Genomic DNA, 131,290 nt, shown 5'->3' on the forward strand with positions numbered 1-131,290 from the left:
GGCTCTATGCTGTCCATTGCACGGCCTCTTTGCCAGGTGCTGACCCCAAGAGGGACCTACCTGCCTTGCTGCTGTGTGTTGGTTGGTGGTGACAGGCATGTCCGGACATGGCAGGTACCATGGGTCTACCCAAAGGCCATCCCAGAGCAGTGTCTCCTTGTCAGAAGCTGAGAGCCTCGCTGGTGTCTGAAGCTGACAAAGTATGGGAATTATGAGAACAGGCAGATGTGCTGAGGCTTTCCCTGAACACTACCCCTTTCCTCAGGTGCTGCTGGTTCAGGCACATCCCAATCCTGATGCATTTGTTGTGTGTGGGATCAGGAGTCTGCACCTGGTTCTCCTTCCATAGGTTTGTGTGGCAGCTTTTTGAAAGAATGGAAGCATTCAGCAGCCACTCCATTGGTGGTGAGGAGCTGTGCAGATTAATTACGAGTGTTTTGAAGAATATGTGACACTAAATGGTCTCCAAAGGATGGTTCTTCTGATAGTGGAGGCACCTTCTCTTGTCTCCGGAGCATCTGGTCTTTTTATCCTGTAGCAGGCTGAAATGAGACAGAGACCTCTTCCTATTCCACCACACATGAACTGTGCAAGTAACATTTTCAAATTGATGTTCCTGGTTTGGAAGGACCAAATGACATCTAATTTGATATGGACATCTGCACTGTCTTGGCCTGAGCAATTCTGTCAGTGATGTATCCCTAAGGATCACAGAGCAGACAGTTATTTTTATGGATGTTAATATCATTGCTCCTTGGGGTTGGGTTTCAGCAACATGGAACTTGTTCTTCACTGACGTCTTAAAATTTGAGGGGGAGGCTAGAACCCTCTAGGGAGTGAGTGTAGCATTTGATTCTGTCAGCTGCATGGAAGATATGATCTGTGCCTATAATAACAACACAAGGATGTTTACAATTCAGGACATCATAAGTTCATCTGAAAAAAAATATTTTTTTTCTGCATTCAGGAAATTACACATATGGAAAAATGGATGTACACCCACATTTGCCCACACACCGTTTATGGTACTCTAACATTCTCCTTCTGTGATGGTCCTGTGATGGCTGTGCAGAGCTTGGATTCTTCTTGGGAATAAATCTCTGCATGAGTGCACAGAGTGGTGACTTTTTCCTGTGAGAGCCATGAATGTTTGTGAACACAAATCCCATGATTCCACACTGTTTCTTCTTCCCAGCCCTCACTTATTGCCAAATAAATTCATCCAAGTACCCACACTTTTTTTTGGTAAGAAAACAGATTCCTTTGTGTAAGGGGGTGAAAACCTCCCAAGGCTGATGTGATGAAAGCAAGAGATTTCTCCATTGCTGGTTTTCCACGGAGGCGGGTGGACTTGTTTTCTTCTTTGGCAGCAGGAGTGAGGTGATAGAAATGTCCCCCTTTGTCTGGTCTCCATGGAATTCACCTGCAGAGAGGTCTCCTATGTGGCACCAGAGTTCCTTAGGGAACCAGGATTATCAATATGTTGGGCACATCACAGGTACCACTGAGAAATGTCTGCAGCAGCTTCTCTGCCCCTCAGTCTTCAGTATCAAAGAATGTAACAGGCACTAACTCAGCAAAGTTGTCAAGGAGTTTCCCGATTTTTACCATGGAAGATTTCACACAGCAATGTGGTCCATACTTAGGTGTGTCCTGCCCTCCCTCCATTGCAGTGTTACCAAGCAGTTCCCAGAGCTTTTGGGAGAAGGAGACAGTGAGTGGGGGTGTGGTTTGGGAAAGCTGTCCCTACAGCAGCATGAAGGAAAGAAGAACAAGCCTTTGTAGAGATGTGCTGGCTCCCACACTGTGGGGGCTGGATTCCTGTGCCCTCTTCTGCTGTCACCCCAGATCCACTGAACAGGGAGGAGTGGAAAAGCCTGGGACCTGGCTGCCAGCCACAGTCAGCATGGCTCAATCAACCCTGGAGCAGAACAGCATCGACGTCCTTCTGTGCTTCTCCTAAGGGCACAGGGATGGAAGGAAGGGAAAACTGGGCCAGAGAGGAATCTTAGAGCTGCTTTGCTGCTCTGGTCCAGTGCAGCTGATGTAACACACCCTCTCCAGAGTATAAAATCATCACTGACCCTGTGTCAATCTGACAGTCTTTTCCCTCCCAGAGAAAAATTCTGGTCCCTGCCATGACAGGACAATCCTGTTGTGGGTCTCCCCATAGCTGTAGGGAAACAGGGCTGTTGATGGCACCTTGCATTTAGCTCACGGGAAGGTGCTGGGCTTCCATTAGTTCACTCTTGCCAGAGCAGCAGTTCCTTCATGTCCTCAGCTGAGATACCCATGTGGCAGTCCTACCAGAGGCAGTCCTGTGGCAAAAGGCTCATTAGCACACCAAGAAACAGTTCACATATGTGATGGCTACTTGGATTGTTTGGGAAGAGCCTGAGTGACATGGCATGTACTAAACAGATTATCTGCATAACAGGGAATTTTGGCTTCTGCTTTATGCAGAGCGTTCAGGACTCTTCTGATGCAGGCCAACAAAGTGTTAGGCATGCACAAGCAGAATGTGATTCCACTTCCAGTGTAACAATCAGCGAGTACAATGTGGCATGAATGAACCCTTTCTGTAGAACGGTATTGTATAACCTCCAGCAAGCAGCTCATACAGAAGAGAATGTAACATAAACAAAGAAAAGCAAAGTAAGTAATGATATGCCACAGTAATTCTGGAAAGAGGCCATTGCATCAGTCATTTTAGAAGAACAGACAAAAAGCCACTGACAGTCAGTGCAATATTCCCTCCCCTTGTTATAAATTCAATATTTAGAAGGCACATGGTTCTTTTCCTAGCAATTCTCTCCCTAAAGGCATGTCATGAAAGTTTTCGTTAAATGATTTTTGTGATTTACTGATTGCTATTGCTGAGTGGGCATTTTGGCATATTAATTTGTCTACAGAATAATAATAATAATAATAATACAAATCTGTGCTCTACAAATCTGAACAGACAGAGAAACTTGACAAATATCCCTGTCATTCATTTGTTATCCATGACACTGCCAAAACTTCTTGAGCAGAAGGACATTGCACTCCTGACAGTCCAGCTGTGACCAAAAAGAAGGTTGAGCTTTAAAGTAAAAGCAACAGTGCTGTCACTTGGAAAACAGAAGGCTAGCAACACAGAACTAGACACCTTCCCAGTCTGTCTGTATTAATCAACGTGTCTCACAATCAATTCAGTAATCTCATCAGGTCCCAGATTACTACCAGTTATAATAAAGAACAATATAGGGATGGAGAAAAATTTGTGATATGGTCCTCACCACTTCAGTGACCAGAATTTGATGGTATCTTTCCAGTCTCAATTTCTATAAAATTTATTTGTTTACTTCTAAAATTCTCAAAAGATGGATCTAGCATATAGATGTTTGAGGATCAGAAATGTGCCTCTAATTGTCAAAATGAATTAGCATATGGTGTCATTACATTCATTCATTTACTACTACTATTTTCCTTCAGCCTAAAGAGATTTTTTTACTCCTTGTTTTTTTCCCTCAGTAGTTATACAAATAAATCTATCAGCTATAAATCATACCAGCTTCATCTCGCTAGACTAAACAAGTCAATCTTTACATGTCATTCATCATAAACTAGTTCATCCATTCTCATGACTATTTTAATAATTCTGAGCTGCACTTGTTTCATATAAGGGAATCTTTCTCAACTGTTTCATCAATACCTGTTTTATTGAGATGACTCAATTTTCCCCATTCTTCAGTACAGTTATTACATTCTTTTTTTTTTTTTTTTCCCCCTACAGTTGCTATAATTGACTCCCAGTCTGGTAGATTCACATGACCACAAAATGACATAAATAGTGTAGCCTACACTGATCTGTCAAAACCAAACCATGCCTAAAAGTTCTGTGACATTTTGAGAGGTTCTCAGGATAGAAGAAAAATAGTAAGTGACTTTAGTAAAACTTCTGAGAAGTCCTGATATTTCCTTAAAACACACAGACAGGTTGGAAACATAAAGATTGCAAAAAAAAAAATACTAAAGAAACCCACTCTGCTGAAAGAGTAGTAATCACATGGTCAGTGTCAAAATGGAAGAGTGTACTGCTTTGTGCAGCAATGAGTTGAGATGAGCATTGACATTAATATATGGATGGTAGATTACAGAGTTGTCATAGTGAATTTTCAGGCAGTCCCAGAAGTTAAGAGGCTGAAAACATACCAGAAGGCAGTGCTGAAAAAGTGACACTGGAAAAACAAACCGCAACAGTCCCTTCAGAGAAAAGATGTAACTCCATCAGGACAAGTACAAGCTATTCAAATTATGAATAAACAATAAATTGCACAAGATGAAGAGCAACTGGTTAGGTCTGACTTTGCCCAGAAAGAAGCAGAAATGGTGCTGCAGTAGGGGCTTGGCATTCTGTCAGACAGTTCATCAGGGGTCCCACAGGGTGCACTGCACACATTATGTCTCAAAATGGACAATTGATTATAAAGTGCCAAGAGGCAGTGTGTTAGAGCTTCGTGTTCAGTTAGAGCAATCCTACTTTCACAGCAAAGAGAGAAAGAAATCTCAGCAGTGCATGCTGTGACAGCAGTGTTACACTGACAGTGCTCTCCACTGTAAACTGGAGCGACTAAGAGAGCAGGTGAATGGGGTGGAACAGGAGAGACAGGAGAGATCGAGAGATGTGTATTAGGCACCAGGAGAAGCCAAAAAGCAATAGCAAAGTGAGTAAAAGGAAAGCTGGGTTCAAGCACTGTGGGAAAGCCCTTACTGCTCAGCAGGAACTTTAATGCCTACCTTGTTCAGAGAGTAGTTCTTTTTTCCCAAATCAACCCTTTTAGTGACCCAAAAATTACTGACTGACAGTGTTTTCCACCCTGCCCAAGACTCCCAGAACTGCTTCTGGACAGGACACCTTCCTTCAGTGGTCAGGCTGGTGCTGTGAGAAGGACCATGATCTCACTGCTCTAGGCTTCATAGTTGTTTGCATGAAGGTCACACTCAGACTATCTGTATCTCAAAGAGTTACCTGCTTGTAAAATAGTTTGTCATGCAGTGTCCAGTGTGCACACACTCTCTTAGCTCTCCCAGGAGTGTTCTAAACACTTTCTCTCCTCCCAGTCCCCACCAGTACCTCTATTTTCCCTTCCTTTGTTGTTTTCAGACATTTCTTTTGGCACCACAGCTCACAAGCGCCAGACACAACCTGTCTGCCTGCCCCTCCTGCAGTGCCAGGACAAAGCAGAGATTTGGCAAATGGATCTGTTTTCCAAGGCACTCTTTCAGTACCCAGTGAGACAGGCACTGAGGTACTCAGGCAATGGGCATGAAATGGGTGGAGAAACACAGAATGTGCCCAAGGTTGGTAGATCTTTTTTCAGACATTTCCCAGAGATTCACCTCCACTCTTTCTTCTGTAATTATACATTTGCCTTTAAAGATTGCAAATGTCCGCTTACCACTGCTTAAATAATATTTATTCATACTAGCACCCTCTTTATTTTGAAAGAGCCCAGCAGCATGTGCAAATGGTGAACATTCCCCACTGAAAAATCCTGTCATTATCAAGTCTTAAATTACATCTCGGTTTCTTCCTGGTCATCAGATTACTAGGGTTAAAGCAGTTTCACCAGTTAGTCTTACAGAACTAAAGTCCCTCAAGAAAAAATACTTTCTGTGGAACTGAGATGTGTTCATCTAGCTCTGATGACAGGAAAGGGAATGGACCCCATGTATGTTAAGAAATACACATCACTATTTCACATCAAGATTATTATGGACTTGAAAATCTATGCAATACAAACAAGGTATCAGATGCATCTATTTTAAACTTTCTCTCAGAGATGTTAATTTATGCCTATTATGGATCCATGTTTTTCCCAAGGTCAGTTACCTTTGCATCAGCACTTACCAGCTGACAGACAGCTTGATTCCAGAAATAGTGTGTCAATGCAAAGTGACTCCTGTCCTCCAAGTATGGCAGCAAATCACAAAGCAAGGAGAAATTAATTTTCCATTCCACCTCTATTAATATGTCATTTTGATCCCGATAATCCTCTGTACTTTATATGATGTCTAGTGGAGTTCTGCACAGTGCGATATGTGGGAATTTTGTGTTTCCTGAATGTACCATTTATAGCAGAAAACCCAACCGATTATTTTTTAAAATTTGCAGTTTTCCTATATAAAAAATTCCACAATATCAATAGTTTGTGCAAAACACTGTAAGAGAATAACATTAATATGTAAATAAAAATCTTTGATTAAAAATATTTTGTGATTGCTTTAAAATAAATGTTTCATCAATTCCATGTTCTTTGTGACATCACCAAAATAGACAGAATGGATTATGGTTAATTATAAATTCCCAAAAGTATGATTAAAATCTTTGCCCTTCAGCAAATAGACACAGACCTCAACCTTTTCTACACTTCAAATACAACGTTTTTTATGGATTCACAAGAGAAAATTGTGAACTAAAGGCATTCTCTCCTTTCTTTCACTCTGTGTTATGGAAGACTGGGATGGCTCCAACCACCTTCAGTCCCTCTGGTGCTACTGGTACCCAGATGCCAAATTTTATCATTTGTGCCCAATAACCCTTCACAGAATTGAACTTGTCTTATACAACCTTAGGTGAAACAAAATGATATAAAATAATGGAGTCATAGAATTATGAGATCGTAAGGGGCCTCAGGGGATTATCTAGTCCAACCCTCCTGCTCAAAGCAGGGTCAACTAGAACAAGATGCTCAGCTGGGTTTTTAATATCTCCAAGGACAGACACTACTTAATAACTCTGGGTAACCTGTTCCAGTGTTTGAACACTCTCACAGTAGAAAACCTTTTTTCTTATGTTTAAGTGGAATTTCCTACATTTCAATTTGTGCCCATGGTGTCTTGTCCTGTCACTGGATAGCAGTAAGAAGAGTCTGGCTTTGACTTCTTTACTCCCTCCCAATCAGATATTTACACACATTGACTAATTCCCTTGAGGCTTCTTTTTTTGAAGCTAAACGATCCCAGCTCACTCAGCCTTTCTCAGTAATCAGATCCCTCAATTTCTTAAACATCCTTGTGATCCTTCACTGGATATGCTCAAGGATGTCCATCCCTTTCTTGTACTGGGGAGCCTAGACCCGGACACAGCACTCCAGATGTTGTCTCACCAGAGCTGAGTAGAAGGGAAGGATTACCACTCTCAGCCGGCTGGAAACGCTTTTCATAATGAAGCCCAGGATGCTGCTGGCCTTCTTTGCCACAAAAGCACATTGCCAGCTAACATTCAACTTGGTGTCTACCAGGTTCTTTTCTCCTTTCTGGCCAGTCATTCCCAAACCTGTGCTGATACGTGGGGTTATTACTCCTCAGATACAGGACCTTTCATTTCCTTTTGCTGAAATTACGTCAGCCTGTTCCTCCAGCTTGTCAAGATCCCTCTGAATAGCAGCACAGCCATGTGGTGTATCAAACACTCCTCCCATTTCTGTATCACCTGCAAATTTGCTGAGGGTGCACTCTGTTCAAGGACTTAGGTTGTTAATGAAGATGTTAAGGAATATTGGCATTTGTTTTGACCCCTGGAGTACACAACTGATAACTTTTTGGTTTTTTACAGGAAGAAAGTCAACACATGAAGAACATTAATACAAATCACCTGTGAGGGACCACAAAAGTGTGACACAATGTTGTTCCAGACATTGTAAACTGTCAAAAGCTGAGTTCAGGAAGGCCAAATGGTATGTCTGCTTTTGCTGCTATGTTGGTGACTGCATACCTTTGCACAATTTATAGGTTTCCCGCAGAAAGACTGATACAAACATTTACAACTGGATTTTGATCTGACTCAGATCAATCTGACATCTTGGGAGGGTGTTCTAGCTTGCTAGAAGGACAGACCTACTCAACATCCACTGGTATCCTTACAGAACATTGTCCTCAAAAGAGGATGCTCGGTAACCAACTCCCAGGATCACACAAGCTGGATGCCATATCTTTTAGCTGCAATTATAATCTGCTAGCTATCATGGCTGCCAAGATATTCAAGAATAGCACTGCAGTTCAGGGGAGGTGACCTCTGTCCTGGAAGCATCCAACAGACCAGCATACAAATCACAGCGTTTCACTCTCTGCCTGCTTGATTAAGTACTTAAACTGATCTTCAGAGTTGCAAGGAGTCCGATCATTTCAATGTTGTAAAAAGAATATTCTTTCAGGATTTCTTTTTTTGTTGATGGATAAAATTATGCTGTTATAATTCTGTAATGATCAGTACACCAAAAGAGTAACCCATACACAGGCTGATTTCCTGGCACAGCAGTCCTTACCCCTATGCAATGTCCCACATTGATGTATACTCTGAGAACAAACCTGTGGTGGTACAGCCCCCCCAGGCCATTCTGAGATCCCAGGAAAGGCCCTATTGTGTTGTTATCTTGGTCATAACAACTTGAGTGTCAGGCAATAGCCCACACCTGGGCTATCTGCTGCCTGAATGGTACATCAGAACCACTCAGCACAAATAGTGGCCAGAATGTAAATTACTGACCAAAGCCAATCATCTCGAGATCCTATAAATAGCGATCCAAGAGGGAGACCTCTGAGCTCTCTGGGACTGCAGCAGGCTGTGTGACCCAGTATCTCCCCCTGAGCTGGGATGCCTCTCAGGGTAGATTTTGTGAGGATTGAAGAATTGTCCCTAGATTTCATGAGGATTGACGAATTGTGCATTGATTTCATGAGGACTCAAACTGACTTCGTGAAGTTCACCGACCGTTCGTTGATGAATGCCAGCACATAAAAATGAGTAATTCACAAAACTCATGAAAAGGGAAATTTTGATCACAGGTTAACCTTGGTGTGTGCGTGTGTGTATGTGTAATTTGGCTACATATATATATCCCTATATACTATCCGCACTCACATAAACCGTTGACCAAGTCTGAGACTAAGATTGGACCTAGCTGCACATAGACTCCTCTCTAAAAGGAGTTTAGAAAGCAAGGAGGTCTATTCTGAATCTCATGACTCAACGGGAGGGTCCTCCTTATCCCCTGCACCCATGATCCCTCTGTGTAGCTGAATTCTCCTTTGTGTACTTCTTCCATGTAAGTAATAGAGTGAACCTTGCCATTCTCGAATCTTTAACTAAGTCGCTGTCTTGATTATAACCAATTCCATCAAATCGCTGTTTCAAATTGGCTGATGCTTAAGTGTTGTTAGGAATTATACAACCTAATACTGTGATCTATCTCAAAAATATTAATAAATCTTAAATTGCTGCTAACCAAAGCCATGTAAAAAAATCTGTATTTGCAACAAATTGGCATAGTTGGCAGGATCCACAAATCTGTATTTGCGACAAAACCTTTGTCTATTCTGTGACAATGGAAATTGTTGTAACTCGCAGCAACACTCCACAGGAAAACATCAAGTCCCTGCCATGCTTTCCTGTACAAAGGTCTTCCTCTGGCTTTGAGATTCTCTGCCACAGTTGAGCATCCCAGCCATTTCCCTTGCACACACAATGCTGGTGGGATGTTAGCTATATTAAACTATGTAGCAATGTGGTCCTAAACATCATCTCAATTCATCACAAGATATTACGAGGGTTAAAATGATGTATTTAGATCAAATATTTAAGAAATGCCAGAACAAAGTCACTGGAGAGAAGGAGTCAGACAATCTGATACATTTAAAGTGTGTGTAAAGGAGTCCACTGGTGAAGGACTTCCTACAAACACTGGTTCTTTTTAGCACAGTTTATGCTCAATAGCAAGAGTTCATGCTGGATCAGCAGTAGTCCACTTGACATGACATGTTAGTAAATCCGAGAAGAAATTCAACACCATATTTGATAATAAAAGAGGAGCAGATGCATCACACTAACGTCTCTGGTCTTTGGCGAATCTTCAGGAGTGTTTAATTTCATTTCACAAGCAAACCAAAGCTGAGCATTTTCCAGATTGGCCAGTATCTTAATTCTCCTTTAACAGGTTTCTTTTAGCAAATTTTACCTCTAAAGTTACACAGTTAGGCATAGTAATAGTTTCAGAGTTGGATCATGAACACAACCAACTGAGATAAAGTAGCTGGCAAAGCACCAAAGCCATCCTAACCTGACATATCTTTTTCGTTTCAGTCTTGAACACAGAAGTGAGGCATAAACCTATGTAATTTGTTCTCATGAGACAGAGGGACACATCCAGTCAAGACACCACTGGGCACCAGAAGGTTTTGGGTACCAGATGACATAATTATCAAGAAAAGATGATCCTCTGATTCTTACTCAGATCACCAGATTCTTACTCAGCTTGGACACTGATTTACAAAGGACATGCAAAGAAAACCAGAGGGAAGAAAAAACAAAAAGGACTGAGGATGATCATGAAGAGTCTGAATGTAGAGTTGAGCAGAGAAACAAACCATGTGGTCCTGTAAAAGTCTCCTGTGGAAGTGCAGGAAGGAATCTGAGTGTGCTGCTGGGTGTCAAAGGAGGTCATAGCTCTCAGAGAACAGACATGAACAGAGGATAGCTTGCAGGAACTGTTTTCTAACAGCTAATTCAGGAAGTAGTTCTGATTTTAGCTGCCACTTCTCCTAGGTTGGACCTAACTGCTTTCAGTTTATCCTTGTTTTAGATCAGTGTCTGAGCCATTCAGAAATATACCCTTTCCACACAGCACGACAGATTGCTGTGGGTGCCAGGGAGTAGCTAGATGCCACAGGAGCTCAAACAGGAGTCTTTGCACCTACCTTAAATTCTGTCTGTTGGTGGGAAGGTAATTGGCCTTCGAGTTTCCCTGTTGATTTAGCTCCATAGGCAGAATCTCTCATGCTAGACATTCCTTCAGACACACAGCCAGATCCACCAGTGACCCACAGGAAGGAAGAAAAAGTATTCTTTGAGCAGGCATTTGTTAATATAACAAATTAACAAATAAGAGTGAATAGCAATACTATACTGAGAATAACTATACGTTGTCCTTCCTGGTGCCTCCAAAGACCTCTGATGGATATTTTACTGTGTGTTCAGTAATTATATTCTTGGCTAGAGTTTCTTCAGATTTGGGTTCCTTAAAATCATTCTTGAAACCTTTTTAAAACACTGGTGTCTCCTTTTCCATACTTTGTATACTGCGGTGGCATGAAAAGTTACGTTATACAACAGACTGAGTAGTTTTGAAGCTGTTAGCTCTCTTGGGAAACTACCCTCCAAGGTTAATGCACTCTGATCTTGGCAAGTTATCAGGTTCCCAAACCTCCTTTTTGGACACATCTGGAAGGAGTTTGGGATTGGATTGTCTTTGAGCTTCCAGTATCTAAAATTCAGATTTCTGAGTCTGTCATTAACATAGCCTCCTTGCACTGTCAAAAGAGAGAAAACCTGAGACAGGTATCTAAGACCAGATGAACTGCCACACTTTATAGCCCATTCTTTTAATAAAGTGACAACAGCTGATTAGAGTCATTACAGCACCAGTAAATCAGGTATTAGTGGAAATGATTCTTTACAGTTAAACTTTCTTCATGGACCGTTCAAAGCAACTCAAAAGGGAAATGAGGGAAAAAGCTTAGATTCCAGTACATTGGTTCAAAGATTATATTTACAGTATATCATCACTTGAGTTTGACATCTCATATTTAGTTTCACCTCCCACGGCTAATAGGAATTATCTAATAAAGTAACGGATCTAAGAAGAAATGATGGATGAATTGTTATTTTAATCTGCTCTACTTTTTTGACTGTCTCATTTGACATCTGAAAATGAAAATCCTCCACCCCTGGCCTCCCATTCTCTGAGCAATATTTTACTTTTTTTCTTAGGAATTAACAAAAAAACCTAATCACATGAAGAGAGAATGCTCCAGTATTTCCATAGGAGGCAACTTCAGAGCCACACAGGAAATACTGCTCTAGCCAACTGTTATTTAGCATCAAACTTCCCACTTCTGACTCTCAAAGAAGGCAGAAAAGGCCAGCCAAAAGCTATTCAAACCAAGATCATTATTCTAAAACCAGTACAGTCTGGCTGGTGGAATGAAAACAGCTCTTTAGTGGCACTGATGCATGGTGCCCTGTTGCCAGTAGATGGATGCAGAAACGTCCATTCTCATACTCCTCTGCAGCATCGGTGCTGCCAAACATGACACTGCAGTTCTGTTTGAGAGAGCTGGCACAGGTGTGCACCAAAGCAATACGGAGAGTTCCAGAGGAGAAATGCAAACAGCACATCTACTACCAGATCCTGCTCACAGTCCCACAAGGTCTAGTTCTCAGCTCCTGTTTAACCTACAACTGTAAGTAACTAAGGTAGCAATATTAATTTTGCCTCCTGACATACAAGTACACCAGATAAGTCTTACCTATTCAAAGAGATATGTGGGCAGATCATCTCAATGGAAGTCCAAATCATAAGTATATAAATTATACCTTGTAGTCAACGTACTTCCTTTAACCACATATAAACACACATAGTGTAATTCATGTGTCTGCATGCTTTGGTCAAAGCCATGGCCCATTGTAAATCATGTTTATTATTATCTATCCCATATCTAGTCATATTGTAAACCAATCTCAGTAGATCTAGAATACAGTCGATGAATATATCACACACATGCAGGAAAACACTTCTTACAAAGATAGACATACCATTGTTGCCAGGTTGGAGAAATTTTCCTGCCAAAAATTGATATAGCTGCCTATTCCATTGTCTCAGATATTTTAAGTATGCTTTTCCCCACTTATCCTGCCTTAACTGAATGCCAACTGTGTGTGAAATGGTTTCTGATAAAGGATGATTTTCTCAGTAGCAAACAAGTGTGCACTAATCTTTACTCTGAAGATCCCCAATACATTAAAACAAAGGTCTTTATCCTTAATTTGGGCTGATGAACTTTTCTTACACAATCTACATGCATTAAACTGGTTTTAAAGCATATCTCCAATGTAGATTACACAAAACTTTCTTCAGGATCCTGAGAGAGACTGAAGTAAGACTGTTCAGTATATGTTATTCACATTCCCCAGCTATGTCAGCTGATATCAAAAAAGGCTGTTACTATCTCTCTAAAACATCCTTTGTTAGATCATGTTTAATTCAGTTGTTCTTAGTATATATGTTATGTTTCTTTAAGCACAGCAGCAGGCTTGGAGGAGTGACACTCCTCTTCTCAAGCAGCACCATGCCTGGTCAGGGTGTAGTACATAATGGAGGCACAGCATGGTGCCAGAAGCCTGCAGCTCACTGGATACTGCAATAGCCAGGAACAGCAGCTAGCTTGATGCAGGAGTGCAGGAAAGAGCAACATCCTGGACCCTGGTGGGATTGGGTGGACCTTGTTCTGAAAAGAGACAAGAATTAACTGAAGCCAATTTTGATGCAAGGACCTGCCTGCAAGAACTCTCTGGGCAGGTGGCCAGTTGTTGATAAGCTTTTGTTTGTTTCTAAGTCTTCTCTAGTCTGTTTTTCTGTTTAATAATGCACGAGCAACCAGGTGATATGCTGCTAAGCCTGGCTTTTTAGTTTAGAAGCCTTTTGGGGTTTTGTGGCAGCTCATTATGAAAAGGTTTTAGGTAGTTGTATCCCAAGCTATGGCTGGCAGAAGTTCATCTTACTCACACCTTCATATGTCACATAGCACAGGCCATTAATATCCCGCAGTGTGCATCCTTGGCCTCTTCACATCATGGCTGCTAAAGGCAGGTTTGGTGATTTCATCTCAGAAAGGATGTGACAGACTAGGAAGAGCACCGAGAATGGCTGAAAAGATCACCTGATATGTCACAGTGTAATATGCTAAGTACCATCACAGGAAACTTCTTTAATCTGCACTGCTTAGCTTGATATAAATATAATGAAATAAAAATAGTCTAATAAAAACCCACCTTCCTCCCACTGAAAAAATCACCAACAAAATTGAAACCTTCATCCCACAAACAGTTCTCCCCCTGAAATGTCAAAACTATTAACAGTAAAAGATGTCAGTACAACATTACTTGATATGGCCCTGAAAGAAATTGAGAAATTGAGGACAGCATAAAAACCACACTGCAGAAAACCTGCTTAGACTAAGGCACTTTCACAATCACTCAGCGTCAAACAGTAATTTCCCCATTTGATACTTCATTAACACTGCTTTCCATTGTCAGTCATGTATTGCAGCATATGGAATATATATATAAAAACATGCATATAATGGAATATATATAAACATATGTATATGTACTTATATATTTAATAATTTTCCATTATTATATATAAGGATAGATCATAATGCAGGTATACAATAGACAACAGAGAAAGTTCAGGATTTAGAAAAGAATAATGAGATTGCAGAAGAAAAAAGAGAAGTAATTTGAAACACTTACTATGCCAAGATCTCTACAATCTTTGTTTTCCACAAATTTATAAAGGACCAAACTACAGTTTCAGAAAAAAAGTGAGGGAACTTCACATTCTATGCATTCCCTAGTCACTTTACAACTTTCTAGATCTTCATTCTTCTCCTTCATTTTTCCTATAAATCTCACAGCTCTTCACTTAATGCTTGTTGACCTGTGACTGTGCAATGTCAGCCTGCTCCTTGGCTTCCTCCACATCATGACGGATCTTGCAGAACTTGTTGAGATTGACATTGGACTGCTCCTCCTGTGGGGAGAGAAGGAGCTGTGAAAACAGAAAGTCTGACACTTCCCTTTTCCTCTACCTGTAGCATTGGAATTCCTGAAGGAAGGGGAAAGCCCATAGCCTCTGTTCCCACTTTCCAGCTCTTATCTAGGTTCTTAATACAGATCTTCTCCGTCTTTCTGGTTTCTTACCCAGAAAATTCACTAAAAGTTTGATGGAACTCCTTTTTATCTACAAGATAATACTAAAACTGTGTTTTTTAACCTAATGCATATAGCAGTAAGGAGATTGAGGACATGCTATGTTGTATCTTAGAATAACTTGTCAGATCAGGAATTCAGTGCATCCATGTATGTCTGGATTTCAGAACTGAACTAAAAAGAAAATATTGTTGGTCACCTAAATATCTTCAAATATTGTTGTGGTTTAACCCTAGCCAGCAACTAAGCACCACACAGCCACTCACTCACTCCCCCTGCCCCGGTGGGATGGGGGAGAGAATTGGAAGAGTATAAGTGAGAAAACTCATAGGTTGAGATAAGAATGGTTAATAATTGAAATAAAATAAAGTAAAATAGTAGTAATAATAATAATAATAGTAATAATAATAATATACAAAGCAAGTGATGCACATGCAATTGCTCATCACCTGCCAACTGATGCCCAGCCAGTCCTGGAGCAGTGATCGCTGCCAGCTCCCCCAAGTTTATATACTGAGCATGACATCATATGGTATGGAATATCCCTTTGGCCAGATTGAGTCAACGATCCTGGCTGTGCCCCCTCCCAGCTTCTCGCTGGCACAGCATGAGAAGCTGAAAAGTTCTTGAGTAGTGTAAGCACTGCTTAGCAACAACTGAAACATCAGTGTGTTATCAGCATTAGTCTCATGCTAAATCCAAAACACAACACTGCCAGCTGCTAGGAAGAAAATTAACTCTGTCCCAGCTGAAACCAGGACAACAGAACTGACCTGCTTCTCCACCATAAGAAGCAAACAGTAAGGCCAGTGTCTTCAGTGATGATTTCTGGTACAGCCCCACAACAGTTTCATTCAAGGGATCCTTATTCTTCTCAAGCCAGCCAGAGGTGTTGTAGTCCACCATAGTGCATCAGTGAAAAGTGGGCCTCAGCCTTGCCTTTGCCAGGCTTGGGCTTCTGGAAGTTGTTGGACTTGCCCAGATGCTGGTCATAGAGCTTGTTCTTGAGACAAGTGTCATCTGCCTTGGGGAACATGCACTCCTCTTCCAGGATGGAGAAGATGTCCATGGGCTGGAAGAAGGCAGAAGAAACACAGATGTCATATTGGCCTTCTGACACAAAGGTGGCTGAGCTTATCTCAATAGAGTATGAAATCACAAATAAAGGCTGTGGTATCAGTAAGACAATACTGCTGTCTTTTTTAAAATCCAAACAGCAGGGTTAAACATGGATACTTATCCAGTTTACTTTCAAAGGCTCAGTGACCGATGGAAATTTACATTATTTGTGCCAGAAAATTTGAAAAATAAAATTTAAAATGTCATATTCAGAAAAATTCTTGGTCTAAATGGCTCACAGTGTATGGATATGTCTTAGTAAAAGTGCTCTTTGCTCAAGATCCTCCTGTCACTGAATGCGATGTCCCGTAACTTGACAGCACTCTTATTGCTCTAATTGATGCACATGAGTGGATGACTAGGAACTGGAAGTTGTGAAGTCCCATCTTTTATATTGCAAATATTAAAAAATATATATATATCTCCAGTTGTAGCTGTACTGCCAGGCAGAAATGAATCGATCAGAGCTTAAGAGAAACTTACAGGCTCTATAGTAGAAACTAACTCTAGCTGTTATGAAAGAATACTGTTATTGGGAGCTTTGCAGTGTTTTGGCTCTTGAAAAGAGATCAGTACAGAGCTGCTGCCATGAAACTGTTGAAACCTCACAGATAAAATAAGCTACGTGTTCAGGTATTTTGAATAACCAAAACTGAATGTTTGGATGTGAATGTGGAGGAGTCCTCTGAAAACTGCTGCCAAGTAACTGTAGAAATCCCAGTTGCATAATGCACCTGAACAGGAAGGATACCTTCTCAATCAGCTCAATGCAGGCAGCCAAGTCCATCCCAAAGTCAATGAACTCCCATTCAGTTACTTCCTTCTTGTACTCCTCCTGCTCCAGCACAAACATATGGTGGTTGAAGAACTGCTGCAGTTTCTCATTGGTGAAGTTGATGCATAGCTGCTCCAGGCTGTTGAGCTGCAAAACACAGATGCAGCTATTTTTGAACTGTGTTCTTACATCTATAAAAGTGAGATTTACTCCATCACTTTCCAGCTCAGACTAGACCTACGCTTAGATCAGTTTATAATTCATCTGTATGTCATGAATACAGATTTGTGGATCCTGCCAACTCCACCAAATTTGTCATGAATATGATTTTTTTTTTTTTACATGGCTTTGGTTTATCAGCAATTTAAGATTTATTAATATTTTTGAGAGAGATCACAGTATTAGGTTGTATAATTCTTAACAACACTTAAGCATCAGCCAATTTAAAACAGTGATTTGATGGAATTTGTTACAATTGAGATAGCGACTTAGTTAAAGATTCAAGAATGGCAAGGTTCACTCTATTACTTACATGGAAGAAGTGCACAAAGGAAAATTAAATTACGTTCAAGTTAGAATGATTCAGAGAGATCGTGGATGCAGGGGTTAAGGAGGACCCTCCCGTTGAGTCACAAGGTTCAGAATAGACTCCCTTGCTTTCTAAACTCCTTTCAGAGAGGAGTCTAGGTGTGGCTAGGTCCAACCTTAGTCTCAGTCTTGGTCAATGCTTTATGTGAACAAGGATAATATATATGTCTATATAATCAAATTGCACACACACACATATCCTGAGATTAACCTGTGATTAAAATTTCCCTTTTCATGAGTTTTATGAGTTACTCACTTTTATGTGCTGGCATTCATCAACAGACCATCATCATCGCGAAATCAGGCCTTTGAGTCCTCATGAAATTGATGGACAATCCTTCAATCCTTGTGAAATCTACCCTGAGAGGCATCCCAGCTCAGGGGAAGATACTGGGTCACAGAGAGCTCAAGAAGGTCTCCTTCTTGGATCAATATTTATAGGATCTCAAGATGATTGGCTTTGTGGTCAGTATTTTACATTCTGGCCACAATTTGTGCTGAGTCACTCTAGTACACAGCTGAGGGAGCAGATGGCCCATGTGTGGACAGGGAGTGCTTGAGCCCAAGTTGTTATGACCAAGATAACAGTACAATAGGGTTTATCTTGAGGTCTCAGGGTGGTCCTGATGTACCATGCAAGCAGCAGATAGCCCAGGTATGGACAGAGACTGCTTGACACCCAAGTCACTGCATTTTTGACCAAGATAACAGCATGATAGGGCTTATCCTGGGATCTCAGAGTGGCCCCAGGGAGCTGCACAACCACACTGTAGCACTATTCTACAGCATCTTTCCTGTAACAAGCATGTGCCAGACACAGCTGAGCAGCCTGGTCTGTGATTTACTTAACATCTATATCTAGTGGAAAGAGTCAATAGCAGTGCAAGTGTCCTTTTCCTAACACTGACTAGGGTTATTTGACGTAGCAGGTGCCTTAATTTTCTCTTTTGATTTTTTGCTAGGTTTCTTCTAAGTCTCAGAGTTGAGTATGTTTTAAAAGTTACAGAGTTTAAAAAAAAAAAAAAAGGAAAATAAAAGAGAAAACATTCAAATGAAATTGAAATTGCAGGTTAATGTTAGGTTACATGATAAAACTCATCTGCACTCCCCCAGAAGAGACAGTCAATGACAAGTGGGGGAGTCCAAATAATACCCTGCCCCAGCTGTTTCCAGGCTCATCAAAGGACCCATCAGCCCATTGAAACCATATTGTCTTTCTGTACTTTAGGTATTATTCTTTCAGGCATGTGTATTCATGGCTGCAGAAGATTAAAGCAGACATCTTACCAGAAGAAGATTCCATAGGTATATCTAAACTAACTTTGTAATGTAATCCAGGGAGTGATTCAAGCCATTAGCCCAGAGAGACACAGATCTGTATGATTGATGGCCAGTTCCCTCTAGAATACACAGTTGTCTGCTTGCAATTGACTAGCATTTGGAATAATCCCTGACTCAACACTCAACACCTATACCATGTTGCCATACCTGATCTTAATTCTTTAGTCACTCAAGTCCACAACACTATTCCTTATACACACACAGCTTCTTTTTTCCAGCATGTTGTGCACATCACACAGCCTTGTGTACTCCAATTTTACCACATGACTAGGCAGGTACGTGCAAGTCAAAATTTTTGTTATTTTCAGTTTCCATTATTTCAACTGGAACTGCTCAGAGCTGCACTTATGCAATCCACCCCACCATGTCCCATAGGCAGCCACAGAGACTTCTACACTAAGGAACTCCTCAAAGGTTTGGTAGACTGGGGTAGCTACAGCACAGTGCTGAAGAGGAGGCCACTTTTTTGGCTTGAAACATTCTAATTATTTTCTTGTTGTTCTTTAAGAACTAATATGTTTTTATACTGTGCCCAAAAGAAAGAGAAAATGGCTTTATCACCACTGAAATAACATTTTTGCAGCATAAAGCTCAGATGTGCACTGTTGAAACCCTGAAATGGTATGCTAAGGTGCTAAACCTGTTCTGATACCATTGAGGGATTTAAACAAGAAGGGAAAAAACATCTGGAGTAATTCACTCTACGCTACCTATTGTAATAGACCTTAGAGCTAAACGTAGCTTCTCTCAGGTTCGGTTTAAAGGGACATCTACAATCTTTGGAGTAACACAATATGAGTGATCTGGGAAAAGACCCTAGAAAGAAACAATACAAACTGAGAGTTTAGACACAACTTGTTATTGCCCTGAAAGGTATTCATGGCATAATTGCCTTAAAGGAGTTACAGCCACTCACCAGTTAGCATGGACTGACATGCATTGTCAGAGATGGAGATGGGTGGAGGAGCCTCCTGGCGCTTCTTGCCTCGGTAGGCCAACACCACCTCCGGGTTGTACACCGGCAGCCACTTGTAGGGGTTGACAGTGACACAGAAGAGACCCGAGTAGGTCTGCAAGGAAGGGAGACAGCACATGGGCTTCCACTTAACCTGGCAGAGCAGTTCCTCCTAGCTATCCAAAGGAAGACTGCTGCCAGTACTTACGTAGATCATCCAGGCTGCATAATGCTCTTTGAGGTTTTACAGCACAGCGGGTTCGTGAAGGTGGGTCATCATGGCCATGTCCTTAATTTTATCATACTTAGGAGGATTCATGGAGAAGATTTGATCTTCCTTCAGAGTCAGAGTCTGACAAAGAAAAGAGAGATGCATGTATGTCAACTAAGAGCTGTGACTGGGAATCAAATGGTGTCCTCCAGTCTGTTTTTTCCATCACGTCTCCAGCTTCAGTCTTGACGGTGACCTTGCCTGATTCTTTGCTCTGGATTGTCCTTTTCACAAAGGATTCCTTAGCATGTACCACAAAGACAGTTGTCTTGGCATCAAAAGGCTTGTTCTGGGCCTCAATTCTTTTCCGACTTTCGGTGGTAAGGAGCTGCCTCCCCAAAGATGGCCATCTCAGCATCCAAAGACATGGCTGCAGTTTATTTGGGCTACACCTGTAGAGAACTCTGATGGGCAAAATGTTATTTCATGACAATACTGTCTTCAAGAGTGTTAAATCTCTCCCATCAGAGGCTTGCTTTATGATCAGTCTGGTGGCAACAGCAATTTACGTTATTCCTGCCCTGTCATGCCATGGCATGCTATGCCCTCAGCACAAATATTTTTTGATAAACATTAACTGGATCCACCTTTTGAGAATAAAAGAAAAAGATTTTTTCCCATCAGCCAGTTCTTGGTTCCAGTTCAGAAAAGGGTCTTACTAACATATAGCACAGATAATTTCTGCAGTTCTGTATAAGCTGCCTATGTGTATGTGAGTTAGCACTCCAGGAAGTATCAGGCATCAGACCTGGAATCTTTCTTCCAGAAAACATTTAATCATTCTTCCAAAGATCTTATCCAGTCTTTTTCTTGCCTTTTAGCACAGGCTGGGTGGTGGAGCACCTATTATATGATAGGCAATTGAACCTTATCTAGCTACCAGTGTCTAGTTTCAGTTACTACCTCTTACAAATTCTGCTGAAAGCCGATGAATCTTTGTACAGACAAGTGTGCAAAATGCACTGGATAAGAAAGATCTCTGCCTGCAGTCTAGCTGTTAGGGAATTAAGCTACAAAAGAAAAGCAGTTCCAGTCTTCAGTCACTGTTCCCACAGTTTTTTCTGTATTCAGTGAATGCTTAGTACAGATTTTGTCACTGTTACCTGCCATGTATTCTAGGCTTTTATGGCTCAGGCATTCTTGATTGGCTGATAAGATAATTATTAAGATACACCTTCACTTAATCCCTAATGGGTTTTAAGCAGGAAGCACATGACTGCTCAGAATCTGAGGCACAAGCACATGGCAAAACTGGAGCTATCTCTGGGTCTTTAATATAATTGCAAATACCTTCAAGAGTTGCTGATATTTCTGTTTGGACTTCTATTCTTAAGGGTTTTGGACAAATATTTTGGAAAAGTTAGGTCTTGAAGGGTTGTTAGAAAGTGTCTCCCTGTGCTTCCTAGTCCATCCCTACTCCCTAGGGCATGAACAACTCTACCCCAAGATATGACCAGCTGTATTGCCCAGCCAGAGGTAATGTCCACCTGCCTAAAACACCATCCTGAGGTGGGCACTGGGAGCAAGTGAGTGGCAGCAAAGAAGCCGTGGTTCCACAAAATGTTTTAGTTGGCCAGAACACAGGAAAACCAGGCTGGCTGCTGCTATATACAGGAGCATGGCATCAGGGAGAAATGACTTCCCACAGCAGCCACCACTGCCTTCTTCAGCTGCTCCTTCTCCCTTGTGGAAGCAGGAAGACTGACTCCACAAGGTAGTTGTCCCAGTGGAGCAGTGAGATCCAATGTGCCACCCAATATGAACAGCACCATGCAGCCACTACACCCAAGAACGACTCTTTCACGTGGAGATGCTGCTTAGCTGTACTCTGCTCTGCCTCTGTGTGAAAGAGAAATTCTGGCCTCTCTGAGTCCCCTGCACAGCAAGATCTGGGGTCCTGTCCTTGCACAGACAGGATTGATCACCCAATGCCCGAAAAAGACATCAGCTTCAGTGCATGCAGTATTTCAATGCCACATTTCCAATTTTCCACTGCAAATGACCTTAGAGACAGGTTCCCACATATTCACACTGTGGAAGATGGCACTTAAACTTTACATATGTAAAGAAGTTCAGGTCAAAAAACTTCCCAACCATCTAGCCAACTGGACATATTTTTATTCTGAATCAGTCTGCTGATCTGAGACACATACACTGCACTTTTTAGGACATTTTTCCCTTTTGACACTCAACTGTAACATATTGTGACTACCTGAACTTAAGTCCACAGCACAAACATTTGGTGACTGATAGTGCTCATTGGAAATAACTTGTAAATGGCACAACTGCATGAAAATATGACTTTTTAATGTTTATCACAGTTTCAGTTTAACGGTGTTTTGGTGCCTTGTAAGTATACATGAAAATAATTTATAAGAAAATAAAGGTTTATGAATTTCAAAAATTGAAGTAGAATTTTAAATCCAGTAGTAGAATCCCAAAATGATAATACATTTCTCATAACTGGAATTTTCAGAAGGCAAGGCAATTTTAGATTCTCAGCTAAGTCTTTAAACACTAATTTTGGGTAACCAAGAGCAAAGCATTAAATTGATTGCAGTTAAATGAGACCTCCCTACATAGTCAAGAATTTAATTTGAGTTTGGAAGGGAAGAGAGATTTTCATTTTTGTATGTGGAACAGTATGGGCATAATAGCACAAAGGCCTTAGTAATGTCACAAAAGTTCCCTCCTTGTGAGGGAATTTGAACGGGTTGCTGTCCTGGTTTCAGCTGGGATAGAGTTAATTTTCTTCCTAGTAGTAGGCATAGTGCTGTGTTTTGGATTTAGTATGAGAAGAATGCTGATAACACACTGATGTTTTAGTTGTTGCTAAGTATTGCTTATGCTAGTCAAGGACTTTTCAGCTTCCCATGCTCTGCCAGGTGCACAAGAAACTGGGAGGGGGCACAGCCAGAATAGTTGATCCAAACTGACCAAAGGACTATTCCATACCATGTGACATCGTGCTTAGTATATAAACGGGGCTGGGGGGGGTTGGCCAGGGAGCAGCGATCACTGCTCGGGAACTGTCTGGGTATTGGTCGGCGGGTGGTGAGCAATTGCACTGTGCATCACTTGCTTTGTATATTATTATTATTATTATTATTATTATTGTTGTTGTTGTTGTTGTTGTTGTTATTGTTATTATTATTATTATTTTGTTACTATTATAATTACTATTTTACTTTATTTCAATTATTAGACTGTTCTTATCTCAACCCAGGAGTGTTTCTCACTCTTACTCCTCCAATTCTCTCCCCCATCCCACCGGGGCAGGGGGAGTGAGCAAGCGGCTGCATGGTGCTTAGTTGCTGGCTGGGGCTAAACCACAACAGTTGCATAGGTACCCCTCTGTATGGATGGAGAAACAGCCGCCAAAATACGGCGGGCTGAACAAAGAAAAAGTGCATGCTATGAAAGTCTCCTCAAAACCGTTAATCTCTGCAGGCTAGTAGTCCTGATAAATCCTCAAGAGCTGCCAAAACCACAACACCAAGACAGGCTGAATCTGCCCAAACCCACCAGCACACACCACCATCAACAACAGGTTGTATAACTGGGATGACATTCAAGAGGTTAGTAAAAACTACGGCATTATACATAACACCTGATGAAACCAGGAGCCCCTGAGGGTCTTTTTGAACATGCAGCTAAAAGCCACTGGCCTGTCAGGGTTGGCCTCCTCATTGTTGGTCCTACTGGGGAGCTACAAGTGAGTGTCTGCATGAATGAGCTGTGAGGAAATACATGAATGTACAGTGTCCAAGGTTGCCTGGTATGAATAAAAACAGCTTGAGTCTAATAATTGTAGCAAATTAATTATGAAAGGTGTTCAACTAAATATTGTTGTGATCTGTGTCTTCACTTGACTCAAATCCCTTACCAGCAACTAGAAAATTTGCAACACTAAGAGGACATTACATCACGTTCCAAAGCTAATCAGCAGGACTTGTATGTTTTTCAACACATTTTAATAGAAAACATGGAATAAAGTGATAGACTGACTCTCATGTTTTTCCCTAATGACTAAAATATACAAATATTTTCTTCTGGTGTAACCTGATCAGTTTGGATACTGCCATGTCAAAGATTTAGGGATAAAAAAACCACACTCTGCTTTGCTCCACAATTAAATATGAGATATCAGCTGGAAGTGGGTTTAAGTCCAAGTTAGTGGAATTATAATTGAATTTTACATAACAGAGACAGCAAACAGCTTGTCAGCAGGAAAGAAATTCTACCTTAGGTGGTTTCCTATGGTAGGTCTACAGCATGTTACAAAGCACTATGCACTTCATAGTGTTCTGTGCACAGAGTGACCATCATCAGCTCTGCAAGAGCTAGTACTGGAAGCAGCATAACTACACCAGTGTGCTGTTCTCCACCCAAGTTACCTCATCCTACCAAAGAGCAGAGCTTATTAGCAAAACTGCAGCATGACAATGATACAGTCATATTGCTTCTAAGATATATGTTATTTTTCTTACATGTCATTGCACTGTACTTCTTAGACACACTCTTTGTATGGCAAATGAACTCCCAGCATAATTTCCCTCTCTCTCCCCGCCTCTCTCCAGTAAATATGTATTTCAAAGTAGAACTGCTAGACAAATCCAAATCCTTTATATGGCCTTATTATACACAAAGAATGAATAAAACAGTGTCTTACCTCTTGTGGGATAGGACAAGTTACTTGCAGGCTGGGTGGCTTGCAGGCTGGTAGTACTGTAAAATGGAAAATTTCCCTTCTTATTGCTATGCAGAAATTCAGAGTGAAGTTGCAGAACGAATATTTACAGATGCCTTGAAAGCATGTTTAAAATATGAGCAGAGAAACAGATCACCTTCTGAAAATGAGGGCCAGGAGGAACAGGACTGCAGTGTAACAGAGAATGCAAGGCTCTATCCCCTCCTTGCTAGCCAAGACACCCCACACTTACCTTAAAATTTTCTTTAAAGGCAGAGCTGTCTTGTCTCAAAACATTTTATATTCTTGTCTTCACATGCTACAGATACCCTTGCTTTCTTCAGTCATAACATTTTTGGCAAACTCTGTTCCTGGCAAAGCATTGTTTGGCAAAGTCAACTAAAGGGAAAACTGTCAGGTGATGTGACCAGATATAATTAGAAATTATTGATATCTTACTGACTGAATAAATCACGTATAAATAATATGAGAAGGGTCTAAAAGAAGGATTTGGACAAGTCCAGCAGAGACAGTTTGAAAGGGCCCACTAGGCTTGGCGAGTTAAACACTGAAAATAATCCAGGGTGTAGGTTTGAGGACACAGAGGCCTTGCTCTTGATGGAGAAAAATCACTGAATGACGGCATCCTGAAAAGATTTAGGTCAGCATGTTCTCTGGAAGTCTCTCATACAATTCTCAAAGCAGAGCCAGAACAGGACCATGTGTAGGTGAATTTTGGAAATCTCCAAAGAAGAAGTTGCCACAATCTCCTTGGACACATTTTCCAGTGCTTAAACATTCATTTGTACTTCTCACAGCACAGTCTAAAGTTTATGAAGAAATGTGCTAAATGTTTTAAGTAAATTGTGCCATAAAGAGCAAGCAATTTTTTGTTAAAACTACTTACCAGCTGCAATAGCAAAACACCTAAAGCAGAAGAGGCAAGATGGGCTACAGTCCAGGCTCCTTCCTGTGACAGTGCTGGCGCTGGGGGTCCCTCACTTATCTGAGCCCATGACCATGCTGAGTTTTGGACCTAGAGCCTTGCATAGAGTACATCAGGTGAATTCTGAGGTAAGAAGTTAAATACATACATGAGTGTACACATCCATTTGCTTGTGTGCACACATGTACATGAAGCTTTGTATTCCTCATAAGAATGGAAGATGCTGTAGAAATGCTGCCTGTCCCGGGTGATCAGTTCTTTCTGAAGGAGTGTGCTTAGACCTGTGCCATTTCAGAAGGCAGAGCAGATGGTCAATGATATTCACAAACTCTGACACAGGGTCTACTCCACAAACACAGAGCAAGATGTTCCTTTGGACAGCTGTAAACACACCTACACTGAAGTATCATACGTCCACAATCCTGCTCAGTGAATGAGTAATTCTTACCTGCACACAAGACCCATAAACACCATGCCTGTTTGTCCATGCCAACAAATACTTTTTCCAAACTTTACCTCAGGACAGAGTCCCAGGCTTGTGCTACTATGAATGCTTAACACCTCCACTGTCTGCATATCTGAAATCCAGGTTTGTTCACACATTTACATGACCCCTCCAAAATGATGTGCAAATGAAAGAAAATATAAGGGAATATGCTATTTAGATGTGTATATTTTCTAACTAGAAGATTCCAATTTACAGAGTCTTGAATTTCAGTCTTGTGAAAAGAAGTAATTTGCAGATTAAGATTAAAGTGATTGACATTGGGCTTTTAATGAGGAAATGACTGATATTCATCCTCACCTAGCACACATTGCACTGTATTAGCATGCAAAGAATGGTTACTTTCCACTTCCTTACTACTGCCTTGTTACACAGGTTATTGTCTGAGAAACTGTAGAAAGCTGCCCAGACATTAGCTACTGTGCCAGGCTTGAACCCGTCTTCATCAGAGGTTAAGATTAAGATACAAGATCCTATAAGCAGTGGAGAGGTGTGGGCACACAGCTGTAAACTCTTCGCTTCTACAAGGACCTGTGAGACACCCGGGAACAACATTCCTAAATTCCTGCAGCTAAATCAAACAGCTCATCTTTTGGATCTTGCACATCGGCAGCTTTAAATACTGCCACATCTAAACACACTCTTCTCCTGGTCATTGGAGTTTTGGTTATTAAAGGAGCTCAGTGAATAAAGCTCATTCAATAACACAGCAGCAAGGTTAGAAAAATGACGCCTGTGATCCAAGGTAATATCCAACGTTAAGCACTGAACTGAGCATGAAGAGCTTGTTCCAGGAAGGGCTTTGGCACTGCAGCACCCATGTTTTGGGTGTCTAGGCCCCAGCTTGGAGCCCAAACCCAGAGCTCACTGCTGAGCTCCATGATCAGGGCGTGGGGAGGCTGATGGAAACACCCTGCACCCTGCCCAGGACCCCAGAGCCAGCCAGTGGGAAATGGTGAGCACAGGGGTGCATCTGAAGTCTTGCTTCTCTGGGAGAGGGTACCAAGGGGTGCTGGTGGGGGCATTTCCCTCCAGCGGGACCCAGAGCACAAGTGTGCTCCCCAGCATGGGGCCCACAGGCATTTCTCTGAGGGGCTCTTGCAGCCGAGTCCTCAGGGTGCTGGGGTGCCACATGGTGTCCAGCAGCCCAGTGGCTATCAGTTCTGCCTGAGGAAGGGACAGGAGGGCCTTGGCAGCTCAGAGCATGGGATTAAGAATGGGCAGGAAGAAGCAGGGCTGCAGCCAGAGCCCAGGTGTTGAGGGCACTGTCTTGAACTGGAGCCCTGGTTCTCTCAATATATTTTCCCAGTTTATCATACGTCTACATATCTTAAATACTCTACATAAAGAAATATTTTTCACACACTTCATGCGTGAGCAATAACTATAGTAGTATAATCTTGCTCTTTTCTATACATGATCAACATGCTGTCTCTGTACATCTCAACCTGGCAATTGTGACGTAAGGACTAGTCACAACTACTAAAAGCATTGTTTTTTTCTGTCTTTAGTTTATAACTCTCTCAAATTTTCCAGCTTTTGGGTTTTTTTTTTAAAGATCTGGTGGTTTACATCCTTTTATCCATTCAGACTCATAACAGTTCAAAACTAAATGCAATTTTCCTCACTGTGAAGCAAATTTCATGAACTATGGTACACAAAAAGTATTCCAGAGTATTAAATTAGAAAGTATGAAGAAAGTTAGAAATAATTCATAATCCTTCAAAATTTGCTACACTTAGAATCAAAAGGATTTGAAGACAATATTTAACCATGATAATCTGAATTTGCACAAAGGCACGGTGTCAAATTTAACTACTTGTTAATCCAAATGCAAGGATAAACATAGTTGCTGTCTCTGCACTGCTAGTTCAACATTTATTGACACTGGTGTCAGCTAAAATTACAAAGGCTCCTCATAAAAGATGGTATTTAACTTTGCTTTTTCCAGAAGCCAAGTGGTCTATGGCAGAACTATTCTACCTTTACCATTGGTACACAAGGGTTAGAGGGATGGGGTGCTACTATGAGCCCTCAACCTATCGCCCAGAGGCATGATGGGGATGCTGCAACACAGGTGAAGTCTTGCGGAGATGAGCTGGGGGATTCTGAGATAGTTAGAGCTCACAAGGAAACCTTCGTGAAACACCCCAAGGGAAACAAGGGATGTTCCACTAAGGCGGCGACACAGCCGACAGCCCAGATTAAATGCCTCTACACAAATGCACACAGCATGGGAAACAAACAGGAGTTGGAAGCTGCTGTGCTACTAGAAAGCTACAACCTGATTGCCATAACCGAAACTTGGTGGGATGAATCCCATGACTGGAATGTGGCTATCGATGGCTACAGGCTGTTCAGAAGGGACAGGCAAGGAAGGAGGGGCAGAGGCATTGCCCTCTATGAAAAGGAATCAGTACAGTGTGAAGAGCTGTCCCTGAAGAATAGCCACAAGCAGGTTGAAAGCTTATGGGTAAGAATCAGAGACAGAGGCAACAAAGGGAACCTTGTGGCTGGTGTCTACTACAGGCCGTCTGATCAAGGGGAGCCTACTGATGAAGTCTTCTTCCTCCAGCTCCAGGAGGCTTTGTGCTTGCAGACTCTTGTCCTGCTGAGGGACTTCAACCACCCCGACATTTGCTGGAAAAGCAACATGGTGAGCTGTAGGCAATCCAGGAGATTCTTGGAATGCATAGACGACAACTTCCTAAGCCAGGTAATAGACACCCCTACCTGAGGGGATGCAATACTGGACCTGATGGTCACCAATGCAAGTGAGCTCGTTGGTGACATCAAGACTGGAGGCAGACTGGGCTGCAGTGATCACATGTTGGTGGAGTTCACACTCCTGAGGGATATGGGAAAAGCAAGGAGTACAATCAGGACCCTGAATTTTAGAAAAGCAAACTTCCAGCTCTTCAAGGAGTTAGTCAGAAGGACCCCTGGGAGGTGGTCCTCAGGGACAGGGGAACGGAACAGAGCTGGCAGATCTTTAAGGACACCTTCCGTAGAGCGCAAGAGCTCTCAGACCCCAAGTGTAAGAAATCAGGCAAGGAAGGGAAGAGACCAGCATGGCTGAGTCAAGACATGGTGGTCAAACTAAAGAGCAAGAGGGAACTGCACAGGCAGTGGAAGCAGGGACAGATGTCCTGGGAAGACTACAGGGAAGCTGCCTTGAGAAGTTGTGTAGGGAGGAGGTCAGGAAGGCCAAGGTGTGGCTGGAGCTGAATTTGGCAAGGGATGTAAAGAATAACAAGAAAGGCTTCTACAGGTATGTCAACCAGAAAAGGAAGGTTAAAGAAAGCATACCCCTCCCAATGAACAAGAATGGCGACCTAGTATCAACAGACAAGGAGAAGGCTGAGGTACTCAACAATTTCTTTGCCTCAGTCTTCAACGGCAACCTCTCTCCTCACCCCTCCTGAGTTGATGGACCAAAAGATGGGGAGCAAGGGGGTAGATCCCCTCCCACTGTAAGGGAAGATCGGGTCTGAGACCACCTGAAGAACCTCAATGTACACAAGTCTATGGGACCAGATGAGATGCACCCTAGACTCCTGAGGGAATTGGCTGATGTAGTTGCCAAGCCACTCTCCATGACATTTGAAAAATCATGGCAGTCAGGTGAAGTCCCTGGTGACTGGAAGAAAGGGAATATGTTGTGCCCATTTTTAAAAAGGGAAGAAAGGAGGACCCTGGGAACTACCGACCTGTCAGCCTGACCTCTGTGCCTGGGAAGATCATGGAACAGATCCTCCTAGAAGCTATGCTCAAGCACATGGAAGACACAAGGGTGATTTGAGACAGCCAGCACAGCTTCACCAAGGGCAAGTCCTGCCTGACCAACCTAGTGGCTTTCTATGAAGGAGTGACTGCATCAGTGGACAAGGGAAAAGCAATGGATGTCATCTATCTGGACTTCCATAAAGCCTTCAACATAGTCCCCCACAACATCCTTCTCTCTAAATTGGGGAGATATGGGTTTGATGGGTAGACTGTTCAGTGGATAAGGAATTGGCTGCATGGTCACATCCAGAGGGTCGTGGTCAATGGCTTGATGTCCATGTGGAGACCAGTGACAAGTGGAGTCCCTCAGGGGTCCATACTGCGACCAGTGCTGTTTAATACCTTCATCAATAACATAGACAGTGGGATCAAGTGCACCCTCAGCAAGTTTGCAGACGACACCAGGCTGAGTGGTGCGGTTGACATGCCAGGAGGATGAGATGTCATCCAAAGGGACCTGGACAAGCTGGAGAGGTGGGCCTGTGTGAACCTCATGAGGTTCAACAAGGCCAAATGCAAGGTCCTGCACCTGGGATGGGGCAACCCCCGATATCAATACAGGCTCAGAGATGAAGGGAATGAGAGCAGCCCTGTGGAGAAGGACTTGGGGATACTGGTGGATGAAAAGCTGGACATGAGCCGGCAATGTGCACTTGCAGCCCAGAAAGCCAACCGAATCCTGGGCAGCATCAAAAGAAGCGTGGCCAGCAGGAGGTGATTCTGCCCCTCTACTCTGCTCTGGTGAGACCTCACCTGGAGTTCCGCGTCCAGCTGTGGAGCCCTCAGCACAAGAAGGACATGGAACTGTTGGAGTGGGTCCAGAAGATGGCCACAAACATGATCTGAGGACTGGAGCACCTCTCCTACGAGGACAGGCTGAGAGAGTTAGGGTTGTTCAGCCTGGAGAAGAGAAGGCTGCGAGGACACCTTACTGCGGCCTTTCAGTACTTAAAGGGGGCCTATAGGAAAGATGGGTGCAATGTTTTTAGCAAGGTCTGTTGTGACAGGACAAGGAATAATGGTTTTAAACTGAAGAGGAATAGATTTAAACAGGATATAAGGAAGAAATTTTTTACAATGAGGGTGGTCAAGCACTGGCGTGGGTTTCCCAGAGAGGTAGCAGAGGCCCCATCCCTGGCAACATTCAAGGTCAGGTTGGACGGGGCTCTGAGCAACCTGATCTAGTTAAAGCTGTCCCTGCTCAGTGCAGGGGGATTGAGCTAGATGACCTCTAAAGGTCCCTTCCAACCCAAAGCATTCTATGATTCTATAATTCTATGATTCTTTGGTCCACAACCTTGCACTGAAGGCTCAGAAGAGCTAAATGTTCTTTCTGGGTTACTGCAAGAACAGCAACAAAAAAGAAGTAGAGAGATCCACCTGCTGTCAAGACTTCATTGAAATCCAGTGACTAGATGGTAGAAAAATCTGCTCTTTAGTAGGGTCTTGTTTTGACATTTGTGGTTGTTCTCTGCTTCTGCCCTCAGAGTAATGAGTAACTGACTCTCCTCCACAGAAAGATTTATCTCATAGCAGGGATTGCAAAACTTCAGGAAAGATATCGGTATTGAACATAATCAGAGAAATTAGTACAAAATTTTCATCAGCCACCTCATACTGAACTAAAGCAAAGCAAAAGTGAAGTAAAACAACATTAAAAATTAGTTTATTTTAGAAGACAGTTTTCTAAACCATGTTTAGAAAAAAATAAATGCACTGGCATGACAGCATTAGATAAGCTACCACTCACAGTAGTGTGAAGGATCAAGGAGTCTATGACAAATGCAAACAAAAGGCCAAGTGCAAGGTCCTGTACCTGGGACAGGGCAACCCCCGGTATCAGTACATGTTGGGGGATGAAGAGATTGAGAGCAGCCCTGCGGAGAAGGACTTGGGAGTACTGGTGGATGAAAAGCTGGACATGAGCTGGCAATGTGTGCTTGCAGCCCAGAAAGCCAACCGTATGCTGGGCTGCACCAAAAGAAGCGTGGCCAGCAGGTCAAGGGACGTGATTCTGCCCCTCTACTCTGCTCTGGTGAGACCTCACCTGGAGTACTGCGTCCAGCTCTGGGGCCCTCAGCACAAGAAGGACATGGACCTGCTGGAGCGGGTCCGGAAGAGGGCCACCAAAATGATCTGAGGGCTGGAACACCTCTCCTATGAGGCCAGGCTGAAAGAGTTGGGATTGTTTAGCCTAGAGAAGAGAAGGCTGCAAGGAGACCTTATTGCGACCTTCCAATACTTAAAGGGGGCCTACAGGAAAGATGGGGAGAATCTTTTTAATAAGGCCTGTTGTGACAGGACAAGGAATAACGGATTTAAACTAAAGAAGAATAGATTTAGACTAGACATTAGAAAGAAGTTTTTTACAATGAGGGTGGTCAAGCACTGGAACAGGTTGCCCAGAGAGGTGGTAGAGGCCCCATCCCTGGCAACATTCAAGGTCAAGTTGGATGGGGCTCTGAGCAACCGGATCTAGTTAAAGCTGTCTCTGCTCAGTGCAGGGGGGTTGGACTAGATGACCTCTAAGGGTCCCTTCCAACCCAAAGCATTCTATGATTCTATGATTCCCCTTAGACTGTCAATGACAGAGTTTCATAAGATGTTTAATTGACTGGATTTCAATATGTATATAATATAACACACTGAGAAAATTTCCATTTGACATGAAAAATAAATGCCACTATCTGCTTAGCTTCAATGGCAAAAGACTGTCTTGCTTGCCTGTGTAGACTCAGACATTTGCAGTATAGTAGGTGCCACTGTCTAAAATGCAACTTCTGGTCTAAATTGGTCTTCTGGACTTGTCTTCCTATGCAAAGATATAGCTACCTCTCTAAGTGATAAACCCTTCTCTACAAAAGATGTCATGGTCATGGAAAGAAGTGCCACTTCTTTCCATATGGTACAGATTGAAAATCAAAATGAATACCTTGAACCATGAGAATGACCATTCTGGGCCAGACCAAATGTCAAGTCAGTCCAGAAGGTGCCTAAAGCAGTTTTCTAGTGTAGTCCCATAGCATATTACATGCCCTATTGCCATTTCTATCAGAAGGCCAGAAGCCTTGGGGTAGCTTAACAATACAAGGACTCCTCAGAGCTTGCCTGGACTTGTTGAGTCTTGAGCTTAACACTGTTTAGATGAAGCAGCAAGTTTCCCAAAAGTCTGGAGACGAATGCCTAACTTGTTTTAAGCTTTAGCACAGTTTGTGTGAAGAAATTATACCCTATATGTTAATTTCTAAATAAAACAGGTGATCATTGGGTAACTAGATTTATGGACTAAAAAAAAAAAAAAAAAGAAATACTAATAACAGCCTGTTCAATATCTTAAAAAAATAATGTCAAGAGGACCCAAGATGGAGGATGAAGAAACCCCACTAGCAATGTCATACTCTTCCTGGCAAAGAACTCAGGATGCCAAAGACTCACTTTATCGGGAAGGATCCTTGACCTCATAAGACTGGAAAAATGAGAACTCAGGATTTTTAAAAAAGGTGCAGATACTATTAAATTTGTGCTTTATCCATTTTGACTGCATCACTAAGCACCACTGGGAGAAACTGGACAATTTAGATAGTAGGTATTAGTGACTGGACGAGTAATATGTATTGTATTTTCATCAGATTGTTGAAACACTGATGAGACTAACAATAAATTTTCTTGGATTCATGTGTGTCTTGCCACTGACATCTGGGGATACACTGGGTGTGTAGGTTGGTGGCATGGTCCACTGCACACCCACAGGACAGCGATCTCAGTACTGCTCTCATTCTCCCAATAGCTCCAGCTATATGGGGAGTATTTTTCCCTGCCCATGTCCCAGACACAGTTGACCTTGCAGATGGACACTGTGTACTCTGTGTCCTCCAAGGACCAGGAGCTGCTCTCATCCCTTAGGAAGCAAGAATACTGTGGGGTGGAAGAGATGCTGGACTCCAAGGAGGAAACCTCCACCTTCTGCCCTAAGGTGGGGTCAGCACTTTACCTTGCTGGCATGGGAGGTGAGGTCAGGGTGCTGTCGGGCTCATGGCACCTATATCCACAAGGAAAGCAGCCCCAGACTTCCTGCTGCCAGCTTAAGATGATGACTCTTCCTCCCCAGGAGCTTCTCTCTCTTGTCTCTCTTCATAAGAACAGCCTTGCCAAGTAGCAGGCTCCATGCTGTCCACCCCTGCCCAGAAGCACATCCATCTCTGCTGCCTTCTTCCTTAGCTGCTGCCTTCCTCCTTATCCACTGCCTCAGCCTCTCTGTTCTGCAACCAAGGGAAGCAGTTGTGAGCCTGGGCTCAGCACCACCTCACCCCTCTATCCTCCCCCAGGCATCCTGGGACACTGGCTGGCACTGGAAGGAGCCACAGCTCCAAAAGGGTAATCTTTGGCTTCCCACCCCCAGCCAAGCTCCTGCAGACCTGGCCACACACTCATGTGAGTTGATGGAGGGGATGCTCAGGTCTTTTTTCTGCTCTTCTCATCTCACTGCTCTACCTGCTGGGCAGCAGAGCTGCTCTGCTGGTGTCTCTCTCTCCTCCACCACAGAGATAGCAGGTGAGGAAATGATCCATATGGCCTGTGAAAACAAAGGCAGCTCTTGCTCACAGGGCCAGAAGAGCTTCTATTACCCAGCTATCACTGCTGGTGCTGCACTGGGATGGACGCATCTCCTAGCACCTAACACCCTCCTAGGAAGCTGCCTGGCTGTGTGTCCCGTGTGCTGGGAACTGGGACAGAGGGTGGAACACAGGCAGGGACCTATCAGAGGGTGCCTCCCCTCTGGACACTGCCCCCATCACTGAGGGGAACAGGAGCCAGAAGGCACGGAAAGGCCCTCATACAGCACTACCAAGACTCTGGTCTGCCCTCTTGGGCATCTCCAGTCATCTCTCTGGAAAACACTCATTTCCTCACCTCATCACAGCACTCACAGTTGCCCTGGGACCACAGTCAGCCCCCAAAGGCTGGTAACAGAAAGAAGAGGAAGCACGTTCCCATGCAATACTTGCTAACACTGGCCCTGCCAGGTACCAGCACCCACGATCCGTGAAGCTGTCCTGAGCATTTCCTGGGGGTTTGCACTGGGACTTAGATGTTCAGGGGCTGCCCTGGTCACAGCGCAACTCCCTCCAGAGCAAGTACTGTGATCTTCGCCCCACACTCCCTCAAGCCTGTCCTCCTCCAGGAGAATTTTGTGCTGCTGGTCTGTGCCCAGGCTCCCAAGTCAACCCAGTCCCACGGCTGCAGCCCTGCCACAGATGTGCCCTTGCAGTTCCCTGTGCCCGTGTATGAAGCCCAGATGCAGGAATGACTCCTCATCTCCTCCAAAGTCACTTGGGCCAGGTTCATTTGTAGCCATCAGGTATTCACTGTTCCAACCCAGGTTCCTTGCAGCCCTCTTTGTCAGCTCTGGGGAAGGGAACAAAGAAAACAGCTCTTATGCAGCATGCCTTGATGCTCTTGGGATACTACTTGAAGGACAAGGCTCCCACCTAGACCACAGCCTGGGTAGGAGCCCCTAAGCAGAGCTCCCACCAGGAATCACCCTCTGCACTGAGGCCATGTCAAGCTCCTGCCCACAGCCCCTTCCCCATGCAGGCTGGAGGCTAGAGCCCATCAAGTTCCTGACCAGTAACTGGTTTGCACTCCTCCAGCTTTGTATCAGCAGTGGCACCTCCCCAGAAGATGGCATCCCCCTGTTGTTTGCATAACCTGCACAGGGGGACAGATGGGCCCACAACACACCTGGTCCAGGGAGTCACTTGGGCACAGCAAAGCCCTCACAATGGCCACCCTCCTTCCCCTGGCCCTGCAGGAAATATTGTCCTTCTCATGCTGGAGCAGGCACACCCTTATGGGACTGTGGCCCATGGATACATCCATGCAGGGGAAAGGACAAGGGTAGGAGTTCATTGTAAATGTTAAACCCTCATTGAAAGGGTGAAGAGGTGGAGACTGTAATAGATATACCTTTGAATTGTTGTAGCCCATGATTTGTATTACATGTTATAGGAAGTAGTATAGCAAGAACACAAAACAGTGGAGGACTAGCCTCACAAGAAGACATGCAAATGAAGCAGTGAGCCAACCTTAGCTGGATCTGGTACCAAATAACTCCAAAAATCATGCCATCTCTCCTGTCCTATGTGACCATCATAATAGATGGAACCCAAGTCACGGACTATATGAGCTCAATGGATATTTTATGCACATTTTGCAGGGGTGGCCCATAGACCACCCCGTCATAGGAAATTATATTTGTGTATATATCAAAAGACAGGGACACAGGTAGTGTTTAATAAGGATGTATTGGACACTGTGAGACCAGTGCATGACTTAAATTGTGTGGAATAAGGGGTGGAGATGGTACTGCTTTTGGCTAGGATGGTGATAATGGAAGCTCTGATGAGCTCATCATTCCATATTCTTTTTGCATTCACCAGCACTTCATGTAAAGAATGCAATGAAGAAAGACCTCATTGTACTAACAGATTCCATTTTAACAAGCCAGCAATGTGATTCCAGCATGAAGGAAGCAGAGGCAGTCCCTAGCTGTATCAATCAAGAAATTTTACTTGACGCAGTAAACACTGAATAAGCATGATGTTTCATGCTATAATTATGGCTACAGCCTCCTGTGAACCCCAGAAAGTATTATCCTGCTACATCTGTGCCTTTGAATCCATGTTCACTGTCTGAAAGAGATGCTAGTGTGCTTTTGATAGATGTAGGAAGTGGTCTTTTCTTAATAATGTAGCCAAAATTAACTCTGACTAAAGATCCTGTTTAAAAAATGGGACTAATTTAAGAGAAAATAACTCTGAGCTAAATGAGAGAAATTGAACAAAAGGGTTCTGGATCAGAATACCAATTACCAAAAAGGCAGATAAAGAGGTATTTTACACGAGTTGTAGTCCCTGATGGGCTCCAACACTTTGCTGTAAGATCTGTTGGTGTGTCCCCACTGCACGTAGCACTGCATGAGCAGGATTTGCTGGGTTGTGAGCAGGTCCAACTCTGCTGCAGGTCACACCTCAACATCTGAATGCAATGAGTATTGAAGGCCATGGCTTGGCAGCCATGGGGTGGATGAATGGAGTGCCATGCACAGTGGCTGCATCTGAAGCTTCCTGTGTTCAGCCTGTCCACCCGTGTAAAGAGAGGGTTGTCCTCCCTCCCATGGAGTAGAGCCTGCCCTGGCACCAGAGCAGCAGCACACAGGCTCCAAGCTTTCTGTGGCACAGCCTCTTCTCAGCTGATCCTGAGTGGGACCTGTAGCCATTAGTCAGTAGTAATGATGTCAATAGTAATTTTCAAAGAAAATATAATTTTTCAGAGGCTTATATCACACATTTACCGTAGGCAGAAGGTGGGAAGGACATCCCCTGGAAATGCATAAAGTATCAGTAATTTTGAGTTGGGACCATACAGGGACACAAGATAAAGTTGCTCCTTCCCCTGCCACACATGAAGTGTGCAATGATTTCTTAAAATGGACCAAGCTGAAATGGGTGCCCCGCAGGGTCTGACTTGTTATGAAAATGGCTGTTCTATACTGGGCTCAAGAATCCAATAGCAAACACTTCTCTGAGGACCCCAGCCCAGAGAGTTATTTTTACAGATGCTAGTGTCATTGCTTCTTGGAGTTGGGTTTCAGCAGAAAGAAGCTAGTGTTTCACTGACATCTTAAGTTATGAAGGAGAGTGTTGAGCACTCTGAGGAGTGAGTGAAACATTTGGCTCTACCAGCTGCATAGGGAATATGATCTGAGCTGAATATAAGAACTGAGGGATTTACACATTTATTTCAAACATCGTAAGTTCATTTTAAGAACTGATTCTCCCTGCACACACATATACTCACACTTGCATGTACCCACACACCACTTACGGTGCTTTAACATTTTCCTTCAGGGATGGTCTTACTGTTGCTTTGCAGAGCCTGGAGTCTTCCTGGAAAGAAATCTCTACATGAGGTACAGAGTGGCTACATTTTCCACAAACTTTTCTGAACATGACTGTCATGACCATACTTTTCTACCCTGTTTCATCATATGCCCAGCTCTCTTTGGTAAGAAAAGAAGTTGGTACAGGAGAATGAAAACTTATCTCAGTTGATCAGATAAAAGAGTGTCTGGTAGAGAGATTTCTCGACCACTGTCCTGGTTTCGGCTGGGATAGAGTTAATTTTCTTCCTAGCAGCAGGCATAGTGCTGTGTTTTGGATTTAGTAGGAGAAGAATGTTGATAACATGCTGATGTTTTTAGTTGTTGCTGAGTACTGCTTATGCTAGTCAAGGACTTTTTCAGCTTCCCATGCTCTGCCAGGTACACAAGAAACTGGGAGGGGACACAGACAGAATAGTTGATCCAAACTGACCAAAGGGCTATTCCATACCATATGATGTCATGCTCAGTATATAAACTGGGGGGGGGGGGGGGGGGGGGGTGGCCAGGGAGCAGCAATTGCTGCTCGGGAACTGTCTGGGTATTGGTCGGCGGGTGGTGAGCAATTGCATTGTGCATCACTTGCTTTGTATATTATTGTTATCAGTATTATATTGTTATTATTATCATTACTGTTTTACTTTATTTCAATTATTAAACTGTTCTTATCTCAACCCAGGAGTGTTTCTCACTCTTACTCCTCCGATTCTCTCCCCCATCCCATCGGGGTAGGGGAGGTGAGCGAGCGGCTGCGTGGTGCTTAGTTGCTGGCTGGGGCTAAACCACGACAACCACTTATTTTGCCCTGAAATGTGGATTTCCTTCCTTGGCAGCAGGATTGAGGTGGTAGATATGTTCTACACACACACACTTTGTTCTGTCTTGAATACTGCTGGAGGGAGGTCTCATATGTGGCATCAGTGTTACTTAGGGAAGCAGCAGCATCACACGGTAGGCAAAGCACAGGTACTACTGATAAATGGCTGCAGGAGTTTCTTTGTCCCTTCAGTCTTCAATACCAAAGGCCTTACAAACCTTAACTTAGCAAAACTATGTGGGAAATTTTCCTGAATTTTACAATGCAAGATATCGCTTATCAGCATAGTCTATGCTCAGAAGTGCTTTGTTATCCCTCCATTACAGCATTACCAATCAGCCCTCAGATCTTTTAGGAAAAAGGATAATGCAAGTGCAGTTGTAGTTTTGGTTACCCATCCTTACAAGAACATCAGGTGAGGAAGAACAACCCCTTCTCATTGTCTATAGCAGGAACATTATGGATGGTCTGAACAGCTATGCTTGTTGAGTTCCCAGTATTTGTCCACAAAGATGTGGGTTTTCTGATCAGGAGAAGCTGGTACTTTCTTTCCCTCAAGAGATACTAAACTCTTCCAAGTCATGACAGCCAGCATTGCAGAGAACACTGCATATCTCCTTTTAGCCTGAGTTATGTGGTCATAATCAAACACCAAGAACTACGCACATTGCTTCTGGGGTGTCAGACAAGTCTATCTACACACAAAACCAAGGATTAACTCCTTCACAGGCCAGCAAAGAATGCTTAGTCTGCATTGTAGTAGAAAGATGTACAGACTATTTACCCCGAAGTGCCCAGGGAGAGTGAGACAGATGTCCCCCCAACATGGGACAAGAAAAGAACTGATTTTCTTCCCATCCCAAGTCTTTTTCTTCACACACAAGGGTATGGAGAGCAGAAATAGCAAACATTCTTAGGCTAGTATTTCTATACTGTTCTCATGCCAGCTCCATTCCAGACCTGATCCCTGGTACAGAATACAGTTTTGTGCCATCCCCTTGTCTACACAGTAGTAACCTAGCAGAAAGAAAGAATATCAAAGAGCTACATAATTCTTCAGAGGAAACAGAAGAGAGATAAAAAAGTATTACAAAATATGTATTACAGTCAGAGACAACAAATGACATGCAGGCCATCTGACCAGAAGGGGGGCAGCCCTGTCTATGGCTGCCTTGGGAGTGCACATACTGACAGGGCTAAAGGCATCAGGTATAAAAATTTGCCATAAGGGTGACTTGCCCCTGAAGAAGGATAAGAAGGTCTGTTCAGACAGGAGACTTCGGTACACTTCTATGTGTATCCAAACAGACCCTGAACAGTCAATCCTGCTGCTAACCCATTATTTCTTGTTTCCCAAATACTGTGCAGACCCCACCCTAGAACTGCTTATCCCGCCAGCCTAAGCACTTCCTAAAGTACTTCCTCTCCATCAGCATGCTTGTTAGGAACCTCTACCTTGAACTATATAGCTGGTTCAAGCCAAAATAATCACTACATGGCCTGCAGTGATAGGACAAGGGCTAATGGTTTTAAGCTAAAAGAAGGTAGATTCAGACTAGATATAAGGAAAAAAATTTTTACAGTGAAGGTGGTGAAACACTGGAACAGGTTGCCCAGAGAGGTGGTAGATGCCCCATCCCTGGAAACATTCAAGGTCAGGTTGGATGGGTCTCTGAGCAACCTGATGTAGTTGAAGATATCCCTGCTCATTGCTGGGGGGTTGGACTAGATGACCTTTAAAAGACCCTTCCAACCCAAGCTGTTCTATGATTCTATAATGTTGATTGTCTTGTGCTTTCTCACTTTTTATATTGAGATGGCACTGCACAGCACTGTGGCTATGCTGGGTAACATTGGGCTAAAATGCCCCGTCTTTATAGCAGTTCTGAGAAACTGGTGAATCACAGGACTGGGCCAAGTCCTGTGGAAAACTGGCTTTTTGTCTCCTCAGCAATAATCTGCAAACTGCCAGACTTTTCTTAGTGGTGCCCAGTGACAAGATAAGAGGCAATGGGCAAAAATTGAAATACAGGAAATTCCTTTAAACATAAGAAAAGACTTATTGCTTTGAGGGTCTTCAAACATTGGAGCTGGGTGCCCAAAGGGGTTGTGTAGTCTCCACCCATGGAAATATTAAAACCCAACTGGGCAAGGTTTTGAGTGACCTGCTTTAGTTCACCTTAGTTGATCAAGGGGATTGGACTATATGATTTCCAGAGGTGTTTTCCAATCTCAAGTATTCTGAGATTCTACATGGAATGTAGAATTCTACATGGAATGTAAAAATGGGCCACAAAACTGTACAGACAAAATTAATACATAAAAGAACCAAAGATCAGGAACTGGTGTGAAAGTTAAAAGTTCAGAAGGAATATTAATATGAGCAACTCTGATAGCACCTTTCCTCCTCAAAGCAATAAAGGACATAGGCAAAAAAAGGCCAAGTTCTCTGCTTCTGTGTCAATAGAATAGAATAGAATAGAATAGAATAGAATAGAATAGAATAGAATAGAATAGAATAGAATAGAATAGAATAGAATAGAATAGAATAGAAGGTACATGATGCTGATCTTGTATGTTATTCTAGCCTAAACACGTTAGTGTCTGTTACTGCAATTGCCCTTTGAAAATTAGCAGTGATCACCCTGAGGCTTTTTTAATAAACCTTCTGACCCTTAGGTCCAGACTCATTAGGAAAATCAAGATAGATTTTCTGTAAATTTGACTGTGGATGAGAATTTGAATTTGAATTTGAATTTGAATTTGAATAGAATAGAATAGAATAGAATAGAATAGAATAGAATAGAATAGAATAGAATAGAATAGAATAGAATAGAATAGAATATTTTTAGAATTATGTCACAATAATTGTCCAAAGCAGCCTATTATACTTAATTTGTGCAAAGAAATGGAGTTCATTGATGATCAGACAGACATTGCCTCATACTGGCATCTAGGAATTTCTGTTATTCAGAGACAAAATGCTTGAGAATTTAATGAACTTTTTGCTGGAGTTGTTTCTGTAACTCAAAATAACTCTTGAATAGAAAAGAGCTCTTCTTGACTGTGTATATATCTTTTATAAGCTAAATGCTCTTTAGGTGTCTTCTCCATCTGTAGTAATACCTGAGGGAATGTTTTCTTAATGTGTCTGAATTTGGTGTAATAACTCAGACTCTATTCAAAAAGAAGACATAAGACTCAGAAGCAGGACAATTTGCTTTCCTGAATCATATCTGTTTTAAAGGGTTCTTCTCCCTTCTTCTTTGACTGATTTACTTTCCAACAAGCTTCCTACCTGTCAACACTGACTGGTTAATTAGTGTGTTTAAAATAGATGAGAAATGCTAAGATTTGTGTCTTACAAGCCAGTCAGACTGTGTAGCTTTCCAAGCATGCTTGTCATTCACTAGTTATCTAAGACACTGCCAAAATATCTTTAGTCATGGTTATTGCACTTCTTCCAGTTCAGCTAAGGCCAGCTAAAAGGTTAGCTTCATCATAAGAAAACAAGCCTAGAGGAAGAGTGGCAACTGCCTAAATTCTATTAAACGCAAAAATCCTGACTGACTTCTCTGTAGCACTAGTTAAACTTCTTACTGCCTAAATAAATGCCAGCTGGAACTGTTCTTAGATGTTCAGTGTTAGGTGTTGTGCTCACTCAGAAGCAGCCTCAACCTGGGGTGCTAGGTGCCTTTTTGCTCCCTAAATATTTTGGGATCTAGGTTAGAGTGTTTTCTAAAAATCTCTCTCAGTTTCCGGGCTGGGTAATCAAATTTATGGTGCAAGAATGCCTAGTGATTACAGCACATGCTGAGATAGTGAAATAGCTGTGCTGTGGTCTCTTATTAGCCTGAGTGACCATCAAATAACATACTATGACTATTCTGTAAATATTAAGATATGGCCACTTCATGTAGGACAGTATTCAACTTTCAAGATTTGGGGACCAGAAGAACAGCAGACAAGAGAATACAGTTAGCAGACCTGGGTCTGTTTCCTGCTAAGATGTGACTTCTTAGCAAGATATTGTGAGGGAGACCTGAACCCTAAGGATGCCCAGCAAATTTGAAGCTGCAGTACAATTGGCTGATTCTATATTAGCTTGTTTAACAGTTAACTTCAGCCAGTTTGTTTGTGACAAAATCAGGGGTGTTAGAGGGTATAAAAGGGAAGCATTTTGGGATGGGAATGGCAGAAAAGGGAAGAAAGTAAGTAATATTCATTTTTTATATGGATAAGATAGCAGGAAGTACAATGATTTCAAGCACAAAAGCAGAGTAGAGTGCAACTTCACACAAAGTTGCTGTGAAACAGAAAGAAGCTGCTCAGTAATGAGGCTGCACAGAAAAGTGGTTACAGATATGTTAGGTAAGCATATTCGGGATGAAAGATTGCTTGGGCAAGGCTTGTTAACCAGGAAGTAAACTTCTGCTTCTAGACGTTATCTAAACAGGTTTGGTATACATTCTAAGAGCAGCAGGGCAGAATGTGAACACTCTTGTTCATAGAGAAAAAAAAACCATTGTGATGGAAAAATTCAGAAAGAGTCAATACTGACACAGATCAATGTTAACACAGCAGGAGGGAAATAAGATTGAAATTGTTAAGTACTTCCAGTTTGAATCATATAAACCCAGACTGGCCAGCCACTTGCAGTCCATGTAGCTGAAAGCATTCAGTTCAGCTCACACTGCAAACAAAATTTTTAGACTAAAGCCAGAATAACAAAATCTATAGTTGAAAAAAGACAAGATAAAGCCAGAAAAGTAATTGAAGACATGAGGAAGCCACTTAAAGATCATGAAAGGAGATCTGATCTGATCTCTGCCCAGAGATTTCTTCGAAGGACAGGAAGAATGGCTCTATACCAGTTTTTGAAACAAGCTTTTACAAGTTTTTACAAGTTTTTGAAACAAGGCCATAAATCTATGCCTTTGACTGTCATATAGGACTAGCTATTTTACTAGTGAGAAGAGGTTCCTAAAACATCCAATCTGTCCTCCAGCAGAATGACCTAAAATCCACATGAAAGTCATGTAAATGTGAGGATGCTTAGCAAAGGGTTCAGGAGCCCAAGTTTTTCATAGAAAGAAGGGCAGGGTATGCTCCCAAAAAGCCTTGTGTGATAGGCATTGCAATAAAGAAAGGTTAAAAAATCCATTAACCATGGCTCAAGCAGTACTAAAGTTGGAGCACTCCTTTTGGAAGAAGAGACTATTCAGTTACTGATGGGGAACTATATTATTCTTCCCAAATAGTCAATCCAATAAGCTGCACTGTAGTTAAGAAGACAGACAATGTGTATGAGGTTGGTCTCTTTTCATTCACCAGTGAGTTTCTGGTATTTCATTAGCCACGTGGTCAAAAAGATGCAAGGTCAGAGAGATCCACAGATCTTGTCAGCAATTTATGGGAAGGCAGTCCTAAGTCTCATGTGAATCAAGTCATTATGTATGTTCAAACATTATGTAATGACTTAAAATTCACAATGGATCTCGTACAGCTATATGTGCTCAAGACCTGCAAATTTCAAACATGTTATATAACAACAATACATAAATACTATAAAAATGTGACTGCATCCATTTCAATGGAAAATGTGAAGGTTTGAGACATGAAGGGGGAGGTTGAAATAAATAATAATGTTTCTTATGATATTAAAAATCCTCAGAGCTAGGTCATTCAGCTTTTATGGATGAGTAGGTTAACAACTTCTTGTGGCACGGGTAAATAGAGTGGGCAGTAAGGAGATATTACAGACTATAGACATTGCTATATCTGTGTACTGACAGTTCAGAAGAAATAATCATAAATTTATAATTTGAGGAAGAAGTAAATAGAAAGCGACACCATACAGTTTTGTAGAAGGATCAGAAGACAGATTTTTTCTCAAGCCAGTTGTGACTGATAAGAGGTTCATGCTATTCTCATCTGAGACAGCCAATAGACTTTTAAATGTATCCAGATGAGGTGATTTGGCAAGTACCTCTGTAAAGAATGTTGGAACTAGAGATTATGTCTACTTACTTCATGCTTCCTCACTAATTATGGTATCTAAGAAAAATGGGATACTAAGGTTTTGAGCAGACTGGAGAAAAGTTAATAAGGTAGTTCTGCCCAGTCAGTATCCCATATATAAACCACACTCATTTATCACTCTAAGCAGAACACAATACTTCTCTATGTGGTGTTTAAGAGTATTGACAAATTGCATTGAAAAAAGAATTTTCAGGAAATTAGTTTGCATTTAACACTGACATGGGACAATAAGTTGAGTTTAACACAATTCTTTCTGGATAAAAAAGAGAATTACATTCAGATATCAGTCAGCTGAGTGTTTGTAGAGTGCTTGTTCTTGCTGCTCCTGGTAGTTCATCCACAAAATTAAGCCTACCATTTTTTTCCATAAAAATAGATCTGGAACAAAATCTGCATTTTCTTGAGCTGATTGGTACACTCATTTAAAAAAAAAAAAATCTTTCTGTGATCTGCAACTTGCAAATGCTGTTGTCAGCCATGCTATCAGAATTAGAAAAGCATGCTTGGAGAGATCAATATGGCCTGTAAAGTATCAGTGTATATGGTATGATGTAGGAAGCATATCCTCATTCTGCTGTTCTCTGGGTAAAAGGAGATCTCCCAGGAATGTTGGCAGATGATAAGGAGAACTGCCAGAACGCTAATCCTTCAGAGCAAATCTTCTCATTGCTACACTTCGACTAACATGCTGCTGTGAATGGGACCTGGAGATGGTAAGGACACACTTTCTTTGTCAGATTCGATAAGTATTGGATCAGATTAAATTAATTACAGGGAATACCTTCTATATCCCCCATGGAACTTGTCTGTTAAATATGGAGCTTAACATGCTGTGTTACCTTCTTAAGATGTCCTCTAAGAATCTGTTTGAATGTTCCTGATAAAGACTTCGTGTGCTGCGGCGGAGGGGGTGGAGATGGAATTTTGAACTGATTTCTTGAGATAACCCAGTAATTACCATTACTAATGTGAATTGTGGAGTAATTCTGTAGGAAGAAAGGCAGTTGGGACCAATAATTTTTGTACCTATGTAAAAGGCAATGTCTGGGGCTAAATGTAAATCTCCCCAGAATATTATTGATGAAGACTAGCTTGTACTATTGTTCATACAAGGCAGCGGCAGAGATGTCCATCCTCTTTCCTAATCCTGCTCCTGCCTTCAAGAACTAATATCCGCAATGCATTGAGCATTTGCAATTTAGTCTTACTACCTAAAATGGGAAGCAAACATTCCATGTCTCCATGTAGGGAATTTGAAAAATGGACTTTCATACACATGAAGTGTTTTCTTTCCAGCAATAACTCTCAGTTCCACACATAGACTAAAGCAACTTTGTCCCATGGAAAGGTCCTGAAACAGCCAACTGAGAGTAGAGGTGGGTAAATGTGTAACCTGTGATTGAAAATGGGCAGTGCTGAATGTGCAGCCAAGGTGAACAATGCCCACACCTCCTATTTCCATAGCAAATATTAAGTAACTCCTAGGTGACATTCAGAATGCCATTTCCTTCACACATTTAAGCAGCTGAATGGCTCCAGTTACAGAAGATGAGTGAAGTAAAATGGCTTAGAAGACTTTAAGTAAAGTGCAGAAAGCAGAGGGGCAACAGGTGGCAAAAAGAGTCAGAGAAGGACAGGGAGGTGGATGGAAGGGAAATTAGGGTTGCTAGCATGATATTAGTATTAGAATGCAAATGACTCAAAAAAAAGAGATTAGGTGGCATGTTCCTTAGCTGGCCTTCCTTGTGTCACAGAATTGGAGAGGCGTCATGGTGCAGGCAGATTATTATAACTCTGATGTGTGACTCTCAGACACTATAAATGGAAAATACAACTAAACTATGCTTTGCCTGAACTTTGTGTGAATATTTCCTATCCATCTTAAGTTGTAAAGACCATTTCACTCAATTACTGCTTTACCAAACAGGCAGGTGTAACCTTTGCCTTCTACATCCATGCTGTCAACTCTCCAATGCTCCCTTGGGGATTTCGCCAGCTAGCCTGTGTCCTCCTGGAGCAGGGTGACCTCTAGGGGCCTCCGGACAGAGCTGTGATGGAATGAGTATGACAGTTGTCTGCCCTGCACTCTGCCTTGCACGTTTGGAAACCTTGGACTTTGCCTATTGGTGCCCCAGCCCGAGGTCTTTATGTGTGTTGAATCATATATGCCCAGCACTATTGTGTTGTCTTCCAAAGGGCTACACAGGTAAGTAGAATAAGACATTTCAACAGAATTCTTCCTTGCTCTCTTTCATGAGAAAGACAGGATCTTTTTCAGCTAGTAGTTTTTTCTGGGTTTTGAATAGTCCTGTAAGTCATAAATAACTGAACTGATAAATTTGATTTGTCAGAATTCACTGAGTAGAAGTTTCTTTCTAAAGAACAGGAATATTTTCAGTTAATGTTATTCTGTCAATGAAACAGTGCTTATTTACTTAGGAGGCACATCACTGATGTCCAGATTATTACAGCTCTAAGAGTCTTTGCAATCCATGCAGCTCCACTGGAGTACACAAGCTGCATCTATTTTAAATATTCTCTCAGAGATGTTCCTTCACAGTAATTATGGGCCAATGCTTTTTTCAAGGTCAGTGACCTTTGCATTACTTACCAGCTAGTAGGCAGTATGACTACGCGGCATGTTTATACAATCTGATTCTAATCTTCAATGTATGGCATCAAACTATAAATACATGAGATATGAAATCTACTTACATTTATATGAATGAATGAGAGATATTTCTCCAATATAAATAAGGAACATTTCCAGATTCACAAAACTGAACAAGTATTTAAGACATAACATTTATTATTTGACTTTTTCTGGACATATGCAGCCTGGTGGCATATGCAGGTTGAGTTGTTGCCATTAAACACCGTCACCTCCTTAAATGTTCAGCATGTTAATCACTAATGTAGTTTAATATTTTACTTTTTTTTTTTAAAAAAAAAAGAAAACTTCTATTTTAGTTATGGAGTACTCATCTTCTATTCAAAGAAATAATCAGATCAAACATGTAAAATCTTTGTAAAATTTCATTGCAAAATAATACCATGTCTCTGTGTATGAATGCTATGAGGTATGCGTCCTTTCCAATCTTAATGATTCCTAGTTTTTACTTTCATTATAAATAATCTAGCCACCAAGCCAGGAAACATGAAATTGTTACTCTACCCTTAATTGGTTTAATGGTGGATGTGGTAATGTTAGGTTAATGGTTGGACTGGATGATCTTAAAGGTCTTTTCCAACCTAAATGATTCTATGACTCTACGATTCTATGATTCTACTAAGATAATTTTTCTGGTCACTGAACAAATGGAAAGCAGATGGAAAATAAATAGTGTTGTAAGAACACCAACTAAAAATGTTTTAGTTTAGTTACTAAAACAATAATTTTGGACTGACATAGGTATATAGTTTTCTCCCAAATTATATGGACTCTATGCAGATGGGTTTTTTAATGTCTTCAGAAATGCCAGCATAGAAAATGTAGGCTGGGAAAATTTTTGCAACAAAAGAAAACTCGACCACCAGTATTTTTCTTCACAGATGTTTTCCTTTATCCAAGATGCTTACAGTGACCTTAAGTGTTGTTTAAAAAACCAAAGATATGATTTTCCTTATGTGATTCCATTTGCTCAAATTGTCTTTTACTAGTAAACCAAATGAAACACCTAGTCATAATAATGTAATAACTATAGTTATAGTTGCTCATATAATCATAATTGTAACTATTTCACACATTTAAAGATAGCAAATTCTTACAATAAAAAGGCAGCAAATGTTCTGTCACTTTTTCCCACCTGTAACTCCTATTCCTTTCTCTTTGGTGTCACCTTTATCTGTAGCACTCTTCCAAGCCCACCATCTACCAGTTTTTCTCATTTTTCTTCCCCAAAGCTGACATCAGTTTGCCCTCATCCCTCTTCAGATCCTTTCCTTTCATATATAAACTCACCTTTCCAGCCCATATTCCAGGTATTTGAGCCATTGTCAATTCTCTCCTTATCTCAGACCTCATATGTGCATGTCCAGTTCCACACAAGTGTTATGGCTATTTCTGCCCCCACTCATTTCTCACTCTTTTTTTATATTTCTGTCATGAGCCAGATGGAGACAATTGTGGCTCTTTATGGTCATATACTCTAATTCATCAGGACCTAACATCTACCTGAGGATGCCCATGGGAAAATTTTGATTGCTCATATATTATGCCAGACCCTTCTGCCCCTGGAGACCTAGGTGTCTGGCAGGCTCATTCCTGCAGTCTCATAGCTGTATCATGAAGGAAATGTCACATTCTGGCAACAGACTCTTCCTTAGAGAGGGGATCCACAAAACCAAGGACATGAAGCACAGCTCACCTAAACAAAGCAAGTACCTGTTCTTGGCCACCTAAAGCCCTCTCCTCCTGCAGTCATGGCTAACTCATTGCCACATGCCAAGGCAGAAGTAGAGGAAAGACTTCACCCCTGTCAGCAAGAGGAAGGAGAGGATTTTAGGGCACCGCAGCTGGAGGGCACTTCTGTGCCTGCAGCCTCAGCTGCACAGAGACTCCCAGACTGGACCCGTCCCTTTTGGGACAGAGACAGTGTCTTCTTTGGGGGTGGGTGTCACCAGCCCTTGCCTCACCTGGGGTCTGTACATGCTGCCATGGTGCAATCAGCATTAATTGCACGGGGAGTCTTTGAGCATGTCTTCATTAATGCTTAGTGTCAAACAGGAAAATGTTATTGAAGCAGATTTCCCTGTTGTCCCACACTTTGGTTTGCATGACAGGTGTGCTCCAGGGGCACATCTAATGTGCTCCCACCTCAGACAGGAATTCAGCCCATTTAGTCCAGGTACCAGGTCCTCAGCATTTGCTGTTCTGGTCACTGATCTCCTCCTGTCCTGCCGCTCTATTTGCTAAGGGAGAGACAGCCTGTGTTTCAAGTGTGTGTTAGTGACTGACCCTGCCTCTCACAGCAGCCCTGTCTCCCAGGGAGCTGGTCCTGCTGACATGTCCCAGCGGGAAAGGAGAAGCTGATGTGTGATTGTTCTCACCACAGCCTCAGGCTTCCTCTTCAAAAGGAAACTTCAGGACAGGAGAGGCAGACAAGGGAGGTGAAGGGCAATATTTCTTCTTCCTACCATAGCCCTGCTCTGCTTTTGTGTTTGAACTGTGAAGGTCTAGGTTGGTTTCACAGTGCTATTTTCACATCCACTTCTCCACTATACAGGGAAGAATACTGTGATTACTTCTTTGTTTTGTGTCAGCATAAAGGTAGACCATGGGAATGACTCGTCTACATTTTAGGCTGCAAAGGACTTTCTCTGTCACCCTTGCTGGCCTAAAAGTCTATGAGGTCCTCATCTGTGGAGGCTAGACCTCATGGTCATCCTAAGATGCGTGAGGGTGATCCAGAGCCCTGGGCCTCTCCTGGTACCTGCACTGCGAAGGTCCAGCCAGATCACAGCTGTCAAAAGAGGTGCTGCAGTCACTCTCCTTAGGCTGCTCTACCAGGTGTGTGATGGAGTTGGCAGGGCCATTGATTCCTCGTGTTGGCCTTCTGATAGTCACACACTTTCAAGCACCTAATGTGGTGTCCTTTCTCAGCAGAGTCCTCAGTGCAAATGAGGCCCTGCACACTGACCAGTGGATGCTTCTGTCAGCTCAGGGTCTTTTCTATCAGCACTGATGACCCTAATATTTCCAGTCCTTCTTTGGCCCATTCCCTCTGTCCTGTTCTGTTCCAGTGGTGAACACATGAGACTGGCTGACCCACCTGGTTGGATTTTAACCTTTCTGGTGTGATTCAGTGATAACACGTGGGCCTGGAAGTTTCAGCACCTTTAAAAACACCCATTTTTAAGCGACACCTAGTTGCTGGTCTGTAGCAGGCCAGCCACCCAGAGACAAATCCCCCTTGGCAGCTCCATGCTGCCACCCCCTGGCAATGGGTGTCTTGAGCAGTGGGACCGGCCAGCTGCTGCCTGGCTGAACTCCCTGTGACTGATAGGAGCCTGCTGGAGTCCCAAGATCAGAATAAAGCTGATGGGGCCTGTGCCTTCATAGCAACAGCCAAACCAGTGAAGCAACAGGCACATTCACGATCCTAAGTGATGTCTCTGGGCCCTACACAACTACCCACCCTGGGGTCTCACCACAGCTGCCTGTACTTCCTTCAAGTGTCGCCACTACCAAGGGCAGGTGTTAGTGTGATTCAGGGGGCTGCTGCCTCACGGCACTCACAGTGTCCTCAGGGCCTCTCCACCTAGGGGTGAGCAGGCAGGCAGTTCCCTTGCAATCCCTGCCAGCACTCAAGCCATGGGCCCAGCCTCCACAAAGCTAGCGGAGTGCTTACCTTCCTGCCAACTCCCTGCCGCGTTGGCTTGGACTTCCAGCTTGGAGCTGCCCTCTCTGATGGTTCTCACCTCGTTTGTACTATTTCAGCCTGGGAGAATGAGGTAAGCCATGAGAATCTCACTGGGATGTGAATATTGATTGTGTGGGCACATGACACAGAAGCTTGGCATCACAGTTTAAGACACAGAAGATTGTCTACCTCCAGCCCAGGTTTCTACAGAACAGGATAGCTAAGGCAAGCGTGACCTGTTTAAGCAGGTTGTTAACAACCTGTCTCTCCAAAAGACTCTTTGCAAGTACTGAGAAGAGAGCCAAGCACGCGCCTCCTGGTAGTACAGCCCCTGCTCACTCTCACGTGACAGCTGTGTGGGAAGATGTGCTTCATACCTCAGCATGGATTAGATTTTTCCACTGGGCACATGCAAAAATATTATTGATGATGGCTCAGTGAAAAATTTTTATGACCTGATTTAAGCACGCAGCTGAAAGGGGCACACCAGACTTCTCCTGGCCTCCATTTATCGGCTGGAAATGTGCTGCTGAGGTAGAACCTCCATGTATACATCCCAAGATTGTAGGTCCACCTGCAGGATTCAAATCTGTATGGCTGCTTCCTGAGATGGGAAAGGATCTGCTAAGTCATTTTACGTATTTCCAGTAAATAGTGCATCTTCTCGCAGAAGTGCAGTTTGCCCTTTTCCTTCTGTACAAGGTTATTTTAGAAAGTCTCCTAAAAAGGGAAAACTGCATTTGACAGAGGCCCAGACCATTCTGTCCTGCGCTCCTTTCTAACAGGGAAGGTCCCTCATACTCAGCAGATGCTGATGCATGCTAAAGATTTCACAGTAATTTGTGCATTGTCTTTTGAGTGTGATTTGAAAGTGTCTCTAAAATCTATTCTATGTGGAAATTCACACATCCTGATTAGTGGGAACACGGAAGGAGATATTTCTTTGCTATGGGCAGTTTGGTACATACCATGTATGTGGATCTAAGTTCCCATTCTAAGTCTAATGATAAAAGTAATCTCATTGATATAGAAAAGCCTCATTAATAAAACAGTTAAAGTTTCTATACAAAATACTTCCTTGTAACAGCCGCTTTTGTGTGGTGGTATTATACTTACCCTCCCAATGTTACTTTCTGTCCTAAGGCTGACTCTTCATTCTTTCTTAAGAATGGTGGTGCAGCAAGGAGGGATCCTACTATGAGTTATCAGCATCCTCAGGTCTTTGCCAGGAGGAGTATGGTATAGAAGGGATTTCTTCCTACTTGGTCTTGGGTTTGCTGGGGTTTATTTTTATCTATTTCCTTATCACAGTCTGCCTCCCTTTCACTGGTTCCCAGCTGAAGTTTAAAAGGTGCAGCGTAGCTTCCTCTGCCTCAGTTATCACAAAAGGTAATTCTTTATTAGGCAGTGACCCCCAAGGCTTGTCAGACCTTTACCATATATGGTATTCTCACAAAGCTTAACGTAAAACAGGCTAGGTAATAGTTGTTTGACTACTATATAGTTATTAAAACAACCTAAAACCACTTCAGGCCCAGACAAGCCCTAAGACCATGCACTGTCAGGTCAATACAAACCCACAAGACTTTTGTTATTAATGGAAAAAAACTTTATTTACCGCTCTACAATAATGGAGATTTTAAGGAACTGAAGCATCTTAGTATAGGCAGAGAATGGTCAGATATTCAGAAGGAAGAGTGAAAAGAAGATAAACTGATGGCAAAGACAGTATCAGAAAACAGTCAGGCTGGTCTCTGTCATGGAGCATGAGTGCAGAGAATAAAATGGAGTGAAAGAAATCTGAAGTCTACTAGGGAACCATAGGAAGCCTTCTAACATGTCATGGGAAGAAAGAGCTAGGCTGGCACCGTTGCTAGGTGTTAGATGGATTCATTATACTCTTTGTGGCTGAAAACTGATCAGCTCCAAAAAAGCTCACTCTCATCACTCTTTCAGACCACAATGATAGAGGCGTCTGGGGTTTCTGCTTTCTCATCCTCCCTACTGACAGCAGGACAACCTTAAAATTACTGGTGTGTTGCTGAGTTTGCACCTTGGAGACAGATAATTAAAGACTCATTTTGATAATTCTGTCTTAGCCATACAGACATGGAGCTGTCAGCTGGAAGTTTCCAGCAGATTGAGCAAAGCTCATTGGAAGGTCACTTTGCTCTTTGGAAGCAAAGCCTGTGCTATGACAGTGGTTTCTACACACACTGACTGAGGGGCCACTGTCAACCCTCACCACTTCCCAGGAAACCTCAAGAGCTCCAATGGCAGGCTCCCCTTTGAAAGCTTTGTAGATTAATAGAGCCAAAGGTTTTGGAGACCACCGACCTCAGGCCTGGGCATAGCCATGGTCTGCACGCCATGCCTGACCAAGCAGGTCAGCTTCCCTTGCACTGCTCTCTGCTTGACAATGCAACTCCAAGGCAACTCTCAACCACAGTCATAGCTAAAGCTCAAATTTCTTTTAATTTGCCTTTTAGGCAAGACCTAAACCAGGCATTAGGCGTCCAGAGAGCAAGCTATGGAGAACGTAGACTATAAACTCACGAGAGCAACCCAGAAGCCTCCATATCCTTCCCAAAACATATGTTCACCCCTCTGCCCCTGACTGGCAGCCTCATTTTCCACGCCCAAACAAACTTGGAGCAGAGGATGCCCTCTCATCCCCCAAATGGATTTGTGCCCTGCTGACAGTAGATAAGCTTATTAGAAAAGAGAAACCAAGCATGCTGTAACCCGCGAGTACTCTCTGAACTTCCCTCTTTCTATACAGCTCTGAGCCTTTGCTCCATGGACAGGGTTTCTCTGTAGTTACTTCCAGTAGATTTTTCTCACCATGAACATGTCCAAGTTTCTTTTGAATCCATGTAATCCTTTAGTTTGCAGTGACAAGGAGTTCCACAGCTTAATTGTGTACTTTGTGAAGAACCCACACATTGTTGTGGTTCAGGAAGTTTCATTTGATTTACACACACACACAGACACACCCACACTGTCCTCCACCGTCTGCCCTCTGCACTCCCCTGTTCCTTTCAATGCCAGAGCCAGTTAGAACACCGACCCTGGTCAAGCCTCTCCACACTGTGCTGATTTTATAGCTCTGTTTTGTACGCCCACTCAGTTCTCTCCTTTTGTACCTTAAGCCTCTGGGTTTGTTTAATTGGTCCTCCTATGGAAGCCCCTCCATGCGTCTGATCAACTTTATTGCCTTTGGAATCATAATTCCTTGCAAATTCAGTTTGTCTCTTTTTATTTTCTCTTTCACTACCATTGCTGAGAAATGAGTGGATATTTTCATACAGTTATGCAGCACAAGTGGAAGACCTTGCTCCTGATGGGTAATTGTCAGCTCAGAGTCCATCTTTTTATATGTGACACTGCATTCTGTTTCCCCACGCATGTAGCTTTGTGTTTTTAACTGTACTGAATTTTGTATGCTATTTAATGGCACTGTTTACTCAGTGTCATGAAAGCCTTCTGCAGTTCTTAGGTATCAGTCATTGTCCTTACTGCCTGGAATGGTGTTATTTCATTGGGAAACATTATGTTCCTTCCTGTTCAACAACTCTTCAGCTTGCTTTATCAATAGCTTGAACAACACAGGCCCCAGCACAAATAACTTTTCTCTTTCATTCTGTGTCTTTGAGAACTATTTATCTGAGTGAGAAGCTTCCTTTTTTTCACTCGCTAAAGTAATACAGAATTAATAAGTAGCTAGGAACGAGGTGACAAAAAGCTGTACCGTGACACAGGTACACAAAGTTTGCAAGCCAAAACTGTGCCCAAAGGCTAATGATGACACAGTAAAAAGAGAAACAGAGGAAAACTAGTGCTCATGGTACGCAGGCAAAGGAATCTACTCTTTACTCCCTACATATTAAGGTGGTTGCAAATATAAAATCTGGAAGAAAGAGACCTAGAGGTTCACATTTTGTGCTTCCCTCAGGTCACTTTGCTGCCTCATGACATCCTCACTCTTCCTCTTCTATCTTCTTGCCGTGAAACTCCCGGCTCTTCACTCGGAGCTTGTTGACCTGCGACTCTGCAATGTCAGCCCGCTCCTCGGCTTCCTCCAGCTCGTGCTGGATCTTGCGGAACTTGGAGAGGTTGACATTGGACAGCTCCTCCTGTGCGGGGAGAGGGAGTCAGTGGTGAGGAGCCCAGGGCGGGGGTTTCGCTGCTGCTGCGCCTCGGCCTTGCAGGGCTGCGGCTCTTCCCGGGGGGAAGGCACAAACTTCCATCCCCCACCCACCACTGCTTACACATAAGCCTCACACAGACCTCCTCATCCCCCCTTATTCAGGATCCCACTGTGACGAGCTTCACCAGTACTGTGTCTCACTTCAGGAGCTATTTTGTCACTTGGATTTGTCATTTGTGTACTTACTCTCCCACTACTTGCTGCCCAGCTATCAGTGTGACTTACTAGGTTGAGAAAGACCCTGAAGCCTTCTGCTGTTGATCAGCAGCAGAGATTCATGAACTTCTCAGTCAGTGGATGTGGCCCCTGGGATTGTTTAGGTCTGACCTCCTGTATAAAACAGGCTGCAGAACTTCTCTCAGTTCATCCCTGACTGCAGGGTGCCCAGAACTCAGCAAGGTCTCATGACACGATAGTAGAATGGTGTGGCCAAGACTGTTGTGTCTTTCATGCTCCTTTCCTGGCATTTGTACTCATCTCAATGAGCACACTGCCCCAATGGAAGGTGGCTCTTGCTCATTCTCCAAGCAATACTTACAGCCTCCTCAGCTTGTCTCTTGTACGATTTCACCTTCATTTGCAGCTTGTCCACCAGATCCTGGAGCCTGAGAATATTCTTCCGATCTTCCTCAGACTGGAGTGGTTGGTAAGCAGGAAAGAGAATGAATTACTGGTTTCCCACCACATGAGGTTAACAATTCCCCTTGGGGATGGTGTGTGCAAAATTTGACTTGCTGTGAGAAAACTCTGTCAGCCCAAGGAGGCCTCCTGCCTTACCTGGTAGGTCAGCTCCTTCACCCGCCTCTCGTACTTGCGCACACCCTTCACGGCTTCAGCGCTGCGCTTCTGCTCAGCATCAACCTCCCCTTCCAGCTCCCGCACCTGCAACGAGAAGCCCATCTGTGGAGCTCCCCTGGTCGTTACTCACGTGACAAGCTCACTCATGCACAACTGAAAGCCCTACGCACTCTGGCCTCCAGCTTCTGGATTTGCTTCTTGCCTCCCTTCAGCGCCAACTGCTCAGCCTCATCCAGACGGTGCTGCAGGTCCTTCACTGTCTGGTCGAGGTTCTTCTTCATCCTCTCCAGGTGGGCGCTGGTGTCCTGCTCCTTCTTCAGCTCTTCTGCCATCATGGCTGCCTGATGAGAGCAAAGGGTCAAAGCCGTTTTGGGGCTGGAGACGGTTTGGGGGAGAATACGCCCACCGTCAGCAATGAAAGGAGCCCCCGACTCACATCTGTGATGGCCTTCTTGGCCTTCTCTTCAGCATTGCGGGCTTCCTGGATCGTGTCCTCCATTTCACCCTGAATTTGCATGATGTCCGTTTCCAGCTTCTTCTTGGTGTTGATCAAGCTGGTGTTCTGTGCAACAGGAAAGGCATGATTCGTACTGTTAGAACTAATGGCTCCACATCAAGAGCTAAAAGTGCAAGTATTGTTTATGAAAGTCTTTAACGCAAGAGTCCTCTTTAGAGCCTCTTTAGCAGCAAACCAGACATAGGTGGCTGGCTAGACTGGCCATATCACAGCATGGCTGCTCAACTGTTTACATGGTGGTCACTTACAAGATGCACAGCAATCGCATTCTTTGGTATCCCTTGTTGATGGGATTAATTTCCAGCAGAGTGCCTGACCTGGGTATGGAGGAGCTGCACACGTTCAGTGGCATCCAGAAGCTCCTGCTCAGCCACTTTCCTCGACCGCTCCGTCTGCTCCAGGGCTGCACGTAACTCCTCAACTTCAGCCTGCAACAGGTTTGCTCTGCGCTCCACCATGGCCACCTGTTCCTTCAGGTCCTCCTGTGTCCTGAGAGCATCGTCCAAGTGTATCTGGGTATCCTGCAAAAGAGGCAAGAGAAATTGCAAGGCGACAGTGTGCGCTTGGGTGCCAAAAATGTCAGGGAAGCCTTTTCTCTTTCTGTGGCTTTGCTGAACGGACCTTGAGCACTGCCTGTGTGTTTCTCAGGTTCTTTTGTGCCTCTGCAGCCACGCGGTTGGCATGGCTCAGCTGGATCTCCATTTCATTCAGGTCTCCCTCCATCTTCTTCTTCAGACGCAGGGCTTCATTCCTGCTCCTGATCTCAGCGTCCAGGCTGCTCTGCATGGACTCCACAATTCTGAGGTGGTTTCTCTTCATCTGGTCGATTTCCTCATCTTTCTCTGCTATCTTCCTGTCAATTTCAGACTTCACCTGGTTGAGCTCAAGCTGGAGGCGCAGGATCTTCCCCTCTTCATGTTCTAGGGAGGCCTGGACAAGTGGACACAAACACTTGTAGCATCGATAAAGCTACTGCTTGCTTTCTATGTAATTACAGAATACTTCAGGAAATCTCAGCTGGCTGTGCAGGTTTTAGCCGTATTTCCACATTGCTCATATTTTTAGTGCAGATGCCAGTGATTATGGGCATGTACCTCAGCTTCCTCCAAGGCAGCCTGGATTTCAGATTTCTCCTGCTCAATCTGCTTCTTGACTTTCTCCAGCTCATGAATCGCCTTTCCTCCCTCAGCAATCTGCTCCGTGAGGTCGGAAATCTCCTCTGTGGGAACAAAGACCAATGGCATGGTCAGGCACAGAGCCGAATGGGACGGGCCCTGCCACACCAGGGTGACAAACGCCTTTGCAGACCTGCAGGCACGGACCCATGTGGAATGCTTAGTAGACAAGCTTGTGGGAAAGCCCTGCCAGGAGCAGAGGGCCAGGGACTTACGCTGCAAGTTCTTGTTCTCACGCTTCAGCGTTTCCAGGTGATCCAAGGACTCCTCATAGGCATTCTTCATCTTAAACAGCTCCGTGCTGAGAGAGCGAGACTCCTTCTGGGAGGCTTCCAGCTCAGCCTGCGTTTCCTCATACTTCTGCTTCCATTCTGCCAGGATCTGGAGAGAAACAGGGCCTCAGCATGGATGTGGCAATCAGGAGGGGATGCTCTGCCCAGGAGCCCCAGGTCTGGAGCCCAAAAGACCTTGTCAAAGTTCTTCTGCTTCTTATCCAGAGCTGCGCAGGCAGCATTTGATCGCTCCACGTCAATCATCAGGTCCTCCACTTCATTCTGCAGCCGCTGCTTTGTCTTTTCCAGGGAGGCACATTTGGCATTGACAGCTTCGACGTGTTCCTCTGCATCCTGCAGGCGCTGTGCCAGCTTCTTCCTGGGAGGAGATAAGCACAGCTCCAGGTTAGAGCTTAGAGGGGAGCCAATTTTGTACTGTTCATGAGAGGGCCTGTTTGGGGGCTTTGAGCCTAGCGCTTTTCACAGTGTTTTTTCTGTTCCAAGACTGCGTGCAGCCTAAAGGGTCTATCACTTCTGTGTCCTAGCACCTACTGAGTATTCGGCTCATCTTAGCCTTTCTAGCCCTAATGGCTACGTTTGTCCTTCCAAACTACACTTTTTCCACCACACACTTTTCCTCTCTCTCCCTCTCTCCGCTTTACCACACAGACAGTATATCCCTGCCTTCGTCCCACTGCTGTCCCAACCCACTCTCAGAGACTCCAATTTCCAGTTTCCCTTGACAGTCTCAGTCTTCTCCAGGCATTCGACTTCCCACTTCCCACGTACTTGGCCTCCTCCAGCTCCTCTGTGCGCTGAATAGCATCTGTCTCGTATTTGGTTCTCCACTGGGCCACTTCGCTGTTGGCCTTGGACAGGGCACGCTGCAGCTCCCCCTTGGCTTCCTGCTCCTCCTCATATTGTTCCCGGAGCAAGTCACAGTCATGGCGAGCAGACTGCAAGGCGTGGGCCAGGGCGTTCTTGGCCTGTGGGGGCATTGGGGTTGGTAACCTGAATACTTGTCCTGAGATGCCTCTTGACAGTGAAATTAGAATGAAACTCTAATTAGGCAAATGCAAAGCTGGGCGCTGATGAAGCCTTCATCAACGTGTTCTGGAAGACCAGGATGTGTTAGTGACAGGTGCACTGGGGACAGTAGTCTGCTGTTTCTGTAAATGTTTTGACATATGTGTCTGAATCCTGTCTTAGAGAGTATTGCCAGATTCTCACAAAAGCCTTGTGGACGACTGCCTCCAGCATCAAAATCATTACGCGTCCTTCCCCCTCTAGCTTATGAGTTGGGGTATGTGCATTACTGGTGTTCCATCCAGTACTACGTGTGTTTGGGTAAAGAATATTGAACCGATCTTGGGTAAGACAGGATTCCCCAGATGCGTTTAGGGGTGATGTACGTTGTGGACAGTAGGGTACTTCCAGACCTTTATTTCTTCCTCCAGATGTCTCTTGAGTTCCTCAATCTGTTGGGTAAATCCTTGCTTGCCCCTGGACAGCTGAGAAATCAGAGCGTCCTTTTCCTCCACCTGGCGTGAATATTCACCTGGGAAGGGTAAAGTGAAAAGAGTAACTAGACTATTAATAATATGACGGTTTTTGCCTGTAAACCCATGTAATCAGGAGTGGCCTGGTATCCTCATGGAGTGCAGATCCTCGCATTGCACCTCAGGAATGCAGATGTCTCACCTGATTCTGTCTGCAGACGAGCTCTTTGAGTATTGAGGTCATTGATCATACGCTGATTCTGCTCCTCCTTAGTTTTGATCTCACTCAGCTGGTCTTCCAGAGTGCGGCACATCTTCTCCAGATTTGCCTAGGTAGCAAACACAAGGAAGGAAAGAGATGAACACCTGGACTCTACCTTATCCTCACAGCAGGGATTATTTTATGAGAATGTGGCTGGTAGATGTAGCCTGTGTGCCGTACCTTGGCCCTGTGAGTGTGTTCTACTGCAATTCTATACCTTGGCTTTGGAGACTGACTCCATGTTACTGGCCAAGTCGTCAATCTCCATCTTCAGCTCACTCTTCTCCTTCTCCAGCTTCTGCTTCACTCGTTGCAGGTTGTCGATCTGCTCCCCGAGCTCAGCTGTGCTGTCCGCATGCTTTTTCCGCAGGGCGGCAGCCGTGGCTTCGTGCTGCAGCGTGGCCTCTTCGAGGTCGCGGCGCATCTTCTGGAATTCTGCCTCACGCTTCTTGTTCATCTCGATCTGAGCTGTGGTAGCCCCTCCTGCTTCTTCCAAGCGCTCACTGATCTCCTCTAGCTCCCTCGAGAGGTCAGCCCGATGCTTCTCTGCTTTTGCCCGAGAGGTTCGCTCTGCCTCAATTTCCTCCTCCAGTTCCTCAATGCGAGCCTGGGGAACATTTAGGGACCCTTCACACCCATGGCCTCCTCCTACCTGACCTGAGACTGGGTGGGAGAGGGGAAGGAACACAGACTTGCCTGCAGCTCCTTGATCTTCTTCTGCAATTGCATGCCCAGGGCTTGCTCATCCTCGATTTTGCTCTGGATCTGGCTGATTTCAAAGTCTTTCCTTTGCACAAAGCAAACCGTGTTAGTGCCTGAACACAACCACCCAAGTGCGCCAGCCCAGCACTCAGGTGCCCCACAGCCACACTTACTTCTTCAGTTTCTCATCCAGCTGCTGCTTATCATTTTCCAAGTCCATTATGCTGTCATTTGCCAGCTTCAGGTCTCCTTCGAGTTTCCTCTTAGCTCTCTCAAGGTCCATGCGCAGTTTCTTCTCTTGCTCCAGGGACCCTTCCAGCTAAAAAGAACAAAGCCATCAGTGCTCTGCTGCCTACGCTTTCCTCTACAAAGTTTTCCGTTTCATTTAGCTATACATGTGCTTACATCGTCCACTTGCTGCTCCAGCTTGGTCTTAGCTTTGGTCAGAGTATTGACTTTGTCCTCTTCTGCCTGCAGGTCATCCAGTGTCTGCTGGTGGGCCTCTTGGAGGGCTTTCTTCTCTTTTGTCAGCTTGGCAATGGTCTCGTCCAGGGCTGCCATCTCCTCTGTGAGGTTTTTCACCTGTTGATTGTAAGAAAGTGCCAAAAGTCTGCTAGTGCAGTGACCTTTTCACTTTGCAGTGCTTAGCCAGGAGCTTGTTTTTTATTTGGGCTGCCCAGCTGCCCCGCTGTGACGCTCCTGGTACGCTCCAAAGCTAGCTTCATTCTGAGGATACAATGTGGGAGGCGTCTGTCCCTTCACCCTTTACGTGACTCCCTGTGTGTGTACCTTGTTTTCAGTGGCATGCTTTTCCTTCTCCACTTTGGCCAGCGTTAACTCCAGGTCGTCAATATCTTTCTTCAGCTCTGAACATTCATCCTCCAGTTTCCTCTTCTTGGCTGTCAGCTCAGCATTAATTTCCTCCTCATCCTCAGCCCTTTCAGTCACCTCCTTAATTTTGGCTTCCAGCTGGATTTTGGTTTTGATGAGCTGGTCACACCTTTCCTCAGCATCAGCCAAACTATCTGCTTCCTGGTGGGGAGACACACATTTTTGTGGGTTGTATTGTTTTGAAGTTTCTCCACTCCGTCTTTTGTATCACTAAGTGGGCATGTGTTAAAATGGAGGCTGAACCTGTCCTTCCGCTCCAGCAACTGGAAGATCTTGCCAGGTGTCTACTGGGAAAACTTGTCATCTGGAATCCACATTGATTCCAAATCTTCTGTGTCTCTTAAAAATGCCTCACAGAGAGGGTAGCTGACAGAAAAAGTATTCAATAGCTGCTTCTTTTTGATTGACTCATCATGAACCTCATAATATTGGGGGAGTACAGGCTTTGTGAGAATAATTTAGTGGAGCAAGTGGTGTTTTGTTTGGTGTGAAGAAACTGCCTTATCCTAATTGAGCTTGAATGGGAAGTATCCATGTTTCTGAAAGGAATCAAGGCCTTCCGGTGTAGCTGTAAGTAGGAAAAGTGGGTCCTTCTCAGGTTTGCCTTTACTCTGTTAGACAGATACACTGCTTTGAAAGCTGAGTAGATGGAGATACTTCCCTTCCAGTTCAGAGCTCTCTGCTGTGGATTACGTGTTGGCTAGTGTTACATGGCTCTTTCCTCAACAGCAGAAATGCCGAGTCTCATGTGGGGCTGCCATGAAACTCACCGTGCCCCTGCCAGTGCCTGTTTACTCAACATTAGAGTGCCTTAGAGTGTGTGATTTAGACTGTTTTCTACTGCATGTCCGTCAGCTTTCTGCAAGTCTCTGCTTAGGGTAAGAAGCATTCTGACTGTATAACATTCTTTTCCCAGGGACAAATGAATGGTGATACTCACCGCCTGCACTTGGAGCTGCAGGTCATTTTTCTCCTGCAGTAAGGTCACCATTTTCTCCTCCAGCTCCTTCCTCTTTGCCTCAGACTTTGCAAGCTCTTCCTTGGTTTTCTCAAACTCTTGTTTCATGTTGGCCATCTCCTTCTCAGATTCTGCACTCTTCAGCAAGGGCTTGATCTTGAAGAACAGCTTCATCCAGGGCCAGTGCTTGACATTCATGAATGCACGAACATTGTACTGGATGCAGAAGATTGAGTCCCTGAAGTAAAATTCACATACCTATTGCATACTCTCTGTGTGGTGAATTTAGACTCAATTACCCAAGACCCGTGAGAACCTGATACGTGAGTGAGAAACGTTTACCTCCTCTCCACCATTCTCCGATACTCCACTCTCATCAGGAAGCCCCTGCACCTGGCTTGCGTCATGGTCATAATCTCTGCTAGTTTCTCATCTCTCATCTCTTCCAGCAGACCTATCAGCCCAGCTTTGAAAAACACCTTAAGACATGGAACATTGTAGGACATCAGTCTCAGGTAGTGCATAACAGAGGCACATAGTGTTTGAACACAGGACTTCTTTCTACCTTGGTGTGACCAAATCTGTATTGGGTGTGGTCCACATCAATGGACCCAAGGAGCTTCTCTGAAGCCTTCTTGCTGTCCATGAACTGGCCTTCTGGAATAGCACTTGCATTAAGCACTCTGTATCTGCAGGAGAAAGCAAAACATGAAGAAATCCACATTACTGAAACCACCACTGCAACTGAACCCCACAGCCTTCTCAGCAACAGCTGACTGTCTGACTGAGTAACGTCAGGTATTAGGGACAGTCCATTCTTTCAACACAGTGTAAGCGACCTTTTCATACCATTAACTCAGAGTCCAAGAGAAGCCTCACCATCAATATAAAATCAATCATAAGCTCACAATAAAACATGTCTATGTTACTACTTAGGTCCCTTTTGAAGTTTGTTAAGATACTCAGGCTTTTCAGGTTGGTCTGAATGGGGAGAAATGTGGATCACTCCTACCTTTGTTTGAAGTCAGCATAGAGGACTCTGCTGGGGAATCCTTTCCTGCAAATTCTGATCCCTTCCAGCACACCATTGCATCGCAGCTGGTGCAGCACCAGCTCATGCTCCATGGCACCTAACAAACACCACCATTAGTGACTACCCCATTGTTTGATACTCAGGAGAAGAGCTTCTGTGGCTTGAGCTTTCCTGCTATTGAATCCCCTTACCAGGTGTTTTTGTTTCATTTGGGATGATGCATCGTACAAAATGGGGGTGAGTGCTGCGTAGATTTGTCATCAGCTTGTTTAAATTCTCCTGTGAGATTACAAGGTGAGGTTTACATTAAAGCTTGGAAGCACTGCATGCTTATATATAATGTGCATATAAAAATTGAATCTCTCAGTGTCTTGATCTATCAGAAATGCATGGCTATGTTGATGCAAACCTCCTTCAATAAATATGAATCAGGGTCTCCTCAGTAAATTAGAGGGTGGTCTTCTCAGAGCAAAGCTATTCAACTCTTATCTTATTTCAGTAGGTATTTTTAATAATGAGGTAGTGAATTCTGTCCCTACCCGGAAAAGAGCTGAGACAGTCTGGAAAGAAGAACCCTTCTTCTTGCCACCCTTCTTGCCACCACCACCAGACTCTGCAAATTTGAAGAAAATGAGCAGATGCCTTTAACACTGTCTTTGAGATTTCCCTTTGTACAGTATGAACACACAAAACATGGATTTTACAGAGCTTACCTGCTTCCCCACCATAGTTGGCAAAGAGTAAAGCCAGTGTCTTCACAGATGATTTCTGGTACAACCCAATGACAGTTTCATTCAAGGGATCCTTGTTCTTCTCAAGCCAGCCAGTGATGTTGTAGTCCACTGTACCAGCGTAGTGCACCAGGGAGAAGTGGGCCTCAGCCTTGCCTTTGGCGGGCTTGGGTTTCTGGAAGTTGCTGGACTTGCCCAGATGCTGGTCATAGAGCTTGTTCTTGAAAGAGGTGTCAGTTGCCTTGGGGAACATGCACTCCTCTTCCAGGATGGAGAAGATACCCATGGGCTGGAAGGTACCACAAGAAGTGACAGAGAAAGATGGTAATGATGTGAAGCACGCTCTATGAACATCAAAGGTACCAGTGTGCTGCTGGTAGCATCTCAGCCGGGATAAGGGCCTAAGTTTGTCAGGAGTTGTTCTCAGCCAGGGAGCATATTTCTGCCTTCCCTTACCTTCCTGCAGCCTGTTTTCACAGAACTGGTAAGAACATCTGCCCAGTTCAGGTTAGAATTGTGAGTAGAATTGGAGGGAGAAGTGGTAAACAGAAAAACAATTGGGAAAATAGCTACAAGAGGCCCAGGTGTTTTGGGAAATCAGGTGAGATGATACTTATTTCCCAAGTTTGTGTGTGGAGTTCCAGTCTGAGTCTTCAGTGGAAAAAGGAAAGGAGACTGACTCCAGTTTGTTTCAAAGTCGTCTGTTGGTGGGAGTCCAGGCTACCTTTTCCATGCTTGAAGACCAGCTAATGCAGGATTGATGACACAGATTTGCATTTCCTAATTTCTCTTCCCCAGGCTAAAATAAATTTCAGTGCAAAATATTTTGTTGAACTGACACTGAAAGCCTGGCCATGAGTTCTTTCTGAGCTGAATCGGGCTCAGAAACATCACAGAATTCCAAAATACATCGTACACTTGTGTGGAAAAGGTACCTTCTCAATGAGCTCAATGCAAGCAGCCAGGTCCATCCCAAAGTCAATGAACTCCCATTCAATTCCTTCCTTCTTGTACTCCTCCTGCTCCAGCACAAACATGTGGTGGTTGAAGAACTGTTGCAGTTTCTCATTGGTGAAGTTGATGCACAGCTGCTCAAAGCTGTTGAACTGCCCAAAGCAAGGAGAGGTGCACAGGTTCTCAACGTGTGGCAGACACCACAGGGTTTTGCTAGCATTCTCCTAACGCTGTTTGAAGTTCCCCAGCTGAAACACCACTCCTAACCACACTGTAACAGCATGTGTTTCCTTAGTAGGACCTCTATTGTAAAATTTAGTGTTCTTGAAGGTTTTTACTAGTATTACTTTTGAACTCAAGCTAAAAGTAACATTTCTGTTTTACTGTGCCGCTCAAAAGCAAATCCTTCAGTAGCTGCAGCATCCTGTAGGTGTCTCTGACCTCACCGACCTCCCAGAGAGTGGAAGCCTCCTCAGTGTCCCACCCAAGAATTTCTCTGCCCTCAGATCAACAGTCGACGGGTTCTCTGCTCTGACACGGAAGTCCTAGCATCGTCACTGTGTTCACAACACAGGAATTTCCCATAGCACTACCCTTTCCTCGGCTCTTCCAAGAGCGTTCACACCTTTGGCCCACAGCTGTGTGAGCCTTAGTCCTAGAGCTGTCTCTTTGTTTGCAAAGCCTAAGGCCTTTGCAAGCCCAAGGGCCTCTGAGACCATTTGTCAGAAAGCAGAGCTTTCCTCTACCTGTTGACAAAGTTAGAATCAAAGTGTTTGTTAGTAAAGCCATTTGAGGGTGCTACTGTGACAGAGAAGAGGGAGGGGTTTCTAGAAAACTGCAGATGAGGAGGATAAACCTCCACATCTTCTTAAAAAGAAGTGCGTTTCTGAGTCCTCATGACCCCTCCCTGGCCCCGCTTTGACGATGGTGCCACGTCCTTGTTCCTTACATCAAAGATCTCAAAGCCAGCAATGTCCAGGACACCAATGAAGTACTGTCTGGGTTGCTTGGTATCCAGCTGTTGGTTGATGCGAATAACCATCCACAAGAACATCTTCTCATAGACAGCTTTTGCCAGGGCACCAACTGCATTGTTCACCTAAAGCAGAGAAGAGAGGACCGGAGTTACCTCCTAGTGTCAAAGAAGAATGCTCAAGTAACTCTTTCAAGCCATTTCCAAAGCATCTTCAATCTACCTGCTCCACAGTTTGACCTTTGGTCACGTATTCATTCCCAACCTTGACTCGGGGATAGCACAGGGCTTTGAGCAGGTCAGCTGAGTTTAGGCCCATCAGGTAGGCAGCCTTGTCAGCCACTAAAGAGGGAGAAAGAGAGACAGAAGCATTTATCTTTGGACAATGGCTAGAATTTGGTCCATGTGAACAACTCTGATGTTCGTGTTCTAGAAAGGGAAAAGCATTGGTCTGGTCTCATAGAGAAGGTCCGGGAAGGAATGTAAATTCTGGAAGCTAATGATGGCCGCCTTTGAAAGCAAGAACAGGTATGGCTTGGGTAGAAATAACTTGAATCCGGAAGTTCCCAAAAGAACCCGAAAACCCTCTGGGAATACATGAGGCATGCATGGGGCACATTCCTTTTCTGTGGAGAGTGGATTTCTGCATAGCAAAGAATGCAGGATTTATTTCACCAAAAACATGATTGCACATCATGGTGGCTTAGCAGTTGAGGGTTTTATGGAGAGAGAGCCAGAGATCCTGTGCTGAAGTTCTCCCTTTCAGGCTGTGTGTGTTTGGAGAGTATCCACTGGATAAAATAATGGTATTTCCCATGATCAGGGAAGCACTTCTGCAGTTAGATAGACAACAAACAACAACGCTTTTCCTCAGTGTTTTACGTGGTGACTCAGGCCAACAAAGGACTGTCTTTGGAGGCTCTAACATATCATCTGTGCAAACAGAGAAGTTCTTTGAACAAGTCAGTTGCTGAATTTGCTGATACCTTCTGTGCCATCTGGCTCTGCCTGCTCCTCTCGTTGTTTCTGCTTGAACTTCAAGTTCCCGTAGTGCATGACAGCCCCTGTCAGCTTGTAGATGGCAGTCTTTTCATCAGCAGTGAAGCCCAGGATGTCAATGGCACTCTGCAGTCAAAACAATGAAGGAAAAACATTGCCTAACAACCGTAACAATCCCATTAAAAATATTTTCTTTCTAGTACTTACATCTGTAGCCATGAGCTCCTCCTGGTCATCAATGCTGGGAACAGTCACCTCACCTTGACTTACATAGTGGAAATCGTAAGGGTTGGTGGTAATGAGGAGCATGTCTGAAAGCAGGAAAAAGCAAGGCACCGGCTTAATTTTGCCAGCCAGGTAACAGAGGGAACTGTTGCTCAGCGATCATCCTCAAAAAAACATAATGATCCTTCCTACCAATCAGCTCCGGTTTCTTGTTGGACATGATCTGATAAAATATGTGGTAGCTTCTTTCTGCCTTGAGCTGGAAAGTGACTCTGGACTTCTCCAGCAGATCTGTCAAGGACAGTAGGACAGAGTTAGGCACAGGAACGCACATGGAGGTGAGAATTTGGGAAAGAATGGCATCAGGCCAGGAGAGTCTCTTACAAGTTTCAATGTCAGCAGAAGCCAGTTTGCCTGTGGCTCCAAAGTGGATTCTGATGAATTTGCCCTGTTACAGAGAACAAGCAGCATTTCAGCCTGGGTGGGTTCTTTTGACGTCTCCTTTATGTGGAATACTGCTAGGGCCATCACTTATCTTCTAATGAGAGGGAGAGATTTTGTCCAAAGCAACAACTTACAAAGCGTGAGGAGTTGTCATTCCTCACGGTCTTGGCATTTCCAAAGGCCTCCAGCAGTGGGTTGGCGCTGATGATTTGATCCTCAAGCGTTCCCTACAGGACAATAATTATTGCTGGTTATCCTTTCTAAAAATCATGTCGGGAACAGAGGAAAGCATTGATTCAAGCTAGTATCTATTAATTAATGATTTCATCCTCAAGCAGGATGATAATTGTTCAGTTACAGTGTTTAGCTGACACGGCAATTACACGCCAAGTGTTCAGTCTGTTCTTCCTGACTCGCCTGCATTTTGCCAGACTGCTCTTCCTTCTTCTTCTCCCCACTCGCTGCAATTGTTGCAAAGTACTGGATGACACGTTTTGTGTTCACAGTCTTGCCTGCACCGGATTCTCCACTGTGAAACCAAAGAGAGAAGCAGAGGGCGTGTGGTCAGGCAGCAGGTCCCCTGGCACCCGGCAGCCCAGCAGGCACCCGGGCAGGGAGCGTACGTACGTGATCAGGATCGACTGGTTCTCGCGATCTGTGGAAGAAGCAGAAACAAAGAGATTATTAATATGTATCATGAATATGCTGGATAAAAACATTCCTGGGGCTTTTAGAAGATGCACTAGCAGTAGGCAGCTGTCCTGGTTTTGGCTGGGATAGAGTTAATTTTCTTCCTAGTAGCTGGCATAGTGCTGTGTTTTGGATTTAGTAGGAGAAGAATGCTGATAACACACTGATGGTTTAGTTGCTGCTAAGTACTGCTTATGCTAGTCAAGGAGTTGTTCAGCTTCCCATGCTCTGCCAGGTGCACAAGAAACTGGGAGGGGGCGCAGACAGAATAGTTGATCCAAACTGACCAAAGGGCTATTCCATACCATATGACGCCACGCTCAGTATATAAACTGGGGGGAGCTGGCCGGGGAGCAGCGATCGCTGCTTGGGAACTGTCTGGGTATTGATCGGCGGGTGGTGAGCAACTGCATTGTGCACCACTTGCTGTGTATGTTATTATTATTGTTATTATTATATTGTTATTATTACTACTACTATTGCACTTCATTTTGTTTCAGTTATTAAACTGCTCTTATCTCAACCCAGGAGTGTTTTTTTTCACTCTTACTCCTCCGATTCTCTCCCCCATCCCACCGGGGCAGAGGGAGTGAGCGAGCGGCTGCGTGGTGCTTAGTTGCTGGCTGGGGCTAAACCACGACAGCAGCTAATTCCTTTCATAAACTGTGTGCCTTCACGCCTAATTCCTTTTGAAGATCTTAAAGTTCCCAGCTGTAGCTGGGAAGCTGGCATGTCCGCACGGATGTGGATGTCGGGTGTAGTATACACGCTTCTTTTTCTGGATATTCTCTTCATGTCAAGCTGCCCATTTTCTTTATGAAAAGGATTCCAGCTAAGGAGTATTTTTGTAGTGTTGCTGATTAATTGAACTATCTCGAAGCTAAAGTGAACTGGAGCAGGTGTTTCTCACAAACTTTGTAACATAGAAACAACCACTCCTGATCATCCCATAGGCCCCCCTAGACCGTTTTTCTGTCAGTGGCCAATTGATTGTTGCCTAAAGAAAATCACAAAAACATCATAAGCATGTAGTAACCTTTTACCAGAATACTCTCCCATACTCTAAAATATTGAGATTTTGGTACTTGCAGAGCTAGACTTGATGTTTTTGTGTGTAATAGCTTGGGCTGAGTTTGCTTTCCAGAATTTTGTCTGGTTGCTTTTTTAACCCATGCTCAGTTCTTTTTGTGTGGCTTCAACTTTTACCTTCCAGTCTGCTCTGTTTTTGAACCACTTACTGTGTGAAGAAAAAAAATGTGTTTGGTGCTGAGCTTGGGTTTTGATATGTACACTCTCCTTGCCTATGCATCTTCTCCATGCCATGCATAATTTTATAAAGTAGCGCAAATCATTTGTCTAGAGTTACCTGAGCAGATGTCCTGCCATACCTTTGGGAAACCTTTTAATCTTTGTCTTGACCTGTTCCATTTCTACTATGTTCTTCTTTGAAAAAGGAAGGGCAGAAATGCATACAGTACACAAGGTGCAGACATTCCTTGGGTAACCACCATGATGTTTTCTGTTTTGGTCTCTATTTCTTGCTCACTGATCTCTACCTTTCAAGTTGTTATTCTGGAGATTTCTGATCACTGAGCCAAAATTTTTGAAGCTGTATTAAAGGATATCTGTAACAGAAGCAGTAGTTTTCAGCAATGAGCCCATCTTTTGGGTTTTTTTTCCTATGTCCATTGTTTTACGTTCTTGTTGACCAAACTTTGTTGTCACATCACTGAATAATAATTCGACCATTTAATGTCATAAAGTCCCTCTGAAATTCTTCACCGCTAGACTTCATGTTTACTGGCCTGAAAGTCTTAGTCAAATCAGAAAGCTTGCCATCATTCCCAGATCATTTAAAAATATGTTGAACAGCAGAAGTCCCAGAACACATCCCAGTGCGTCTTCATTGATAAAATCTTTGCACTATGAAAACTGAAAAAACCTATTTTTACCATGTCTTCCTTTTTCTTAACCAGTTCTTTCTGTACCTTCTCAATTCTATAGCTGGTAGTGAATGTAAGCATAAAAAATTATGCTTAAGAATAGCTGCTTTATCAACTGTACTGAAGTTCTTTGTTGAATTCAGATAAATTACCTTGACCAGCTCTCCTTTGTTGAAAAAATCAGTAGGCAAGTAAGGCAAGACTTACCTTTAAAAAAAAAAAAAAAGCCTCTTCTTTTTTCTTGGTAAGTCACATATATTCACATGCCCAGTAATTGCCTTGCTTAGAAATTGCTGGCAGTTTGCCGTTCACAAAAATAAAGCTTACTGGTATGCTATTCCTTAAACCTCCCTCACAACTCTTTTTAAAAGTTAGTGTAACACTTGCCATTTTCCAGGCAATTTTCAGTGAGAATTTTTGATCTGTAGAGTTCCACTGGATTGCCTGGTTGAATTCTGTGCTGGAAACTTGCTAGCATTTATTTTATTGTTGGGTTTTTTTCAGGACACTTCAGTCAGAAGTTGTTCCTCTGATGAATACCACCATAAGGAGGAGTTCCAGAAATGAACACTTCCCACACTTCTTTAAGGTAAACAAATGAAAATCTCATTTAGTTGTTCTGATATGACCTTATATTTTCCAAGTTGTCTTTTTAAATCTTGACTGTGTCAGTACAGACTCTACAGACTCATTTTAAGCCCTTCCGCTCCTGATGTATTTGAAAGAGAAATAAGCAAAAGTTTTTATACGTGCTGCAAGTTGTTCCAAAACCTTTAATTTTGCATGCCTTCTTGTGTTTTCACAGTTAACTAGCCAGAGTTATGTTTTGAAGAAAGTCTATGTGTGTTTAATAACCTACCTTAATAGGCTGTGTAGCTGGACCGGCTTTCAAAGAAAGTGCTTTTTGCCAGATGTTTTGCATTTGTTCTGTGCCTCTAGGATGGTGTTTTCCAATAATCTGTAAGCAGTCTAGAGGGACTAAGCCATTAGGTAACTAACTCCCAGTGGAAACGTCTGGGTTTGCATTCACCAAGTTCCTGCACATCTCTTGAAGGGGCCAGCGAGAATAAATGTATGACGACTTATGTAAATACCACCATGATAAGACTCACTAACTGAACATCAATTTATTATTGTTCCATTTTCATAGTATTCTCTTCCAATTAACCTTCTTAGCACTCTGAATACTACAGAATTAAATACAGTAATTGGGGAGGGAGGGGGAAAGAAGATATATTTTAACACATTAAAATATACCTCTCTTTGTTTAATATTTTTCTGACTAATCTGCTCTTTCTTGAAAGTCTGGAGATTTAGACAATGCTAGAAAAGTTTTCACTGCCCTTCTTTCTTATTGCTTCCATTTATGTTAATGAATAGAAAAGAAGAAATCGTTTCTGAGGTGGAGGGAGGAAGTATCAATTTTCCAAGCAGGTTTCACTGTAGCGTCTGACTAAGACTGCTTCCTGAGTTTTCGTAAAACCACCATGGGAAGCATTGGCTTCAGTGTTGAATCTCCTTTCCTTTTACACCCAATCTTATTTACAGAACTCCACCCTAGTGACTTTCAGTCCTGCAAAGCAAATCATTCAAAGAACAATCCTCTCAACCAAGAAAAAACCAGAACTTTAAAAGTTTATCCAAATTTCTTTGAATGAAAATCTGACAATGTATTCAGCATTAAACCATATCCTCCCAAATATCTTGGACAGTAAGTTCTAACATTGATTGTTAGAAACATATCTCAATTATGGTGTCTGGTAAAGAAAATATTTTCAATGATGAGAGGACATCCACCCTCCCAACACCATTAAGCTGAGCTATCTTGCCATGAAAAGACTTTTTTTCTCCTCTGTGAGTGTTCACAGCCCAAAAATTTTAAAGAAAACCAAGCAACTCACCAGTCAGCATGAACTGATAGGCATTGTCAGAGATGGAGAAGATGTGTGGAGGAGCCTCCTGGCGCTTCTTGCCTCGGTAGGCCAACACCACCTCCGGGTTGTACACCGGCAGCCACTTGTAGGGGTTGACAGTGACACAGAAGAGACCCGAGTAGGTCTGCAAGGAAGGGAGACAGCACATGGGCTTCCACTTATCCTGGCAGAGCAGTTCCTCCTAGCTATCCAAAGGAAGACTGCTGCTGGTACTTACATAGATCATCCAGGCTGCATAACGCTCTTTGAGGTTGTACAGCACAGCGGGTTCGTGAAGGTGGGTCATCATGGCCATGTCCTCAACTTTATCATACTTGGGAGGATTCATGGCGAAGATTTGATCTTCCTTCACAGTCAGGGTCTGTCAGAGGAAGAAAGAGTTACGTGTATGTCAGCTAACAGTTGAGACTGGGAAATACATACAGTTTTTAAGCCTTGGTTTTTACTCACTTCTCCTGATTCAGACTTGACAGTGACCTTCCCTGATTCTTTGCTCTGGATTGTCCCTTTCACAAAGGATTCCTTAGGATGCACCACAAAAACAGATGTCTTGGCATCAAAAGGCTTGTTCTGGGCCTCAATTCTCTCCTTTTCTGACTTTCGGAGATAAGGAGCTGCCTCCCCAAAGGCGGCCATCTCGGAGTCTGCAGAAGCCATGGTTGCAGTTATACAGGATGCACAGTTAGCAGAGTACTCTGTAGAAAGAAGATATGCTGAGTCAGTGAGTGAAGAGCTTTATGTGGAAGAGAGGAAATCTCTTACACTTTGATCTCTTCAAATATTTAAGTTGGTAGAAACAAGTGAAACGTTGGATTTAAACTTCCCAGTCTTGTCTGAAAATACTTGTATACTTTTCTGAAATTAATCCTGAGACATCTAGCTATGTAACAAAGTATAGAACAGTTCTTTAGTGTTGCAGTATTGTAGTACAGTTTAGCAGTATCACTTCAACTTTGCAGACTCTGGTGAATTTGGACATTGCCATAGCAGAGACTTTGTATTAAATAAGTCTCCGATTTTTCTTGAAAATGCTACCTGAGAGTCTCTGTGAGACTTCCTTGTCTCACAGCAAATAGTGGCTTCTCACTGGAAAATTTACTTGCTCTGGACAATTCATCTTGCATTATGACAGATATAAATGTCACTATTGCCTGTTCTGCTTTCTAGAAATCTTAAACTGTTGGTTTTCTTCCTGTTCCTTAAAAGTTGATAAATTTTGGTATTAATCTGGTGGTAGAGGCTGGAAGTCAGTCACTGCTGTTTGAAAACATACCAATTCATTTTCTGTTGCACAGATCCAGAGCTAATATGTAAGCTGAAAGAAAAAATGCTGCCTTCAAACCTGGAATAAAATCACTGGTGATAGAGACAGTGCCATGGATATCCAAGGCTTATAGGAAGTTAAATGGAATAAAAAGGTATATGCTTTGCCCAGAAGTTCACAGGAGCCATACACTTACCTTGAAATTTTCTGTCAAGACTGGGCACAGCACTCCAAAGAGACTTTTATAGAGTCTGGTATGCAGATGCCCTGGATGTTTCCTTTTCCTTCAGTCAAAATATATTTTGGCAAACCATCTTTGGCAAAACATTGTCTGGCACACTTAACCAATGGCATAATTGTCATTTGATTTTATAGATATATTTAGAAATGTTTTACATCTCACCATTCCTGTGGATACATTTCCTATAAATAGTCTGACAGGGCTATTAATAAGGGAATCTTGACTAGTCAAGGCACTTAAAGAACTTCGATGTAGAATTTATAGGTTCTTCTACTGTCTCTACTGATAAATTGATCTTTGACCCAGGCAAGATTCTCTGGCATTTCTGTACTGCAACTATTCAAGAAGTAAAATGGGAATAACACAATGTATATGGTGCACATGGTCCTATGCATTTAGGGATTGCTTTTACAGCATTAGAAAAGACAGTTCTACAAAAGAAAAAATCATGACTAAATGTCATTCAGTAATTGATTATATGTTATATTCAAAAGAGGAAAACCTAACAGAAATTTTGGGCCAGGACTTTGACTGCAATAGTGCTAGATACAGAGGAAATCCAAGAGACAGCAAGTCAGAACACAAGTTCAAGTTTCGACACGCAATTCATGCCTAGAGTGTGAAAGGTGACTCCTTAGCTATAAAAAGAAACATCTATGCGAGCAAATCTTCTCAAGCCAGCCAGTGATGTTGTAGTCCACTGTACCAGCGTAGTGCACCAGGGAGAAGTGGGCCTCAGCCTTGCCTTTGGCGGGCTTGGGTTTCTGGAAGTTGCTGGACTTGCCCAGATGCTGGTCATAGAGCTTGTTCTTGAAAGAGGTGTCAGTTGCCTTGGGGAACATGCACTCCTCTTCCAGGATGGAGAAGATACCCATGGGCTGGAAGGTACCACAAGAAGTGACAGAGAAAGATGGTAATGATGTGAAGCACGCTCTATGAACATCAAAGGTACCAGTGTGCTGCTGGTAGCATCTCAGCCGGGATAAGGGCCTAAGTTTGTCAGGAGTTGTTCTCAGCCAGGGAGCATATTTCTGCCTTCCCTTACCTTCCTGCAGCCTGTTTTCACAGAACTGGTAAGAACATCTGCCCAGTTCAGGTTAGAATTGTGAGTAGAATTGGAGGGAGAAGTGGTAAACAGAAAAACAATTGGGAAAATAGCTACAAGAGGCCCAGGTGTTTTGGGAAATCAGGTGAGATGATACTTATTTCCCAAGTTTGTGTGTGGAGTTCCAGTCTGAGTCTTCAGTGGAAAAAGGAAAGGAGACTGACTCCAGTTTGTTTCAAAGTCGTCTGTTGGTGGGAGTCCAGGCTACCTTTTCCATGCTTGAAGACCAGCTAATGCAGGATTGATGACACAGATTTGCATTTCCTAATTTCTCTTCCCCAGGCTAAAATAAATTTCAGTGCAAAATATTTTGTTGAACTGACACTGAAAGCCTGGCCATGAGTTCTTTCTGAGCTGAATCGGGCTCAGAAACATCACAGAATTCCAAAATACATCGTACACTTGTGTGGAAAAGGTACCTTCTCAATGAGCTCAATGCAAGCAGCCAGGTCCATCCCAAAGTCAATGAACTCCCATTCAATTCCTTCCTTCTTGTACTCCTCCTGCTCCAGCACAAACATGTGGTGGTTGAAGAACTGTTGCAGTTTCTCATTGGTGAAGTTGATGCACAGCTGCTCAAAGCTGTTGAACTGCCCAAAGCAAGGAGAGGTGCACAGGTTCTCAACGTGTGGCAGACACCACAGGGTTTTGCTAGCATTCTCCTAATGCTGTTTGAAGTTCCCCAGCTGAAACACCACTCCTAACCACACTGTAACAGCATGTGTTTCCTTAGTAGGACCTCTATTGTAAAATTTAGTGTTCTTGAAGGTTTTTACTAGTATTACTTTTGAACTCAAGCTAAAAGTAACATTTCTGTTTTACTGTGCCGCTCAAAAGCAAATCCTTCAGTAGCTGCAGCATCCTGTAGGTGTCTCTGACCTCACCGACCTCCCAGAGAGTGGAAGCCTCCTCAGTGTCCCACCCAAGAATTTCTCTGCCCTCAGATCAACAGTCGACGGGTTCTCTGCTCTGACACGGAAGTCCTAGCATCGTCACTGTGTTCACAACACAGGAATTTCCCATAGCACTACCCTTTCCTCGGCTCTTCCAAGAGCGTTCACACCTTTGGCCCACAGCTGTGTGAGCCTTAGTCCTAGAGCTGTCTCTTTGTTTGCAAAGCCTAAGGCCTTTGCAAGCCCAAGGGCCTCTGAGACCATTTGTCAGAAAGCAGAGCTTTCCTCTACCTGTTGACAAAGTTAGAATCAAAGTGTTTGTTAGTAAAGCCATTTGAGGGTGCTACTGTGACAGAGAAGAGGGAGGGGTTTCTAGAAAACTGCAGATGAGGAGGATAAACCTCCACATCTTCTTAAAAAGAAGTGCGTTTCTGAGTCCTCATGACCCCTCCCTGGCCCCGCTTTGACGATGGTGCCACGTCCTTGTTCCTTACATCAAAGATCTCAAAGCCAGCAATGTCCAGGACACCAATGAAGTACTGTCTGGGTTGCTTGGTATCCAGCTGTTGGTTGATGCGAATAACCATCCACAAGAACATCTTCTCATAGACAGCTTTTGCCAGGGCACCAACTGCATTGTTCACCTAAAGCAGAGAAGAGAGGACCGGAGTTACCTCCTAGTGTCAAAGAAGAATGCTCAAGTAACTCTTTCAAGCCATTTCCAAAGCATCTTCAATCTACCTGCTCCACAGTTTGACCTTTGGTCACGTATTCATTCCCAACCTTGACTCGGGGATAGCACAGGGCTTTGAGCAGGTCAGCTGAGTTTAGGCCCATCAGGTAGGCAGCCTTGTCAGCCACTAAAGAGGGAGAAAGAGAGACAGAAGCATTTATCTTTGGACAATGGCTAGAATTTGGTCCATGTGAACAACTCTGATGTTCGTGTTCTAGAAAGGGAAAAGCATTGGTCTGGTCTCATAGAGAAGGTCCGGGAAGGAATGTAAATTCTGGAAGCTAATGATGGCCGCCTTTGAAAGCAAGAACAGGTATGGCTTGGGTAGAAATAACTTGAATCCGGAAGTTCCCAAAAGAACCCGAAAACCCTCTGGGAATACATGAGGCATGCATGGGGCACATTCCTTTTCTGTGGAGAGTGGATTTCTGCATAGCAAAGAATGCAGGATTTATTTCACCAAAAACATGATTGCACATCATGGTGGCTTAGCAGTTGAGGGTTTTATGGAGAGAGAGCCAGAGATCCTGTGCTGAAGTTCTCCCTTTCAGGCTGTGTGTGTTTGGAGAGTATCCACTGGATAAAATAATGGTATTTCCCATGATCAGGGAAGCACTTCTGCAGTTAGATAGACAACAAACAACAACGCTTTTCCTCAGTGTTTTACGTGGTGACTCAGGCCAACAAAGGACTGTCTTTGGAGGCTCTAACATATCATCTGTGCAAACAGAGAAGTTCTTTGAACAAGTCAGTTGCTGAATTTGCTGATACCTTCTGTGCCATCTGGCTCTGCCTGCTCCTCTCGTTGTTTCTGCTTGAACTTCAAGTTCCCGTAGTGCATGACAGCCCCTGTCAGCTTGTAGATGGCAGTCTTTTCATCAGCAGTGAAGCCCAGGATGTCAATGGCACTCTGCAGTCAAAACAATGAAGGAAAAACATTGCCTAACAACCGTAACAATCCCATTAAAAATATTTTCTTTCTAGTACTTACATCTGTAGCCATGAGCTCCTCCTGGTCATCAATGCTGGGAACAGTCACCTCACCTTGACTTACATAGTGGAAATCGTAAGGGTTGGTGGTAATGAGGAGCATGTCTGAAAGCAGGAAAAAGCAAGGCACCGGCTTAATTTTGCCAGCCAGGTAACAGAGGGAACTGTTGCTCAGCGATCATCCTCAAAAAAACATAATGATCCTTCCTACCAATCAGCTCCGGTTTCTTGTTGGACATGATCTGATAAAATATGTGGTAGCTTCTTTCTGCCTTGAGCTGGAAAGTGACTCTGGACTTCTCCAGCAGATCTGTCAAGGACAGTAGGACAGAGTTAGGCACAGGAACGCACATGGAGGTGAGAATTTGGGAAAGAATGGCATCAGGCCAGGAGAGTCTCTTACAAGTTTCAATGTCAGCAGAAGCCAGTTTGCCTGTGGCTCCAAAGTGGATTCTGATGAATTTGCCCTGTTACAGAGAAGAAGCAGCATTTCAGCCTGGGTGGGTTCTTTTGACGTCTCCTTTATGTGGAATACTGCTAGGGCCATCACTTATCTTCTAATGAGAGGGAGAGATTTTGTCCAAAGCAACAACTTACAAAGCGTGAGGAGTTGTCATTCCTCACGGTCTTGGCATTTCCAAAGGCCTCCAGCAGTGGGTTGGCGCTGATGATTTGATCCTCAAGCGTTCCCTACAGGACAATAATTATTGCTGGTTATCCTTTCTAAAAATCATGTCGGGAACAGAGGAAAGCATTGATTCAAGCTAGTATCTATTAATTAATGATTTCATCCTCAAGCAGGATGATAATTGTTCAGTTACAGTGTTTAGCTGACACGGCAATTACACGCCAAGTGTTCAGTCTGTTCTTCCTGACTCGCCTGCATTTTGCCAGACTGCTCTTCCTTCTTCTTCTCCCCACTCGCTGCAATTGTTGCAAAGTACTGGATGACACGTTTTGTGTTCACAGTCTTGCCTGCACCGGATTCTCCACTGTGAAACCAAAGAGAGAAGCAGAGGGCGTGTGGTCAGGCAGCAGGTCCCCTGGCACCCGGCAGCCCAGCAGGCACCCGGGCAGGGAGCGTACGTACGTGATCAGGATCGACTGGTTCTCGCGATCTGTGGAAGAAGCAGAAACAAAGAGATTATTAATATGTATCATGAATATGCTGGATAAAAACATTCCTGGGGCTTTTAGAAGATGCACTAGCAGTAGGCAGCTGTCCTGGTTTTGGCTGGGATAGAGTTAATTTTCTTCCTAGTAGCTGGCATAGTGCTGTGTTTTGGATTTAGTAGGAGAAGAATGCTGATAACACACTGATGGTTTAGTTGCTGCTAAGTACTGCTTATGCTAGTCAAGGAGTTGTTCAGCTTCCCATGCTCTGCCAGGTGCACAAGAAACTGGGAGGGGGCGCAGACAGAATAGTTGATCCAAACTGACCAAAGGGCTATTCCATACCATATGACGCCACGCTCAGTATATAAACTGGGGGGAGCTGGCCGGGGAGCAGCGATCGCTGCTTGGGAACTGTCTGGGTATTGATCGGCGGGTGGTGAGCAACTGCATTGTGCACCACTTGCTGTGTATGTTATTATTATTGTTATTATTATATTGTTATTATTACTACTACTATTGCACTTCATTTTGTTTCAGTTATTAAACTGCTCTTATCTCAACCCAGGAGTGTTTTTTTTCACTCTTACTCCTCCGATTCTCTCCCCCATCCCACCGGGGCAGAGGGAGTGAGCGAGCGGCTGCGTGGTGCTTAGTTGCTGGCTGGGGCTAAACCACGACAGCAGCTAATTCCTTTCATAAACTGTGTGCCTTCACGCCTAATTCCTTTTGAAGATCTTAAAGTTCCCAGCTGTAGCTGGGAAGCTGGCATGTCCGCACGGATGTGGATGTCGGGTGTAGTATACACGCTTCTTTTTCTGGATATTCTCTTCATGTCAAGCTGCCCATTTTCTTTATGAAAAGGATTCCAGCTAAGGAGTATTTTTGTAGTGTTGCTGATTAATTGAACTATCTCGAAGCTAAAGTGAACTGGAGCAGGTGTTTCTCACAAACTTTGTAACATAGAAACAACCACTCCTGATCATCCCATAGGCCCCCCTAGACCGTTTTTCTGTCAGTGGCCAATTGATTGTTGCCTAAAGAAAATCACAAAAACATCATAAGCATGTAGTAACCTTTTACCAGAATACTCTCCCATACTCTAAAATATTGAGATTTTGGTACTTGCAGAGCTAGACTTGATGTTTTTGTGTGTAATAGCTTGGGCTGAGTTTGCTTTCCAGAATTTTGTCTGGTTGCTTTTTTAACCCATGCTCAGTTCTTTTTGTGTGGCTTCAACTTTTACCTTCCAGTCTGCTCTGTTTTTGAACCACTTACTGTGTGAAGAAAAAAAATGTGTTTGGTGCTGAGCTTGGGTTTTGATATGTACACTCTCCTTGCCTATGCATCTTCTCCATGCCATGCATAATTTTATAAAGTAGCGCAAATCATTTGTCTAGAGTTACCTGAGCAGATGTCCTGCCATACCTTTGGGAAACCTTTTAATCTTTGTCTTGACCTGTTCCATTTCTACTATGTTCTTCTTTGAAAAAGGAAGGGCAGAAATGCATACAGTACACAAGGTGCAGACATTCCTTGGGTAACCACCATGATGTTTTCTGTTTTGGTCTCTATTTCTTGCTCACTGATCTCTACCTTTCAAGTTGTTATTCTGGAGATTTCTGATCACTGAGCCAAAATTTTTGAAGCTGTATTAAAGGATATCTGTAACAGAAGCAGTAGTTTTCAGCAATGAGCCCATCTTTTGGGTTTTTTTTCCTATGTCCATTGTTTTACGTTCTTGTTGACCAAACTTTGTTGTCACATCACTGAATAATAATTCGACCATTTAATGTCATAAAGTCCCTCTGAAATTCTTCACCGCTAGACTTCATGTTTACTGGCCTGAAAGTCTTAGTCAAATCAGAAAGCTTGCCATCATTCCCAGATCATTTAAAAATATGTTGAACAGCAGAAGTCCCAGAACACATCCCAGTGCGTCTTCATTGATAAAATCTTTGCACTATGAAAACTGAAAAAACCTATTTTTACCATGTCTTCCTTTTTCTTAACCAGTTCTTTTTGTACCTTCTCAATTCTATAGCTGGTAGTGAATGTAAGCATAAAAAATTATGCTTAAGAATAGCTGCTTTATCAACTGTACTGAAGTTCTTTGTTGAATTCAGATAAATTACCTTGACCAGCTCTCCTTTGTTGAAAAAATCAGTAGGCAAGTAAGGCAAGACTTACCTTTAAAAAAAAAAAAAAAAAGCCTCTTCTTTTTTCTTGGTAAGTCACATATATTCACATGCCCAGTAATTGCCTTGCTTAGAAATTGCTGGCAGTTTGCCGTTCACAAAAATAAAGCTTACTGGTATGCTATTCCTTAAACCTCCCTCACAACTCTTTTTAAAAGTTAGTGTAACACTTGCCATTTTCCAGGCAATTTTCAGTGAGAATTTTTGATCTGTAGAGTTCCACTGGATTGCCTGGTTGAATTCTGTGCTGGAAACTTGCTAGCATTTATTTTATTGTTGGGTTTTTTTCAGGACACTTCAGTCAGAAGTTGTTCCTCTGATGAATACCACCATAAGGAGGAGTTCCAGAAATGAACACTTCCCACACTTCTTTAAGGTAAACAAATGAAAATCTCATTTAGTTGTTCTGATATGACCTTATATTTTCCAAGTTGTCTTTTTAAATCTTGACTGTGTCAGTACAGACTCTACAGACTCATTTTAAGCCCTTCCGCTCCTGATGTATTTGAAAGAGAAATAAGCAAAAGTTTTTATACGTGCTGCAAGTTGTTCCAAAACCTTTAATTTTGCATGCCTTCTTGTGTTTTCACAGTTAACTAGCCAGAGTTATGTTTTGAAGAAAGTCTATGTGTGTTTAATAACCTACCTTAATAGGCTGTGTAGCTGGACCGGCTTTCAAAGAAAGTGCTTTTTGCCAGATGTTTTGCATTTGTTCTGTGCCTCTAGGATGGTGTTTTCCAATAATCTGTAAGCAGTCTAGAGGGACTAAGCCATTAGGTAACTAACTCCCAGTGGAAACGTCTGGGTTTGCATTCACCAAGTTCCTGCACATCTCTTGAAGGGGCCAGCGAGAATAAATGTATGACGACTTATGTAAATACCACCATGATAAGACTCACTAACTGAACATCAATTTATTATTGTTCCATTTTCATAGTATTCTCTTCCAATTAACCTTCTTAGCACTCTGAATACTACAGAATTAAATACAGTAATTGGGGAGGGAGGGGGAAAGAAGATATATTTTAACACATTAAAATATACCTCTCTTTGTTTAATATTTTTCTGACTAATCTGCTCTTTCTTGAAAGTCTGGAGATTTAGACAATGCTAGAAAAGTTTTCACTAGCCCAGAGAGTAGTTGTAAATGGAGTTAAGTCCAGTTGGTGGCCGGTCACGAGTGGTGTTCCCCAGGGCTCTGTTTTGGGGCCAGTCTTGTTTAATATCTTTATCAATGATCTGGATGAGGGGATTGAGTGCACCCTCTGTAAGTTTGCAGATGACACCAAACTGGGTGGGAGTGTCGATCTGCTCGAGGGTAGGATGGCCCTGCAGAGGGATCTGGACAGGCTGAGGTAAACTGTATGAGGTTTAACAAGGCCAAGTGCTGGGTCCTGCACTTCGGTCACAACAACCCCATGCAATGCTACAGGCTTGGGGAAGAGTGGCTGGAAAGCTGCCTGCCGGAAAAGGACCTGGGGGTGTTGGTCGACAGCCAGCTGAACATGAGCCAGCAGTGTGCCCAGGCAGCCAAGAAGGCCAACAGCATCCTGGCTTGTATCAGGAATAGTGTGGCCAGCAGGAGCAGGGAGGTGATTGTTCCCCTGTACTGGGCGCTGGTGAGGCCGCACCTGGAATACTGTGTCCAGTTTTGGGCCCCTCAATACAAGAAAGACATTGAGGTGCTGGAGCTTGTTCAGAAAAGGGCAACAAAGCTGGTGAAGGGTCTGGAGCACAGGCCTTATGAGGAGTGGCTGAGGGAACTGGGGTTGTTTAGCTTAGAGAAGAGGAGGCTGAGGGGAGACCTTATCGCTCTCTACAACTACCTGAAAGGAGGTTGTAGTGAGGTGGGTGTTGGTCTCTTCTCCCAAGTAGTTAGCGATAGGACAAGAGGAAATGGGCTTAAGCTGTGTCAGGGGAGGTTTAGGTTGGAAATTAGGAAAAATTTCTTCACAGAAAGGGTGGTCAAGCATTGGAACAGGCTGCCCAGAGAGGTGGTGGAGTCACTATCCCTGGAAGTGTTCAAAAAACGGGTAGATGTGGCACTTTGGGACATGGTTTAGTCTAGTCTACCCTTGATTGGTTTAGTGTGGATTTGGTAGTGTAGGTTAATGGTTGGACTGGATGATCTTAAAGGTCTTTTCCAACCTAAATGATTCTATGATTCTATGATTCATAGAATCATAGAATGCTTTGGGTTGGAAGGGACCTTTAGAGATTGTCTAGCCCAACCCTCCTGCACTGAGCAGGGACAGCTTTAACTAGATCAGGTTGCTCAGAGCCCCGTCCAACCTGACCTTGAATGTTCCCAGGGATGGGGCCTCTGCTACCTCTCTGGGCAACACTGTCGGCTCTTACTCAGTTTTTCATCCACCAGTACCCCCTAGTCCTTCTCCACAGGGCTGCTCTCAATCCAGTCTTCACCCAGCCTGTATCCATGTTTGTGATTGCCCTGACCCAGGTGCAGGACCTTACCCTTGGCCTTGTTGAACTTCATGAAATTTGCATGGGCCCACCTCTCAAGCCTGTCAAGGTCCCTCTGGATGGCATCCTTTCCCACTGGTGTATCAACTGTACCACTCAGCTTGGTGTCATCTGCAAACTTGCTGAGGGTGCACTCAATCCCACTGTCCATGTCTCTGACAAAGATGTTAAATAATACTGGTCCCAACACAAACCCCTGAGGGACCCCACTCGTCACTGGTTCTCCACCCGGACACTGAGCCATTGACCGCAACTCTTTGAGTGCAACCATCAAGCCAATTCCTTATCCATTGAGTGGTCCACCCGTCAAATCCATGTCTCTCCATTTTAGAGACAAGGATGTTGTGTGGGACAGTATCAAATGCTTTGCACAAATCCGGGTAGATGACGTCAGTCACTCTACCCTTATATACCAATGCTGCAATCCTGTCGTAGAAGGCCACCAAATTTGTCAGGCAAGTCTGCCCTTAGTGAAGCCATGTTCACTGTCACCAATCACTTCTGTGTTCTCCATGTGCCTTAGAATAGTTTCCAGGAGGATCTGCTCTATGATCTTGCCAGGCACAGAGGTGATACTGACCAACCTGTAGTTCCCTAGGTCTTCCTTTTTTCCCTTTTTAAAAATGGGGGTTATGTTTCCCCTTTTCCAGTGACTAGGAACTTCACCAGTCTGCCACAACTTTTCAAATATGATGGAGAGCAGCTTAGCAACTTCATCTGCCAGTTCCCTCAGGACCCTCGGATGCATGTCATCAGGTCCCATGGACCTGGAGCACATTCAGGTTCCTTAGATGGTCTCAAGCCTGATCTTCTCCTATGGTGGGCAGTACTTCATTCTCCCAGTCCCTGCCTTTGGATTCTGTGAACTGGGCAATGCGGCTAGAGCACTTGCCGGTGAAGACCGAGGCAAAGAAGTTGTTGAGTACCTCAGCCTTCTCCATGTTGGTTGTAGCCAGGTCTCCAGTTTCGCTCATCAAGGGGGGCGGGGGGGTATGGTTTCTTTCATCTTCCTTTGCTGTCCTGTGTACCTGAAGAAACCCTTCTTGTTACTTTTCATGTCCCTAGCCAAGTTCAGCTCCACCTGTGCCTTGGCTTTCTTGATCCCTTCCCTGCACTCTTGGGCCATATCCCTATAACCTCCCCAGGATGTGTATCCCTGCCTCCACTGCCTATGCATTTTGGTTTTGTATTTTAGTTTGGCTAAGAGGTCTTGACTTAGCCAAGCTGTCCTCCTGCCTCCCCTGCCTGACTTGCACATTGGGATTGAGATCTCTTGCACCCTAATGAAAATGTCTTTAAATATCCCCCAGTTCTCGTTTGCTCCTTTATCTCTGAGGGCAGTTTCCCAAGGGATCCCACACACTAGCACCCTAAACAGACACAAGTTTGCCTTTCTGATGTTTAGGGTGCTGACTCTACTTTTTACCCGTCCTGTACCGCTCAAGATTGAGAATTGTACCAGGGCATGATCACTGCAGCGGAGGCTACCTCCAGTCTTGACCTCTCCAATAAGTTCTTCTGTATTAGTGAGCAACAGGTCCAGCAGTGCCTCTCGTCTGGTCAGGCCCTTCATCACGTGTACTAGGAAGTTGTCCTCAATGTACTCCAGTAGTTTCCTGGACTGCTTGGACCACTGCTTTTCCAGCAGATGTCCAGGTGGTTGAAGTCCCATATCAGCATCAAGTCCTGTGAGCGTGATGTTCCTTGCAGTTGAAGAAAGAACTCTTCATCAAGCCCCTCTTCTTGATCAGGTGGCCTGTAGTAGACACCAGCCGCAAAGTTTCCTTTGTTGGCTTGGTCTCTAATTTTCGACCGTAAGCTCTCGACCTGCGCTTTGCCGTTCTTCAAAGACAGCTCTGTGCAATCAATCCCATTTTGGACACAGAGGGCAAGTCCCCCACCTCTCCTTCCTTGTCTGTCCCTTCTGAACAGTTTATAGCCATCAATCACAGCAGTCCGATCATGCGATTCATCCCACCAAGTTTCTGTGATAGCAACCAGGTCATAGTTTTCCATCTGGGCAGTGGCTACCAGCTCCTCCTGTTTGTTTCCTGTGCTGCATGCATTAGTATAGAGGCACTTCAGTGGGGCTATTGGCCACACCCCCTTTTTAGAGGAGTTCACCCTAATTCTCTTGAGGCAATTCACAGGTGTTTGTTTCCCTGTTGCTTCGTAATGCCTCGGCACCCCCTGGCTCTTCTGAAGTGCTTAGACCTCCATCCCCTTCCCCCACTAAATCTAGCTTAGTATGTCATTAATGAAGATACTAAATAGCATTGATTCCAGTATGAACCCTTGAGGGACACCACTGGTTTCCATTTGGACATTAAGCCTTTGACTGTAACTCCTTGGATGTAGCCAACCAGCCAATTCCTTGTCCATCTAACAGTCCATCCATCAAAAACATAACTCTCCAATTTAGTGGCAAGAATGTTGTGGGGCACCGTATCAAAGGCCTTACAGAAGTCCAGGTAGACGATGTCAGTTGCTCTTCCCTTGTACACTGATGCAGTCACTCCATCGTAGAAGACCACTAGATTAGTCAGGCACAATTTGCTCTTGGTGAAGCCATGTTGGCTGTCTCTAATTGCCTCCCTGTGTTCCACAGACCTCAACATAACTTCCAGGAAGGTCTATTCCATGATCTTACCAGTCACTGACATGGGGCTGACTGGTTGGTAGTTCCCAGGGTCCTCCTTATCGCTCTATTTAAATAATGAGAATAATTCCAAGGATGAAAATAATTCCAAGAGAGCTCCTGTGTAAGTAATGTTAGCTTAACTGACTGTGTGCAGTCAAGGAGAAGTAATGAGCTGACTTCCATTCAGATTTAGAAGGAAAAACATTCCAAGAGAAGACCATTTGTAGGTGAGAAGAAGACTAAGACATCTGTAAAGGAGAACCCAGAAAACTGCAGACAGCAGCTTCCAGAAAGGAAGATGTGAAAGCCTGCCTGACTGCTCAGGTTGCAGAAGAACTGTAGCACACAACACACTGTCCCACCTAACCCTGCAGGTAGCTAGGAGGTGTTGGAGGAGGTCATCCTTTGACAGAATGTTTCTCTGATCAAATGCTAGCAGCAGATACAAATCCACAGCATGAATGTATGCACTGGCTACCTCTTGAAGAAGAAACTGCAGTTGCAGTGGGGCTCTATTTGGAATTTCTGTGCCCAGCACAGAAGCTGATCTCTGTCTGTTAATAGCGCCGCATTGACACCTTAGTCCCCAGGTACATGCAATGGAAGATAACATAAAGCAATCACAGATGTGTGGGCTGTGTTTGGTGTGATGGAGTAAAACATACCTTGAAAGGTGACTGCTATTAATCAAGTAATAGTCAGGAGGATTATTGAAAGCAAGCAAAATTCTCCAAACTATTGCATATAGAGGTTCAGTCTTTGCACTGAGAATACTTCTGCTAGTGAGTTCAGCTAAAAAAGCACAAAACCTCTCCTTTAAATAGTGATGTCCCCACCATTGTATGACTTCTGCAAGTGGCACCAGTTGTGTTTCCTTATCCTTCTGTCAGTTGTCTTGTAGCGCAAATATGGTACAAGCTCAGTAGGTCAGGCCCTGCTGTGGTGGTGGCAAGGTTGAGCATTACACTATTCCAGGCTCAGATTTAAACATTTCACTGTAATACAAAGTAAACAGAAACAGCAACGAACACTGGAGAAGTCCTGTTTCCAGTCATGCTACCCATTCAGCATGCCCACCGTTCATAACCATAATCTGTAACTTTTCCTTTTGGAAATTAATGAGAACTAATTCTTAGAGCAGCATCGTCAGCCTTGTAACCTGTCTAGTTAGAAGGAAATTCCAGGCCCAGTATCTCCATGTCATTGTCATAGAACCACCTTCAGGCCTCCTGCTTATGTCCTCCACTCCTTCCACACTGGACCAAGCTGACCAGCACCGCCTGTCTAGTTGCAATAACAGGAAAAGATGCATGGTTGCAAGCCTCTGGACGCCATTTCAGGCCCATTGGTCGTCTTTTCTTCCCAGAGAGAAGCAACTAACTCAAACACTGTTGGACCATGTGGGAATCAACCAGCAAAGTTCAAGAAGGCATCTTCTTGGGGGTCAGTGTGTGTGGTGTAAAATTTAACTTTGGCAGCAGTGAATTCCAGTACAGAAACGTAGCTGAGTTGGTGAGCTCCCATCTAAGTCTTTGAAGGAGCACAACATCAAGGTCACCCTCACACAGTTCATGCTTTCACCATAGCATTGGGTACCTTTGTTACTCTCATTAGATTCCTTTAACCATGCAGCCATCCTAAAGTGGCTGCACCATGGATTTCACAGACATTTTGAGGAGGGGTATTCACAGTGGCATAATAGGATAAGCCACCCCTCTTTTCCCAAGCCATCCTGAAGTGTCTCATTGATCACGCAAAGTCCTCCTCTTCTCTGAAATTTTAGTCAGATCACTAAGCAGCAGCCAGCCGGCTGTTCTTCCTCCTGGAAAACATCTCAGCACGGCTTGTGGAGGTTAAGTCCCATAACTGTTGTGAGCCACAATGGATGGCATGGCCTAAACTGAGCTGCCCATTTTTCCAGCTAGCTGCCTCTGCTACCCTGGCTGTTCTCGTTAGCTGCTCCTTTCCCAGTAGTTCCTCCAGCTAGTTACTCCTTCCTCCACCAATCTGTCCATCCAGGCCTTCTTACTTTACACTGTCACCCCCAACCGCTCGTGCCCTGCTGGCAGTTCTAGATAGCTGCTAGCTGAAGGGATTACCTTCAGCACTGATGACCAAGCAACTTCTTCCAAATCTTCTGCCCTTAGCAAGACCCCATGGAGCAACCAGAAGGCACAAAGTCTGTGCTGCTGAATGGGCCTGATTGAAAGAAACTGATGTGCCTGTGCACAACAGTAACGTGTCCTTCCCATTCTGGCATGCCTATCATTTTGACGGACATGCTCCTAAATACCACCAACTACAAAGCACAAAGATCAAACATACTTTGGGCCTGCCCACTGGTTCCTTGTGTCACACTGTGCTTCCTGTTGGCAGTGAAGCCTGTGACCATCTGCAAGCAGGAAGGTGTCTGTTGGCCCTGCACACTGCAGGAGGGATACTGATTGGTACCAGGCAGTGGACATGGCTGCCAGAACTCAGACCTCAGCTAGCTCTTTGAGGCTTGACAGAAAACTATTCCTTGACTTGGGCCCCACAGCGTTTGTTCCCAGACAATGTGGGCTTTCCCCCCAGTTGCTGCTGGAACCTTTGTTTCATGTAGGTATTACACATAACTGTGAAGTTCAATACTTAACATGTCCCTGGTAAAGTAATAAGCCACCCCCAGAAACATCAAAGGCCAGGAGGGAGTCAAACCCTCTCTCAGCTGTTGCCAAAGTGCTTCTGTGAGACAGAGCTGAACCTGCTACTCTTCTGCTAAGCCCAGAAAGATGGGATAGAGTTTGTGGTTCTGGTAGGTGACTTTAAAAAAGCAGTCCCTGTGGGATTTGCAGCATGCTGGTGTTATCAGCCATGCTGTCTGGATTAGCAGAGCATGCCTGTAGGGATCAATGCACCCTGTGAATCACCAGTGGATTGTATGACATGGAAGATCTAGCTTCAGGCTAGTGCGTAGCAAGGCAGACTTGACAGAGGACACTGGCTGCTGAAGTTACAGCAGAGGTGAGGTGTCAATGTGTCACCAACGCAACCACAACTCCTTCCTTCCTTCCAGATATTTTCATTTGCTTCACAGAGTGGATTTCCTATGCACAGGGTTAATGGGATGGTGTCTCTTGTGGGTGATGTTGTATGGCACTTCTTAGGTGAAAAAATAAAGGTATTGTAAACCTCCATTCAGTAATGGGCAGGGATTGCATTTGTTCAGCACTGAACCCAAGGTGCTTAGAGGTGAAGCAAAAGCATTTCCAGCCTGAGCAGAGACAAGAAGTGCAGCTTTCAAATGGTGTTGTCAGTTTATGCTGCAATTATTTGTTAGGCATGCTGAGAGAGACATCACCAGACCCGATGGGCAGTCTGACAGAGAATGCCCAGCCTCCACTTCAGCAGTGTTTCTTCAGACAGCAGTCCACTGTGTAAAAGGAGAACTCCCAGAAATACTAGCCCAAGCTGAACAGAAATGCCAGCACCCTAATCCTTTGGAGGAAAACTCCTCTTCCCTGTCCTTCTGCTAAGACATGGCTGAGTGCTGGAGCCTGCACATGGTACAGACACTTTCCTCATTAAGAAGCCTGTTTATTCTGCTGATGGGCATTGAGTCATGTGGAATTAAATACAAGGAGTGCTTTCTCCATGCCCAGCATACCAGGTCTGCTCCACGTAGGTGTCTGTGGCATATCTCGTTAAGATATATCCTATCTCAGGATAGCCATGAGGAGACTGGGGTGGCCTTTTGCTATCTCCTCATGCTGCTTCTCCACTCAGGGACAAATTTCTGCAGGTCTTCCCTGACCTCACAGCAGGGAAAAGGGAATGCACCTTTCCTCTATGGAGTCTGATTCACAGCTTTTTCTATTGGTCGTGTATTCTCTTTCCAGTGATGACATTCTTACATGGCTTCCTGTAGCCTGGAAAAGACTGAGCATCTCAGTGGAGAAGGACCAGATTGTCTAACTGAAAAGGTAAGCTGAGTGGCTGGTAGGACAGACCTGTCATTTGAAGCTGGGCTGCACTTGAATGAGTGCCCAAGTTGAACAGTTACTCAGACGCCTCTTATGTTCTCAGCTAACACCTCTGGAAGCAATCGCTGCTGGGCAGCAGGCCCTGCCTGAGAAGGTGACCTTCTGAATGCCCTTTCCATCACCCATCAAAGCAACTGGAGGGCTCCTGCTACAGGGCAGGTGAGGAAGGGAACAGGCCTCTTGGGTAAGAACAGGGAACAAAATGGGTCAGAAATGAAGCAATGATGGCAACGTGCCACCAGATAACCAGCAGCCATAGTGTCAGGGTGCTATAACAGTGCTTGCATCCCCTGTCCTGAGGAGATTCCTTGCTTACCCCACTAAGCGCTGCTGGCAACGCACCTTTCTCTCCATGAGACTTGTGCTTGGCAAGGTCTGAGTTTAGCCCTAGAGACGGGGACATTGTTTGAGCTCTAAGCAAGTAGATTTGGGAAAATGTATCTCATATCCTCTCCAGCTCAAGCTGCAATGGCCACTTCATTTGGTCACTGCTTTGCCAGGCAGCACAGGTATATATTGCCTTCCTTCCAGATCAGTCTCTTCAGCTCCCTGAGAAGTGCCTCCAGTTAGCCGGCATCTTGCAGGGTGACTCATAGGGTCTCAGAGAAGAGCCATCCCATGACCCCACATGGCTCTTGGCCTCACACATTAGCTAAGCTTGGAATTTATCTCTTTGGGTTCTGATTCCAAAGCTTTCATGCATGCTGGACTGCGTTTCCCCAGCAATACTGTGTTGATGTTGGGGTTGTGCTGCTGGCATGGCAAGGGGGGTGTGGCACGCCTATTCTGTGGGAGGTGTAAGAGCACTGTCATGAGACCCCAAGAGCAAGGCTCCAGTGCTAGGTAATTCCTCTACTCCATGGCGGGAGGTGTGACAGGGAGCTCTACTCTGCTTATGGAGCTGGAAATGTTCCTGGATTTCCATCAGAGGGATTCACTGGTGCCTGTAGAATAGGGCAGCTGAATTGAGCTTCTCTGACAAAATTGTCGGTGAAAGGGATTTCCAGAGTCTGGTGCTGGTCACCTTGCTGGTGCTATTACTGGAATGCTGCTTTTGTGCTTGGGAGAGACAGCGTGCTATTTCTTATTCAGATTGTCATAGATCCATGATCCTCTGCAGTCCATATGGGGAACACACCAACTGCATCTATTTAAAACTTTCTCTGAGACATTATCCTTCATGGTCTCTTATGTATTTCCCCACTTTGCATCAGCACTTAACAGGTGACAACAGCCTGACTCCAAAAATATCATGTCAGGGGAAAATAGTTCCTATTCTCCATGTATGTCGGCAAATCCCAAGCCAACAAAAAGTAACCTTCAGTGTCTCATTCAGTGGTGTTTTACTTAGATGCTTATTATCTGCTATGCTCAACAGGCATTGTCTGTCACAGATTCATCAGCAGAGCATCAGTACATGGGACAGATCAGAATTAGCTGACAGTGGTGTTATAAGTAACGTGCCTTGAGATTTATAGCGTAAGTTTAAGCAAGTACATGGTTACAGTTGATAAGATATTCCTCAGAATCTGTCGCATAAGTGCACCAAAGTTGCTGCCAAGCCTAGGAGTATTTTCAGGGCATTTCAGTGTGAGAACAGCTGCTGGATGTTTTTCTCCAATTTGTCAATTTCATTTTCTCCCATTTTATTTTTCATCCTGATGGTGGCCTCTGAAATTGCTTGGTTGCCCTTTTCCCCACCGGTTCCTGGGCCCTGTGTTATTTTCAGAGAGTGTAATCATAGTATCATGTGACCACAATCATTAAGCTGTGCAAAGAGGCAGTGAGTGACATGGCAGCTCAACAGCAGCAGGCCTGATGTCCCATGTTTCCTGCCTTACCCCCAGTCACTGAAGCTCTGCATTCCCTAGCAGACTTTGCTGGGCAGCTCTTCTCCATGCTTGTACCTGTCAGTACTTTGGCTGCTGGTTGATGACTGTTAGTATTCTGAGTGAGCAGCATACTCACAGCCCCTTAGAACTTTCTTCAGATCTGTAAAGGTGGAGCACAGGACAGATGGATTTTGTTCCATAATAACAACTAGGAACACTGGGTTTTCGCAATGAGCTGCCTTCCCAAGAACACAGAGGTGATGGGCTTCCAGGTTCCCAGATTGGAAGAAGGTGAGGGGCAGAATGTTGTTGTCCCACTGTAGCCCTGCTCTGCTTCTGTGTATGAACAGTGAATGTTTAGGTAGGCTTTCCTTGGGTTCACAGTGCCAGTTTCACATCCACTTCATGGGGGCAAATGTTGTGATCACTTGTGTGTTTTAAGCCAGCACAAAGGTAGACCGTGAGAGTGACTCCTGTACAGCTCGCTGTATAGAAGGCTTCCTCTGAGGCAGCTGCTCTGTTCCTGGTGGGGAGGCCATGTCCCAGGAGAGGATGGCAAGAACCCAGGGTTCTGGGTTCACACAGTGTCATTCAGCTGACTTCACACTCTTGCAGCATGGTGAGGGAGAGCACACCCAGGCCTGCTGCTCATTCTCAATGTTTGAGGCAGAAAAGGAAATGTGCCCAACTGAATCTTTCTGAGAGAAGAGCAGCATCTTCTAATTTTAGATGTGGACAACTGCGCTGTGCCCTAAGATGGCAATTACAACACATTGCAATGCAGCATGAGGAACATTCAGTAGTCCATGTGTTCAATACCACTATGGGTTATTAGAGGAAGATTATCCCCAGAGGGAGACATGATCAGGGTGCAGGAGCTTTCCTAGGGAAGTACTGTCCATGAGCAAAGCACCCTATGCTCAGCTTTCACTCAATAGCTTTGCACAGCAGTATGTCTCCATGACAGCATTCTGGGACTTTTTTTCCCATGGTACATATGTTGGTCTTATGTCAGGCCCATGGGTAGAATTTTTGGGCAAGCTCGGTAAGGACCTATACAGTTTGGAGGAATAAACCAGGCTCTTTCTTGGCTGCTTCTCACTCCAAGGTAGCTTATGATTACCTCCTGACCTGGTTACTTTGTGCTCAGGTACCAAGAGTGGCGAACCAGCAGAAATACACACCTCTGTAGAGCACACAAGGCAAGGCAAAGCCACAGCACGTCAGTTTACTTGTGGTGATGGAAAGCCCTGACTGATGCCGTGCACCTCCATTTCTTATGAAGGACAGAACAGGAACTAACCAGCTTCCAAGACACATTCCAACAAAGCTACTGCCTGTTACACTAAGGAGAAGAGACCCAGTAAGGGACCTCGTATGTCATGTAGTAGTCCTTCTATGAATGCATTACCTTTGCTGCAGTGTGGTTTGTGCCAATTCCTTCGCTACAAAATTATCAAAGAAGGTGTCTACTATGTTGCAAAGGGAAACTCTGCACCCTACTTCACATGCTCAAGCTTCCATGGTAGAGGACATTGCAGGGTCTGTAAAGCAAATTTATGGTTGTATGGAGTAGCCCTGCCATTACATATAACAGGGATACTCAGGAAATTCTGTGTGTCATCTAGGCTTTACCCAGTGCCACCTGAAGCTTTGGAGATGTGGTTGTGGATGGGGATTTGTGGTGGGTTGACCTTGGCTGCATGCCAGCTGCCCATGAGCCGCTCTATCACTCCCCTCCTCAGCAGGACAAGATGGGGAGAAAATAAGATGGAAAAAACTCAAAGGTCAAGATAAAGGCAGTTTAATAAAGCAAAAGCAAAGGCCATGGATGGAAGCAAAGGAAAACAAAAGGTCTATTCTCTACCTCCCATTAGCAGGCGATGTCCAGGCACTTCCCAGGAAGTAGGTCTTCAGTATGTGTAGTGGTTGCTCTGGAAGACAGATGTCATAATAATGAATGCCCCCCCACTTCCTCCTTTCTCTTAGCTTTTATTGCTGAGCAGACATCATATGGTATGAAATATCCCTTTGGTCAGTTTGGGTCAGCGGTCCTGGCTATTTCCCCTCCCAGCATCTTGCCCACCCCCAGCCTACTGGTGAGGGGGGGATGTTGAAGAGACAGCCTTGATGCTGTGTCAGCACTGCTCAGCAGTAGCCAAAACACTGGTGTGTTATCAACACCTTTCTAGCTACAAATACAAAGCACAGCACTATGAGGGCTGCTATGGGGAAAGTTAACTCCACCTTAGCCAGACCCAATACAGGATTCTAGAGCCATCCAACAGTAGCTGTGGTCTTGGAGACAGGCTTGAGCAAGCAAAGCTCGGTACAGAGACACTGTTGCCATGGTAGAGCCATTCAGCAGGCCAGACGGCCTGATGAGCTCTGGTTTTTGGTGAGGCTGGACCTGGAAGCCAGGTAAGGTGAAGCCCTTCGGACAATGCTGTCATAGGCGTGCAGCTATGGAGCTGTCAGTTGCAACTTCCCAGCAGCGTCAGCGTCCCTTTGGAAGCCAAGGCCATGCTCAGACAGTACACGTTGACTATTGTCAACCCACAGGGCTTCCCAGGGACCTTCGCTTCCCAGGAACTCCACTAGCAAGCCTTCCTTTGTAACACCATGGCAAGTAAAATTCAGAAGATTTCAGGGACCACCTGCCTCAAGCTTGAGCACTGCAGGCTATAGCTGCGGACTGCTGACAGCTGAGCAGATGATCACTTCCTAGACTTCCCCTGCACTGCTCTCTGCTGGGGCATGCAGCCCCATGGAAATTGCAATCATAGCTGCAGCCCGAGTTCACAAGATCTTGTCCTTAAGGACCTTTCGAGTAGTGGGTGGGCATCCAAAGAGCCAACTCTGCAGAGCACAGGCATGTAAACTCAGTAGAGCGACCCAAAAGCCTACCTCCCTCTTCTCTGCTTCTCTGGTAAACAATCACGTCAGTGTCTTAACCTGGGAGAGTCCAGTAGCATTGTTACTGTGGCAAGCCAAACATCTGCATAAAAACAGTGGGATTCAACAACTCTGTGTTTGTCCCTGTGTTCCCTTGGGGTGCCTGATTTGGTGGGTGTGTTCTGACTGGCAGCATCATTTTCTACCCTCAAAATCCACTTGAGGTGGAGGCTGTCCTTCCTTCCCCTGTCCTATACAGAAAAATGCACAGACATGCTTTGTGCAGTGGCCTGCCGTTTGGTTCACTTCTCAAGAAGTGGATGTCCAGGATTCTGTGCCTGCTCCCAGTCCTAGGAAGGAGTCTGGTTCTCTGTAGGGACTGGAATGAAGCTAGGAGTCAGGAATGGTCCCTCATCTGTTCAGGCATGCATCCAGCATGGAAGAGACCCGGTTCTCTACTCCCAGCTGTCTCAATTTTCTCCTTTTTACCCTGATACTTGCCAAGAGGGAAATGTGTTCTCTGTCCAAATACAAGACGCCACAAAGCCCAGACGTCCTGCAGATGCTTGCCTGCACATTTTCATTTTCTGTTGGCTTTCTTGGGCACTGTAAGATCTTGTTAGACCTAGGGTCTTTTTTTGCACAAGTGCCCCTTTTCTCTGTGAAATGAGCAAAAGTTGAGCAGTGCATCTAAAAGTGATATAGATAGATGCTGGGTGGAAGCACACCTTTCTTCCTGATGAGAGTGAGCAGAGAATCAGTGTTGTTACACTGGATGCTGTTGTGCAAGTTTGCATTTTTTAAAGGATTCTCAACCAGTACAGGAAAGGCTGTTTAGGGCAACTCTCAGTTCAGCAGATCAGAGTCACTGTCTCCTCAGACTGCCATGCCATCTCCATTACTATCCATTGTGCCCTGCTAGGCCCAGTGCTCAGTGCAGGAACTAGCTCCCGCTTCAAATATCAGCACATGCATGGCAAAGCTGGAAAGAGACACACTGTCAAAAGTATAAAACATCAACACATACTCTGGCCTCCGCTTCATAATGTGCTTCTTGTTTTCCCTTCATTGCCAGCTGCTCTTCACTTATTTTTTTTCTGACTTGTATCTGGTTCAGTTAGCATTCATTTCTCACCCAGAGCTCCTTCAGTCTCTCTGGTTTCTGAGAAAATCCTCCAAAGTTGTCTGGTCTTCCTGAAAATAAGGGACAGAAGTTACATCGAAGCACAGAGGCGGTGGTGCTATGAAAATACCAGCTTAGGCAGACATCTCTGTGTATGTTTTTCTTTTAACATACCATGACACTGTCCGTGTGTTTTTCACCCAGAGGCAACACGTAAAGCATAAGAATAATACAGTTGAGATGGCTGATAGAGCACAAGAGAATTCATGGCTGTACATACCCAGAGTGCTGTTCAGATGAGGGTCTGAATGAAGGAAAAAGTGTTTGCCAATACTCACCATTCTCTTCCCCCCCTCCACAAAATGTATTGTCATGATGTGACCCTATGAAATGCCCAACAGCTCTATGACATTCTAGAGCCAAGAGGTGTAGGTGAAGAGAATAGTAGCCAGATTGGGGGGAGAAAAATTGGATAATTGTGGGGTATCAGGGAAGCACCTAAACAGTGCTGTATCTGTTGTAAATAGGTTGTCTTCCATGCACTTTCCCCTAGCAAGAAAAATACATTATTACTTATACTTTTAACTGATTGTGAAATAAAAGCATGTGCTACACATCAGACAGCTAATAGACACAAGATAAACATTCAGCAGTAGCCAAAGTTTAAAGATCCCATAGCTAACCAGGGAGACAAAAATAGCAAAACAGAGACAGTGAGAAGCAGCTACTCATGTTCTGTTTGCAAAAGATTCTGCGTTTTTTATTCTCTAGACATGATTACAAAGACTCATTGCAGAAGAAAGCAACCGAGAGGTTCATGTTTTGTGCATCCCTCAGGTCACTTTATCATAGAATCATAGAATCATAGAACGCTTTGGGTTGGAAGGGACCCTTAGAGATCATCTAGCCCAACCCCCCCTGCAGTGAGCAGAGACAGCTTTAACTAGATCAGGTTGCTCAGAGCCCCATCCAACTTGACCTTGAATGTTGCCAGGGATGGGGCCTCTACCACCTCTCTGGGCAACCCATGACAGTGCTTCACAACCCTCATTGTAAAAAACTTCTTTCTAATGTCTAGTCTAAATCTATTCTTCTTCAGTTTAAATCCATTATTCCTTGTCCTGTCACAACAGGCCTTATTAAAAAGATTCTCCCCATCTTTCCTGTAGGCCCCCTTTAAGTATTGGAAGGTCGCAATAAGGTCTCCTTGCAGCCTTCTCTTCTCTAAGCTGAACAACCCCAACTCTCTCAGCCTGGCCTCATAGGAGAGGTGTTCCAGCCCTCAGATCATTTTGGTGGCCCTCTTCTGGACCTGCTCCAGCAGGTCCATGTCCTTCTTGTGCTGAGGGCTCCACAGCTGGACGCAGTACTCCAGGTGAGGTCTTACCAGAGCAGAGTAGAGGGGCAGAATCACGTCCCTTGACCTGCTGGCCACGCTTCTTTTGATGCAGCCCAGGATATGGTTGGCTTTCTGGGCTGCAAGCACACATTGCCGGCTCATGTCCAGCTTTTCATCCACCAGTACTCCCAAGTCCTTCTCCGCAGGGCTGCTCTCAATCTCTTCATCCCCCAACCTGTACTGATACCGGGGGTTGCCCCATCCCAGGTGCAGGACCTTGTATTTGGCCTTGTTGAACCTCATGAGGTTCACAGAGGCCCACCTCTCCAGCTTGTCCAGGTTCCTCTGGATGACATCTCGTCCTTCTGGCATGTCAACTGCACTACTCAGCTTGGTGTCATCTGTAAACTTGCTGAGGGTACACTCAAGCCCACTGTCTATGTCAGATTAACATATTAACACTTTGCTGCCTCATGACATCCTCACTCTTCCTCTTCTATCTTCTTGTTGTGAAACTCCCAGCTTTTCACTCGGAGCTTGTTGACCTGTGACTCTGCAATGTCAGCCCGCTCCTCGGCTTCCTCCGGCTCGTGCTGGATCTTGCGGAACTTGGAGGGACAGGTTGACGTTGGACAGCTCCCTCATGGGCCCAGCCTCCACAAAGCTAGCGGAGTGCTTACCTTCCTGCCAACTCCCCACCGCATTGGCTTGGACTTCCAGCTTGGAGCTGCCCTCTCTGATGGTTCTCACCTCGTTTGTACTATTTCAGCCTGGGAGAATGAGGTAAGCCATGAGAATCTCACTGGGATGTGAATATTGATTGTGTGGGCACATGACAGAAGCTTGGCATCACAGTTTAAGACACAGAAGATTGTCTACCTCCAGCCCAGGTTTCTACAGAACAGGATAGCTAAGGCAAGCGTGACCTGTTTAAGCAGGTTGTTAACAACCTGTCTCTCCAAAAGACTCTTTGCAAGTACTGAGAAGAGAGCCAAGCACGCGCCTCCTGGTAGTACAGCCCCTGCTCACTCTCACGTGACAGCTGTGTGGGAAGATGTGCTTCATACCTCAGCATGGATTAGATTTTTCCACTGGGCACATGCAAAAATATTATTGATGATGGCTCAGTGAAAAATTTTTATGACCTGATTTAAGCACGCAGCTGAAAGGGGCACACCAGACTTCTCCTGGCCTCCATTTATCGGCTGGAAATGTGCTGCTGAGGTAGAACCTCCATGTATACATCCCAAGATTGTAGGTCCACCTGCAGGATTCAAATCTGTATGGCTGCTTCCTGAGATGGGAAAGGATCTGCTAAGTCATTTTACGTATTTCCAGTAAATAGTGCATCTTCTCGCAGAAGTGCAGTTTGCCCTTTTCCTTCTGTACAAGGTTATTTTAGAAAGTCTCCTAAAAAGGGAAAACTGCATTTGACAGAGGCCCAGACCATTCTGTCCTGCGCTCCTTTCTAACAGGGAAGGTCCCTCATACTCAGCAGATGCTGATGCATGCTAAAGATTTCACAGTAATTTGTGCATTGTCTTTTGAGTGTGATTTGAAAGTGTCTCTAAAATCTATTCTATGTGGAAATTCACACATCCTGATTAGTGGGAACACGGAAGGAGATATTTCTTTGCTATGGGCAGTTTGGTACATACCATGTATGTGGATCTAAGTTCCCATTCTAAGTCTAATGATAAAAGTAATCTCATTGATATAGAAAAGCCTCATTAATAAAACAGTTAAAGTTTCTATACAAAATACTTCCTTGTAACAGCCGCTTTTGTGTGGTGGTATTATACTTACCCTCCCAATGTTACTTTCTGTCCTAAGGCTGACTCTTCATTCTTTCTTAAGAATGGTGGTGCAGCAAGGAGGGATCCTACTATGAGTTATCAGCATCCTCAGGTCTTTGCCAGGAGGAGTATGGTATAGAAGGGATTTCTTCCTACTTGGTCTTGGGTTTGCTGGGGTTTATTTTTATCTATTTCCTTATCACAGTCTGCCTCCCTTTCACTGGTTCCCAGCTGAAGTTTAAAAGGTGCAGCGTAGCTTCCTCTGCCTCAGTTATCACAAAAGGTAATTCTTTATTAGGCAGTGACCCCCAAGGCTTGTCAGACCTTTACCATATATGGTATTCTCACAAAGCTTAACGTAAAACAGGCTAGGTAATAGTTGTTTGACTACTATATAGTTATTAAAACAACCTAAAACCACTTCAGGCCCAGACAAGCCCTAAGACCATGCACTGTCAGGTCAATACAAACCCACAAGACTTTTGTTATTAATGGAAAAAAACTTTATTTACCGCTCTACAATAATGGAGATTTTAAGGAACTGAAGCATCTTAGTATAGGCAGAGAATGGTCAGATATTCAGAAGGAAGAGTGAAAAGAAGATAAACTGATGGCAAAGACAGTATCAGAAAACAGTCAGGCTGGTCTCTGTCATGGAGCATGAGTGCAGAGAATAAAATGGAGTGAAAGAAATCTGAAGTCTACTAGGGAACCATAGGAAGCCTTCTAACATGTCATGGGAAGAAAGAGCTAGGCTGGCACCGTTGCTAGGTGTTAGATGGATTCATTATACTCTTTGTGGCTGAAAACTGATCAGCTCCAAAAAAGCTCACTCTCATCACTCTTTCAGACCACAATGATAGAGGCGTCTGGGGTTTCTGCTTTCTCATCCTCCCTACTGACAGCAGGACAACCTTAAAATTACTGGTGTGTTGCTGAGTTTGCACCTTGGAGACAGATAATTAAAGACTCATTTTGATAATTCTGTCTTAGCCATACAGACATGGAGCTGTCAGCTGGAAGTTTCCAGCAGATTGAGCAAAGCTCATTGGAAGGTCACTTTGCTCTTTGGAAGCAAAGCCTGTGCTATGACAGTGGTTTCTACACACACTGACTGAGGGGCCACTGTCAACCCTCACCACTTCCCAGGAAACCTCAAGAGCTCCAATGGCAGGCTCCCCTTTGAAAGCTTTGTAGATTAATAGAGCCAAAGGTTTTGGAGACCACCGACCTCAGGCCTGGGCATAGCCATGGTCTGCACGCCATGCCTGACCAAGCAGGTCAGCTTCCCTTGCACTGCTCTCTGCTTGACAATGCAACTCCAAGGCAACTCTCAACCACAGTCATAGCTAAAGCTCAAATTTCTTTTAATTTGCCTTTTAGGCAAGACCTAAACCAGGCATTAGGCGTCCAGAGAGCAAGCTATGGAGAACGTAGACTATAAACTCACGAGAGCAACCCAGAAGCCTCCATATCCTTCCCAAAACATATGTTCACCCCTCTGCCCCTGACTGGCAGCCTCATTTTCCACGCCCAAACAAACTTGGAGCAGAGGATGCCCTCTCATCCCCCAAATGGATTTGTGCCCTGCTGACAGTAGATAAGCTTATTAGAAAAGAGAAACCAAGCATGCTGTAACCCGCGAGTACTCTCTGAACTTCCCTCTTTCTATACAGCTCTGAGCCTTTGCTCCATGGACAGGGTTTCTCTGTAGTTACTTCCAGTAGATTTTTCTCACCATGAACATGTCCAAGTTTCTTTTGAATCCATGTAATCCTTTAGTTTGCAGTGACAAGGAGTTCCACAGCTTAATTGTGTACTTTGTGAAGAACCCACACATTGTTGTGGTTCAGGAAGTTTCATTTGATTTACACACACACACGGACACACCCACACTGTCCTCCACCGTCTGCCCTCTGCACTCCCCTGTTCCTTTCAATGCCAGAGCCAGTTAGAACACCGACCCTGGTCAAGCCTCTCCACACTGTGCTGATTTTATAGCTCTGTTTTGTACGCCCACTCAGTTCTCTCCTTTTGTACCTTAAGCCTCTGGGTTTGTTTAATTGGTCCTCCTATGGAAGCCCCTCCATGCGTCTGATCAACTTTATTGCCTTTGGAATCATAATTCCTTGCAAATTCAGTTTGTCTCTTTTTATTTTCTCTTTCACTACCATTGCTGAGAAATGAGTGGATATTTTCATACAGTTATGCAGCACAAGTGGAAGACCTTGCTCCTGATGGGTAATTGTCAGCTCAGAGTCCATCTTTTTATATGTGACACTGCATTCTGTTTCCCCATGCATGTAGCTTTGTGTTTTTAACTGTACTGAATTTTGTATGCTATTTAATGGCACTGTTTACTCAGTGTCATGAAAGCCTTCTGCAGTTCTTAGGTATCAGTCATTGTCCTTACTGCCTGGAATGGTGTTATTTCATTGGGAAACATTATGTTCCTTCCTGTTCAACAACTCTTCAGCTTGCTTTATCAATAGCTTGAACAACACAGGCCCCAGCACAAATAACTTTTCTCTTTCATTCTGTGTCTTTGAGAACTATTTATCTGAGTGAGAAGCTTCCTTTTTTTCACTCGCTAAAGTAATACAGAATTAATAAGTAGCTAGGAACGAGGTGACAAAAAGCTGTACCGTGACACAGGTACACAAAGTTTGCAAGCCAAAACTGTGCCCAAAGGCTAATGATGACACAGTAAAAAGAGAAACAGAGGAAAACTAGTGCTCATGGTACGCAGGCAAAGGAATCTACTCTTTACTCCCTACATATTAAGGTGGTTGCAAATATAAAATCTGGAAGAAAGAGACCTAGAGGTTCACATTTTGTGCTTCCCTCAGGTCACTTTGCTGCCTCATGACATCCTCACTCTTCCTCTTCTATCTTCTTGCCGTGAAACTCCCGGCTCTTCACTCGGAGCTTGTTGACCTGCGACTCTGCAATGTCAGCCCGCTCCTCGGCTTCCTCCAGCTCGTGCTGGATCTTGCGGAACTTGGAGAGGTTGACATTGGACAGCTCCTCCTGTGCGGGGAGAGGGAGTCAGTGGTGAGGAGCCCAGGGCGGGGGTTTCGCTGCTGCTGCGCCTCGGCCTTGCAGGGCTGCGGCTCTTCCCGGGGGGAAGGCACAAACTTCCATCCCCCACCCACCACTGCTTACACATAAGCCTCACACAGACCTCCTCATCCCCCCTTATTCAGGATCCCACTGTGACGAGCTTCACCAGTACTGTGTCTCACTTCAGGAGCTATTTTGTCACTTGGATTTGTCATTTGTGTACTTACTCTCCCACTACTTGCTGCCCAGCTATCAGTGTGACTTACTAGGTTGAGAAAGACCCTGAAGCCTTCTGCTGTTGATCAGCAGCAGAGATTCATGAACTTCTCAGTCAGTGGATGTGGCCCCTGGGATTGTTTAGGTCTGACCTCCTGTATAAAACAGGCTGCAGAACTTCTCTCAGTTCATCCCTGACTGCAGGGTGCCCAGAACTCAGCAAGGTCTCATGACACGATAGTAGAATGGTGTGGCCAAGACTGTTGTGTCTTTCATGCTCCTTTCCTGGCATTTGTACTCATCTCAATGAGCACACTGCCCCAATGGAAGGTGGCTCTTGCTCATTCTCCAAGCAATACTTACAGCCTCCTCAGCTTGTCTCTTGTACGATTTCACCTTCATTTGCAGCTTGTCCACCAGATCCTGGAGCCTGAGAATATTCTTCCGATCTTCCTCAGACTGGAGTGGTTGGTAAGCAGGAAAGAGAATGAATTACTGGTTTCCCACCACATGAGGTTAACAATTCCCCTTGGGGATGGTGTGTGCAAAATTTGACTTGCTGTGAGAAAACTCTGTCAGCCCAAGGAGGCCTCCTGCCTTACCTGGTAGGTCAGCTCCTTCACCCGCCTCTCGTACTTGCGCACACCCTTCACGGCTTCAGCGCTGCGCTTCTGCTCAGCATCAACCTCCCCTTCCAGCTCCCGCACCTGCAACGAGAAGCCCATCTGTGGAGCTCCCCTGGTCGTTACTCACGTGACATGCTCACTCATGCACAACTGAAAGCCCTACGCACTCTGGCCTCCAGCTTCTGGATTTGCTTCTTGCCTCCCTTCAGCGCCAACTGCTCAGCCTCATCCAGACGGTGCTGCAGGTCCTTCACTGTCTGGTCGAGGTTCTTCTTCATCCTCTCCAGGTGGGCGCTGGTGTCCTGCTCCTTCTTCAGCTCTTCTGCCATCATGGCTGCCTGATGAGAGCAAAGGGTCAAAGCCGTTTTGGGGCTGGAGACGGTTTGGGGGAGAATACGCCCACCGTCAGCAATGAAAGGAGCCCCCGACTCACATCTGTGATGGCCTTCTTGGCCTTCTCTTCAGCATTGCGGGCTTCCTGGATCGTGTCCTCCATTTCACCCTGAATTTGCATGATGTCCGTTTCCAGCTTCTTCTTGGTGTTGATCAAGCTGGTGTTCTGTGCAACAGGAAAGGCATGATTCGTACTGTTAGAACTAATGGCTCCACATCAAGAGCTAAAAGTGCAAGTATTGTTTATGAAAGTCTTTAACGCAAGAGTCCTCTTTAGAGCCTCTTTAGCAGCAAACCAGACATAGGTGGCTGGCTAGACTGGCCATATCACAGCATGGCTGCTCAACTGTTTACATGGTGGTCACTTACAAGATGCACAGCAATCGCATTCTTTGGTATCCCTTGTTGATGGGATTAATTTCCAGCAGAGTGCCTGACCTGGGTATGGAGGAGCTGCACACGTTCAGTGGCATCCAGAAGCTCCTGCTCAGCCACTTTCCTCGACCGCTCCGTCTGCTCCAGGGCTGCACGTAACTCCTCAACTTCAGCCTGCAACAGGTTTGCTCTGCGCTCCACCATGGCCACCTGTTCCTTCAGGTCCTCCTGTGTCCTGAGAGCATCGTCCAAGTGTATCTGGGTATCCTGCAAAAGAGGCAAGAGAAATTGCAAGGCGACAGTGTGCGCTTGGGTGCCAAAAATGTCAGGGAAGCCTTTTCTCTTTCTGTGGCTTTGCTGAACGGACCTTGAGCACTGCCTGTGTGTTTCTCAGGTTCTTTTGTGCCTCTGCAGCCACGCGGTTGGCATGGCTCAGCTGGATCTCCATTTCATTCAGGTCTCCCTCCATCTTCTTCTTCAGACGCAGGGCTTCATTCCTGCTCCTGATCTCAGCGTCCAGGCTGCTCTGCATGGACTCCACAATTCTGAGGTGGTTTCTCTTCATCTGGTCGATTTCCTCATCTTTCTCTGCTATCTTCCTGTCAATTTCAGACTTCACCTGGTTGAGCTCAAGCTGGAGGCGCAGGATCTTCCCCTCTTCATGTTCTAGGGAGGCCTGGACAAGTGGACACAAACACTTGTAGCATCGATAAAGCTACTGCTTGCTTTCTATGTAATTACAGAATACTTCAGGAAATCTCAGCTGGCTGTGCAGGTTTTAGCCGTATTTCCACATTGCTCATATTTTTAGTGCAGATGCCAGTGATTATGGGCATGTACCTCAGCTTCCTCCAAGGCAGCCTGGATTTCAGATTTCTCCTGCTCAATCTGCTTCTTGACTTTCTCCAGCTCATGAATCGCCTTTCCTCCCTCAGCAATCTGCTCCGTGAGGTCGGAAATCTCCTCTGTGGGAACAAAGACCAATGGCATGGTCAGGCACAGAGCCGAATGGGACGGGCCCTGCCACACCAGGGTGACAAACGCCTTTGCAGACCTGCAGGCACGGACCCATGTGGAATGCTTAGTAGACAAGCTTGTGGGAAAGCCCTGCCAGGAGCAGAGGGCCAGGGACTTACGCTGCAAGTTCTTGTTCTCACGCTTCAGCGTTTCCAGGTGATCCAAGGACTCCTCATAGGCATTCTTCATCTTAAACAGCTCCGTGCTGAGAGAGCGAGACTCCTTCTGGGAGGCTTCCAGCTCAGCCTGCGTTTCCTCATACTTCTGCTTCCATTCTGCCAGGATCTGGAGAGAAACAGGGCCTCAGCATGGATGTGGCAATCAGGAGGGGATGCTCTGCCCAGGAGCCCCAGGTCTGGAGCCCAAAAGACCTTGTCAAAGTTCTTCTGCTTCTTATCCAGAGCTGCGCAGGCAGCATTTGATCGCTCCACGTCAATCATCAGGTCCTCCACTTCATTCTGCAGCCGCTGCTTTGTCTTTTCCAGGGAGGCACATTTGGCATTGACAGCTTCGACGTGTTCCTCTGCATCCTGCAGGCGCTGTGCCAGCTTCTTCCTGGGAGGAGATAAGCACAGCTCCAGGTTAGAGCTTAGAGGGGAGCCAATTTTGTACTGTTCATGAGAGGGCCTGTTTGGGGGCTTTGAGCCTAGCGCTTTTCACAGTGTTTTTTCTGTTCCAAGACTGCGTGCAGCCTAAAGGGTCTATCACTTCTGTGTCCTAGCACCTACTGAGTATTCGGCTCATCTTAGCCTTTCTAGCCCTAATGGCTACGTTTGTCCTTCCAAACTACACTTTTTCCACCACACACTTTTCCTCTCTCTCCCTCTCTCCGCTTTACCACACAGACAGTATATCCCTGCCTTCGTCCCACTGCTGTCCCAACCCACTCTCAGAGACTCCAATTTCCAGTTTCCCTTGACAGTCTCAGTCTTCTCCAGGCATTCGACTTCCCACTTCCCACGTACTTGGCCTCCTCCAGCTCCTCTGTGCGCTGAATAGCATCTGTCTCGTATTTGGTTCTCCACTGGGCCACTTCGCTGTTGGCCTTGGACAGGGCACGCTGCAGCTCCCCCTTGGCTTCCTGCTCCTCCTCATATTGTTCCCGGAGCAAGTCACAGTCATGGCGAGCAGACTGCAAGGCGTGGGCCAGGGCGTTCTTGGCCTGTGGGGGCATTGGGGTTGGTAACCTGAATACTTGTCCTGAGATGCCTCTTGACAGTGAAATTAGAATGAAACTCTAATTAGGCAAATGCAAAGCTGGGCGCTGATGAAGCCTTCATCAACGTGTTCTGGAAGACCAGGATGTGTTAGTGACAGGTGCACTGGGGACAGTAGTCTGCTGTTTCTGTAAATGTTTTGACATATGTGTCTGAATCCTGTCTTAGAGAGTATTGCCAGATTCTCACAAAAGCCTTGTGGACGACTGCCTCCAGCATCAAAATCATTACGCGTCCTTCCCCCTCTAGCTTATGAGTTGGGGTATGTGCATTACTGGTGTTCCATCCAGTACTACGTGTGTTTGGGTAAAGAATATTGAACCGATCTTGGGTAAGACAGGATTCCCCAGATGCGTTTAGGGGTGATGTACGTTGTGGACAGTAGGGTACTTCCAGACCTTTATTTCTTCCTCCAGATGTCTCTTGAGTTCCTCAATCTGTTGGGTAAATCCTTGCTTGCCCCTGGACAGCTGAGAAATCAGAGCGTCCTTTTCCTCCACCTGGCGTGAATATTCACCTGGGAAGGGTAAAGTGAAAAGAGTAACTAGACTATTAATAATATGACGGTTTTTGCCTGTAAACCCATGTAATCAGGAGTGGCCTGGTATCCTCATGGAGTGCAGATCCTCGCATTGCACCTCAGGAATGCAGATGTCTCACCTGATTCTGTCTGCAGACGAGCTCTTTGAGTATTGAGGTCATTGATCATACGCTGATTCTGCTCCTCCTTAGTTTTGATCTCACTCAGCTGGTCTTCCAGAGTGCGGCACATCTTCTCCAGATTTGCCTAGGTAGCAAACACAAGGAAGGAAAGAGATGAACACCTGGACTCTACCTTATCCTCACAGCAGGGATTATTTTATGAGAATGTGGCTGGTAGATGTAGCCTGTGTGCCGTACCTTGGCCCTGTGAGTGTGTTCTACTGCAATTCTATACCTTGGCTTTGGAGACTGACTCCATGTTACTGGCCAAGTCGTCAATCTCCATCTTCAGCTCACTCTTCTCCTTCTCCAGCTTCTGCTTCACTCGTTGCAGGTTGTCGATCTGCTCCCCGAGCTCAGCTGTGCTGTCCGCATGCTTTTTCCGCAGGGCGGCAGCCGTGGCTTCGTGCTGCAGCGTGGCCTCTTCGAGGTCGCGGCGCATCTTCTGGAATTCTGCCTCACGCTTCTTGTTCATCTCGATCTGAGCTGTGGTAGCCCCTCCTGCTTCTTCCAAGCGCTCACTGATCTCCTCTAGCTCCCTCGAGAGGTCAGCCCGATGCTTCTCTGCTTTTGCCCGAGAGGTTCGCTCTGCCTCAATTTCCTCCTCCAGTTCCTCAATGCGAGCCTGGGGAACATTTAGGGACCCTTCACACCCATGGCCTCCTCCTACCTGACCTGAGACTGGGTGGGAGAGGGGAAGGAACACAGACTTGCCTGCAGCTCCTTGATCTTCTTCTGCAATTGCATGCCCAGGGCTTGCTCATCCTCGATTTTGCTCTGGATCTGGCTGATTTCAAAGTCTTTCCTTTGCACAAAGCAAACCGTGTTAGTGCCTGAACACAACCACCCAAGTGCGCCAGCCCAGCACTCAGGTGCCCCACAGCCACACTTACTTCTTCAGTTTCTCATCCAGCTGCTGCTTATCATTTTCCAAGTCCATTATGCTGTCATTTGCCAGCTTCAGGTCTCCTTCGAGTTTCCTCTTAGCTCTCTCAAGGTCCATGCGCAGTTTCTTCTCTTGCTCCAGGGACCCTTCCAGCTAAAAAGAACAAAGCCATCAGTGCTCTGCTGCCTACGCTTTCCTCTACAAAGTTTTCCGTTTCATTTAGCTATACATGTGCTTACATCGTCCACTTGCTGCTCCAGCTTGGTCTTAGCTTTGGTCAGAGTATTGACTTTGTCCTCTTCTGCCTGCAGGTCATCCAGTGTCTGCTGGTGGGCCTCTTGGAGGGCTTTCTTCTCTTTTGTCAGCTTGGCAATGGTCTCGTCCAGGGCTGCCATCTCCTCTGTGAGGTTTTTCACCTGTTGATTGTAAGAAAGTGCCAAAAGTCTGCTAGTGCAGTGACCTTTTCACTTTGCAATGCTTAGCCAGGAGCTTGTTTTTTATTTGGGCTGCCCAGCTGCCCCGCTGTGACGCTCCTGGTACGCTCCAAAGCTAGCTTCATTCTGAGGATACAATGTGGGAGGCGTCTGTCCCTTCACCCTTTACGTGACTCCCTGTGTGTGTACCTTGTTTTCAGTGGCATGCTTTTCCTTCTCCACTTTGGCCAGCGTTAACTCCAGGTCGTCAATATCTTTCTTCAGCTCTGAACATTCATCCTCCAGTTTCCTCTTCTTGGCTGTCAGCTCAGCATTAATTTCCTCCTCATCCTCAGCCCTTTCAGTCACCTCCTTAATTTTGGCTTCCAGCTGGATTTTGGTTTTGATGAGCTGGTCACACCTTTCCTCAGCATCAGCCAAACTATCTGCTTCCTGGTGGGGAGACACACATTTTTGTGGGTTGTATTGTTTTGAAGTTTCTCCACTCCGTCTTTTGTATCACTAAGTGGGCATGTGTTAAAATGGAGGCTGAACCTGTCCTTCCGCTCCAGCAACTGGAAGATCTTGCCAGGTGTCTACTGGGAAAACTTGTCATCTGGAATCCACATTGATTCCAAATCTTCTGTGTCTCTTAAAAATGCCTCACAGAGAGGGTAGCTGACAGAAAAAGTATTCAATAGCTGCTTCTTTTTGATTGACTCATCATGAACCTCATAATATTGGGGGAGTACAGGCTTTGTGAGAATAATTTAGTGGAGCAAGTGGTGTTTTGTTTGGTGTGAAGAAACTGCCTTATCCTAATTGAGCTTGAATGGGAAGTATCCATGTTTCTGAAAGGAATCAAGGCCTTCCGGTGTAGCTGTAAGTAGGAAAAGTGGGTCCTTCTCAGGTTTGCCTTTACTCTGTTAGACAGATACACTGCTTTGAAAGCTGAGTAGATGGAGATACTTCCCTTCCAGTTCAGAGCTCTCTGCTGTGGATTACGTGTTGGCTAGTGTTACATGGCTCTTTCCTCAACAGCAGAAATGCCGAGTCTCATGTGGGGCTGCCATGAAACTCACCGTGCCCCTGCCAGTGCCTGTTTACTCAACATTAGAGTGCCTTAGAGTGTGTGATTTAGACTGTTTTCTACTGCATGTCCGTCAGCTTTCTGCAAGTCTCTGCTTAGGGTAAGAAGCATTCTGACTGTATAACATTCTTTTCCCAGGGACAAATGAATGGTGATACTCACCGCCTGCACTTGGAGCTGCAGGTCATTTTTCTCCTGCAGTAAGGTCACCATTTTCTCCTCCAGCTCCTTCCTCTTTGCCTCAGACTTTGCAAGCTCTTCCTTGGTTTTCTCAAACTCTTGTTTCATGTTGGCCATCTCCTTCTCAGATTCTGCACTCTTCAGCAAGGGCTTGATCTTGAAGAACAGCTTCATCCAGGGCCAGTGCTTGACATTCATGAATGCACGAACATTGTACTGGATGCAGAAGATTGAGTCCCTGAAGTAAAATTCACATACCTATTGCATACTCTCTGTGTGGTGAATTTAGACTCAATTACCCAAGACCTGTGAGAACCTGATACGTGAGTGAGAAATGTTTACCTCCTCTCCACCATTCTCCGATACTCCACTCTCATCAGGAAGCCCCTGCACCTGGCTTGCGTTCTGGTCATAATCTCTGCTAGTTTCTCATCTCTCATCTCTTCCAGCAGACCTATCAGCCCAGCTTTGAAAAACACCTTAAGACATGGAACATTGTAGGACATCAGTCTCAGGTAGTGCATAACAGAGGCACATAGTGTTTGAACACAGGACTTCTTTCTACCTTGGTGTGACCAAATCTGTATTGGGTGTGGTCCACATCAATGGACCCAAGGAGCTTCTCTGAAGCCTTCTTGCTGTCCATGAACTGGCCTTCTGGAATAGCACTTGCATTAAGCACTCTGTATCTGCAGGAGAAAGCAAAACATGAAGAAATCCACATTACTGAAACCACCACTGCAACTGAACCCCACAGCCTTCTCAGCAACAGCTGACTGTCTGACTGAGTAACGTCAGGTATTAGGGACAGTCCATTCTTTCAACACAGTTTAAGTGAAGATTTCATACTGTTAAATCAGAGTCTAAAAGAATCTGGATCATCAGCCATGTCATATCATCATGAACAGGTAGTGAAACGTTTTTATATTACTGCTCAGTTCCTTGTCAGGAGAGTTGTGTTAGGATACTCAATGTGTTCTCAGTAACAGATCTCAGCTGGTCATTTTCACCAACAGCTGACTACAGCTTTGATAGGGACAGATGTCCCTAAAGACAGTTCAGAAGCATTTTTAGGACATTGCTGGAAACATATATTTTTGGTCAAATGTGAAGTAGATGTGTGGAGGAAACTTTTATGTTACCTCCTCTTTTTCCAGTAATAGACTCCTGTAATGTGATTTAATTACAGAGTGTATAAACTGCGTAGTAAATATGATACTTAAGTAATTTAAGACATAGAAGGTGTGGAACAGCAAAAGAATGAGGAGAAATGTGGATCACTCCTACCTTTGTTTGAAGTCAGCATAGAGGACTCTGCTGGGGAATCCTTTCCTGCAAATTCTGATCCCTTCCAGCACACCATTGCATCGCAGCTGGTGCAGCACCAGCTCATGCTCCATGGCACCTAACAAACACCACCATTAGTGACTACCCCATTGTTTGATACTCAGGAGAAGAGCTTCTGTGGCTTGAGCTTTCCTGCTATTGGATCCCCTTACCAGGTGTTTTTGTTTCATTTGGGATGATGCATCGTACAAAATGGGGGTGAGTGCTGCGTAGATTTGTCATCAGCTTGTTTAAATTCTCCTGTGAGATTACAAGGTGAAGTTTAGATCAACAGACGAAAGATCTGAATCCCTGGAGCTGCATGTATTTCATTCATGGATATGACTTAACAATTTGTCAGATTTAATCTAGACTGCAAAATGTCCATAGTAATGTACAAAAGCTTATGCCTTCATCAATCTTTTGCTGTTGAACATTACTATTAAAAGGAAATATAATTTGGTTACTGTGTCATCATTTACAAAAAACTGGAATATAACTCATTTGATAGGCTGAGACTTGTGGCTTTGAAAGTCATGAATAATTCCCTATGATTGTCCTCCTGAATCAATATACTGGTTAGGCTTTTATATGTGATAATCTTAAAGCCAGCCTCTCTGTTTTTCAGAACTGCTCCGTTACTTATGAATCATGTGTGGTAGCAATATAGAAAATACTCAGAAGACAAAAATCTCTATTTGGTAAAACATTCTGTGCAATAGGTGAAAGAAATTGACTATTTCAATATCATATTTAGCTTAAAAAATAGACGTATGAGAAAAAAAATCTCAATGACAACATCCTCAACCATTTGAAAGAGTTTTCATTTTCATGTATTAATGAGAGAATATTCATGTTGAAAAATAGAAGAAACTAGTTCATCATTTAAACAGAAAGAAAAATTGCCTATAGTACATAATCTTTTTCGCCCTTTTGCTACAGGACTTCAAGAATTATAACATCACTTTTCACGTTTTAAATTCCCTTTCTTCAGGTAAAAAGAGACAAAGTGAGGAAACCTGTACATACCCGGAAAAGAGCTGAGACAGTCTGGAAAGAAGAGCCCTTCTTCTTGCCACCCTTTTTGCCACCACCCTCTGTAAATAAAAGAAGGGGAAAAACAATATTAAAATACTGATGTTGAACATTGAACTACAGAAAACAATTTTTAAACATTTAGGCTTTCCTGTTTGATTTCCTGTCATTATTTTCCCACACTGAAAATACAGTTTCCACAGAGCTGACCTGCATCTGCTCCACCATAGTTGGCAAAGAGTAAAGCCAGTGTCTTCACAGACGATTTCTGGTACAACCCAATGACAGTTTCATTCAAGGGATCCTTGTTCTTCTCAAGCCAGCCAGTGATGTTGTAGTCTACTGTGCCAGCATAGTGTATCAAGGAGAAGTGGGCCTCAGCCTTGCCTTTGGTGGGCTTGGGTTTCTGGAAGTTACTAGACTTGCCCAGATGCTGGTCATAGAGCTTGTTCTTGAAAGAGGTGTCAGTTGCCTTGGGGAACATGCACTCCTCTTCCAGGATGGAGAAGATACCCATGGGCTGGAAGACATTACAACAGACAAGAGGGAGAAGCAGGTTCCTTAGCTGGAAGAGGCTAGTGTTAGGCCAGAAAGCTGAGAAACAAATCAGAAGATATGGTTGCTTCTGTTCTTTTCTGGACAGTATGTCACAGAAAATTAACTGAGGTTCATCATTTTTCATCCTTGCTGTTTCACTTCTACTTTTCACTTTTAAACATTGCTAGCAACATTATAAAATACAGAAATACAGAGCACTTTAATAACTGAAATCTATCATTCTAATCCAGACATAAACAAACTTTATGTATCCCTCAAAAATTAGAGAATTCTAACATTAATGCACCTGAACAGGAAGGATACCTTCTCAATCAGCTCAATGCAAGCAGCCAGGTCCATCCCAAAGTCAATGAATGTCCATTCAATTCCTTCTTTCTTGTACTCCTCCTGCTCCAGCACAAACATGTGGTGGTTGAAGAACTGTTGCAGTTTCTCATTGGTGAAGTTGATGCACAGCTGCTCAAAACTATTGAACTGCCAAATGTAAAGCAAGATCAATATTTTCAAGGTTCAGCCATCACCACAATGCTTTTCCCTGTGTAGTTCTGATTCTTTCTGTATCTCTTCAAATACCAGGCCCCTTCCTTATCTGTTCTCCCAGAAATCCTTCAGTGGGACTGTACGTGCATTCTGAAGAGAGAAAAGACTTCTAATTCATTGTAACGTAGAGATTTTGTTTGTTTGTTTGTTATCATTCCATATAATATGGATACTTTAATTATGATAAGTAGCCCTCATCCCTTTGGAATCCCTTAGATCCAAAGCAAATTTAGTAAATAACTTCAGCACATTTTCTTCTATCAGAACAAATTTATTACTAGACTCTGCCTCTCCCAATACCCCGATCATGAAGACTGCCTCAATTTACTAAAATATTTTTCTGTTCTTAAGAGAGTGGCTTTAGATATTTCCGTGTGCTGTTATGGAAGCTTTTAGGGTTCTCTCACAATCAACATGAGCATTTCCTAATCTGTTTCAATAATTTCCACCAACTGCATAAACATTTCTAATCTCTTTCAATATTTTCCATGCCTTTGGCCCATATAACTTTGTCTCACATTCATTTCTTCCTTTCTTCTTTTTTTTTACCTAAGCTTAATATTCTTGCATGCTGTGTTATTAGTTTCTTTCCTATTAAGATCTAACGCTTGAAAAGGCCAATCTAATAGTGAGATCTCTTGATCATTGTATTTTTTACAAAAAAACTGACTCTTCATGAAAGAAGGCTTAGAATTTTCTTAACACCTATTGTCTCTTCCATCAAGCTGTTGTGAAATCCATGTTCCTTACATCAAAGATCTCAAAGCCAGCAATGTCCAAGACACCAATGAAGTACTGTCTGGGTTGCTTGGTATCCAGCTGTTGGTTGATGCGTAAAACCATCCACAAGAACATCCTCTCATAGACAGCCTTTGCTAGAGCACCTACAGCATTGTGCACCTACAACAAAGGGGAAATGTGCATAAGTTACCACACAGAGACATTTTAAAGGAATTTTAATTGTATGAAGAGAAATTCTGAGGTACAACCAATTATTTTACCTGCTCCACAGTTTGACCTTTGGTCACAAATTCATTCCCAACTTTGACTCGAGGAAAACACAGGGCTTTGAGCAAGTCAGCTGAGTTCAGACCCATCAGGTAGGCAGCCTTGTCGGCAACTGAAAGACAAGAGAGACAAAGAAAAACTTAATCATTGGATAAAGACTGGAATTTGATCAATGGGTGCATGTCTCAGAAATGATGCTAATGTTCAAAATTCTTGACAGCAAATCTTTGAATCTGGTATCACAGCAAGCATATTGCATACAGAAAAGCTGTGAAAGCCAATATTGGTATATTTTTGAAAGTAGTTATCAGTAAGAAACTTTCCTTGAATATTTTAAATAAATTTATAAACAGAAACAATAACTTTCACTTTAAAAATACATGAAAATTACAGCTTGGCATCTTATTCAAGATCTAAGAAAGTTGTATTTAAATAGGCCACGGTCTGCACTGCCATAAGAGAAGTATGTGCATGCCAGAGTTAATTCTAGAGCCTATGTACAAAACTAGGGAAGCTGCCTCTTCAAAAAAGCTTCTCAAAACCCTCTGCATGCTAAATGGCAAAATACATGAAACTAGCCCATCAAAAAGCTAACTGACAGAGTACCATTCAGTAAGATAGGCGAGGGATCAGAGAATCAGGTTCACATCTTCATGGGCACTAAATGAAACATTACTTAGTTTTCACTTGATTAAGTTATAGCTTTTGTCCGGTCCAAAAAAAAATTATCTTCCCAAAACTGATTTCTTTATTAAAAGGTCAGTTGCTAAGGACCTTCTGTGCCATCTGGCTCTGCCTGCTCCTCTCGTTGTTTCTGCTTGAACTTCAAGTTCCCGTAGTGCATGACAGCCCCTGTCAGCTTGTAGATGGCAGTCTTTTCATCAGCAGTGAAGCCCAGGATGTCAATGGCACTCTGCAGTCAAAACAATGAAGGAAAAACATTGCCTAACAACCGTAACAATCCCATTAAAAATATTTTCTTTCTAGTACTTACATCTGTAGCCATGAGCTCCTCCTGGTCATCAATGCTGGGAACAGTCACCTCACCTTGACTTACAAAGTGGAAATCGTAAGGGTTGGTGGTAATGAGGAGCATGTCTGAAAGCAGGAAAAAGCAAGGCACCGGCTTAATTTTGCCAGCCAGGTAACAGAGGGAACTGTTGCTCAGCGATCATCCTCAAAAAAACATAATGATCCTTCCTACCAATCAGCTCCGGTTTCTTGTTGGAGGTGACCTGATAAAATATGTGGTAGCTTCTTTCTGCCTTGAGCTGGAAAGTGACTCTGGACTTCTCCAGCAGATCTGTCAAGGACAGTAGGACAGAGTTAGGCACAGGAACGCACATGGAGGTGAGAATTTGGGAAAGAATGGCATCAGGCCAGGAGAGTCTCTTACAAGTTTCAATGTCAGCAGAAGCCAGTTTGCCTGTGGCTCCAAAGTGGATTCTGATGAATTTGCCCTGTTACAGAGAACAAGCAGCATTTCAGCCTGGGTGGGTTCTTTTGACGTCTCCTTTATGTGGAATACTGCTAGGGCCATCACTTATCTTCTAATGAGAGGGAGAGATTTTGTCCAAAGCAACAACTTACAAAGCGTGAGGAGTTGTCATTCCTCACGGTCTTGGCATTTCCAAAGGCCTCCAGCAGTGGGTTGGCGCTGATGATTTGATCCTCAAGCGTTCCCTACAGGACAATAATTATTGCTGGTTATCCTTTCTAAAAATCATGTCGGGAACAGAGGAAAGCATTGATTCAAGCTAGTATCTATTAATTAATGATTTCATCCTCAAGCAGGATGATAATTGTTCAGTTACAGTGTTTAGCTGACACGGCAATTACACGCCAAGTGTTCAGTCTGTTCTTCCTGACTCGCCTGCATTTTGCCAGACTGCTCTTCCTTCTTCTTCTCCCCACTCGCTGCAATTGTTGCAAAGTACTGGATGACACGTTTTGTGTTCACAGTCTTGCCTGCACCGGATTCTCCACTGTGAAACCAAAGAGAGAAGCAGAGGGCGTGTGGTCAGGCAGCAGGTCCCCTGGCACCCGGCAGCCCAGCAGGCACCCGGGCAGGGAGCGTACGTACGTGATCAGGATCGACTGGTTCTCGCGATCTGTGAAAAGATGGAAAGAGTTTTCCTACTGCTCCTTATTGCAGGGAAATCAAAATCTATGAGAGAAACTAACTGTGAGCTGAAGCTTCCTTACAAGTGTAGGAACACTAGATAGCCAATTCCCAATTAACACATCCTGGAAATGCAACATTAATCCCTTTCTGGATTTTTTGAAGTTCCCCCAATAAAAAAATAAAGTTTTATTTGGATATTTCTTTAAGATAAAATACATTAGCTTCTTTTTAAGATAATTCTTTTTAAATCAAGATTGATATTTCTGTATATAAGAAAGAACCAAAACCAAACATTATTTTGTAATGTCAGTATGATTAAAGTGACTAAAACTTTTAACATAAAATGAATCATATCTTTCTGGGGACCCAAGAACCTTCTGAGAACAGGCCATGGGCCCTCCTGAGTTCAGGGATTTTTTGAGCCAGGCATAGTATAATTGTATGTAATGATTTGGGTAGACTTTGCATGAATTCATCTCCTTGTGTTAGTCATTGAAATAGACCTTTAGGACATATCATTTTCTGTGACAAAGAATATCCAGGACTTAAGAATGTCGCATGCAATTTGTAATTCCCTTTGTTTTTTTAAAATTTTTTCAACTGATAGTTGTTTCAATGCTTCCTAGTTCAAATGTTAGACAGAAGGAAAGAATGAATTCTGATTCTGCTTTTTATAAAACTCTTGGTTCCTATACAACTATTGATTTTACGAATTTCTTTCATATATCCCGTCAGTTTCCTCTTCTCCGTCATCAAAGTGTCCTTACCTACCTAATTGTTATTCATACTGAATTTATTTCATGCCTATGAATATTAGTTTATCCCTCAGTGAACTTTTCCAGGTCCGCTGTCTCCTTTTTTAATGTAAGAAAACTAGAACTCACTGCACTATTCATGATGTCAATGTTCCACTTTTTTATGGAATATGATATGATGGAACTATTCCTCTTTTTGTTCTCTCTTTTATTTTTTTTAAGTAATTCCTGAAGTTCATTTTGTTTTCTTCTGCCCTATTGAGCACTGAGCCAAAATTTCTGTAGCATTATTCATTGTAAGTCTGAGATCCTGTTCTTGAGATGTAATAGCCATTTCTTACCTAACCATTCTGCCAATTTTCCACTTTCCATTGTATCTCCTACCTTTTAGTCTCTGTCTCCTTCATATGACAATTCCTTATCATTTGGGGTTCTAAGGCAGTAAAAAAGGTCTGACAGTGCACTTACGTGGATTTGGAACTTCAATTTATAGTGATTATTTCTCACTATCTGATATGGATATTATGTTTGTAATGTTTGATTCCATGTTTTTTGTTAAGATAGAGCAGCAACACTTCTGTAACATTGCTAATTCTGCTTTCCATCAGACTTTTTACTCTGCAATTACGAAACTTAATTTCTAGACTTCCCTCTACAACATTCCCAGTGTGCTCATTTAAAGATGGGTATGCTAGTTTACCCAGCTGACATATATGATGTAAAGATGACTCCATGTATTCAAAGATTATCTGCAGAGAAAAGGAAGATTTTTCCTGAAGTGCACACTACAATATCATTAGAAGGGATATCAAGCTACTCACCATTTAACATGAACTGATAGGCATTGTCAGAGATGGAGAAGATGTGTGGGGGGGCCTCCTGGCGCTTCTTGCCTCGGTAGGCCAACACCACCTCCGGGTTGTACACTGGCAGCCACTTGTAGGGGTTGACAGTGACACAGAAGAGACCTGAGTAGGTCTGCAAGGAAGGGAGACAGCTCATGGGCTTCCACTTAACCTGGCAGAGCAGTTCCTCCTAGCTATCCAAAGGAAGACTGCTGCCGGTACTTACATAGATCATCCAGGCTGCATAACGCTCTTTGAGGTTGTACAGCACAGCGGGTTCGTGAAGGTGGGTCATCATGGCCATGTCCTCAACTTTATCATACTTGGGAGGATTCATGGCGAAGATTTGATCTTCCTTCACAGTCAGGGTCTGTCAGAGGAAGAAAGAGATACGTGTATCTCAGCTAAGAGCCCAGAGTGGGAATTAAACTACGTTCTCAAGCCTTGCATTTTGCTCACCTCTCCAGCTTCAGTCTGGACAGTGACCTTCCCTGATTCCCTGCTCTGGATTGTCCCTTTCACAAAGGATTCTTTAGGATGGGCCACAAAGACGGATGACTTGGCATCAAAAGGCTTGTTCTGGGCCTCAATTCTCTCCTTTTCTGACTTTCGGAGATAAGGAGCTGCCTCTCCAAAGACGGCCATCTCAGAGTCTGGAGAAGTCATGTTTGCACTCTACTGAAGACAGGTCAGCAGAAGACTCTGAGGGGGAAAGAAGACACTTACCATCAGTTAGACATTAGTTTTCTGTGCTGGTGATGAAATCTCTTGCAGTTTCTGTCTTTCCAGTATTTAAACTAGTATGTCATTTTCAATAACATTTTGAAAGCTAGCTTTGTTTTCAACACGTAAGTACTTACATCTCACTTGAGAATGAGACAGAATTCTAAATTTTAATCTTCTAACTATGAACATAATTTTTAATAATTATTATAATTTTTCAATATTATCATATTGGTCAGTGTTTTACCATTTTAGTATTGATATACTGAAGAACTAAACCTAAAGCAAATCTCTCACTTCTGTTGTCCTTAATTATCAGTGATGAGTCTCCAAGAAGTCCTTTCATTGCCTATGATTTGTGGAAAGCCATTTTACTTACTTTCACACTGTATACATCTTATCAGGCTCTGTCCAATCTTTTCTGCAATGGATATGAATACAAAAAATGGGGAATGAATATAGTAAAATTACCTCAAGGTAATTGGACTAACAGTTAATATCTTAGGCTGTTGCCTGTCATGACAGCAGAGGTTCTAAGTCAGTTCCTGGTATATTAACAAGTTGGTAACTTTCTTCTTGTGTTCCATAGTGTTCCAGAGATAAATTTTAAGTTGGAAATAAAAAGATGCCATGGAAAGCAGGCTGAAAATTTCATCTATCAGAAGCAAGCCCTCCCTTCTGGTTATCAGAAGTAATCAGAATCCAGTGAGACATGCAAGATAAAAAGAAATTGGTTAGTCTCTGCAATCCTACAGAACCCATACACTTACCATGAAACTTTCAGTGAGAGCAGGGCAAAATAGTCCCACGGAGATTTTATAGAGTCTGGTATGCAGATGCTCTGGATTCTTCCTCTTTCTTCGGTCAAAGCATTTTTGGCCAACCTTCTTTGGCAAATCATTGTTTGGCAGACTTACCTAAAGACATAATTGTCATTTGATTTGACTAGATATAATTAGAAATTTTTTATATCTTACCAACTATGTGGCTATATCTACTATAAATAATTTGACAAGAAAATTAAGGAGGGAATCTCGATCAGTTAAGGCACTTAGAGAACTTGGAGGCAGGATTTATGGAGTATGTTGACATATTTTTGGGTGACTTTCTGATCCATCGAAGATAGATTGTTTGGTACACAGTGCTGCAACAATTCAAACTATACAATGCAGGTAATAGCATTTATCTCCTTCACATGATGCTTTGAGGTTTATAATTCTTTATAAACTTTATAAGTTTATAATTCTTTATAAGACTTGAAAAATAACAGTATATCAAAACCTACAACTTATTGTGACTAAAACCAAGGTATTTTTCTTGAAAATAGAATGCCAGAAACCTATTGTAGCTCAGATTCCTGCAGAGACAATATATCAGCTCTTGAAATACAGCTCATGTATAGAGCGCTTGAGGTGATTTCCAGGGTCTTGAGATAAATAGAGATGCTGATGGATATAAAGATATTATAAAGATAAATATAAAGGTACCTTATATTTAAAAGATACTATATTTCAAAGATACTAAATTTCTCAGAAAGCTGACATATCTAAAGACATTCTGCATGTCTTTAATAATGAACAAGAAGTTGCAAACTGTTGTGGCATCTACTAAATAACTTATAAGAACAAAAGGTCAAAAAGTACCTTCTGATTCTAACAGCTAAAAATCACAACATCCCTGTGTCTGTAAAAACGGAAGTGTTTTCAGTTGAGCAAAAAGATTAAATTCCTGATTTACAGAGTTCAGCCAGAGGAAATATGTAACAGTACTTACTTGAGCTCCTTTAAATTGTGTCAGATCTAAACACATTCTTCCCCTGGTCATTGGCATTTTGGTTATTAAAAGAGCTCAGTGGATAACACATGCATGGATGGTGCATGGATCTGCTGTAATAACCAGCATCAGGCAATGTCCTGTGCTTGTGAAGCCTATTCCAAGGAGGGCTGCAGCGCTGCAGTGCCCACTTTTTCGGAGCCCAAATCCAGAGCTCACCGCTGGGCTCCATACACAGGGAATGGGGAGGCTGATGGAAACACCCTGCACCCTGCCCAGGAGGAGCCCAGAGCCAGCCAGTGGGAAATGGTCAGTGCAGGGGTGCATCTGAAGTCCTGCCTCTCTGGGGAGCAGGCACCAAGGGGTGCTGGCAGGGGCACCTCCATCCAGCAGGACCTAGAGTGCAACTGTGCTCCCCAGCACGGGGCCAGCAGGCCATTGTTCTGAGGGGCTCTTGCAGCTGAGTCCCTGGGGTGCTGGGGTGCCATGTGGTGTCCAGCAGCCCAGTGGCTCTCAGTCCTGACCAAGGAGGGGACAGAAAGGTCTTAGCATCTCAGAGCCCAGTGTTTAGAAGACCATGCAAGAAGAGCAAGGAATGGCTGAGGCCTCTCCCAGGGCATGAAAGCTGGGGGTATTTTCCCCTCAGGCTGGGGACTGAAAATCTTTGACTTCCCAGTGGTCAATGACAAAGCCAGTCTTCTCAGTAGAGCTCTTCCGGGCTTTTGCTGTTGTGTTGTCTAGGATGTGGACCCAGCTGTGTAACAGGCAGGAGTGAGGCACATGGCCAGGCAGCTCTGGGCATGCAGTCAGCTGAGTGAAGGTCTAGTTTGAAAGGGAAGTGGCCAGTGAGTTGAGGTGTCTCCAGGTGTTGACAATCATTCAGCAGTGCTTTTAGGATGGGGTGCTTGGGTGTAGCATCTGCTCTGCCCACACAAGCCAGTGTTAGAAACTAAAACATTTTTTAAAAGTACCCTTAGACTCAGACAATGGTAACATTTCCTATGCGGGACAGCCCATAAAATGGAAGAAGAGGAATTGTTCCTCACTTGTGCATCTCCATAACTCCTCCCCCACTGCCTGAACAACACAGTAGGTCAGCAAACAGCTTTTAGATCAGCTAGGCAATAGGGCTATGATGTACCAAAGATAACTAGCACTAAATCTCTACAGGTCTAAAAGTTACATACAAGTAACACAGTCTACTTGGTTAAGCAGAGTAGCCCACAGAGAATGAACAGACATGTTTCAACAGCCAAGCTGTCAGATGGGGAGTGCTGAGACTGCATGGTTCACTATCCTAGAGCTGTGCAAAAGCAGATCCAAAACTTTCAGTAGCCTCTTGGAGACACTGACTCCGTTACTGACAGTGCTACAACTTGGACCAATTAATGTTGTTACTTTCACGTCCTGCCTTAGCTTGCAGAAGACTTTCAGAAAGGCAAGCCTGAAAATAAGTTAATATATCAGAGTTCCCAAATAGACAATTAGGAATTTGCAGACATACATCTTGGTTCCTAAGTTTCCTGAAAAGAAGTAGTGTTTCTTCTTCATGAGAGAGCTTAATCTTGTTCTCTATATATGAAGTATGGCTGTGAGGATTTCACTATGCATTTTTCACTTAAATAAAATGAAGAGATCAAGACTGTCCATGTTTTGCCTAGACAGGAGATAATCAGCAAAAGAAGTATAATTGAAAATGGATATATGCGTGCCAGAGGAGGCATATATCAATTGATATATCAATAACTCAATTGAAATGAGTTTGGTTTTTCTTTTTTTTAATACATGAGTTCTTGCTCTAAAATATCAAGAAGTATTACTGGGGCAGAAAGGAAGCATGTAAAAAGATCCTTCTCAGTCCCTCTACAAGCAAGAAAAGTGTTTCTTAGCTCCTGCAGGAAGGACCTGAGCAGCATTGGAACAATCAGCATCTTTGCAGGGATTGTAGTTGGTTGTGAGCAGAAGACTCATGGATCATAGTTGCTATTTTGTATTGTGTAGGAACTTCACACTATGTGCATCTAAACTGTCTGGCAGCTAGGTGCTGCAAAAAAATAAGTCCATTTGATTTGTGGTTTAAACTTATGATGAGCACTAGAAGATGAACATGCATTGAGTGAGATGGCTGTAACTTCAGCATAAGACTGAGGTACTAACCAGACATAGAGTGGTGTAAGAGCATCTGATATCTGCTTGAATGATTTGATATGAACACACATCAGCAAATTCCTCAGCCCTTTCATCTGTGTCTTGACAGAAATTTTCTGGAATACACTGAGATATTGTGTTCCTGACACACACGGCAAAAAGTGCATATTTCCTGTCTGTTCTCCTTGCTCTGGGATTACATGTTGTGAACTCCACCCTCACAGGCAAACAAGGCCTATAATCATCTGATTAGGAGACAAAGGAACCTTGCTTACATGGGAGCACTGGAAGATTTCCACAAGATCTGGGCTGGCTTCGATGTATCCATCCAGTAAATGGACTACCCTCACCAGCAGATGTAGAAAGCTGTTAAAATGAAGTGTTTAAGATGTTTCACAGGTCCTACATAGGCAGAAGTCTGTGGAACCAATTGCTAGTAGCCTTCAGTGTGGATATAGGTGCAGATTACTGCTCAAAAAGGAACAAGGTGTTGTTAAATGGTTAAGAACTCAACTTTCAACTGAGCTCTTTTTACTGTTTGTTCTCTCAAGCTTTGTTTATAACTGAGAGCTTAAAATATCACTGCAAGAAATTGGTATTAAATCACATTTAGGGAGATTCCTAAAAGTTAGCAAAATTCATCATATGGTTGCAGACTTAAGGGTTTGATCTGTCCTTAAAATTCTAATTACAAAGATTCTTCAAAAGTGTACCCACCTTTGAGCTGCCTTTACAGACTACACATAGCACATTTGTCTGTTTTTCTGTTACTTGGGCTGTACAATTAACATGATTGCTAATTTATCAGGACCATCAAGGATATAGGTGTTCAACAGGGTTGAACAGTAAACTGCTCAGTGCTTGACATTAAACAATTCAATGCAAATAAAATGAATGGCAGTGTAAATTCAGTAAGTCCTTCTGGAGCAAACAGTAATTAAAACTTTTTGCTAAGTGTGAAGAAAAATAAGGCATATTTAACATCTAACATTTCATTTGAAAACTGTAATATCATACAATTTGCTTTTTCCAATTTAATATCATACAATTTGCTTTTTCCAATTCTCATCAATCAAAAATTCCCTGCTTTTCCACAGATGCTATTAAAACGCATGTATTTTAAGAAAGAAAAAATGATTGATGGCAATGGCAGCTGTGACAGAGCATGTGATGTCAATCACAAGATAGACATGAATTCCCAGTACAGGTTTAGAAAGGAAAGAACTTTGCCACTTGGATTAGACTTGAAGATGTTGCAAAAGGAAAAGAAATCAGAAGACAACACATGTAAAAGAGACTAGAAGGAAAAAAGTTCATTGCTTCTTTGCCAGTGAGAATGTCTGTGCATGATCATTTGTAACCATATCCTCTAACGGTTCTTTCTAGAGAATAATAATGATGTTAATGAAAGCTTGCAGGCAGCCTATCCTTGAAAGCCCATGTTCCATAGCACAGGAAACTCCTGCAAAGAAAATCATAGTGTTTAATCATCTAGCCACTCCTATGAGTGTTTGTGAAAAGCTTCTGGGCTACACAGCCTTTGCTTTGCTGTCTTTCTGAAATATGGTATATCATGAAGGGCAGCTATTTGAATGCTAGCTCTTGCTAAAGGATCTGCTGAAAGAAGCAACAATGCCTTAATGCAAAAAGAAAAATTAAATAGATCCTGCCCACCACTATTTTCTCCCAGTCCTATTACTGTCTCTGCAGGGCTGTACTCCACTGCAGCTGAAAGCAAAGCACAGCACGATCAAAAAGAGAAGAGGCAGAGTGAGAGCAGACCCTGGATACAGAATGTCCTGCTCAGCAATGCGGCATGGGCAAGGTGGTGCAGTGCTGACATTTCCCATGAAGAAGAGACTCAGGCATGCTGAAAATAGAACCATCTTGAGAAACAGATCAGGCAGCTGCCTCACTCTCTGCCAGCCCTTAAGATATGACTTCTCCATCAGGCTCTGTGTTAGCAGACACAGAGAGAGAGAATACTCAGCAACATGTTACAGTAAAAGTGAAAATATGCACATAGACACAGATTTCCAGCCTATGGCCAGGCAGAATCTCACAATGAGTTTTATTTTTAGATTTGCATTGTGAACTGGAGACTTAGTTTTATAACATTCCAGTGTGGAAGGAAATTTCACAGCCTCTAAGTGTGATACCTTCATCACTTTTATCCATGAGTTTCAATGTGATCATTAGTGGAAGAAACCTCATGGCCCTTGTTCAGGTGTCAGAACCTCCTGCCAAAAATAAACCTAGGAAAAGTGATCACAGGCCCCAGATCTTTATATAGTACTCATCCATTCTGTTTTACAACTTGAAAGAAGTGATTGAAGTAATTTCTTATATTCGCCTCGGAAGTTCTTTCATCTTCTCTAGGTTAAATCTTACTATAAACAGGTTGCCCTTTGGCAGCTGGCAAATTTCAGTACAGTAGAGAATAAACTGTGGCATCCCATTTCTTCTTTCATTATGGTGCAGCAGTGAAATTCTGTGCAATTTATCATTTTTATATGCTCATCAAATACCTTTGGCAGTCTCATTAGCTTCCACTTTTTCACTAGGTTTCTCAGTACAGTCCCAGCAATTTCAGACATGTCTTGGGGAGACTTGTTTATCCAGTAGGGCATCTGCTCAGTGGGGAGAAGATTAGGAAGTCCTAGTTTATAGATTCATTCCAGTCATAAAGGAACTCCAAAAGTTAGGTAGCATCGTGCCTTGTACAGAGAAATTGTGACTCCTGAGTTCTGTCATGCAACTTTTCCTGAAGATTAGCTGCTATGGCATTTGTTTCTTACTGACTATCTTTGAAGAGAATTCAAGTCAATAAGCATTAGTAGATTGCAACATAACACTGATTGTACCTTATATGATGGACACATCCTCTGATCTATGCCTTGCAAGATTTTATTGTTTACACAGTGCCATGGCATGGGAAAGATGCAGGTAGAAAGAGATTCAGAGGGACAACAAGATGCATTGTAGAATGAAATTTGGTGTAGATAAGTACCTTACTACTGCCACTAGCTGAAGATTAAAAGTGTGACTCCAAGTGACCTACTTATCTCCCTCAGCATGAAGCTCATAAGATAAAGCAAACAATGCCTGCGAGTGAGCCCTGGGAGTCTGGAGAGGGCTCAGAGCTGCTCAGTTTGTGCTCCAGTAGGAAACCTCCTCCTGTGGGTCAATGGCCTGGAGAGCAGGCTCAGGTGCCTAGTCAGACAGCAGTGTCTCCTGTGCCTGGGGAGAGGTTACTTCAGCTGCTCGTCCTCAGGTGATGCCCCAACCAGGAACTGGGAGGTGCTCAGGGCCTGGGAGGGACAGGGAATGTCTGCATGGGTGTGTTACTCTCTGACAGACCATGGGCCTCCATGAACTAAGCATGGGTGCAGCCGGGAGAGCAGAGGTGCAGGGCTTGTGTGCCTGTCCTATCCTGTGCATGGGCAGGGAAAGGGCTGCCATGCAGCATGACGGACATCCCATCAAGGGCAGGTCATGTTCGGGTGAGTGAGGGCAAGAAGAATAAGAGACCACTGATCAGTGGGGAAACTGAGATGGGGTAATGCAGAATAGGGGATGTAAAGAGAGGAAGAAGAAATGAGTGGGGAGCCTCTCTATGGAGGGACAGGCAGTGGAGAGAGAATATGCAGTAATGTGGGTGCGTTGTATATGAGAAGGTGATTCAGCAATAGTTTTGCTGGAATGGAAAGGGCTTGAGCTGATCTCAGCTGTCACACTTATAAGGAATCCAAGAGGCAAACTCATTACAGCATCATTCATTTCAGAATGGAGTGGTGTTCTTTACTTGCTGATTAACACTCTTCTCTTTAACATTTCCTTTTCAGTCTCAAAGAGGAAAAATCCCAAGAGGAGCTGTGTCCTTTGGAAATGAAAGTTGAGAATTGTGGTGAAATCCTGACCCCTTTCATGCAGATTTGCAGGATATCTGCAGTCCCACACTTTTTATACACACACAACACTTCAGAGTGCAGCGTGTTCTGTATTAATGACATATGGGAGTGCAGAGCAGTCTGTGCCGTCCCACCTGCTGAGAACTTGTCCTGGCACCTAACTTCATTGCAACAAAGTCAAAAAGCAGATCAGGGAAATGAGAAATACTTGCTGAAACTTAGTCTGTCTTTCTGTGAAATTTCATTTTTCCACTGGCTTTCTGCATAACATTTTCTCATTTCAATGTTTTTTTGTGACTCCCTCACTGAGGGGGCTGGGCCCCAAGAGCTTTCTGCAGAGCAAATGCAGCCAACAGTGCTTTCCTACTGGGTCATAACTACATTCATTGTCCTATATGTATACAAACAGAATCATATTCAGACAGTGTGAGTGGCTGTCGTCCACTTTGCGTGGTTGGAAAAGTCAAGCAAAAGTCACTAAGAAACATCACACGACTTTCAACAAAAGGAGCTACTACTATCAGAATAGCACAACTTCCAAAAATCCTGCTGAAGGTACAAGTGACTGCCTTCTGCACTGGGCTACTCAGGCGCAGCTCTAGGGCTCCAAGCTGGCTTCAAGTGTGATGTTGGGACATCTGTATCAAAGATGACTTCCCCTGCAGATATTCATTGCAGGTGACAGCTGTCCCTAGGGACAGCAGACCTGCCTGGCTAGGTAGGAAGGCATCAGATCCAGCAAGAGGAAGGAATAGAAAAGCTGAGGTAGAGCATAATGAAGGAAAAAAGGCATTTTGCCTGCCTAGCTCTTTGCTCCCAAGGAGGAACCTCCTCTCCTCCCACTCCAAAAAGTTTGATTTAGGCCTGGTTCCTGCTGACACACAACGGAAATCCTGCTTCCCTTCATCTTCCCACAGTGGACTCAAATGGCAGATCCGCAGGAAGGAACACCAGAACAGCCCTGACTTCTGAACAGCACAGGGCACTGTCAACTGGCAGCTCACAGTTTGTTCCCGCTTCTCCTCTGGAGAGCCATTTTAGAGAAGAAGCTGTGTCTGGACTGCCTGTGGTGTCACTGGACACCCATATCTCATGCTCATACTATTCACATGTGCTCATTGCAGGAAATGGCTAGGTTTCCATAGCAGAAGTACACAGTAAGTATAAGGGCTCTGGCTAATATTGTTAAATTCCTTTGCTAAGAGTGCTCAAAATATATTAGTGTTCTAATATATGTTTATGGAAAACAACACTGGAAGGTTTATCACTAAAAAATTGTAACAGCTGATCCTTACTGATGCCTTTCATGCTGGGATGTTGCTTCTTTTCACAGACTAACTCTAGTTCTTCCCTAGACATGGCAGCATAAATTTATGCCACTGACTTCATATCTTGTCCCTGTTACTAAAAAAGTATAATCAAATAATATCTTTTAAATTTTGTTGAGGTGTTAGAGTACCTCTGACAGAACCTCTGCTAACCTCAGAGAAGAAAGGACCTGGGGAGCTGGAAGAAGAACCTAGTTAAGCCAACAGTTACAGATGAGAGGCACAGGTCTTTCATACAAAAAAAAAAAAAAAAAATTAAATTAGAAAAATAGTCGGAGTAAGAAAGCATATAACAAAAAATTCTCCCTGCCCTTTGTGCCCTTCTGGAGCAGGTTCTCTCCTCCAGTATTGGATTCAGCTGTGGAATATTTAGTTGTCTGGGTTCAGCAAGCTCTGCAAACCTTTCCAGTCTGTTGGACATCCTTCTAGCTGATACTTTTGACACCTGACTGTGTGCCTGCTCCCTGCTATTCTGAGCAGTCTGCTGCAGGTCCCTATGTTCAGATGTCTGTCTTGCACTTCTGTTTTCCCCTTCACTCTGGAAGTTACCTTTCATCTTGCTGTCCTGTTTAACTGCTATCAGGTAAGGCCCAGTCTTCCTTTCAGAAGACTTCACCTGACCCACAGTGAAGCAGGCAGGACAAGGCTTTCCCATCTCCTCCCCAGTCACAGCCTCTTAACAAAACACTGCTCCATTGATTGCAGAGTTGAAGAGAACTCATCAAAACCTATTGTTAAGCTGAGGATAGCAATATATCAGCTTTTCAATGGGCATCATTATATTTCATCAGTTCCAAGTTTTTGGCAATACTTTACAGTCAGTACAGCCTTGTAGTCTCCAGAAATCAAACACAAAAGTGGGCATTAAAATCAGACTTCATAAGTAAAACCTTCAGGCTATTCACTCTCTATGACATCTTTCAAAGATATCTAACTGAAACATCATCTGTTGTTCTTTCTTCATCATATCCTATGATTATTTTTAGACCCCAAAGTGGCCATCCTGCACTGCAGTTCTGTTAGGCAGGAACTTACCGCTTGAAAAGGTTATTTGATTTCCACTGAAGGAAACAAGAGGCCTAGGATTCAGTGTAAGACATTAACCGCAGAATGCTTTGAATAAATAGCAAGACAAAAGTATATGGTACTGTTCTTCCCTACACAGAGGGATAGTCAGCTTCCATTATGACCAGAGATCCTGGAGTTAAATTTTACACGTCCCTATTGCTTTACTCTGGATCACACTTCCTCTAAAGGTGGATACTCCAGGAGTTCTCCACAGATCATCTAATGTTTCATTCTCTTCTGTGAAGCAGAAAAAACACAGGGTTTGGTCACTGGCTCTTGACAAAATATTGGTCATCTGTTCAGAAAATCAAGTGATTTCCAGATGATGTGTGAATAGATTGAGATGAGATATACAAGATGTTTCCTTGCAAAATCCACACTTCATAGCACAAAATGCCCTTTGTCCAAACTGTCTATACAATTCCTTTGTGTCCCAAGCACTTTCAGATCTAAAGTCTCTCTATGTAAGTAAAGCAAAAACTCTCAAGATTTGAACGTTTAAAATCATTCTCTCCGTTCTGGTTATAGAAATAGCTTAGTTTCAGTAGACTGAACCCAGAAAAAGAACTAATCCAAATTCTACAGCTGGAATACATACACATTTCTTCTTGTTGCCAAAATAGGTTAACACATGGATTTAGGAAATGGACTTAACACCCCCAGGGTTACTAGAATAATTTCTCTTGGGAATAAGAGTGCTAGCATATGACAAGTTTTTAGCTTAAAGGAATCAAAATATCAACATGCAACAAAATAGGTTGTCTCATAATTCTGAATTGCTCACAAAACACAAAGATAAGCACCCAAGTTTCTCGCTAAGAATGAAAGACGTTCAGCATTTTTTACTGCTCAGTGTTAGTTTTTACACTAATCTTGAAGAAAATTCCTGATGGGATTTGCAGCTTGCAAATGCTGTTCTCAGCTATGCTGTTAATATTTATAAAATATGCCAAGAGGGATCTTTGTGCCTGTAGATCCTTAATGAACAGACTAATAAGGAATGTGTAGCCTCATACTGAAGATCCCTGGGTAAAATAAGACCTCTCAGGAATCCTGGCATGAGACAAGGAGAAATGCCGGAACACTAATTCTCTGGTGCAAAGCTTCTCATTCTGACACTTCTGCTAAGATGTGGCTGGGCACTGGATCCTGGAGATGGTAAGGACACTTTTCACATAATAAGTTCTTTTTATTCTACTGAAAGGTGGGTGTTGTGTTGAATTAAATGGAATATGATGAGTGCTTTCTCTGTTCCTGGCATAGCATATCTAGTCTGGGTAAATGTTTGTGGTTTATCTGGGTAAGACACGTCCTTCAGTGATTTGAGCTACTATTCCAGATGAGCAGTGCTAAAAAGGTTGGAGTAGGAAAGGACCTGGGGATTATTTCTAGGGAAAAGCCAGTGATGAGCCTAACACATAAAAGACTAACTAACCTAGTAATATGTAAGGTACATTGGGCCAGTTACTGGTTTGGCTGTTGTAAAGACAAAACACAAGTGAGCTAGCTGACCTTTGTGTCTGTTGCTGTTCAGAACCTCCTTGTATCTCAGGCTAGCTATGAATGGACTGAGATGGCCTTGCTATCTTCTGATCCTATTCCTTTGTTTGGAGACTAATTTCTGCAATGCCTGATACAGTTATTATCTGACCTCACAGCAGGGGAAAAAGAAGTGTCTCCTACTTGGGAAGTTTCAACAGCAGATTTTAAACTTTGCTCTGATGACACCTAAGTAGCTGCCCACTGAGTAAAAGTAACAGTCTTGCAAAGAAAAGTGAAGAAGGAGGGAAAAATCAGCTAGACATTAGAGACAGTTAATACACAGCACTTTCACATTTAGAAGAGGAACATGAGTTGTTGAGTGTGCATGAGATTTCTATGGTTACTCAAATTCCTCCTATCTCCACAGCAAATGTCAGAGAAAGATATGTGAACTGTGGGTCCTGGCTGAGGAGGTGACATTCAGGATGCCCTTTCCATCACATGCCAAAGCAGCCGAACAGCTTCAGTTACAGAACAGGTGAGTGAGGTAGGCAGGCTCTGATGGCAATGGAAGGGGAAGGAAAAGGCAAAAGGAGCAGGAGAATGGCATGAAAGGAGAAGAAATGAGGGCAGCAATATAAACTAAAATTAACAGACACTTGATTAATGGCTTGTTTCTCTGTTGACAGTACACCTGTGAGAGAAGCAGGGACAGGCTACGGTATGGAGATAGACTTGTTTAGATTTTCTCAACTAGTTTTTGTTGCTATAAGTGGATGTTACAATTATATCCAAAATTTTTACCTGCTTTCTTCATAAAACAAGAAAGACTTCTGAACATTAAAACTATTTAAATTACACAAGGCATTCTCAAGTGCAGAAAGAGTTTGCAGTATTGATACCATGTGAGATGTTTTCTATTGGTAATTCCCATATTCATTATCTACATTGAAAAAAGGAGGATGCTCAGGTGGCACAGATCAGTCTCTTCAGCTCCCTGACAAATCCCTCCAGTTTGCCATATATTCCTGAAGCAGGGTGCCTTGTAGGCTCTCAGAGCAGAGCCATCCCATGACCCCACACTGCTGTCTGACTTACATGTTAGCTAAGCTTGGACTTCACCTCTTTGGGCTCCAATTCCAAAGCCTTCATGTGTGCTGAACTGTATTTCTCCAAGCAGCACCATGCTGATATTGGGGCTGTGCTGCTGGCATGGTGGGGCTGGGGGGATGCCTGTTCTGTGGGAGGTGTAAGAGCACTCTCATGAGACCTGAGCAGCAAAGCTCAGGTGCTAGGTGATTTCCTCATTGCCTGGGGTATGATGGGGATCTCACAGTGTGAACTGTTGAATTTTACTATATTGACAAAGAGTTTCTGATGTGAAATGTTTTCAACCATTTGGGCTACCATTATTGGAACACTGCTTTTGTGCTCCAGAGATCCCCTGCCAAATCTCCTCCTATCCGTATGGGACAGAAGGTCTATTTGAGCCCATTAACTGCATTTATTTTAAACTTTTCTCTGAGAGGTCTTTCTTTATGGCCATTATGAACCAGCATTTTTCAGGACCTTTGCACTAGTACTGATCAGATGACAGACAGCTTAACTCTAATAATAGTGCACCAGTGCAAAGCAACCCCTGACCTCCACATGTAGC

The 131,290-nt window shown here is 43.9% G+C and overlaps 3 protein-coding genes and 1 pseudogene across 3 annotated transcripts; all 4 read right to left on the reverse strand.

Annotated features, from left to right (window-relative positions):
* Positions 1-14,525: 14,525 nt before the first annotated feature.
* On the reverse strand, positions 14,526-20,229 carry LOC104026893 (myosin-1B-like; annotated as a pseudogene).
* A 34,655-nt stretch (positions 20,230-54,884) lies between these two features.
* Positions 54,885-72,818, reverse strand: LOC142594654 (myosin heavy chain, skeletal muscle, adult). The gene is made up of 38 exons (XM_075719567.1): positions 72,612-72,818; positions 72,379-72,522; positions 72,129-72,285; positions 68,222-68,249; positions 68,012-68,123; positions 67,729-67,821; positions 67,535-67,598; positions 67,343-67,441; positions 67,133-67,236; positions 66,913-67,051; positions 66,150-66,268; positions 65,903-66,052; positions 64,935-65,105; positions 63,982-64,288; positions 63,808-63,881; positions 63,460-63,547; positions 63,248-63,365; positions 62,801-62,924; positions 62,578-62,714; positions 62,218-62,473; positions 61,176-61,418; positions 60,792-60,968; positions 60,560-60,705; positions 60,381-60,471; positions 59,902-60,291; positions 59,625-59,751; positions 59,363-59,481; positions 58,713-58,909; positions 58,119-58,302; positions 57,867-58,032; positions 57,571-57,695; positions 57,098-57,406; positions 56,794-56,997; positions 56,396-56,521; positions 56,130-56,300; positions 55,939-56,043; positions 55,700-55,795; positions 54,885-55,087 (listed from the first exon to the last, which is right to left on the reverse strand). Exons 1-38 carry the CDS (start codon positions 72,816-72,818, stop codon positions 54,932-54,934), a joined length of 5,823 nt encoding a protein of 1,940 aa, XP_075575682.1. The 3' UTR covers positions 54,885-54,931.
* Positions 72,819-74,304: 1,486 nt separating this feature from the next.
* LOC142594718 (myosin heavy chain, skeletal muscle, adult-like) lies at positions 74,305-85,198 on the reverse strand. Its single transcript, XM_075720142.1, has 12 exons — positions 84,787-85,198; positions 78,478-78,505; positions 78,268-78,379; positions 77,985-78,077; positions 77,791-77,854; positions 77,599-77,697; positions 77,389-77,492; positions 77,169-77,307; positions 76,406-76,524; positions 76,159-76,308; positions 75,191-75,361; positions 74,305-74,544 (listed from the first exon to the last, which is right to left on the reverse strand). Exons 1-12 carry the CDS (start codon positions 85,196-85,198, stop codon positions 74,305-74,307), a joined length of 1,731 nt encoding a protein of 576 aa, XP_075576257.1.
* Positions 85,199-101,657: 16,459 nt separating this feature from the next.
* On the reverse strand, positions 101,658-117,866 carry LOC104028151 (myosin heavy chain, skeletal muscle, adult-like). Its single transcript, XM_075719566.1, has 38 exons — positions 117,660-117,866; positions 117,427-117,570; positions 117,177-117,333; positions 115,559-115,586; positions 115,349-115,460; positions 115,066-115,158; positions 114,872-114,935; positions 114,680-114,778; positions 114,470-114,573; positions 114,250-114,388; positions 113,469-113,587; positions 113,218-113,367; positions 112,231-112,401; positions 111,580-111,889; positions 111,364-111,431; positions 110,508-110,595; positions 110,296-110,413; positions 109,574-109,697; positions 109,351-109,487; positions 108,991-109,246; positions 107,949-108,191; positions 107,565-107,741; positions 107,333-107,478; positions 107,154-107,244; positions 106,675-107,064; positions 106,398-106,524; positions 106,136-106,254; positions 105,486-105,682; positions 104,892-105,075; positions 104,640-104,805; positions 104,344-104,468; positions 103,871-104,179; positions 103,567-103,770; positions 103,169-103,294; positions 102,903-103,073; positions 102,712-102,816; positions 102,473-102,568; positions 101,658-101,860 (listed from the first exon to the last, which is right to left on the reverse strand). The coding sequence occupies exons 1-38, from the start codon at positions 117,864-117,866 to the stop codon at positions 101,705-101,707; spliced, it is 5,820 nt and encodes a 1,939-aa protein (XP_075575681.1). The 3' UTR covers positions 101,658-101,704.
* Positions 117,867-131,290: the final 13,424 nt, after the last annotated feature.

Source organism: Pelecanus crispus, chromosome 12 (assembly GCF_030463565.1).
Source record: "Pelecanus crispus isolate bPelCri1 chromosome 12, bPelCri1.pri, whole genome shotgun sequence".
Classification (NCBI taxonomy): Eukaryota; Metazoa; Chordata; class Aves; order Pelecaniformes; family Pelecanidae; genus Pelecanus; species Pelecanus crispus.

Excerpts from the sequence above, each read along its gene's own strand:
- LOC142594654 (XM_075719567.1), bottom strand. The coding sequence starts at position 72,818 with ATGGCTTCTGCAGACTCCGAGATGGCCGCCTTTGGGGAGGCAGCTCCT. Across the intron at positions 58,033-58,118 it reads AGCAGAAGAACTTTGACAAG|ATCCTGGCAGAATGGAAGCA; the intron begins GTCTTTTGGGCT and ends GTTTCTCTCCAG. Across the intron at positions 57,407-57,570 it reads CTGCCTTGGAGGAAGCTGAG|GCCTCCCTAGAACATGAAGA; the intron begins GTACATGCCCAT and ends CCACTTGTCCAG.
- LOC142594718 (XM_075720142.1), bottom strand. The coding sequence starts at position 85,198 with ATGGAAAACTATGACCTGGTTGCTATCACAGAAACTTGGTGGGATGAA. Across the intron at positions 78,078-78,267 it reads AGCAGTCTGGCAAAATGCAG|GGAACGCTTGAGGATCAAAT; the intron begins GCGAGTCAGGAA and ends ATTGTCCTGTAG. Across the intron at positions 77,493-77,598 it reads CAAGAAACCGGAGCTGATTG|ACATGCTCCTCATTACCACC; the intron begins GTAGGAAGGATC and ends TCCTGCTTTCAG.
- LOC104028151 (XM_075719566.1), bottom strand. The coding sequence starts at position 117,866 with ATGACTTCTCCAGACTCTGAGATGGCCGTCTTTGGAGAGGCAGCTCCT. Across the intron at positions 113,588-114,249 it reads AGAGCCAGATGGCACAGAAG|TTGCCGACAAGGCTGCCTAC; the intron begins GTCCTTAGCAAC and ends CTTGTCTTTCAG. Across the intron at positions 106,525-106,674 it reads AGTCAGTCTCCAAAGCCAAG|GCAAATCTGGAGAAGATGTG; the intron begins GTATAGAATTGC and ends TTTGCTACCTAG.